The 144,179-nt window shown below is 34.8% G+C and overlaps 1 protein-coding gene and 1 long non-coding RNA gene across 7 annotated transcripts in view; one reads left to right on the top strand and one right to left on the bottom strand.

The window, feature by feature from the left end:
* Positions 1-26,220, bottom strand: part of LOC143246057 (uncharacterized) — a 78,776-nt gene extending 52,556 nt beyond the window's left edge. For both annotated transcript variants that reach the window (XR_013025749.1, XR_013025750.1), the window contains exon 1: positions 26,054-26,220. This is a non-coding gene — a long non-coding RNA (uncharacterized LOC143246057). The remainder of the gene's footprint in view (positions 1-26,053) is intronic.
* A 15,099-nt stretch (positions 26,221-41,319) lies between these two features.
* Positions 41,320-132,039, top strand: LOC143246774 (NPC intracellular cholesterol transporter 1-like). Of its 5 annotated transcripts, none has more exons than XM_076493917.1 (26): positions 41,320-41,457; positions 41,640-41,674; positions 43,335-43,418; positions 44,055-44,208; positions 48,832-48,998; positions 55,132-55,648; positions 57,223-57,535; positions 57,676-57,799; positions 58,399-58,604; positions 59,458-59,658; positions 61,005-61,065; positions 61,520-61,648; positions 82,055-82,237; positions 83,103-83,217; positions 84,322-84,449; positions 94,378-94,518; positions 96,866-96,955; positions 99,071-99,261; positions 104,991-105,103; positions 105,349-105,475; positions 118,462-118,520; positions 120,922-121,069; positions 125,697-125,928; positions 127,761-127,874; positions 128,100-128,262; positions 131,711-132,039. In XM_076493917.1, the coding sequence occupies exons 3-26, from the start codon at positions 43,347-43,349 to the stop codon at positions 131,797-131,799; spliced, it is 3,837 nt and encodes a 1,278-aa protein (XP_076350032.1). In that variant the 5' UTR covers positions 41,320-41,457; positions 41,640-41,674; positions 43,335-43,346; the 3' UTR covers positions 131,800-132,039. The 5 variants fall into 5 exon arrangements, 4 of the variants coding, with proteins under 4 accessions (XP_076350032.1, XP_076350030.1, XP_076350031.1 ...); XM_076493915.1 differs by having other exon boundaries at positions 43,316-43,418; XR_013026155.1 differs by lacking the exon at positions 120,922-121,069 and having other exon boundaries at positions 43,316-43,418.
* The last annotated feature ends 12,140 nt before the right edge of the window (positions 132,040-144,179 follow it).

The following is a 144,179-nucleotide window of genomic DNA, read 5'->3' as shown; positions in this document are numbered from 1 at the left end:
TACATGATCTTCTCTCGCTATCTACCTCTGCTTCTTTGTGTAGCCACATTAAAACATACATGATCTTCTCTCGCTTAAAACATACATATCTTCTCTCTACCTCTGCTTCTTTGTTGTAGCCACATTAAAACATACATGATCTTCTCTCGCTATCTACCTCTGCTTCTTTGTGTATTAAAACATACATGATCTTCTCTCTGCTATCTACCTCTGCTTCTTTGTGTAGCCACATTAAAACATACATGATCTTCTCTCGCTATCTACCTCTGCTTCTTTGTGTAGCCACATTAAAACATACATGATCTTCTCTCGCTATCTACCTCTGCTTCTTTGTTGTAGCCACATTAAAACATACATGATCTTCTCTCGCTATCTACCTCTGCTTCTTTGTGTAGCCACATTAAAACATACATGATCTTCTCTCGCTATCTACCTCTGCTTCTTTGTGTAGCCACATTAAAACATACATGATCTTCTCTCGCTATCTACCTCTGCTTCTTTGTGTAGCCACATTAAAACATACATGATCTTCTCTCGCTATCTACCTCTGCTTCTTTGTGTAGCCACATTAAAACATACATGATCTTCTCTCGCTATCTACCTCTGCTTCTTTGTGTAGCCACATTAAAACATACATGATCTTCTCTCGCTATCTACCTCTGCTTCTTTGTGTAGCCACATTAAAACATACATGATCTTCTCTCGCTATCTACCTTCTCTGCTTCTTTGTGTAGCCACATTAAAACATACATGATCTTCTCTCGCTATCTACCTCTGCTTCTTTGTGTAGCCACATTAAAACATACATGATCTTCTCTCGCTATCTACCTCTGCTTCTTTGTGTAGCCACATTAAAACATACATGATCTTCTCTCGCTATCTACCTCTGCTTCTTTGTGTAGCCACATTAAAACATACATGATCTTCTCTCGCTATCTACCTCTGCTTCTTTGTGTAGCCACATTAAAACATACATGATCTTCTCTCGCTATCTACCTCTGCTTCTTTGTGTAGCCACATTAAAACATACATGATCTTCTCTCGCTATCTACCTCTGCTTCTTTGTGTAGCCACATTAAAACATACATGATCTTCTCTCGCTATCTACCTCTGCTTCTTTGTGTAGCCACATTAAAACATACATGATCTTCTCTCGCTATCTACCTCTGCTTCTTTGTGTAGCCACATTAAAACATACATGATCTTCTCTCGCTATCTACCTCTGCTTCTTTGTGTAGCCACATTAAAACATACATGATCTTCTCTCGCTATCTACCTCTGCTTCTTTGTGTAGCCACATTAAAACATACATGATCTTCTCTCGCTATCTACCTCTGCTTCTTTGTGTAGCCACATTAAAACATACATGATCTTCTCTCGCTATCTACCTCTGCTTCTTTGTGTAGCCACATTAAAACATACATGATCTTCTCTCGCTATCTACCTCTGCTTCTTTGTGCAGCCACATTAAAACATACATGATCTTCTCTCGCTATCTACCTCTGCTTCTTTGTGTAGCCACATTAAAACATACATGATCTTCTCTCGCTATCTACCTCTGCTTCTTTGTGTAGCCACATTAAAACATACATGATCTTCTCTCGCTATCTACCTCTGCTTCTTTGTCTACCTCTGTAGCCACATTAAAACATACATGATCTTCTCTCGCTATCTACTGCTCTGCTTTTTGTGTAGCCACATTAAAACATACATGATCTTCTCTCGCTATCTACCTCTGCTTCTTTGTGTAGCCACATTAAAACATACATGATCTTCTCTCGCTATCTACCTCTGCTTCTTTGTGTAGCCACATTAAAACATACATGATCTTCTCTCGCTATCTACCTCTGCTTCTTTGTGTAGCCACATTAAAACATACATGATCTTCTCTCGCTATCTACCTCTGCTTCTTTGTGTAGCCACATTAAAACATACATGATCTTCTCTCGCTATCTACCTCTGCTTCTTTGTGTAGCCACATTAAAACATACATGATCTTCTCTCGCTATCTACCTCTGCTTCTTTGTGTAGCCACATTAAAACATACATGATCTTCTCTCGCTATCTACCTCTGCTTCTTTGTGTAGCCACATTAAAACATACATGATCTTCTCTCGCTATCTACCTCTGCTTCTTTGTGTAGCCACATTAAAACATACATGATCTTCTCTCGCTATCTACCTCTGCTTCTTTGTGTAGCCACATTAAAACATACATGATCTTCTCTCGCTATCTACCTCTGCTTCTTTGTGTAGCCACATTAAAACATACATGATCTTCTCTCGCTATCTACCTCTGCTTCTTTGTGTAGCCACATTAAAACATACATGATCTTCTCTCGCTATCTACCTCTGCTTCTTTGTGTAGCCACATTAAAACATACATGATCTTCTCTCGCTATCTACCTCTGCTTCTTTGTGTAGCCACATTAAAACATACATGATCTTCTCTCGCTATCTACCTCTGCTTCTTTGTGTAGCCACATTAAAACATACATGATCTTTTCTCGCTATCTACTCTCTGCTTCTTTGTGTAGCCACATTAAAACATACATGATCTTCTCTCGCTATCTACCTCTGCTTCTTTGTGTAGCCACATTAAAACATACATGATCTTCTCTCGCTATCTACCTCTGCTTCTTTGTGTAGCCACATTAAAACATACATGATCTTCTCTCCATATCTACCTCTGCTTCTTTGTGTAGCCACATTAAAACATACATGATCTTCTCTCGCTATCTACCTCTGCTTCTTTGTGTAGCCACATTAAAACATACATGATCTTCTCTCGCTATCTACCTCTGCTTCTTTGTCTAGCCACATTAAAACATACATGATCTTTTCTCGCTATCTACTCTCCTTCTTTGTAGCCACATTAAAGCCTACATGATCTTTTCTCGCTATCTACCTCTGCTTCTTTGTGCAGCCACATTAAAACCTACATGATTTCTCTCTCACTATCTACATCTTCTTCTTTGTGTAGCCACATTAAAATATACATGATCTTCTCTCGCTATCTTTCTCTGCTTCTTTGTGTAACCACATTAAAACATACATGATCTTCTCTCGCTATCTACTTCTTCTTCTTTGTGTAGCCACATTAAAACATACATGATCTTCTCTCGCTATCTACCTCTGCTTCTTTGTGTAGCCACATTAAAACATACATGATCTTCTCTCGCTATCTACCTCTGCTTCTTTGTGTAGCCACATTAAAACATACATGATCTTCTCTCGCTATCTTCCTCTGCTTCTTTGTGTAGCCACATTAAAACATACATGATCTTCTCTTACTATCTACATCTCCTTTGTTGCAGCCACATTAAAACCTACATGATCTTTTCTCGCTATCTACTTCTGCTTCTTTGTGTAGCCACATTAAAATATACATGATCTTCTCTCGCTATCTACCCTCTGCTTCTTTGTGTAGCCACATTAAAACATACATGATCTTCTCTCGCTATCTACCTCTGCTTCTTTGTAGTAGCCACATTAAAACATACATGATCTTCTCTCGCTATCTACCTCTGCTTCTTTGTGTAGCCCCATTAAAACATACATGATCTTCTCTCGCTATCTACCTCTGCTTCTTTGTGTAGCCACATTAAAACAAACATGATCTTCTCTCGCTATCTACCTCTGCTTCTTTGTGTGCAGCCACATTAAAACATACATGATCTTCTCTCGCTATCTACCTCTGCTTCTTTGTGTAGCCACATTAAAACATACATGATCTTCTCTCGCTATCTACCTCTGCTTCTTTGTGCAGCCACATTAAAACATACATGATCTTCTCTCGCTATCTACCTCTTCTTCTTTGTTGCAGCCACATTAAAACATACATGATCTTCTCTCGCTATCTACCTCTGCTTCTTTGTTGTAGCCACATTAAAACATACATGATCTTCTCTCGCTATCTACCTCTGCTTCTTTGTGTAGCCACATTAAAACATACATGATCTTCTCTCGCTATCTACCTCTGCTTCTTTGTCTAGCCACATTAAAACATACATGATCTTTTCTCGCTATCTACTCTCTTCTTTGTGTAGCCACATTAAAACATACATGATCTTCTCTCGCTATCTACCTCTGCTTCTTTTGTGTGCGCCACATTAAAACATACATGATCTTCTCTCGCTATCTACCTCTGCTTCTTTGTGTAGCCACATTAAAACATACATGATCTTCTCTCGCTATCTACCTCTGCTGCTTTTGTGTGTAGCCACATTAAAACATACATGATCTTCTCTCGCTATCTACCTCTGCTTCTTTGTGTAGCCACATTAAAACATACATGATCTTCTCTCGCTATCTACCTCTGCTTCTTTGTGTAGCCACATTAAAACATACATGATCTTCTCTCGCTATCTATCTCTGCTTCTTTGTGTAGCCACATTAAAACATACATGATCTTCTCTCGCTATCTACCTCTGCTTCTTTGTGTAGCCACATTAAAGCCTACATGATCTTTTCTCGCTATCTACCTCTGCTTCTTTGTGTAGCCACATTAAAACATACATGATCTTCTCTCGCTATCTACCTCTTGCTTTTTGTTGTGCAGCCACATTAAAACATACATGATCTTCTTTCACTATCTACCTCTGCTTTTTGTGTAGCCACATTAAAACATACATGATCTTCTCTCGCTATCTACCTCTGCTTCTTTGTGCAGCCACATTAAAACATACATGATCTTCTCTCGCTATCTACCTCTGCTTCTTTGTGTAGCCACATTAAAACATACATGATCTCTCTCTCGCTATCTACCTCTGCTTCTTTGTGTAGCCACATTAAAACCTACATGATCTTCTCTCGCTATCTACCTCTGCTTCTTTTGTGCAGCTAAATTAAAACATACATGATCTTTTCTCGCTATCTACCTCTGCTTCTTTGTGTAGCCACATTAAAACATACATGATCTTCTCTTACTATCTACATCTTCTTTGTGCAGCCACATTAAAACCTACATGATCTTTTCTCGCTATCTACCTCTGCTTCTTTGTGTAGCCACATTAAAACATACATGATCTTCTCTCGCTATCTACCTCTGCTTCTTTGTGTGTAGCCACATTAAAACATACATGATTTTCTCTCGCTATCTACCCCTGCTTCTTTGTGTACCCACATTAAAACATACATGATCTTCTCTCGCTATCTACCTCTGCTTCTTTGTGTAGCCACATTAAAACATACATGATCTTCTTTCGCTATCTACCTCTGCTTCTTTGTGTAGCCACATTAAAACATACATGATCTTCTCTCGCTATCTACCTCTGCTTCTTTTGTGTAGCCACATTAAAACATACATGATCTTCTCTCGCTATCTACCTCTGCTTCTTTGTGTAGCCACATTAAAACATACATGATCTTCTCTCGCTATCTACCTCTGCTTCTTTGTGTAGCCACATTAAAACATACATGATCTTCTCTCGCTATCTACCTCTGCTCTTTGTCTAGCCACATTAAAACCTACATGAACTTTTCTCGCTATCTACTCTCTTCTTTGTGTAGCCACATTAAAATATACATGATCTTCTCTCGCTATCTACCCCTGCTTCTTTGTGCAGCCACATTAAAACCTACATGATTTCTCTCACTATCTACATCTTCTTCTTTGTGCAGCCACATTAAAACATACATGATCTTCTCTCGCTATCTACCTCTGCTTCTTTGTGTAGCCACATTAAAACATACATGATCTTCTCTCGCTATCTACCTCTGCTTCTTTGTGTAGCCACATTAAAACATACATGATCATCTTTCGCTATCTACCTCTGCTTTTTTGTGTAGCTACATTAAAACATACATAATCTTCTCTCGCAATCTTTCTCTGCTTCTTTGTGTAGCCACATTAAAACATACATGATCTTCTCTCGCTATCTACCTCTGCTCTTTGTGTAGCCACATTAAAACCTACATGATCTTCTCTTGCTATCTACCTCTGCTTCTTTGTGCAGCTAAATTAAAACATACATGATCTTCTCTCGCTATCTACCTCTGCTTCTTTGTGTAGCCACATTAAAACATACATGATCTTCTCTTACTATCTACATCTTCTTCTTTGTGCAGCCACATTAAAACCTACATGATCTTTTCTCGCTATCTACTTCTGCTTCTTTGTGCAGCCACATTAAAATATACATGATCTTCTATCGCTATCTACCCCTGCTTCTTTGTGTAGCTACATTAAAACATACATGATTTTCTCTCGCTATCTACCCCTGCTTCTTTGTGTAGCCACATTAAAACATACATGATCTTCTCTCGCTATCTACCCCTGCTTCTTTGTGTAGCCACATTAAAACATACATGATCTTCTCTCGCTATCTACCTCTGCTTCTTTGTGTAGCCACATTAAAACATACATGATCTTCTCTCGCTATCTATCTCTGCTTCTTTGTGTAGCCACATTAAAACATACATGATCTTCTCTCGCTATCTACCTCTGCTTCTTTGTGTAGCCACATTAAAGCCTACATGATCTTTTCTCGCTATCTACCTCTGCTTCTTTGTGCAGCCACATTAAAACATACATGATCTTCTCTCGCTATCTACCTCTGCTTCTTTGTGCAGCCACATTAAAACATACATGATCTTCTTTCACTATCTACCTCTGCTTCTTTGTGTAGCCACATTAAAACATACATGATCTTCTCTCGCTATCTACCTCTGCTTCTTTGTGTAGCCACATTAAAACATACATGATCTTCTCTCGCTATCTACCTCTGCTTCTTTGTGTAGCCACATTAAAACATACATGATCTCTCGCTATCTACCTCTGCTTCTTTGTGTAGCCACATTAAAACCTACATGATCTTCTCTCGCTATCTACCTCTGCTTCTTTGTGCAGCCACATTAAAACATACATGATCTTCTCTCGCTATCTACCTCTGCTTCTTTGTGTAGCCACATTAAAACATACATGATCTTCTCTTACTATCTACATCTTCTTCTTTGTGCAGCCACATTAAAACCTACATGATCTTTTCTCGCTATCTACTTCTGCTTCTTTGTGCAGCCACATTAAAATATACATGATCTTCTATCGCTTTCTACCCCTGCTTCTTTGTGTAGCTACATTAAAACATACATGATTTTCTCTCGCTATCTACCTCTGCTTCTTTGTGTGCCACATTAAAACATACATGATCTTCTCTCGCTATCTACCCCTGCTTCTTTGTGTAGCCCCATTAAAACACACATGATCTTCTCTCGCCATCTACCACTGCTTCTTTGTGTAGCCACATTAAAACATACATGATCTTCTCTTGCTATCTATCTCTGCTTCTTTGTGTAGCCACATTAAAACATACATGATCTTCTCTCGCTATCTACCTCTGCTTCTTTGTGTAGACACATTAAAGCCTACATGATCTTTTCTCGCTATCTACCTCTGCTTCTTTGTGCAGCCACATTAAAATATACATGATCTTCTCTCGCTATCTACCTTTGCTTCTTTGTGCAGCCACATTAAAACATACATGATCTTCTTTCACTATCTACCTCTGCTTCTTTGTGTAGCCACATTAAAACATACATGATCTTCTCTCGCTATCTACCTCTGCTTCTTTGTGCAGCCACATTAAAACATACATGATCTTCTCTCGCTATCTACCCCTGCTTCTTTGTGTAGCCACATTAAAACATACATGATCTCTCGCTATCTACCTCTGCTTCTTTGTGTAGCCACATTAAAACATACATGATCTTCTCTCGCTATCTACCTCTGCTTCTTTGTGTAGCCACATTAAAACATACATGATTTTCTCTCGCTATCTACCCCTGCTTCTTTGTGTAGCCACATTAAAACATACATGATCTTCTCTCGCTATCTACCTCTGCTTCTTTGTGTAGCCACATTAAAACATACATGATCTTCTCTCCCTATCTACCTCTGCTTCTTTGTGTAGCCACATTAAAACATACATGATCTTCTCTCGCTATCTACCTCTGCTTCTTTGTGTAGCCACATTAAAACATACATGATCTTCTCTCGCTATCTACCTCTGCTCTTTGTCTAGCCACATTAAAACCCACATGAACTTTTCTCGCTATCTACTCTCCTTCTTTGTGTAGCCACATTAAAACACACATGATCTTCTCTTGCTATCTATCTCTGCTTCTTTGTGTAGCCACATTAAAACATACATGATCATCTCTCGCTATCTACCTCTGCTTCTTTGTGTAGCCACATTAAAACATACATGATCATCTCTCCATATCTACCTCTGCTTCTTTGTATAGCCACTTTAAAACACGCATGATCTTCTCTCGCTATCTACCTCTGCTTCTTTGTGTAGCCACATTAAAACATACATGATCTTCTCTCGCTATCTACCTCTGCTCTTTGTCTAGCCACATTAAAACCTACATGAACTTTTCTCGCTATCTACTCTCCTTCTTTGTGTAGCCACATTAAAGCCTACATGATCTTTTCTCGCTATCTACCTCTGCTTCTTTGTGCAGCCACATTAAAACCTACATGATTTCTCTCACTATCTACATCTTCTTCTTTGTGCAGCCACATTAAAATATACATGATCTTCTCTCGCTATCTTTCTGTGCTTCTTTGTGTAACCACATTAAAACATACATGATCTTCTCTCGCTATATACTTCTTCTTCTTTGTGTAGCCACATTAAAACCTACATGATCTTCTCTCGCTATCTACCTCTGCTTCTTTGTTGTAGCCACATTAAAACATACATGATCTTCTCTCGCTATCTACCTCTGCTTCTTTGTGTAGCCACATTAAAACATGCATGATCTTCTCTCGCTATCTTCCTCTGCTTGTTTGTGCAGCCACATTAAAACATACATGATCTTCTCTTACTATCTACATCTCCTTTGTGCAGCCACATTAAAACCTACATGATCTTTTCTCGCTATCTACTTCTGCTTCTTTGTGCCACATTAAAATATACATGATCTTCTATCGCTATCTACCCCTGCTTCTTTGTGTAGCTACATTAAAACATACATGATCTTCTCTCGCTATCTACCTCTGCTTCTTTGTGTAGCCACATTAAAATATACATGATCTTCTCTCGCTATCTACCCCTGCTTCTTTGTGTAGCCACATTAAAACATACATGATCTTCTCTCGCTATCTACCCCTGCTTCTTTGTGTAGCCACATTAAAACAAACATGAAAATCTCTCGCTATGTACCTCTGCTTCTTTGTGTAGCCACATTAAAACATACATGATCTTCTCTCGCTATCTACCTCTGCTTCTTTGTGTAGCCACATTAAAACATACATGATCTTCTCTCGCTATCTTCCTCTGCTTCTTTGTGCAGCCACATTAAAACATACATGATCTTCTCTTACTATCTACATCTTCTTCTTTGTGCAGCCACATTAAAACCTACATGATCTTTTCTCGCTATCTACTTCTGCTTCTTTGTGCAGCCACATTAAAATATACATGATCTTCTATCGTTATCTACCCCTGCTTCTTTGTGTAGCTACATTAAAACATACATGATCTTCTCTCGCCATCTACCCCTGCTCTTTGTCTAGCCACATTAAAACCTACATGAACTTTTCTCGCTATCTACTCTCCTTCTTTGTGTAGCCACATTAAAGCCTACATGATCTTTTCTCGCTATCTACCTCTGCTTCTTTGTGCAGCCACATTAAAACCTACATGATTTCTCTCACTATCTACATCTTCTTCTTTGTGCAGCCACATTAAAATATACATGATCTTCTCTCGCTATCTTTCTGTGCTTCTTTGTGTAACCACATTAAAACATACATGATCTTCTCTCGCTATATACTTCTTCTTCTTTGTGTAGCCACATTAAAACCTACATGATCTTCCCTCGCTATCTACCTCTGCTTCTTTGTGCAGCCAAATTAAAACATACATGATCTTCTCTCGCTATCTACCTCTGCTTCTTTGTGTAGCCACATTAAAACATGCATGATCTTCTCTCGCTATCTTCCTCTGCTTGTTTGTGCAGCCACATTAAAACATACATGATCTTCTCTTACTATCTACATCTTCTTTGTGCAGCCACATTAAAACCTACATGATCTTTTCTCGCTATCTACTTCTGCTTCTTTGTGCAGCCACATTAAAATATACATGATCTTCTATCGCTATCTACCCCTGCTTCTTTGTGTAGCTACATTAAAACATACATGATCTTCTCTCGCCATCTACCCCTGCTTCTTTGTGTAGCCACATTAAAATATACATGATCTTCTCTCGCTATCTACCCCTGCTTCTTTGTGTAGCCCCATTAAAACATACATGATCTTCTCTCGCTATCTACCCCTGCTTCTTTGTGTAGCCACATTAAAACAAACATGAACTTCTCTCGCTATGTACCTCTGCTTCTTTGTGTAGCCACATTAAAACATACATGATCTTCTCTCGCTATCTACCTCTGCTTCTTTGTGTAGCCACATTAAAACATGCATGATCTTCTCTCGCTATCTTCCTCTGCTTCTTTGTGCAGCCACATTAAAACATACATGATCTTCTCTTACTATCTACATCTTCTTCTTTGTGCAGCCACATTAAAACCTACATGATCTTTTCTCGCTATCTACTTCTGCTTCTTTGTGCAGCCACATTAAAATATACATGATCTTCTATCGCTATCTACCCCTGCTTCTTTGTGTAGCTACATTAAAACATACATGATCTTCTCTCGCCATCTACCCCTGCTTCTTTGTCTAGCCACATTAAAACATCATGATCTTCTCTCGCTATCTACCACTGCTTCTTTGTGTAGCCACATTAAAACACACATTATCTTCTCTTGCTATCTATCTCTGCTTCTTTGTGTAGCCACATTAAAACAAACATGAAAATCTCTCGCTATGTACCTCTGCTTCTTTGTGTAGCCACATTAAAACATACATGATCTTCTCTCGCTATCTACCTCTGCTTCTTTGTGTAGCCACATTAAAACATACATGATCTTCTTTCACTTTCTACCTATGCTTCTTTGTGTAGCCACATTAAAACATACATGATCTTCTCTCGCTATCTACCTCTGCTCTTTGTCTAGCCACATTAAAACATCATGATCTTCTCTCGCTATCTACCTCTGCTTCTTTGTGTAGCCACATTAAAGCCTACATGATCTTTTCTCGCTATCTACCTCTGCTTCTTTGTGCAGCCACATTAAAACATACATGATCATCTCTCGCTATCTACCTCTGCTTCTTTGTGTAGCCACATTAAAACCTACATGATCTTCTCTCGCTATCTACCTCTGCTTCTTTGTGAAACCACATTAAAACAAACATGAAAATCTCTCGCTATGTACCTCTGCTTCTTTGTGTAGCCACATTAAAACATACATGATCTTCTCTCGCTATCTACCCCTGCTTCTTTGTATAGCCACTTTAAAACACGCATGATCTTCTCTCGCTATCTACCTCTGCTTCTTTGTGTAGCCACATTAAAACATACATGATCTTCTCTCGCTATCTACCTCTGCTCTTTGTCTAGCCACATTAAAACCTACATGAACTTTTCTCGCTATCTACTCTCCTTCTTTGTGTAGCCACATTAAAGCCTACATGATTTTTCTCGCTATCTACCTCTGCTTCTTTGTGCAGCCACATTAAAACCTACATGATTTCTCTCACTATCTACATCTTCTTCTTTGTGCAGCCACATTAAAATATACATGATCTTCTCTCGCTATCTACCTCTGCTTCTTTGTGTATCCACATTAAAACATACATGATCTTCTCTCGCTATCTACCTCTGCTTCTTTGTGTAGCCACATTAAAACATACATGATCATCTTTCGCTATCTACCTCTGCTTTTTTGTGTAGCTACATTAAAACATACATAATCTTCTCTCGCAATCTTTCTCTGCTTCTTTGTGTAGCCACATTAAAACATACATGATCTTCTCTCGCTATCTACCTCTGCTCTTTGTGTAGCCACATTAAAACCTACATGATCTTCTCTCGCTATCTTTCTGTGCTTCTTTGTGTAACCACATTAAAACATACATGATCTTCTCTCGCTATATACTTCTTCTTCTTTGTGTAGCCACATTAAAACCTACATGATCTTCTCTCGCTATCTACCTCTGCTTCTTTGTGCAGCTACATTAAAACATACATGATCTTCTCTCGCTATCTACCTCTGCTTCTTTGTGTAGCCACATTAAAACATGCATGATCTTCTCTCGCTATCTTCCTCTGCTTCTTTGTGCAGCCACATTAAAACATACATGATCTTCTCTTACTATCTACATCTTCTTCTTTGTGCAGCCACATTAAAACCTACATGATCTTTTCTCTATCTACTTCTGCTTCTTTGTGCAGCCACATTAAAATATACATGATCTTCTCTCGCTATCTACCTCTGCTTCTTTGTGTAGCCACATTAAAACATACATGATTTTCTCTCGCTATCTACCCCTGCTTCTTTGTGTAGCCACATTAAAACATACATGATCTTCTCTCGCTATCTACCCCTGCTTCTTTGTGTAGCCCCATTAAAACATACATGATCTTCTCTCGCCATCTACCACTGCTTCTTTGTGTAGCCACATTAAAACATACATGATCTTCTCTTGCTATCTATCTCTGCTTCTTTGTGTAGCCACATTAAAACATACATGATCTTCTCTCGCTATCTACCTCTGCTTCTTTGTGTAGCCACATTAAAGCCTACATGATCTTTTCTCGCTATCTACCTCTGCTTCTTTGTGCAGCCACATTAAAATATACATGATCTTCTCTCGCTATCTACCTTTGCTTCTTTGTGCAGCCACATTAAAACATACATGATCTTCTTTCACTATCTACCTCTGCTTCTTTGTGTAGCCACATTAAAACTGACATGATCTTCTCTCGCTATCTACCTCTGCTTCTTTGTGCAGCCACATTAAAACATACATGATCTTCTCTCGCTATCTACCCCAGCTTCTTTGTGTAGCCACATTAAAACATACATGATCTCTCGCTATCTACCTCTGCTTCTTTGTGTAGCCACATTAAAACATACATGATCTTCTCTCGCTATCTACCTCTGCTTCTTTGTGTAGCCACATTAAAACATACATGATTTTCTCTCGCTATCTACCTCTGCTTCTTTGTGTAGCCACATTAAAACATACATGATCATCTCTCGCTATCTACCTCTGCTTCTTTGTGTAGCCACATTAAAACATACATGATCATCTCTCCATATCTACCTCTGCTTCTTTGTGTAGCCACTTTAAAACACGCATGATCTTCTCTCGCTATCTACCTCTGCTTCTTTGTGTAGCCACATTAAAACATACATGATCTTCTCTCGCTATCTACCTCTGCTCTTTGTCTAGCCACATTAAAACCTACATGAACTTTTCTCGCTATCTACTCTCCTTCTTTGTGTAGCCACATTAAAACACACATGATCTTCTCTTGCTATCTATCTCTGCTTCTTTGTGTAGCCACATTAAAACATACATGATCTTCTCTCGCTATCTACCTCTGCTTCTTTGTGTAGCCACATTAAAACATACATGATCTTCTCTCGCTATCTACCTCTGCTTCTTTGTGAAACCACATTAAAACAAACATGAAAATCTCTCGCTATGTACCTCTGCTTCTTTGTGTAGCCACATTAAAACATACATGATCTTCTCTCGCTATCTACCTCTGCTTCTTTGTGTAGCCACATTAAAACATACATGATCTTCTTTCACTATCTACCTCTGCTTCTTTGTGTAGCCACATTAAAACATACATGATCTTCTCTCGCTATCTACCTCTGCTCTTTGTCTAGCCACATTAAAACATCATGATCTTCTCTCGCTATCTACCTCTGCTTCTTTGTGTAGCCACATTAAAGCCTGCATGATCTTTTCTCGCTATCTACCTCTGCTTCTTTGTGCAGCCACATTAAAACATACATGATTTTCTCTCGCTATCAACCCCTGCTTCTTTGTGTAGCCACATTAAAACATACATGATCTTCTCTCGCTATCTACCTCTGCTTCTCTGTACAGCCACATTAAAACATACATGATCTTCTTTTACTATCTACCTCTGCTTCTTTGTGTAGCCACATTAAAACCTACATGATCTTCTCTCGCTATCTACCTCTGCTTCTTTGTGCAGCCACATTAAAACATACATAATTTTCTCTCGCTATCTACCCCTGCTTCTTTGTGTAGCCACATTAAAATATACATGATCTTCTCTCTCTATCTACCCCTGCTTCTTTGTGTAGCCCCATTAAAACATACATGATCTTCTCTCGCCATCTACCACTGCTTCTTTGTGTAGCCACATTAAAACATACATGATCTTCTCTTGCTATCTAGCTCTGCTTCTTTGTGTAGCCACATTAAAACATACATGATCTTCTCTCGCTATCTACCTCTGCTTCTTTGTGTAGCCACATTAAAACATACATAATCTTCTCTCGCTATCTACCTCTGCTTCTTTGTGTAGCTACATTAAAACATACATGATCTTCTGTCGCCATCTACCTCTGCTTGTTTGTGTAGCCACATTAAAACATACATGATCATCTCTCGCTATCTACCTCTGCTTCTTTGTGTAGCCACATTAAAACATACATGATATTCTCTCGGTATCTACCTCTGCTTCTTTGTGTAGCCACATTAAAGCCTACATGATCTTTTCTCGCTATCTACCTCTGCTTCTTTGTGCAGCCACATTAAAATATACATGATCTTCTCTCGCTATCTACCTTTGCTTCTTTGTGCAGCCACATTAAAACATACATGATCTTCTTTCACTATCTACCTCTGCTTCTTTGTGTAGCCACATTAAAACTGACATGATCTTCTCTCGCTATCTACATTTGCTTCTTTGTGCAGCGACATTAGAACATACATGATCTTCTCTCGCTATCTACCCCAGCTTCTTTGTGTAGCCACTTTAAAACATACATGATCTCTCGCTATCTACCCCTGCTTCTTTGTGTAGCCACATTAAAACATACATGATCTTCTCTCGCTATCTACCTCTGCTTCTTTGTGTAGCCACATTAAAACATACATGATCTTCTCTCGCTATCTACCTCTGCTTCTTTGTGTAGCCACATTAAAACATACATGATCTTCTCTCGCCATCTACCTCTGCTTCTTTGTGTAGCCGCATTAAAACACACGATTTTCTCTCGCTATCTACCCCTGCTTCTTTGTGTAGCCACATTAAAACATACATGATCATCTCTCGCTATCTACCTCTGCTTCTTTGTGTAGCCACATTAAAACATACATGATCATCTCTCCATATCTACCTCTGCTTCTTTGTATAGCCACTTTAAAACACGCATGATCTTCTCTCGCTATCTACCTCTGCTTCTTTGTGTAGCCACATTAAAACATACATGATCTTCTCTCGCTATCTACCTCTGCTCTTTGTCTAGCCACATTAAAACCTACATGAACTTTTCTCGCTATCTACTCTCCTTCTTTGTGTAGCCACATTAAAACACACATGATCTTCTCTTGCTATCTATCTCTGCTTCTTTGTGTAGCCACATTAAAACATACATGATCTTCTCTCGCTATCTACCTCTGCTTCTTTGTGTAGCCACATTAAAACATACATGATCTTCTCTCGCTATCTACCTCTGCTTCTTTGTGTAGCCACATTAAAACATACATGATCTTCTTTCACTATCTACCTCTGCTTCTTTGTGTAGCCACATTAAAACATACATGATCTTCTCTCGCTATCTACCTCTGCTTCTTTGTGTAGCCACATTAAAACATACATGATCTTCTCTCGCTATCTACCCCTGCTAATTTGTATAGCCACATTAAAACATACATGATCTTCTTTCACTATCTACCTCTGCTTCTTTGTGTAACCACATTAAAACATACATGATCTTCTCTCGCTATCTACCTCTGCTCTTTGTCTAGCCACATTAAAACATCATGATCTTCTCTCGCTATCCACCTCTGCTTCTTTGTGTAGCCACATTAAAGCCTACATGATCTTTTCTCGCTATCTACCTCTGCTTCTTTGTGCAGCCACATTAAAATATACATGATCTTCTCTCGCTATCTATCTCTGCTTCTTTGTGCAGCCACATTAAAACATACATGATCTTGTCTCGCTATCTACCTCTGCTTCTTTGTGCAGCCAAATTAAAATATATATGATCTTCTCTCGCTATCTACCTCTGCTTCTTTGTGTAGCCACATTAAAACATGCATGATCTTCTCTCGCTATCTTCCTCTGCTTCTTTGTGCAGCCACATTAAAACATACATGATCTTCTCTTACTATCTACATCTTCTTCTTTGTGCAGCCACATTAAAACCTAATGATCTTTTCTCGCTATCTACCTCTGCTTCTTTGTGCATCCACATTAAAATATATATGATCTTCTCTCACTATCTACCTCTGCTTCTTTGTGTAGCCACATTAAAACATACATGATCATCTCTCGCTATCTACCTCTGCTTCTTTGTGTAGCCACATTAAAACATACATGATATTCTCTCGCTATCTACCTCTGCTTCTTTGTGTAGCCACATTAAAGCCTACATGATCTTTTCTCGCTATCTACCTCTGCTTCTTTGTGCAGCCACATTAAAATATACATGATCTTCTCTCGCTATCTACCTTTGCTTCTTTGTGCAGCCACATTAAAACATACATGATCTTCTTTCACTATCTACTTCTGCTTCTTTGTGTAGCCACATTAAAACTGACATGATCTTCTCTCGCTATCTACCTCTGCTTCTTTGTGCAGCCACATTAAAACATACATGATCTTCTCTCGCTATCTACCCCAGCTTCTTTGTGTAGCCACATTAAAACATACATGATCTCTCGCTATCTACCCCTGCTTCTTTGTGTAGCCACATTAAAACATACATGATCTTCTCTCGCTATCTACCTCTGCTTCTTTGTGTAGCCACATTAAAACATACATGATCTTCTCTCGCTATCTACTTCTGCTTCTTTGTGTAGCTACAATAAAACATACATGATCTTCTCTCGCCATCTACCTCTGCTTTTTTGTGTAGCCACATTAAAACACACATGATTTTCTCTCGCTATCTACCCCTGCTTCTTTGTGTAGTCACATTAAAACATACATGATCATCTCTCGCTATCTACCTCTGCTTCTTTGTTTAGCCACATTAAAACATACATGATCATCTCTCCATATCTACCTCTGCTTCTTTGTATAGCCACTTTAAAACACGCATGATATTCTCTCGCTATCTACCTCTGCTTCTTTGTGTAGCCACATTAAAACATACATGATCTTCTCTCGCTATCTTCCTCTGCTCTTTGTCTAGCCACATTAAAACCTACATGAACTTTTCTCGCTATCTACTCTCCTTCTTTGTGTAGCCACATTAAAGCCTACATGACCTTTTCTCGCTATCTACGTCTGCTTCTTTGTGCAGCCACATTAAAGCCTACATGATTTCTCTCGCTATCTACCTCTGCTTCTTTGTGCAGCCACATTAAAACATATATGATTTTCTCTCACTATCTACATCTTCTTCTTTGTGCAGCCACATTAAAACATACATGATCTTCTCTTGCTATCTACCTCTGCTTTTTTGTGTAGCTACATTAAAACATACATAATCTTCTCTCGCAATCTACCTCTGCTTCTTTGTGTAGCCACATTAAAACCTACATGATCTTCTCTCGCTATCTACCTCTGCTTCTTTGTGCAGCCAAATTAAAACATACATGATCTTCTCTTACTATCTACATCTTCTTCTTTGTGCAGCCACATTAAAACATACATGATCTTCTCTCGCTATCTACCTCTGCTTCTTTGTGCAGCCACATTAAAACATACATGATCTTCTCTCGCTATCTACCCCAGCTTCTTTGTGTAGCCACATTAAAACATACATGATCTCTCGCTATCTACCCCTGCTTCTTTGTGTAGCCACATTAAAACATACATGATCTTCTCTCGCTATCTACCCCTGCTTCTTTGTGTAGCCACATTAAAACATACATGATCTTCTCTCGCTATCTACTTCTGCTTCTTTGTGTAGCTACAATAAAACATATATGATCTTCTCTCGCCATCTACCTCTGCTTTTTTGTGTAGCCACATTAAAACACACATGATTTTCTCTCGCTATCTACCCCTGCTTCTTTGTGTAGCCACATTAAAACATACATGATCATCTCTCGCTATCTACCTCTGCTTCTTTGTGTAGCCACATTAAAACATACATGATCATCTCTCCATATCTACCTCTGCTTCTTTGTATAGCCACTTTAAATCACGCATGATCTTCTCTCGCTATCTACCTCTGCTTCTTTGTGTACCCACATTAAAACATACATGATCTTCTCTCGCTATCTACCTCTGCTCTTTGTCTAGCCACATTAAAACCTACATGAACTTTTCTCGCTATCTACTCTCCTTCTTTGTGTAGCCACATTAAAGCCTACATGACCTTTTCTCGCTATCTACCTCTGCTTCTTTGTGCAGCCACATTAAAGCCTACATGATTTCTCTCGCTATCTACCTCTGCTTCTTTGTGCAGCCACATTAAAACATATATGATTTTCTCTCACTATCTACATCTTCTTCTTTGTGCAGCCACATTAAAACATACATGATCTTCTCTTGCTATCTACCTCTGCTTTTTTGTGTAGCTACATTAAAACATACATAATCTTCTCTCGCAATCTACCTCTGCTTCTTTGTGTAGCCACATTAAAACATACATGATCTTCTCTCGCTATCTACCTCTGCTCTTTGTGTAGCCACATTAAAACCTACATGATCTTCTCTCGCTATCTACCTCTGCTTCTTTGTGCAGCCAAATTAAAACATACATGATCTTCTCTTACTATCTACATCTTCTTCTTTGTGCAGCCACATTAAAACATACATGATCTTCTCTCGCTATCTACCTCTGCTTCTTTGTGTAGCCACATTAAAGCCTACATGATTTCTCTCACTATCTACCTCTGCTTCTTTGTGCAGCCACATTAAAACCTACATGATCTTCTCTCGCTATCTACCCCTGCTTCTTTGTGTAAACACGTTAAAACATACATGATCTTCTCTCACTATATACCTCTGCTTCTTTTCCAGTTGTTACCAAATGTTCCATGTCCCGCACGACCAAATAATTCTGTTTGTGTTTTTCAAACTTGTATTATCAATTTCCACTTTATACTATCGTTTAAGGATGAAGAAGGTGATGAAAGCACCATGTTGAAGAAAGGGGTGAAAGCACCATGTTGAAGAATGTGATAAAAGCACCATTTTGAAGAAGGCGACGAAAGCATCATGTTGAAGAAGGTTATGAAAGCACCATGTTTAAGAAAGGGATGAAAGCACCATATTGAAGAAGGTGATGAAAGCACCATGTTGAAGAAAGGGATGAAAGCACCATATTGAAGAAGGTGATGAAAGCACCATGTTAAAGAAAGGGATGAAAGCACCATATTGAAGAAGGTGAGGAAAGCACCATGTTGAAGAAGGTGGGAAAGCACCATGTTGGAGAAAGGGATGAAAGCATCATGTTGAAGAAGGTAATGAAAGCACAATGTTGAAGAAAGGGATGAAAGCACCATTTTGAAGAAGGTGATGAAAGCACCATGTTGAAGAAAGGGGTGAAAGCACCATGTTGAAGAAGGCGATGAAAGCACCATGCTGAAGAAGGTGATGAAAGCACCATGCTGAAGAAAGGAGTCAATATTTTTTTCTAAAACAAGAATCACGATAACTGGTTCTTGAGCACTATTAGTGTATATATGTCACCTTTCGACATCTTTCCTTTGATTCTTTTTACCCCATAAATAGGTGGATCTATTCCACACGAAAATTGTGAAGGTTGATAAGGTGATGACTAAGATAAAGTGGATCCAAGCTTCTAAGTGCCAATGTAATGGTCTGAAGTTTTGGTTTGAGTTTAAGTAGAAAGGACGACCAGTAATGATCATTCCATTACGAGTTGACATAACTTAGTGTAGGTCTGCTCGGATACAACAGCGATACTTAAACGAAATTGTATGAGATATAGAGATTTTAGATAGTAAGAACACAGATAAGTATAATACAGATTGGTATCCATAGAAACTGACGTAAATGTGAAACAGAAGATAGGTGGTCGAAGTTAAAGCGTTTGACACTGTTATAACAGAAGGAATAGTTAACAATACTCGAGATGTAACTTGAGAAATAGTTAACAATACTTGAGATGTAATTTAAGAAATAGTTAACAATACTCGAGATGTAACTTAAGAAATAGGCAACAATACTCGAGATGTAGCTTAAGAAATAGTTAACAATACTCGAGATGTAACTTAAGAAATAGTTAACAACACTCGAGATGTAATTTAATGAATAGTTAACAATACTCGAGATGTAGCTTAATCAATAGTTAACAATACTCGAGATGTAACTTAAGAAATAGTTAACAATACTTGAGATGTAGCTTAAGAAATAGTTAACAATACTCGAGATGTAGCTTAAGAAATAGTTAACAATACTCGAGATGTAACTTAAGAAATAGTTAACAATACTCGAAATGTAGCTTAACAAATAGTTAACAATACTCGAGATGTTACTTGAGAAATAGTTACCAATACTCGAGATGTAGCTTAAGAAATAGTTAACAATACTCGAGATGTAATTTAATGAATAGTTAACAATACTCGAGATGTAGCTTAATCAATAGTTAACAATACTCAAGATGTAACTTAAGAAATAGTTAACAATACTCGAGATGTAACTTAAGAAATAATTAACAATACTCGAGATGTAGCTTAAGAAATAGTTAACAATACTCGAGATGTAGCTTAAGAAATAGTTAACAATACTCGAGATGTAATTTAATGAATAGTTAACAATACTCGAGATGTAGCTTAATCAATAGTTAACAATACTCGAGATGTAACTTAAGAAATAGTTAACAATACTCGAGATGTAATTTAATGAATAGTTAACAATACTCGAGATGTAATTTAATAGTTAACAATACTCGAGATGTAACTTAAGAAATAGGCAACAATACTCGAGATGTAGCTTAAGAAATAGTTAACAATACTCGAGATGTAACTTAAGAAATAGTTAACTATACTCGAGATGTAATTTAATGAATAGTTAACAATACTCGAGATGTAGCTTAATCAATAGTTAACAATACTCGAGATGTAACTTAAGAAATAATTAACAATACTCGAGATGTAGCTTAAGAAATAGTTAACAATACTCGAGATGTAGCTTAAGAAATAGTTAACAATACTCGAGATGTAATTTAATGAATAGTTAACAATACTCGAGATGTAGCTTAATCAATAGTTAACAATACTCGAGATGTAACTTAAGAAATAGTTAACAATACTCGAGATGTAATTTAATGAATAGTTAACAATGCTCGAGATGTAATTTAATGAATAGTTAACAATACTCGAGATGTAACTTAAGAAATAGTTAACAATACTCGAGATGTAGCTTAAGAAATAGTTAACAATGCTCGAGATGTAATTTAATGAATAGTTAACAATACTCGAGATGTAACTTAAGAAATAGTTAACAATACTCGAGATGTAGCTTAAGAAATAGTTAACAATACTCGAGATGTAATTTAATGAATAGTTAACAATACTCGAGATGTAGCTTAATCAATAGTTAACAATGCTCAAGATGTAACTTAAGAAATAGTTAACAATACTCAAGACCCCCCGCTAGTACAGCGATATGTCTCTGGATTTACAACGTTAAAATCACGGGTTCGATTCCCCTCGGTGGGCTGAGCAGAGAGCCATTTGTGGCTTTGCTATAAGAAACACACAATACTCAAGATATAACTTAAGAAATAGTTAACAATACTCCAGAAGTAACTTAATAAATAATAAACGGCGGTCATGAAGTAACTTAAAAAATAATAGATGATGTCCTAAATGTAACTTCAGAAATGCTAAACGATTCTCATAACATGACTTAAGGAATAGCAAATGATGCTCGAAATGTAATTTAAGGAATATTATAGTATTATATTTATTTCACTAAAGATAATAGCAGAATTGTAGGATGATATAAATATATTGCAGCAGTAACAATAGAACATATACATTGTTTTTGTCATTTCTGGCTAGCGGATAGAGCTGAGCATAGCGTCTAGCAGGAAAAGAACCACTCTAGCTCGACCACGACGTTGCAATCCATCAGAGCTGGCAAACCAGAATATATCTAATACAATCAGAGATAAAACACAGAACGTCTAGGTAAAGTAATTACTCTTTGTAAGGAACCTTTCTAGCTCAAGCAAACCAATACAGTTGGAAATAAAAAGACACAGAACGTCTAGGTGAAGTAATTACCACAGAACATCTAGGTGAAGTAATTACCACAGAACGTCTAGGTGAAGTAATTACCATTTGTAATTATAAACCTTTACTCACTAGCCACAAAAGCTTAACATAATATAGTCCTCTCCATTAAACAAAAAAGGAGAGTTCTATAAGATGTTTTTATATGTATGATTCAAACGCTCAGTGGCGTCAAAATATTAAAAAACTAAAAAGCCCTGTCAATGTTACAAGAAGGTAAATGAGTTTTGTTTTTTTTCAAATTCCGCTTGAGCTGTCCATTGCAGATCAAAATCAAAGGTATTTACAAATATTAAGAGAAAAGAAAAATAAAGTTACCTTATTTTATAACAGTTTTAGGCTTGTTTGTTTTTCAATATTTCATCGTTTAAACCACAGAAAGTAAGTTAGCTGAATTTGGAAACATGGTGATGTGAATCGATACAACGTCTATAAAAAATATTATCTGAAATTTTAAAACAGATGTAACCAAAAATATTAATAATTTAATAAAACCTCAAATACATAAAGGAATATTTCAATAATCTGTAAAAAAATATTTATCATAGAAAAGGAAACATTTGTTGAAAATAAGTGAAAAATAAATTATTTATAATATTTCAAACTAAAACATGTTAATTCTGTATTCTTACAACTTTACATAAAATTGAAAGATTTCATCTAGAGTAAACAGTCTTTTAGTGGTTTCTTTCTTGTTCGTTCGTTTGTTGTTTTAGCACGAGACAACAGTTACGACAGAAAGTGTTCTTAACTTAAAAAAGTATCACGAGTAGGCTAATAGAAGTATGTAAATTAAACAACAAATAAACTGTTTATAAACAAATAACCAAAAATAGCAGGAGCAGAAAGTGTTCGTACAGTTCAGAACGTGTGGAAACACTGATATTCCCGTAAAAATTTTGTTTAGTTTGGCAAATAAACTATATTATACCATTCCAGAACTGGACACTGTATAATTATTGGAATTTAGCCAGCAAAAAATGTACTTCCGGTAATTTAGCGAAGTCTCCATCATTATCTGCTTGGTCATCATGGCGAACAGGAAACAACTGTCCAGTGATTTAAAAAAACCGAATTATTGTAAAATACAACTCTCGTGTGTCTCTTTCCGGTATTGCTACACAACTTAATGTGCCGAAATCTACTGTTCAAAACATAATTGCCAAGTTTGAGCTCACAGGATCAACTGCTAACCTCCCTCGTTCCGGACTCCCCACTAAAATTCCAGAGAGAACCAAGAGGAAGGTTCTCAGAGAAGTTAATATGAACCCTCGTTTAACACGTAATAATATATAGAAACTGGTGAGGGTAACTGGGGTTGAAGTAAGCACCTCTACAGTTACGAACATGTTACGCTCTTCTGAGTTCAAAGCATGCCGTCCTCTTAGAACTCCATATTTAAAGCCAGTTCACTTAGAAGCACGATTGAGGTATGCAAAAAGCATGTAGATAAACCCTTTACCTATTAGAAGAGTATTCTTTGGTTATACGAGACTAAAATCGAGCTTTTCGGCCATAATGATGTTCGCTATATTTTCCGTAAGAAGGGGGAGCGAAATCTTTCAAAGAACACCGTCCTTACAGTTAAACACGGAGGTGGTTCGATCATGCTATGGGGTTCCTTCAGCTCTTCTGGTGTAGGCAGCCTTCACCGCGTCACCAGAATCATGAAAAAATCATGATTCATGACTCAGAATCATGAGTACGTTGATATATTAGGCACTTATATCAAGAATGATCCTCGGAACTTGCGGCTTGGGCGTCGTTGGATCTTCCAGTACGACAATGACCCTAAGCACACGTCGAAATATGTGCAATCCTGGTTGCAGAGGAACCATATAAACGTTCTGGAGTGGCCATCGCAGTCACCCGATCTCAACCTAATTGAAAATGTTTGGCATGAGTTGAAGACCAGGGTTCATCAGCGTCATCTGAAAAAAAACTTGCAAGAGTTATAGGCCTTCTGTAAAGAAGAATGGAAGAAAATAGCAGTCGAGTACTGTCAAACGATCATGGAGGACTATGAGGAGAGATAGTGTCAAGTAATTCATCTGAAAAGCTACACAACTGACCATTAAAGTAGACGAACGAACACTTTCTGCCCCTCCTATGTTTGGTTATTTGTTTATAAACAGTTTATTTGTCGTTCAATTTACATAAACATTTATGTATAATAAAATAATATTTATAATACACTATACTTTCATTATCTTAATCGTGATACTTTTTAAGTTATGAGGAAAAACTACTCTCGACGCAAGGGTACGAATACTTTCTGTCGTAACTGTATATGCATTCTGTTTACTTTGGTGAATCGAACACCGAGTTTTATCGTTGTAATATTTTGAAGTTTTAAACCTATCGACGACCCATACTGTCAGTTTCACTTTATTTCAAATTGTGATTTTTTATTTCTTTAGTATTATTTAAATATTTAATATTATCTTTTTAAGTGAGAAAGCTAATAAGCGAAAAGAGAGTCCAATTTCAATATTAAGATACAATAATATTACTATTTCTTTGTTTCATAATCTTCAAATATATTATTACAATTCATTAACTCCGTACGTGCAGACGTTATTGTTGTGAATAGTATGGATACCAATCTCTAACTTGACTCGGAGTAGTCTGTGAAATGTGTCGAAAACGTTAGATAAATTAAACACCCACACACATATAAAAGGGCACTTTAGAGTTTGTTCTTTTTTATAAGCAAAATAATTAAATAATTCACATTTCTTCATTAAAAATATTTTAAGTTCCTCACGACTGACTTTGATGCTAGAAAAATAGTTCAATCGTAATAATTAAAAATTCCAACAATAACATAATTCAGCGTGAGTGTTACCATACACAATATTGGTGGAAAACAAGTTTAGTGACGTTCTTTTTCTACGGAAACACAGAGCTGGTGTGATGGAAAACAAAGTAATTGTGTTTATATATATATATGTATTAAATTGAAAAAACACGATAACTTTAACATTAATAACCCTAATACATCATTAAAATCAAAACTATTTCTTATTACGGAAACAAAGATATTTTGGCATATGTTCCGTCCATGACCAGCTCTACTTCATGTTTTGTAAGGTTTATGTTTGAACCTTCCTTATAAACCACTATAATAAATAGTTATCTGTATTTTTAGTTTATAATACATATAAGGTAAATTTGACGATAAATTTTAATATTAGTTACAATGAAATGAACTATCTTTATAGTTAGTTTATTATACAAATAATAAAGGTTTAATTAAAAATTTTAATATTTGTTACAATGAAATGAATAATCTTATTTATATTGTTAGTTTATAATACATGTCGAGTACATTGATTTCAAACTCGTCAAAAAATCATACTTAGAAAATGAAACGATTTTTCAAGAATACTCAAAACTATCAACAACAATGGTACAACTTCAACTAAATACAGCACATGATATCAGCGTTTAAAAAAACATAATCAGAATGGCAGCTGGCTTTATATATAACAGATTTTAATAAGCAGAAAAATATTAATATCACGTCAAAGTTTTTGAATTTTATAGCCCACGAAACCAACAGGCCTAACGTTTGAGGCAAACATTCTATCACAAAATTTAAGCTAAAAAATGAATTTCAATACGATAATCAGTTAAAGAATTATGACAATACGTTAAATAAATAAGAAAGAAAAATGTTTTATCCAAAGAAGTAATAATAAAATTTAAAACTTCATGACAACTAATTATAAACATACGAATTATGGTTACTAACCTCTAATTTAGGTGTTTATATTACTCGTCAAGAAATTTGAAATATCTACGTCAAACTATGTATATATATATATATAAATTAAAACGATCTATTAAAAACAAAAATTAGAATTCCAGCGAACTTTCGTGAACGTTAGAAGTATTATGCGCACACTTAACAGACTAAAATTTAATAAAGAATAAACTGAGACGTTAAAACGTTCTCTAGTTTATTTCATTATCGCACTGTCTTTGCTGTTTGACGAAAGGAGCGTTGTCGAAACGTCACACAAATTAAATTTAAAAGAATTAGTTAATATTTAATCATGTTTAATCGTTTGTTTTTTTTAATTTCGCACAAAGCTACTCGAGAGCTATTTGTGCTAGCCGTCCCTAATTTAGCAGTGTAAGACTAGAGGGAAGGCAGCTAGTCATCACCACCCACCGCCAACTCTTGGGCTACTCTTTTACCAGCAAATAGTGGGATTGACCGTCACAGTATAACGCCCCCACGGCTGAAAGGGCGAACATATTTTGGTGCAAAAGGGATGCGAACCCGCGACCCTCAGATTACGAGTCGCACGCCTTAACACGCTTGGCCATAATCATGTTAAACATAATATTTCAATTATTAAATAAAATAGTCCAGGTTAGAAGTCTTGTAGAAATATAGGGTGGTTTATTTCTAAAATTAGAATATTTTTTGCCTTTTGTGCATCTCATAATATCGAAATGGTTGTAGAACGAGCGATTTACCTTATATAAGTTTAGGGTGGTTTGATTCTACTTTAAAGTTACATCTAAACGTTAAATATAACTGTCTTTCCACAACTGGATTGAAACAGCGAAAGGCAGTTGGAATTGAGACGTTGTGGGTTCCAGCTCTCAGCTACTAATCCTGTACTGATTATCCTTAATGACTGGTTAGTTATATATAATCTTCTGGATGTTGTCTGATAGATGATATATCCATAATATGTTTGGGTGTTATGGCAACGAAAATAATCCGTAATGACTTAAAGATGACAACGAAGACTGGCAATGGAAGAATAACTTTTGTTTTAGTCTAATCTAATATTCCATAAAATGAAATAACAGGTCGTATGTAAGGTATTACTTTATAATGCAATCCAAGTTCATTTTATTACAAATTTTGATAACCTTTGCAATGCAATAAATGATTTTGCCTTTGTTGTTTGTAGTTCCTGAAACACTGCATATCAAAGCTCGTCTTGCTTCTGTTGTTGGATATTGTTTCGCTGGTGAATGCAATGAAATGCGAAATCTGTACTTATGGAGTATTGGCAAACATCCTATGTTGTCTTCTTCTTGGAAAATGCTGTGATAAAGTGACCATATCAGAACAGGACTTTCCAACGTAAGTGTGGCACAGCTTAGTTATATTTATGAAACAGGACTTTCCAACGTAAGTGTGGCATAGCTTAGCTATATTTATGAAACAGGACTTTCCAACGTAAGTGTGGTATAGCTTAGCTATATTTATGAAACAGGACTTTCCAACGTAATTGTGGCACACCTTAGTTATATTTATAGAACAAGATCTTCCAATATAAGTGTGGCACAGCTTAGTTATATTTATAGAACAGGACCTTCCAATATAAGTGTGGCACAGCTTAGTTATATTTATAGAACAGGACCTTCCAGCGTAAGTGTGGCATAGCTTAGCTATATTAACTAGATAAGTAATTACGTGTAATGAAAGTGGACTTTCTAAACTATATTACACAATTACGTGTAATAAAAGACCAGGACTTTCTAAACTATATTCTATATTTCTTGTATTTATCAAGCAGAAGTCTTCAAATTAGCTGTACCATACGTTGTAGAGTTACTTTGTGTTCCCTTTCATGTTATTGGCACTTGTATTGCTTTTCTATTCATTGCAACTTTAAAATCTTACTTGTTATTTTCTGTCATTGAAATTTAAGAGCAGTTAATATACTTTTATATTTAACTATTGTTAATTAATACATTGTTTGCAACCCTTAATATTTATTTTCAATTTATAAAGTGTCTTTAAGTTTTATGATTATTTTCAAATCTCATCATTTTTTGGTTTGCGAAAATTCTAGAATGTTTATAAATATTTGTTTTTGTTGTTTCAGGAAATTGAAGAGAAGTTGAAGAATACTAAGGAATAAAATATTTTTTGGTTGTAATTAATTTGTTTGAGCTAACCCTGTTCACCATGAAGCCTAAATTATATCGAGGAATGTTTAATGGCAATTCACTTTAATATTTAAAATCAGTCAAATTTCATTTACTGAAGATTAATAGTACAGTAAAATTAAAAGTATGTAAATCATCTGTAATACGTTAATACATACGTTACTTTGTATTATTAATAATCTGTAGTTTTAATGACGTTCAAATGTTGACATTGTGTTAATATGTTTGGTCTTTAGACATGTCTTTTACTCACAAATTTATCGTATATTTAAGTTCAAGAACAGATAGCTTAATATTTATGAATTATTCAGCTGTTTAATAAAATAAACATAAGCTCATTCATTCCGTTTACCACTTGTCACTGAATTTTTACGGTTTCTATATATTTTATATAGCAGAAAGCTACACAATAGGCTATCTGCCTACCACAGGTATCGAAACCCGGTTTTAGCGTTGTAAGGAGGCCACAAATGATGTAAATTTCAAAGTTCAACTCAGGACAATAATGTTCACAACTTGTATAAAAGACAGCAAGACGTAGAAAAACAACGACAAGAATAAACGTCCCTACAAAAAATGTTTTTATTGAAGTATCTCAAAGAAATATACTTGAAGAAGAAACTCCTAAATATATTTATATTGAACCTTGAAGGAGAAACTCCTAATGTGGTCTGTACTTTAATCATTTACTATCCCTAAACTATCCAATTATCAAATATTTTCAGTGGCTTCTTTTCTGTGAATTACGTTATGAAAATTGGATGATATTCCATCCTTCACAAGTTTAGATCAATCGTTGTGGGAACCTAAAGTTCTTCAACAAATTGACTGAACTCTAGAAAATTCCTCTATAAAACTAATAAGTTGGCCATCTTTTGGTCAAAGCACTTCCAAAGCTTATCCTCGTGAATGGTCATTTGCTTTAAATGTCTATCTTTTGGAATTTCATAAGCCATATAATTTATTCTTTTAGTTAAAGAATAATTTGCTTCACAAGATCTACATGACTTGGAAATAGTTCTGGTTGTAGTGTAGGTTATATGATTCCATTGTAATGAAATCTAACATTAAATTCATAACAACTTAATTATTCCTTGTTAAAATCAAGTATGACATCAAATGTATTCATTAGTTTCATCACTAGTAGTAGTTACTACTCTGTGTAAGAATGCTAAGTGGTGTCCTTAGGTTGTGAGTACAAAAGATCCATTAGCTATTCTAATTGTTTTACAAACACCAGGACGCCTGTAGTTTTATGTATCGCTCTATGATGACTCTCAAATAGGAGTGAAAGAACGTCTTTTCACATAAATTTCTAAGTGACTTAAAATAATACAGTTTATCCATCGACCATTGTATCACAAAAGGGGTGGAGGACTGCTGTCCTGTTATTTTTATTTCAGTGGCCTTACAAACAGTGACAAGGTTTCATTAATGATATAGGTTATATTCTATTATTGTTTCACACCTTGAAACAAATTCAGCGATTAGGTTTCTTGCTAGAGTCTCTGTTTCCTGTACAGGAAGGGCGTTTCCTTGTGGACTTTTGCTGAAGAAATCCATCGCCATGTATCACAAAAGGGGTGGAGGACTGCTGTCCTGTTATTTTTATTTCAGTGGCCTTACAAACAGTGACAAGGTTTCATTAATGATATAGGTTATATTCTATTATTGTTTCACACCTTGAAACAAATTCAGCGATTAGGTTTCTTGCTAGAGTCTCTGTTTCCTGTACAGGAAGGGCGTTTCCTTGTGGACTTTTGCTGAAGAAATCCATCGCCATGTTTACTTATTTCCACTGTTATTCTGTGATAAATGACCAAGAACAGTTCTCTCATGAGGTATTACTGTAGTTACTAATGGTCTTTTGTGGTATTCTAACTCTATATTACTGTAGTTACTAATTGTCGTTTGTGGTATTCTAAGTAGATATTACTGTACTTACTAATGGTCCTTTCACGCTTGAAACAACCTGAGATACACAGTGACTGGTTTTGAATTTTGCGCAAAGCTACTCGAAGGCTATCTGTCCCTAATTTAGCAGTGTAAGACCAGAGGGAAGGCAGCTAGTCATCACCACCTACCGCCAACTCTTGAGCTACTCTTTTACCAACGACCATCACATGATACGCCCGCACGGCTGAAAGGGCGAGCATGTTTGGTGCGACCAGGATTCGAACCCATGACCCTCAGATTAGGAGTCGAACGCCTTAACACACTTGGCCATGCCGGGGCCCACCCAGTGACCTGTCATCATGTAATATTAATTCTCTTTGCCAGCAGTTTTTATCATTAATGTTTGTTTGTTTGTTTTTTGGAATTTCGCACAAAGCTACTCGAGGGCTATCTGTGCTAGCAGTCCCTAATTTAGCAGTGTAAGACTAGAGGGAAGGCAGCTAGTCATCACCACCCACCGCCAACTCTTGGGCTACTCTTTTACCAACGAATAGTGGGATTGACCCTCACATTATAACGCCCCCACGGCTGGGAGGGCGAGCATGTTTGGCGCAACTCGGGCGCGAACCCGCGACCCTCAGATTACGAAGCGCACGCCTTAACGCGCTAGGCCATGCCAGGCCTTTATCATTAATGAACTTCGCCAATGGTTAAAAGTCGTTTTTAATTCCCGCTTAAAAAATTAAAATAGAAATTGCATAAAAATCACAAATTTGAATGTTTTTTTTTCTCATATGAAACACATTATAGACAATTTACAAACTAGTTGAAGTAATCATAAATTCCTAAACATAAATCAGTTTTTAATCCCTAAATTGGAGGTTTCAAAATCCAGTTTAGGTTTCAAGAACATTATACTTTATTTGTAAATACCTAAAAGACATCCGCTATATTTATCATTTCTTCACCATATCTGCATGCTTTTCACCTGCGATTTTCTTGAATCAGATTGTTGTTCTGATGAACATACGTACAATAGTTGGTGTACTTTCTTATATTTTCATTTGATACCTTATTTTACAGACGCGTCAGTTTGTTCTTAAGCCTAATGTAAATGTTTTTATATTTAGTATTAGTACTTAATGTTCATTATTTGCTACTTGAAACTAAAAGCCAACGATTTAGAAGATCTCGGTAGCTCAGCAATAAGTCTGGGAGTGTAAGACATAAAAATCAATTTTGATAGCCATGTTGGACAGAGCACAGGTACCCCAATGTGTAGTTTCACGTTTAACAACAAACAAAACAGGCCAACCACGTTATAAAAACCCTTCGATTTGAGGAAAAAAATGTGAAGAATGGAAGTATTCTTCTTGCTACTGAGCGGGAGTGATGTTTCTTGTTGTTGTTGTTTGCGGGAGTGATGTTTCTTGTTGTTGTTTGCGGGAGTGATGTTTCTTGTTGGTGTTTTTGCAGGAGTGATGTTTCTTGTTGTTATTTTTTACGAGAGTGATGGTTCTTGTTGTTTTTTGCGGGAGTGATGTTTCTTGTTGTTATTTTTTACGAGAGTGATGATTCTTGTTGTATTTTGCGGGAGTGATGTTTCTTATTGTTTTTTGCGAGAGTGATGTTTCTTGTTTTTTGCGGGAGTGATGGTTCTTGTTGTTTTTGCGGGAGTGATGTTTCTTGTTGTTGTTTTTTGCGAGAGTGATGTTTCTTGTTTTTTTGCGGAAGTGATGGTTCTTTTGGTTTTTGCGGGAGTGATGTTTCTTATTTTTTGAGGGAGTGATGTTTCTTGTTTTTTTACGGTAGTGATATTTTTTGTTGTTTTTTTCGCGAGTGATGTTTCTTATTTTTTTTGCGGGAGTGATGTTTCTTGTTGTTTTTTGCGAGAGTGATGTTTCTTGTTTTTTTGCGGAAGTGATGGTTCTTTTTGTTTTTGCGGGAGTGATGTTTCTTGTTTTTTTACGGTAGTGATATTTTTTGTTGTTTTTTTTGCGAGTGATGTTTCTTGTTTTTTTTTGAGGGAATGATGTTTCTTCTTGTTGTTTCTTTCGCGGGAGTGATGTTTCTTCTTGTTGTTTTTGCGGGAGTGATGGTTCTTGTTGTTTTTGTGGGAGTGATGTTTCTTGTTGTTTTTTGCGAGAGTGATGTTTCTTGTTGTTGTTTTTGCGGGAGTGATGTTTCTTGTTTTTTGCGCGAGTGATGTTTCTTGTTGGTGTTTTTTGCGGGAGTGATGTTTCTTCTTGTTGTTTTTTGCGGGAGTAATGGTTCTTGTTGTTTTTTGAGGGAATGATGTTTCTTCTTGTTGTTTCTTTCGCGGGAGTGATGTTTCTTCTTGTTGTTTTTGCAGGAGTGATGGTTCTTGTTGTTTTTTGCGAGAGTGGTGTTTCTTGTTTTTTTTGCGGAAGTGATGTTTCTTGTTGTTGTTTTTGCGGGAGTGATGGTTCTTTTTGTTTTTGCGGGAGTGATGTTTCTTGTTGTTTTTGCGGGAGTGATGGTTCTTTTAGTTTTTGCGGGAGTGATGTTTCTTGTTTTTTGAGGGAGTGATGTTTCTTGTTTTTTTACGGGAGTGATGTTTCTTGTTGTTTTTTGCGCGAGTGATGTTTCTTGTTGGTGTTTTTTGCGGGAGTGATGTTTCTTGTTGGTGTTTTTTGCGGGAGTGATGTTTCTTTTTGTTGTTTTTTGCGGGAGTAATGGTTCTTGTTGTTTTTTGAAGGAATGATGTTTCTTCTTGTTGTTTCTTTTGCGGGAGTGATGTTTCTTCTTGTTTTTTGCGGGAGTGATGGTTCTTGTTGGTTTTTGTGAGAGTGATGGTTCTGGTTTTTTTTTTTTTTTGCGGGAGTGATGTTTCTTTTTGTTTTTTAGTGCCGTATTATTATTTTTTAATCAATGTAATTATAAAGGCTAGGTCTAGTGTCAAGGGCTAATAATCCAAATTATGAAAAAAAAATTACAAAGTTATACTTATTGGATGTTTCTATCACGTGACTACCGTAACTATTATTCTTAAAACCAGAATTACGAAATCTTGTTTTTATTAAAATGAGTCCAAAATCTGAGAACAAGAATTAGAGCAACTAGTACAGATTATTTCTTTCATGGAAATATATATTTTCAAGCTTCAGCATATTTGGATAACATAATTCAAACTTATCCACTTTCAGTTTCGAATATCAATACAAACATCATTTTAATATGGGCAAACGCAAAGTAATAAACATCGAGATATATTTTATCCGTGCCAAAACCTTGAACAATAGTTTTTCTATAATTTCCAGAACCTTAGTGCAGTTGTATCACCAGTCTTGTCCATGTTTGTTTTCTGGGTTCCATCAAGGTGATATATAATGTTGTTGTGGGTAATTTGTTTGTTTTCTGGGATCTGTCAAGGTGATATATAATGTTGTTGTGGGTAATTTGTTTGTTTTCTGGGTTCTGTCAAGGTGATATATAATGTTGTTATAGATAATTTGTTTGTTTTCTGGGTTCTGTCAAGGTGATATATAATGTTGTTATAGATAATTTTCCAGGGATATCAATTACAGGGTAAATAAACGCATTCAGCGCTTTCACAATTTTTTTAGAAAACATGCAGAAGCTTGCTCATTGTTCCAATATGTGCTTAGCATATAAAACGTTTTCATACGCAATATTCACTAAAGTGTCCTGTCGGAAATGACTTCCGATCTTTAAAATTGTGAATACATGGATGAAGTCTGAAGAGTACTGATAAATATTGTAACACCACATGACATCAATCTTTCTCGATAGAACTGTTAAATATTAAAACCCAAATGCCATTAATGTAACTGGATAATATTGTTAAGTATTGTAACACCACATGGCATCAAACTTAATGGATAGCACTGTTAAATATTATAGCATCACATGACATCAATCTTACTGGATAGTACTTTTAAATATTGTAATATCACATGACATCAATATCACTCAATAGTACTGTTAAATATTGTAACACCACATGACATCAATCTTACTGGATAGTACTGTTAAATATTGAAACACAACATGGCATCATTGTTACTGAATAGTACTGTTATATATTGTAACACCACATAACATCAATCTCACTGAATAGTACTGTTAAATATTGTAACACCACATGACATCAATCTCACTGAATAGTACTGTTATATATTGTAACACAACATGGCATCACCGTTACTGAGTAGTACTGTTAAATATTGTAACACCACATGACATCAATCTTACTGGATAGTACTGTTATATATTGTAACACCACATGACATCAATTTTACTGGATAGTACTGTTAAATATTATAGCATCACATGACATCAATCTTACTGGATAGTACTTTTAAATATTGTAATATCACATGACATCAATATCACTCAATAGTACTGTTAAATATTGTAACACCACATGACATCAATCTTACTGGATAGTACTGTTAAATATTGAAACACAACATGGCATCATTGTTACTGAATAGTACTGTTATATATTGTAACACCACATAACATCAATCTCACTGAATAGTACTGTTAAATATTGTAACACCACATGACATCAATCTCACTGAATAGTACTGTTATATATTGTAACACAACATGGCATCACCGTTACTGAGTAGTACTGTTAAATATTGTAACACCACATGACATCAATCTTACTGGATAGTACTGTTATATATTGTAACACCACATGACATCAATTTTACTGGATAGTACTGTTATATATTGTAACACCACATGACATCAATCTTACTGGATAGTACTGTTCAGTATTGTAACACCACATGACATCAATCTCACTGGATAGTACTGTTTAGTATTGTAACACCACATGACATCAATCTTTCTCGATAGAACTGTTAAATATTAAAACACCAAAGGCATCAGTGATGTTAAGGAAACCCACTTGTAGAGAAGAAGGTCGAAACATTGTTCGCTCCTCTACGTAAAAGATTTTCTTTATCCAAACGAGCCGTTTTTACATATATACCAAAGGCATCAATGTTAATGGATAATACTGTTCAATTTTGTAGCATCACAGGACATCAATCTTTCTCAATAGTGCTGTTAAATATTAAAACACCAAAATCTTACTGGATAGTTCTGTTAAATATTGTACCATCACATGGATTCAATCTTACTGGATAGTACTGTTAAATATTGTAACACCACATGTTATCAGTCTCACTACATAGTTCTATAAAATATTGTAACTTCACATGGCATCAATCATACTGAAAGCACTGTTAAATATCAGAACACCATATGGATTCAATCTTACTGAGTACCACTGTTAAATATTGTAACACCACATGTATCAGTCTTACTACATAGTTCTATAAAATATTGTAACTTCACATGGCATCAATCATACTGAAAGCACTGTTAAATATTGTAACACCACATGTATCAGTATGAGTGGATAGTACTGTTTAATATCATAACACTGCATGACATCCTTGTTGGGATGGATTTACTATATGTTAGTATGATTTACTATGTGTTGGCATGATTTACTACATATTAGTATGATTTACTATGAGTTGGCATGATTTACTACATATTAGTATGATTTACTATGTGTTGGCATGATTTACTACATATTAGTATGATTTACTATGTGTTGGCATGATTTATTACATATTAGTATGATTTACTATGTTTTGGTATGATTTACTACATATTAGTATGACTTACTATGTGTTGGTATAATTTACTATATATTAGTATGATTTACTATATATTAGTATGATTTACTATGTGTTGGCTTGATTTACTATATATTAGTATGATTTACTATGTGTTGGCTTGATTTACTACATATTAGTATGATTTACTATGTGTTAGCATGATTTACTACATATTAGTATGATTTACTATGTGTTGGCTTGATTTACTACATATTGGTATGATTTACTATGTGTTGGCTTGATTTACTACACATTGGTATTATTTACTATGTGTTGGTTTGATTTACTACACATTGGTATTATTTACTATGTGTTGGTTTGATTTACTACACATTAGTATGATTTACTATGTGTTGGCTTGATTTACTACACATTAGTATGATTTACTATGTGTTGGCTTGATTTACTACATATTAGTATGATTTACTATGAGTTGGCATGATTTACTACATATTAGTATGATTTACTATGTGTTGGCATGATTTATTACATATTAGTATGATTTACTATATTTTGGTATGATTTACTACATATTAGTATGACTTACTATGAGTTGGTATAATTTACTATATATTAGTATGATTTACTATATATTAGTATGATTTACTATGTGTTGGCTTGATTTACTACATATTAGTATGATTTACTATCTGTTAGCATGATTTACTACATATTAGTATGATTTACTATGTGTTGGCTTGATTTACTACATATTAGTATGATTTACTACATATTAGTATGATTTACTATGTGTTGGCATGATTTACTACATATTTGTATGATTTACTATGTGTTGGCATGATTTATTACATATTAGTATGATTCACTATGTTTTGGTATGATTTACTACATATTAGTATGACTTACTATGTGTTGGTATAATTTACTATATATTAGTATGATTTACTATATATTAGTATGATTTACTATATATTAGTATGATTTACTATGTGTTGGCTTGATTTACTACATATTAGTATGATTTACTACATGTTGGCATGATTTACTACACATTGGTATGATTTACTATGTGTTGGTTTGATTTACTACACATTGGTATTATTTACTATGTGTTGGTTTGATTTACTACACATTGGTATTATTTACTATGTGTTGGTTTGATTTACTACACATTAGTATGATTTACTATGTGTTGGCTTGATTTACTACATATTGGTATGATTTACTATGTGTTGGTTTGATTTACTACACATTGGTATTATTTACTATGTGTTGGTTTGATTTACTACACATTGGTATTATTTACTATGTGTTGGTTTGATTTACTACACATTAGTATGATTTACTATGTGTTGGTTTTATTTACTATGTAATGGTATGATTTACTATATGTTGGTATGATTTACTATATACTGGTGTGATTTACTATATGTTGGTATGATTTACTATATGTTGGTATGATTTACTATATACTGGTGTGATTTACTATATATTGGTATGATTTACTATATGTTGCTGTGATTTACTATATGTTGGTATGATTTACTATTTATTGGTATGAATTACTATGTGTTAGCATGATTCACTTGATATTGGTATGATTTAGTATATACTGGTATGAGTTACTATATGTTGCCATGTTTTGCTTTGTATTGGTATGATTTACCATATATTGGTCTGATTTATTTGATGTTGGTATGATTTACTATATGTTGGCATAATTTACTATATATTAGTATGATTTAATATATATTGGTATGACTTGCTATATTAGTATCATTTACTTTATATTGGTATGATTTTAATACCTTGACATGTGTAACTATATATTGGTATGATTTACTATATGTTACTGTGATTCACTATATGCTGGTATGATGTAGTATATGTTGATATGACTTACTATATATTGGCATGATTTACTTTATGTTGGTATGATTCACCTTTTATTGACATGATTTGCTATATATTGATATGATTTAGTATATATTGGTTTTATTTAATATGTATTGCCATGATTTTATGTATTACTACAATTTACTACGTTTGTTGTCTTATTTACACTATATTGATATGATTTACTATATACTAATATGATTTACTTTGTGTTGGTGTGATTTAATTTATATTCGTATGATTCACTATATGTTGGTCTGATTTACTATACATTGTTATACTTTACTAAATATTAGTATGATTTACTATATATTGGTATGATTTACAATATATTTGTATGATTTACGAAATGTTGGTATGACATACTATTTATTGGTATGATTTACTGTTATGGGTATCATATTTATTATATTACATAACTTACAAATTATGATTTCAAAGTTTGCTTTTGTTTGGAATTTCACGCAAAGTTACATGAGGGCAATATGCTCTAACTGTCACTAATTTTGCAGTGTAAGACCAGAGGGAAGCCAGCTGGTCATCACCACCAACCGCCAACTCTTGGGCTACTCTTTTTCAATGAATAGTGGGATTGACCGTCACATTATAACGCCCCAAGGCTAAAAGGATGAGCATGTCTGATGGGATGGTGATTCGAACCCGCGACCCTCAGATTACGAGACGAGTGCCTTATCCACCTGGCCACGCCTGACAGACTAAAAAGAAGGCAGCTAGTCATTACCACCCACCGCCAACTCTTGGGCTACTCTTTTACAACGAATAGTGGAATTGACCGTCTAATTTATGTCGCCCCCACGGCTGAAAGAGCGAGAATGTTCAGTGTGACGGAGATTCGAACCCGCGACCCTGAGATAACGAGTCAAGTACCTTAACGACCAGGCCATGCCGGACCTACGATTTAAAGGAGCTGGAAATTTTAATTTTAATTTAGATGTTAATATACATCAAATTTATTATATTTATCAACTAGACTGATTCACACAATTGTCTCTCCTTAAAACAAATATATTTTAATAAACAAATAACACAGTTTATTATAACGGTTATTGTAAACAGTGATCACAAGTATTTGTTTATACACAAAGGTTTTACAAATTTACAGACAATTGTGTTTGTGTGTGTGTTCTTTTATAGCAAAGCCACATCGGGCTATCTGCTGAGTCCACTGATTTTAGCGTTGTAAATCCGTACGTAGGCTTACCGCTGTACCAGCGAGAACCTTCCGGACAATACTGAGTCTCATATCCTGACTAAAACAGAGTATTTTATCGACAATTCAGGTCCACAACGAGCAAAATAGTTCTGAGTTGTCACACTTCGATTAAGCTAGCGAGCTTGGCTGGCTTCACGACACTTACATTTTCCGGCGAAGTTATTTAAAGTCTTCGTAGAAATAGTAACGTCCGAAGTTAATTGACTAAAATAGAGCTGTTTTAATATTCTAAATTTATAAACATTATCGGTCAAATATGTTGTTGTTTTTTTCCAATTAATAAGCATCTACTGCAATTATAGTTTCCGCGGTTAACAGGACACTGACTGTAGCTGACATGTAATAATAACTGTCTCTTGGCTAGCTAGCTTTTATATAAATCACGCGAGATTCTCGAACATTCAAAAATGTTAACACATTAATAGACCACTTACTGTTGAGTTTGTTTCTAGAATCTACTACAAATTTAGAAAAAATGCTGGGTTTGCGCAACATAATCCAACAATAAATGTCGCATGCAAAAAAACAAAGGTTTTAAAAAAAAACAAATGTATAACAATAAACCTGTTACGCTGTGGAACTGGTTACCTTCACATGTTGGTAGATAGAGTTAATTTAAAAGAACTTAAAGAAAAGCTCGTTAAATATTTGAATGCTGTTTGATTTTTTGTTGTCGTTTATTGCTTAATTTAATTTAGAGGCCAGGTTTGTCTAGATAAATAAAAAAAATATATTTCCCTTTAATGTTAACACATGTCGTGTGTAACGGAGGCTTATAAAAGGTTACGACAATATACAAGTATTCAAGGGGAGAATAAGCTAGTTTGTTATGGATGAATTATAATAGAGCAAATGGAACACAACGACTTGCTTGAACAAAGTGTTATGTAGAAACGGCACATACCTGCACATCCCCCGCTAGTACAGTCTACGGAACTACAACGCTAATATAAGGGGTTCAATTCCCTTAGGTAGGCTCAGCAGGGAGGTCTCGCTGTGGCTTTACTGTAAGTAAATACACGCACATACCTCCCACAAATAAAAATAATTGAAAAAGCTTTTATATTAATAATGACGTATAAAACACATAGTGTGCTTGTATACCTACGCCCCACAAAACAGCCCTCAGAAGAACATAAATAGAAAGAGTTGAGAAAACGAATCAGAAAAAACAAACACTTCGGAGACTGTCACATAAAGAAACAAACAACAGCCCTCCATCACCACACTTATATTTATATTGTTATAGCTTGTAATAATCTAGTGAGAAATTCAATCATATCACTTTTTTTTTTATCTTTTAACCGTGTGGCTTCTGTACTCCGTCTTTTAAAACTTTTATTTTCATCCAGACATTAAGATTACGATTGAACTCACGATTACCATTGCCTGTTGACAGATCATATGATCAGGAAGTTATTACAAAGAAATAACTCACTAATATTTAATATTAGTTAATTCATGTCACTGCAAAAGGAAGTTATATAAGTAATCAACTAATGGAAGTGAAATGACATTTTATAACAAAAAACTTAAAGACAACTAAACGATAGAAAAAAAAGGGTAATATATGAGCAAAGAAAAATTATCATACAACCGATAAATAATACCTCACATAGTACTATTTACAGATCAGTTAGCTTTATTTCTACATGTTATTTTGTAAATCAATTGGCAAGTGAATTGATTATAATCATGCTTAGTCAGCTTTAAAAAGCGTTCATATCATAACGATCGTTGTTGAAACAAAGGGCTTATATAAATATATGGTTGTCTAAACACTACTGTGTTTGTGTTCTAGTTGCTCCAATGAAATCTGGATTGAAATAAACACTTCGTCGGCAATGGGTACGATGAGCATAGTATGGTTGGAATACTATTATCACACACTCTTCTAGAAGTACTCAGTTTCAAATGGCCGAAATATTTATTTACGGGAGGCCAGTTGGTTAAGGCACTCGAGTAGTAATCCGAGGGTCGCGGGTTCGAATATCCATCACACCAAATAATTTGTCGTCCAATCCCACTATTCGTTGGTAAAAGAGTAGCCCAAAACTTGGCGGTGGGTGGTGATGACTAGTTGCGTTTCCTCTAGACTTACACTGCTAAATTAGTCATGGCTAGCGCAGATAGCCCTCGTGTAGCTCTGCACGAAATCCAAACTATACCAAAACTTAGCTACTGATCCCACTGGTGTCAGCAATGAAAGATACTGCAGTCTTCAGTTTTTGGATTTGAGTTTTAGAATTAAGCACAGAGCTTGTTTGTGATGTTAGCCCAAATTAACCAATCAAAATTAAAGGACAAGGTTGAGTCATTTATCGTTGCTGATAAGTCGTTCAGTGATAATGGACAAACAATGAATTGTCTTTGATTTTGTATATATTTCATGTGATTAGTGAAAAGGAGCACTGCTTTATTATTAAAATACACAAGTACTAGTCGTAAGCTGGTACTGTATAGTGGCTCCGAAGTTAGAACAATATAATAGTAGTAACATTACTTACTGAAACTTGTGGAATTTGGAATTTAGATAGACTTCGGGTGTGGTGTTTATCGGTATTGGTATTACTATTAGTTCAATGATATTTTACCATGAACTTTATTAACAGTAATATTATATAACACCTGGAATTAGTTTATTATTATATTTATTGTTATAACATTTTGTAAAGTATTTTAATTCTTTTATATCTATATGTTTGAATATTTTTATTTGTAACTTGTATTTCTTCCAATAGGTAACGCATATGGGCAGGGCTTTCATATTTGTTTGGTGAGTAAAATTTGCATGGATTGTTACATAATAAACCAAATAAATTGTAATTCTAATCACTAAAAGTCAACCAGTATTAAGCAGTTAACTTTTGTTTAGAAATATGCATGTGATACTAGAAAAACTGCTCAAACTGGGACATTGAGAAGCGAGGAATATAAGTAAGTTGTGTAACGTTATTGTTAGGATCTTTGTCATATCACTAGTTTATATACAACATCAGAGTAAAAGTTAAAATGTTTTAATAAATAGAAATTTTGTTTAATGGTGGTAGAAAATAGAGCTGTAATAAATGTTAATTTTTATGTAAAGGTAGGGGTGTAAGGAATGGAGACCTTCAAAGGTTTGATTTAGTTATGTATTTGGTTTGTGGACTTTTATTTTTATAACATCATAATTCACTGATAATTATAATAGTTTGTGACGAAATTATAGTTTTTCCATTATCGGAAGGATATGAATGGTTTTGAACTGGGCTAATAGGTAGAAATTAAATTTTTATATTGAGATGCAAAGAAATGAACTGGAAGTGTGAAACTTACGTAAGAAGGTTATTATTGTTGTGAGAAAAAAAAAACAGTTTGGATTGTTGTAAACAACATGAAACCTTCAGTTGAATTTTAAGCTGCAGTACAATAATCCATATAACCCTTGTAAGACTGTATTTAAAAGCATGGTTCTCAACTTGTGGACCTAGGTGTATGTGAACATTGTAAAACAGAAGCTGTTCAGTTAAGTGAAAATATTATATTTTATTGAAATTCTCATTTAAAATTACTTTCTTATGTTAGTGTTGCCTCTTATACACCAAACTAACTTTCACAAATAGACCATTGAATATGAGGGCATTGCAAGATTCATTTGTGAAGGGGTTAGTGAAGAAAGGTAGGTGTAGAACCATTGACTTAGAATATTGTATTTAGTGGAAGGTTCTTAATATTGGGAACAGAGACAGACTAGTAGAACGAATGCTGATGTGGAAGGTTCTTAATATTAGGAACAGAGACAGACTAGTAGAATGAATGCTGATTTAGAAGAACTTCTACATTTTGTATTAATCTGTATAACTTAGTAGTTTAAGTAGATAATATGGGCTTGGATAAACTGCTTATTGATTGTCTAATTGAGCAATGGGGTGAAATTATTAGCAATAAGAAATATTGTGAGTTATTATGAACTCAGAGTTCATACACACACACATTTATTATCCAGGTTTTTCTTATTTGGTTTAATTATTGTGGACATTGATATATATGTAGTATTAATGATATGATTAATTGCTTCATGAAGTAATTTGACAGGACATAAGGCTTCAGACCATACTTAGAATAATGTCAGGATATAATTATTTTAAGCACTAGGTCGTGTAGCTAGAATAACATCCACATATAATTATTTTAATACACCAGGTCGTGTAGCTAGAATAACGTTCAGATATAATTATTTTAATACACTAGGTCTTGTAGCTAGAATAATGTCCACATATAATTATTTTAATACACCAGGTCGTGTAGCTAGAATAACATTCAGATATAATAATTGTAATACATTAGGCTTTGATTTATGTACTTGTACATGATTTTCTTTTTACATGAATGTTATTATTGTACCTGATACTGGTAATCATTATTTTTCATCTAGAATTTGTATCAACCTTCAGATCTCATGAAAGATGAATGCATACCTGAAAAACAATTTTCCAAAAGTATCACTTTTGATTGTTGCATTTCTTCTGATACCACAGGTGAGCTATTGTTATTTATAAATTTTTACTCAGATTTAGTTTTGTTTAAAGGATAATAAGATAATTTCTAATTGATAATTTATTCAGAGAATCTTTGTTGTTAAAGAAGAACATACTTCATCAAAGTTAGTCTGTATTAGTGACATGGATGCAGCTATATAATCATGTCTTGAAACCATTGATACATGGTGAAACTCCGTTACTATAGAATTAAAAAAATACATCTGTATGTTTCAAAAACACTTCATTGATTAATGACCATGGTTTTGTCAAGAGTTGTGGATCATAATCCATTTTACTAATGTGGAATAATGAAACATAGTTCACTCTATAGGACAAAGGAGTTGTGGATCATAATCCATATTACTAATATGGAGTACTGAAACATAGTTATTATCTCTACAGAAACTAGGTACTGGATTGTGTACTATAATATGTTGTTACCTGAGGTAATCAAAACTTGGTTATTGTTATAATTAGTTTGTAATCTGTTGTATTTATCTTAAGTTTGTTAATTCAGATAGAAAAGAGTATGTGAGTCAGTTGTATATTTTATCAAATATAGTGTTGCTTGTTCTGTTTACCTAAGTTAGTAGGGGAATGTGAAAGAGCTGTTTGTCCTATTTCTTGTTTCAGGCACTAGGTGAATGTGTGATGAACACAGAATGTGGAGATGACCCACTGACTGGTTTGAAAGCTCCTTGTGCCAGCCATATTCATCCTAAAGCCCTTACTAATAAGACAAGCATAAAATTACTCCAACAACTTTGCAACAAGGCTTTTGACACAGGTTTGAAGCAGTTAGATCTTAAGAATATCTCTTTCTAATTGTTTGTGAATAAATTTTTGTTATTAATGCTATAGCTAGCTTGGGAATTTCTAATTATAAAGTACTATAGTTGGATGAAATTATAGTATTAAATTACTGGTATCACTAATGTTGAGATTGATTTCAACTGAGTTTATAAATGACTGCAGGCATCAATAAATCCTTGATGCCAGGTGATCATGATACTTAGTACTTTCACCCATTTTATTCGTGTTTAGCGATATGTTAAATAATACTCAAACCTGAACTCATGAATGTCCAGAACTATGTTCACATTTTTTGAGTTCTAAATTAAGCTTTGTTTCTAAGGTTTCAATGGTGGACTCAGCAATTCTTCATGTGTGTTTCATGAATGAAGTTGCACAACACATTACTAATTTCAGGCCATTTTGTTTTCCTTCTTTCTCTAAATTCATCCAATAAGTGTGTGTTTGCACTCAGACAGGACCAGTTAGTTTAGGTAATACTATCAAGTGGTTGTTGGTATCATATTATTATTATCATGCACTCTTTGGTATGGAAGTTAATACATATTGCCTGGTACAAACAGTAGTGAAGTTAGGTTAGACATACTAAAATACCCTTGCTTACCATTGTACACTGTTGTGATGTAGAATAGACCTATTCCGAAACAACATGCGTGACCTATTATGACACTAGTTATTTTTATCTCATTTCTTGCAACATCCACCAAGTTATAGTTATTTAGTCAACTGTTTTAATAATTGTAAAGACTGAAGTTTAAGTGTAATACATGTTCCATAATAAAGTTGAATAATGAACCCTTTGTTTTTTAATGTAAAACTGTATTCCTATAACCACATGATTCAAAATATTTTCTATAACTTTTCTATATGAGACCACGTTTTTGGGCTGTCTTCTAAATGTAAAAATATTACACAAGGCCTGTCTTATGGTGATTATAAGCCATTGTTATTATTCTAAGATGTATTTCTTCTCTTTTCAGATTATGAATTTGTAGTTATTATTATTTTAAAAAAACTAAATCAGTGTATGCTCTACTTGCCTTTTGGATAAATATTTCCTTAGATTATCCCTATTCTAAAATAAAAGCTGAAACCTAAATTTGTGAGTTATATTTTTTTCTAATGTCAGATAATATATTTACACCTAATGTTAACAAAAATCACTTTTTATAGCAACTTTCAATAGTTAACTACATGGTGAAATGTAATGATTAGAGTAAAAATACATCTCATCAAAAAATGGCTGAGTGTGTGACTTAATCAAAATTAGTGACTGATTGTTACACATAAAGCATTAATAATGATTTTACAGCAAATATTTATTCATCAGTTACACTGGCCACAGTGTTATTTTCTGACATGATGGTCTGTAAAACAAAAATATAGCCTACCTAACTAATGAATGAATACTTTAAATAATATTTATATCAATGTCATAAGTGTAGCACAAAACATGTAGCCTAGCTAACAAATGAATAAATACTCACTGTAAAATATTTATATCAGTGTCATAAGTGTAGCACAAAATATGTAGCCTAGCTATTTAATGAATAAATACTTGCTGTAAAATATTTATATCAATGTCATAAGTGTAGCACAAAATATGTAGACTAGCTAACTAATGAATAAATACTTGTTGTAAAATATTTATATCAATGTCATAAGTGTAGTACAAAATATGTAGCCTAGCTAACTAATGAATAAATACTTGTAAAATATTTATATCAATGCCATAAGTGTAGCACAAAATATCTAGACTAGCTAACTAATGAATAATTACTTGCTGTAAAATATTTATATCAATGTCATAAGTGTAGCACAAAATATGTAGACTAGCTAACTAATGAATAAATACTTGCTGTAAAATATTTATATCAATGTCATAAGTGTAGCACAAAATATGTAGACCAGCTAACTAATGAATAAATACTTGTAAAATATTTATATCAATGCCATAAGTGTAGCACAAAATATGTAGACCAGCTAACTAATGAATAAATACTTGTAAAATATTTATATCAATGTCATAAGTGTAGCACAAAATATGTAGCCTAGCTAACTAATGAATAAATACTTGTTGTAAAATATTTATATCAATGCCATAAGGGTAGTATAAAATATGTAGCCTAGCTAACTAATGAATAAATACTTGTTGTAAAATATTTATATCCATGCCATAAGTGTAGCACAAAATATGTAACCTAGTTAACTAATGAATAAATACTTGTTGTAAAATATTTATATCAGTGTCATAAATGTAGCACAAAATATGTAGCCTAGCTAACTAATGAATAAATACTTGTTGTAAAGTATTTATATCAATGGCATAAGTGTAGCACAAAATATGTAGCCTAGCTAACTAATGAATAAATACTTGTTGTAAAATATTTATATCAATGCCATAAGTGTAGCACAAAATATGTAGCCCAGCTAACTAATGAATAAATACTTGTTGTAAAGTATTTATATCAATGTCATAAGTGTAGCACAAAATATGTAGCCTAGCTAACTAATGAATAAATACTTGTTGTAAAATATTTATATCAATGCCATAAGTGTAGCACAAAATATGTAACCCAGCTAACTAATGAATAAATACTTGTAAAATATTTATAACAATGTCATAAGTGTAGCACAAAATATGTAGCCTAGCTAACTAATGAATAAATACTTGTAAAATATTTATATCAATGCCATAAGTGTAGCACAAAATATGTAGACCAGCTAACTAATGAATAAATACTTGTAAAATATTTATATCAATGCCATAAGTGTAGCACAAAATATGTAGACCAGCTAACTAATGAATAAATACTTGTAAAATATTTATATCAATGTCATAAGTGTAGCACAAAATATGTAGCCTAGCTAACTAATGAATAAATACTTGTTGTAAAATATTTATATCAATGCCATAAGGGTAGTATAAAATATGTAGCCTAGCTAACTAATGAATAAATACTTCCTGTAAAATATTTATATCCATGCCATAAGTGTAGCACAAAATATGTAACCTAGTTAACTAATGAATAAATACTTGTTGTAAAATATTTATATCAGTGTCATAAATGTAGCACAAAATATGTAGACTAGCTAACTAATGAATAAATACTTGCTGTAAAATATTTATATCAATGCCATAAGTGTAGCACAAAATATGTAACCAAGCTAATTAATGAATAAATACTTGTTGTAAAATATTTATATCAGTGTCATCAGTGTAGCACAAAATATGTAGACTAGCTAACTAATGAATAAATACTTGTTGTAAAATATTTATATCAATGTCATATTTGACTGTGAATTTTAATTTCATTCCTTTTCACCTAGGGTGTTTTTGATATCATGATTTTTTCATCTTGGGTGTTTTTGATATCATGATTTTTTTCATCTTGGGTGTTTTTGATATCATGATTTTTTCACTTTGGGTGTTTTTGATATCATGATTTTTTTCACCTTGGGTGTTTTTGATATCATGATTTTTTATGAATACACACCAACAAATTACAGCAAGTAAGAAAGTAACACTTGATTGTGTCTCATATTAGCATTAGGATTGCAACCCTAATATTTGGAACAGACCTACTTTACAAAACTGACCAGATTTTTTAAGATATATTTTGATATTTTTTCCTGTCTAGAACAGTGTAAATAACTTTGTTTATATTAATGTCATAGGATTCAGATGAATAGTTTCTTGTCATCTCCCACATATAGTTAGTACAGCCATACCAAGGATCATTATTTATGGTAATTTTTTAAGCTAATATTACATCATGTTCAATGCTGTTTAGCTAGGATAGGTTCATAAAAGTAAATAAACATGTGCTAAAAATTTGGAAATGAATAAAAAACAATAATGGTTCACCTGAGTTACTGTTTTGAAAAGTTGACCTAATTACTTCCAAGCCAGTTTGCTTGGTTACAGTTTACATTAAAAACTGCCAGGCTAGTTTGCTTGGCGTAACCAATAGTTATGCATCTGTACGTGTTTCGATGTTATAGTTTTGTTTCTCTAAGTCAGATGTCTTTAATCTGAGCAACAAAAAACTACAAATGATCCACTTTTACTCTTACTTGATGTTGCAATAACAGTGTTAGACCAATAGCTCATGTGACTTTTTATATAGGCGTGCTCAAAAAGCTTTGCTAAATTTAGTGGTTTTTGTTGAATCACTTTGTATGTGTGGTTTAAACTCACACCAGATGATGTTTTTAATTGTAGGATCTATTAGGGGACCAAATTTAAAAACATAAAGTATGGTTTTCTATCAAATAAAGTTTTCATATTCTTACTGTGTAGCTGACTCTTCTGGCCAAACTATTAACTCCTGTGTGTCTTCATATATATGGAACATGCTATACAGCTTCTGGAGTGTGCTCCATTATCTATAATAATAATATATTTATCCTTAAAGAAATCGTTGAACTAAAAACAACTCAAGTTTCCTTTACTGGGTTTATTAGGTTCACTGTTGCTATAATGTGTGATCTATAACTTTAACAACTTCATTAACTATGTTTTTCAACATTGGATACGAATTTTAAAATCTAAGTTTATGATTTTGTGTTTTAAACTAATAGCACTTCTTCACAGATGCTGGAAGTCCTGTTTGCTGCGATGACCATCAGATGAATTCTCTAAGTAAGCAACTGTTAGGGCCACTAGCTCTCTTGCTCCAGCGTTGCCCATCCTGTTTCAAAAACTTAGCCAATGTGTTCTGTATGATGACTTGTTCTCCAGACCAAAGCTCATTTATTCAGGTAACTTCAGTTAGATTTGTAACTATGGATAGCTGTCTGACTTGATTTCTTTATTTTGACAAACAAACTGAATAAAAATGTATAATAGTTAAAGATACCCTCTTGCCACCAAGAAGCCTCCCTGGTGGGTACAAACTAGCCAACAAAGTTGAAAGACACTCTTACTGTTGAAGGTGGGTACAAACTAGCCAACAAGGCTTAAAGACATTCTCTGTTACTGTTGAAGGTAGGTACACACTAGCCAACAAGGTTTAAAGACATTCTCTGTTGCTGTTGAAGGTGGGTACAAACTGGCCAACAAGGTTTAAAGACATTCTCTGTTACTGTTGAAGGTGGGTACAAACTAGCCAACAAGGTTTAAAGACACTCTCTGTTACTGTTAAAGGTGGGTACAAACTAGCCAACAAGGTTTAAAGACACTCTCTGTTACTGTTGAAGGTGGGTACAAACCAGCCAACAAGGTTTAAAGACATTCTCTGTTACTGTTGAAGGTGGGTACAAACTTGCCAACAAGGTTTAAAGACACTCTCTGTTACTGTTGAAGGTGGGTACAAACCAGCCAACAAGGTTTAAAGACACTCTCTGTTACTGTTTAAGGTGGGTACAAAATTGCCAACAAGGTTTAAAGACATTCTGTGTTACTGTTGAAGGTGAGTACAAACTAGCCAACAAGATTGAAAGACACTCTCTGTTACTGTTGAAGGTGGGTACAAACCAGCCAACAAGGTTTAAAGACACTCTCTGTTACTGTTGAAGGTGGGTACAAACCAGCCAACAAGGTTTAAAGACACTCTCTGTTACTGTTGAAGGTGGGTACAAACTTGCCAACAAGGTTTAAAGGCACTCTCTCTCACTATTGAAGGTGGGTACACACTAGTCAACAAGGTTTAAAGGCACTCTTTCTCTCTCACTATTGAAGGTGGGTACACACTAGTCAACAAGGTTTAAAGGCACTCTCTCTCTTACTCACTAGTCAACAAGGTTTAAAGACTCTCTCTCTTACTCTTGAAGGTGGATACACACTGGCCAACAAGGTTGAAAGACACTCTCTCTTACTCTTGAAGGTAGGTACACACTAGTCAACAAGGTTTAAAAACACTCTTTGTTGCTGTTGAAGTTGGGTACAAACTAGCCAACAAGGTTTAAAGGCACTCTCTCTCTCTTACACACTAGCCAACAAGGCTGAAAGACATTCTCTCTCACTGTTGAAGATGTGTACACATTGGCCAACAAGGTATAAAGACTCTCTCTCTTACTGTTGAAGGCGAGCTCACACTGGTCTACAAGGTTTAAAAGCACACTATCTCTCTGTTGAAGATTGGCACACACTAGCCAACAAGGTTAAAAGACACCCTCTTACTGTTGAAGGTGAGCTCACACTGGTCAACAGGGTTTAAAGATATATCTCTTACTGTTAAGAAGGCTTCCTGGAACAGGACATCATCCCAATTTGCCATATTTATAACCAGTAACTGCCTTTTAGTTACACAGTGTTCTCTGTGATTGATGAACTGTGCCATTTTGTGTCACTATCTGGTTCAGCTTGCAGATATTTTGATGTCATAGGTAGAAATTCATCTATGCTATTGTTGAACAATATGAGGTTTACAATGGCTCACATTGGGACTACTGTTACCAACAGAATAATCATAGTTCCTCTATCCAACTGAACATGTATATGAGTTTATTCTAACTGTAGTGATAACTCTGAACTTATATTTACAGTTTCCAACCAAATGTAACTCTGATGTAATTAAACCTAAAGACTAGAGCTATAATTAACACATAATACATTTCTTTGTTATGAACATACACATAGAATTTTTCACATTATGGGATGAACCTATAAACTCACTTTCAAGGGATCTGATTTTGACTGCTTTGAAAACTGTGTACTTGAATGGATTATAAAACACTGAATAAGTGAAATATACACAAATAAAAATTAAACTCACAAATAAAAATCATATATGAATCAAATTATGATCAGTCTGGATTCAAAGATGAGCCTAAAGAATATGAAGCCATTTATTAAATCCTGCACAATGGTGCTGACAAGATGTTTACTTCTACAGAAGGAAGGTAGAGGCAGCTACCTTAAGAGGTTCTACATTACCATATCTTAAAGCCTTAACATTAGTTATATTTTTCATACCTTGAAAACATTGATTTCAGTCCTTAGTTTGTAAATTAAAAGATTCTTTTGTACAGGGACTTTGTTCATCTTTGGCCCATGCTTACGATGGGCACAGCACAGGTAACATCGTCATTGGCCCTTGCTCAGGATAGGAATAGCACAGCTTTGTGCTTTATGGCAGATAAACTGAAGGGCTAATCTAAATTGTCATACTAGATTCTTCTTTAGGAGAAATCATAAGTGTGATAAACAGTAAACTTTCCTTTATGACAACCCTCTAACATCCATATTACTTTTAAACAGCCAGTATGGGGTATTGTGTATAAAGATCTTAAACTCAAAACATCTATCTAAGTCTTCCTTTTTAATGAAAATTACAGTATACTTTTGTTCATGTCATCACAACAATCTCACTGGTTACTTTTATTTTTTACTTTCGGCAGAATATTAGGAGACTGTACTCTGAGTAATTTGAAATGTGCATCTGATGGAGTGTTATTTTGATAGCAAGCACTAGACGTGGTGATAGAAGGAAGCAACCGTAAAGTAGTTTCAATTAGAATATATGGTCATCAGTAATAGGACTGATGTGCAAACTCTATATTGGACATGAATTAACAGGTGACAAAAACAGCTGTAGTTACAAGAAAAATACTGCTGCTTTGTTATCTTTACTATATCTTTATATAATCAGTGAGTGGCCTAGTGTGACATAGAAATGTAGTTTTACAGAGGAATTCTACAGACCATATAACTAATGAGAAAGTACAGAGAAGAACATGGACACAGAATGAGCTGATGATAACTGTCAGAGAAAGACAACGACAACCATGTTTCATAGTACACAAAATGAAAAAGGAACAACTTGAAAAATGGTAATTAATGGAAAACAAGAGTGAAAAGCAGTGAGGAAGGACAAAGTTAAGTTACATCAGTAACAAATGTGACAGAAACCTCTGGTGAACCTTGACTTTGGAATTTACGGAAACCTCTGGTGAACATTGACTTTGTAATGTACAGAAACCTCTGGTGAACCTTGACTCTGGAATGTACAGAAACCTCTGGTGAACCTTGACTGCTAACACTCAAATTGGGTATGGCACTAAGAGAGTGTGAGAGAGAAAACTTTTGACACCATCTGACCAAAATAAATATTTCAACCTTTTGACACCACATGTAAATAACCATGAAGACATTTGGAAGACAGTGTGAGATTGATCAGGCCATCAGTAACAAATGTGACTGAGACTTTGGAACGTACAGAAGACAAAAACCTCTGGTGAACCTTGACTCTGGAATGTATAGAAACCTCTGGTGAACCTTGACTGCTGACATTCAAATTGGGTATGGCACTAAGAGAGTGTGAGAGAGAAAACTTTTGACACCGTCTGAGCAAAATAAACATTTCAACCTTTCAACACCACATGTAAATAACCATGAAAACGTTTGAAAGACAGTGTGAGATTGATTAGGCCATCAGGACAGATGAATTTGTCAAAACTAATTTCTCTATAGTCAATATTTTTGACAGTTTGTTTCATTCACTGTGGTTTTCACCAATATGTTTGATGTTTTTATTTTTTAAGTTAGCAGTATTGTGAATACCAATAACTGGCAACTATACAATATCTATTGTAAAACTAAGGAATGAAATGCAGAAAAAATATAAAAGAATAAAAATCAAAGTAAGTGCAACATGCAATTTCATGCACATAATGCATAAACTAGACAATGTATGAATTCCATATACATGGAAAACAGAATCCTTGAAGGAACCAGATCTGAACATTGACCTCCTTTATTCAAAATATTTCAAACATGTAGTTGTACAAACTTTCAGATAGTAGCTTGTTGTGACACGTCAAAAATAGAAGAAAATACATCACTGGGGAAGGAAAATGTAATGTCATACATCTACTTTAAATTATACCATAACTTGTGGGATTTTTAACTAACATTTGACATAGTTATTAGCAGGAAGGAAGAACAGATTACAGTACCTTCAGTTATTTAGGTAACATCTTCACTTGACACATGCTGAACCAACATTTAATATACTTATGTGCAAATGAGAAAAATATCACAACATTTTTGTTTATGTGGATGACATCCTGGGCTTGTTGTCTGTTGAATCAACATTTTATATAAGTATGTCTAGATGAGGTGAACAGAACACAGAATCATATAGATAACACCTTCACTTTACACCTATTGAATAAATGTTTTACACAGCTGTGATCATTTGAGATGAACAGAACACAGAATCATATAGATAACACCTTCACTTTACACCTATTAAATAAATGTTTTATACAGATATGACCATTTGAGACAAACAGAAAACAGAATCATATAAACTACACTGACAAACACCACACCAACATTATTTACAAAATACAATGTGATAACTGCCACAACTTCTATATTGGAGAAACAAGTAGAAAAATGGAAACCAGATTCAAAGAACATAAAAAGTCACTTTCACAGGTTTTCGAACACTGCAAGTCAAATAAACACAACATAACCATAGAAAACACTCAAATACTAAATAAGAAACAAACATAAACAAACGCAAAATTAAGAAGCCTTACTTATACAACAACTTAAACCCAAAATAAACCAATATAAAGGAATGCCTTTATACCTATATTAATATAATAAAATAAATAAAATTATATATTCAAACATCCAACACTGCCCTCTACATTCCAACTTTCAGTTACACAACCCCTTTCAAACATGTGGTCAGCTTCTGGTCAGTTACCTCTTTCTTTGTGAACCTGACGATGACCGAAGAAGGTCGAAACGTTGTTCGCTCTTCTATGTAAAATATTTTCTCAACCCAAACGAACTGTTTTTGCATATAAAAAACAGAATCATATAGATAACACCTTCACTTTACTCCTGTTGAATAAATGTTTTACACAGCTATGATCATTAGAGAAGAACAGAACACAGAATCATATAGATAACACCTTCACTTTACATCTATTGAATAAATGTTTTACACAGCTGTGACCATTTTAGACGAACAGAACACAGAATCATATAGATAACACCTTCATTTTACACCTATTGAATAAATGTTTTACACAGCTGTGATCATTTGAGATGAACAGAACACAGAATCATACAGGTAACACCTTCACTTCACACCTATTGAATAAATGTTTCACACAGCTGTGATCATTAGAGAAGAACATAACACAGAATCATATAGATAACACCTTCACTTTACATCTATTGAATAAATGTTTTACACAGCTGTGACCATTTTAGACGAACAGAACACAGAATCATATAGATAACACCTTCATTTTACACCTATTGAATAAATGTTTTACACAGCTGTGATCATTTAAGATGAACAGAACACAGAATCATACAGGTAACACCTTCACTTCACACCTATTGAATAAATGTTTTACACAGCTGTGATCATTTGAGATGAACAGAACACAGAATCATACAGGTAACACCTTCACTTTACATCTGTTGAATAAATGTTTTACACAGCTATAATTAGTTGAGAAGAACAGAATACAGAATTATGTTGATAATTCTACATATTATCAAATGGTTATTTTGGCTCAACTGAGTGATATGACTGCTAGAAATATTATTAAAGCCACTGAAGTAATGAAAATAATTTTTTTTCACACTCCTGAATATGATTTGAAACAATGTTTAAACGTGCAGAGTGACTTGTACAGCTGTAGATTGGTTTAAGTAAAGATTATGGTTGTGTGTTATAAAATGTTTTTCTTGTGGATTTTGATACAACATGACTTAATTCCAGATACAACTGTAAGATGATAATATTTGAATTTCTCTTGTAAGGTTTCTTAACTTACACCATTTGCAATCGTTCCATTTTCATTGTGTTCCTATTTGGATTCAATAATTCTTTAAACCAAAGTTTTGTGAGGTTTTACTGTGATTAATTAAGCTTTCTTTGTAAACTTAGTAATTAAGATGTTTTTTTTCTTACTTTAGGTTTTAAACACAACTGTAATTAGCCAAGGGAAGAATATGGTAACTGAAATCAATTATTACATGACAAATGCTTTCTCAGATAGCTTGTTTGACAGCTGTTATAATACACAGATGCCATCAGGAAACATAAGAGTTATCACCGTTCTCTGTGGCAGCTGGGGGGAAAGCTGCACTCCAAATCGTTGGCTGAATTATATGGGAACCCATGATCCATCACCATTTCAGATAAACTTTCAATATTATGAAGGACCTGTACACCATGGAAATAATACTTATTTGCCAATGAACACTCATGTTATTCCTTGTTCTCAGCCAGTATCCCCTGGTGGTGATGCTTGTAGCTGTGTGGATTGTCCTTCCAGCTGTAATTCTACTTCTTATCCTCCAGCTCAAATGGAATGGGAAATTTGGGGAATCCACGGAATGTGGGTTGTCATGAGCTTTGTTTTTCTTGTAGATGTAATTAGTATAACAAGTTGGTTCATATTTAGGATTCTCCATACATCAAAGACAGAAGGTAAGTTCAGATTTGTACATTATTTCATACAGCAGTTGCACTGCTATCTACATTTACCAAAATATTTAAATGTTGACATAATGCAATTATTATCAAAATAGCTTAGTATCTGTTTTATTTTTGTATTTGTTCTTATTGGTATCTATCTGTTTTATTTTTGTATTTGATCTTATTGGTATATGTCTGTTTTATTTTTGTATTTGTTCTTTTTGGTATCTATCTGTTATAGTTCTATATTTGATCTTATTGGTATCTATCTGTTATAGTTCTGTATTTGGTCTTATTGGTATCTATCTGTTATAGTTCTGTATTTGGTCTTATTGGTATCTATCTGTTATAGTTCTGTATTTGGTCTTATTGGTATCTATCTGTTATAGTTCCGTATATGGTCTTATTGGTATCTATCTGTTATAGTTCCGTATTTGTTCTTATTGGTATCTATCTGTTATAGTTCCGTATTTGTTCTTATTGGTATCTATCTGTTATAGTTCCGTATTTGTTCTTATTGGTATCTATCTGTTATAGTTCTGTATTTGTTCTTATTGGTATCTGTCTGTTATAGTTCCATATTTATTTTTATTGATGTCTATTATTGTTCAGTTATTGTTCTTGTTGATATCTATCTGTTATTGTTTGGTATTTGATCTTACTGGTATCTATGTGTTTTCTATATTTGTTCTTATTTATATCTGTCTGTTATAGTTCTGTATTTGTTCTTATTTTTATCTGTCTGTTGTAGATCTGTATTTGTTCTTATTTATATCTCTCTGTTTTATTTCTGTATTTGTTCTTATTGGTATCTATCTGTTATAGTTCTGTATTTGTTCTTATTGGTATCTGTCTGTTATAGTTCCATATTTATTTTTATTGATGTCTATTATTGTTCAGTTATTGTTCTTGTTGATATCTATCTGTTATAGTTCTGTATTTGTTCTTATTGGTATCTATCTGTTATAGTTCTGTATTTGGGTATCTTATTTGTCTTATCTATTTGTTATAGTTCCATATTTGTCCTTATTGATATCTTTGTGTTATAGTTCTGTATTTGTTCATATTAGTATCTCTCTGTTATAATTCTGTATTTGTTCTTATTGGTATCCATTTGTTATAAAAACTAAATAATAGTTACTTTCAAACTCTCCCTCTGTTAACTAAAACTAAACAATGGTCAGATTTGAACTCTCTTTGTTAACCTGAAGAAGACCTCAGAAGGTTGAAATTTTTTCTTTAGTTTATTTTAGTAAAAGTTTTAATACTCATACCAGTCGTTTTGAGATACATTTTTACTTCAAGTGGGTTTCTTGTCATCACGAAGTCATAAACTTTGTTATTTGTATCGGGTTTGATGTTTGGTTTGCAACAGTTAAAAAATTGCATATTAAATTTGTGCTAAAATGTTTTGTACCAGTGTTGACATGTTGCTTTGAGAGTTTGGTATCAGATCATTTGGATTTTGTTATCATTAGGATATTATAAAATGGTGCTTAGATTTTTCCTATATGTTAAAAATAAAAATGATTTTACGATATTTTTATCAGGTTTTTTTACAACCATTATAATTTTTTGTTCACTAGATTCTGAGAATTTGTTAAACAATGATGAATCAATTTCTGAGAAAGATGCAGTAACTCTGCCCTATGAAGATGTGAGGAATCCTCTAGAAAAAATAGGATCGTATATAGAATCGAAACTAGAATCTTTCTTTACACAATTAGGAACAGTTTGTGCACAATATCCATTCCTAATACTGTTTTGTGGTGTTGTCATGGTGACAGTGTATTCATGTGGTCTGATATTCTTCACTGTTACTTCAAACCCTGTTGAATTGTGGTCTGCTAAACAAAGCCAAGCCAGAAAGGAGAGAGACTACTTTAATTCTCATTTTGGGTAAGATTCGTTTCTGAGACTGTTGGAACTTGTTTGTTCTTATAAGTTACATTAAGGACTAGCATATATTTATTGTGTTTTTACCATTTCTCAAAACTGTTATGAATTTTATCATAAGTATTTTGTCTGATTCTGTGTAGACCATTTTATCGGACAGAACAAGTCATTGTAACGAAAGTCGGAGGAAAACCATTCCATTACACAACGCCAAAGAATGAGACCCTGACTTTTGGGCCAATATTTGATAAACAGTTTCTTCATGAGGTATGATATACATAGAGCTCTATGTTATTATTTTTAATAAAGTAGAACACTTGAAAGATTAGAAAGATTTTATTAAACATGTATAGTTCAGAAGTTGTGCAGAGACTAAGGCTTTGTATAGTGACTTTTTATGTATATTTGTAACAACTGAAAGAAAAGTTACAACTCTGCTGTCTGTCAGAAAGAGGGTTTGCTGTTCAACTTCAAAGTTCTCTGAACAGCTAAACATTATACTAAATGCCAAATAAAATAATTGTTATATGTAGAAACTCTTGTTCCCTCACATTGCTCACTTGATTTAAATCTATTGTAATGTAACTATTTTAATAGTGCTACTTTATCCTGTTGTACGTTTTATTCCTTATATTCCTGATGTAATTAGAGTTGTTTCAAGAAAACTGAAGATGGAGGTTTGAAAATCTCAAAACATTTAATAAATGCTTGAATTATTATCATGCTGTGAAACATTTTTAACAAAGTAACTTTTTCTTGTTTTATACCACTTATAATTATTTCAAAGACCAATAGTGTATGAAAACAACATACTGCTATGTATGATCTCTGTATTTAAAGTGCTTCTGTGTTCTACATTTTTATAGGTATTTGTTTTGCAACATAGTATCATATCTCTAACAGCTAGAAGTGGGAATAAAAACATTACTCTTGAAAATATATGTTTTTCACCAATGAACAATGGAAAATGTACAATCCAGAGTCCACTCAACTGGTTCCAGAATAATTACACTAAACTGAACATTGAAAAACAACATTATACCTACTTGGACCACATTCATTCCTGTATACAGTGAGTTTTGTGTTTTGGAAACCTTTTCAGGTTTTCTACAAATATCTAATTGATTTCTTTCTAATTGTCTTTTACAGTAAGATTTAATTATCAATATTGTAGAGTTTCAGTTTTTACAATGTATTTATAGTTGTGGTTTTTATTCTAGTGTCAAACTTCTGCTATGTATTTTTTAATCATGTGCAATTGTGTTTTATTTGATTCACTTTTTTATTAATGAATTTTATCTATTATTTCAGTTTTCTCCAATACTAAGTTCTGTTATTTGTTTTCCAATTAGAGTAGAGAAAATCTTTCTCTTAGTTGTCGTTGATCGGGGTTATGCATTATTAATAATTATTATTATAATTCACAACAATTACTTAAAGGTAACTTGTAAGTTACCAAATGAAATTCTGCAGAAGATTGTGGCTAGTGCTACTTACAAACAATACACATGGAAGTTGAAAATTTAATTACTATAATGCATTAAATCTTTCTCACTGCAGACAGCACTGTTGCTAAATTTGAGTTGTGTTTTTCGAGAGACAAAATTTGTTACATTTATGATTTATTGTCTCTGTACTAACCACAGCTAACAAAATAAGTCAGAAAATTTTTGCTGAATTGCAAGATAGTTCAATAGTTCCTCTATGCTTAGGTCACACATTAAATCTTACAATTTGTTTCACAAATACAGTTTTTGGGAATATGTGTTTCACATGAATTTCAGAAATTGTCTGCTTATTCAGAAAAGAAACTTCAGTGCTCATGTAGTACATATTCTAAACATGGGAACCATGTTCCACGTGTTATTTGTCTTTCTGTGACAGTTATACTATATGTTCTCTACAGATGTTTCTTATTGGTTCAGGAATCCTCTTGCTGTTACTGATTATCTTCCACTGGATTTCCCTTGTCTCGGAGATTTTGGTGGTCCAGTATTTCCATATGTGGCTCTTGGTGGTTTTATAGGACATAATTATTCAAGTGCTATAGCCTTAACCATTACCATAGTGGTTAACAACCATAAAAATGATGCAGACAATAGTGATGCTATGGCTTGGGAGAAAGTGTACGTATTATTTTTACTGGTATTTTGTGGTAATCTTTTATAAAGTAAGGTTTTAGCCAATGACTCTTTGGTATTATGTTAGTAACTTCAAATTAGGTATTCCAAAAATGATTAAATAAATGCCACATTCTACATTTCTGTTTATTGATGTATTTTTGTTGTAATGTGGCCTTTGCAGTATTCAAGAATAAATGTGGCATTTCATTGATTGGCAACATAAAAAATGATTCAATATAAATTGGAAGACTATACTGGAATATCTTGGCCACTCTTAACCCTACCAATTCAGGCTATGCGGAATCCGCTCATCTCGTAACCATGAAACTATCTGCGAGAGTAATTGTACTATGACTTTTGATAAGTATATCTTTACAAGTTTTTAATATTATTAGTAAGCATTACAAGACCTTGATATGCAGAATATGATATTTTGAATTAAGTTTTAAGATTTTTTAAGTAATGTTTTTATTGTGCCTTTTTTCTTTTTTGAATGTTAACTATTAAATATGAAGTATTTGTAACTTCCACATATTTATGAAATGTTTTATATTTTATCTGTTATTTTCACTACTGGTTGAGTCAGTTTGACCAACTTCATAACTACCATAAATAATTAGGAAATAATGCATTACATTATGCTTGTTTTGTTCGATAATGATTACAAGTTATAACACAAATGTTTACTCTAAATAGTCTGAATCTCATAACATTATATTTTTATAACTTTTATTATATATGCCTTTTGGCCGTTCCTGGCCAACTTTAAAGAAGTTGTAATGATGTGGTGCATGTGTACTCTTGTTACCATATCCAAGAACATAAAACTGACCTTTACAAAGTGACTTATCTTGGCTGTGTTTCATTTGACCAGTATTTTGTAAAACACAGTCACAGTTTGGTTATAATACATTATTTGTGTATATACATCATTATTATTTACAAATAAATTATTAAAGATGCTGAGAAAGTCACTAGGGGACATTATAACTTTGAAGAAATGCCTGTTCAAAGAATTTGATAAGAGTGCCTGAATACATCTTACTAATGAAAAACTGCAGCTTGTCTTGGACAGCTCACATAAAACCCTATTGTAAGCTTATAAACATATCACGGGTTACATATTAGGGTACTATATTGTACCACAGATTATGTGGTATATATTAGAGTACCATCTGGTTGGATATAAAGAGAACCTAATTGTTTTGCTGAATGTTATTTAAGGTTTTGTAACTGTTAGGAATATCATGTGTCTAAGGCTGTAACATAATAGAACAACAGATTTGTTACAAATTCATAAAGATTTTTTCTTGACACATCTAATAGTTGATTTCATGATTTTCTTCCAGGTATGTGGAATTTATGAAGAATTATTCTAACTCAAATATGGCCATTTCTTTCTCTTCGGAGGTAATTATTTTTCAACTCTACTTTTACTAATACTCATGAAGCAGGTTATGTTGTGTATAATGATTATTTAATTACATTAGATCTTGGGATTTCTAAAGGTTTTTTTCTGTCTACGGTTGAATGTTTCAGCATGTTGTTGAATTCATTCTAACTTGTTACATACAGTCTTTTTAACTATCTTGTCACAATAATTTAAGATCCACTGGTACAGTATGCCATTTTTATATGTATATGTAATGTAATTGTAATAAATAACTTTATTTGAAAATGAAATCTTCATATATATTGTAGTCTATTAAAACTTACTGGTGATAAATGTTATTCAAATAATTTTTTAGTTATACAAGACTTTTAAGGAGAACAATCAAACACTTTATTATAACTGTTATTTTAAAATATCTTACACTAAAGTCGAGATTAGTTTTCAACTCTAAAATAAATGTCTCTTGTATAGCGTTCGATTCAAGATGAATTAGACAGAGAAAGTAAGTCAGATATTGTCACCATTCTCGTCAGCTACCTCATCATGTTTGCTTATGTTTCCATAGCACTTGGAAGATTTCGAAGATGGAAATACATACTGGTAAGTTAATCTTTTGTGTTTCCTACCTATGCTATAATATTGTCATTTTATTGGGATGTGACCTGTAGCAGACCTGTTTATTTATAATTTTAGTAGTAAGGTATTGCTTTAACACTAGTTTTAAAATTAGATTGTTATTATGTAAGGAAATAGAAGTTGAAGGGCAAATATAGATTGCCAAGGTTAAGGAATAATTATGGTAAATGCTAAAGTATTTTCTTAATTTGTGCCACAGGTTAAAACGTACAGTGTAGTTTCAATATTTGACTGTATTTATAAAAGTCTATGTAGATTATAGTATGTTAATGTAGTTTCATAAATATAAAAGTGTGTGTACTCTCAGCACATGTCACTATTTGTATACAAAGATATATTGGTTGAAATCTTGGAAAACCTATAATTGCTGCAGTTTAACTTGCCAATTGGTCATCCAACTTTTATCCAACACCAAATGTATCACAGAGAATTTTGAGTCCCAAAAAGATTAATTACTTGAAATATAGCAAAAACTGTGATTAAGTGGCTGTGTTCCTGTTTAGTACATAGCAGTAATAATAAGTAGTGTACGTCTAGAGCTGTCATGGTTTGCAACAACAATATTAAATGGACAGAACTCATCTGATATTCAACTACTTCCATTAAAATGGCATGTTTTTAGTGTTCATAAATGTTCACCTACCGTGGTGTGATGAATTTCCCAACGCCATAAATTTAAAATAAGTTTGGTTAAATTAGGATTTTATTACAACTATCTTGACAGTTTCCTTAAGTACACACTCATTCACTCACTAACAACATTAAACACTCATTCACTCACTGGCAACATTAAACACTCATTCACTCACTAACAACATTAAACACTCATTCACTCACTAACAACATTAAACACTCATTCACTCACTGGCAACATTAAACACTCATTCACTCACTAACAACATTAAACACTCATTCACTCACTAACAACATTAAACACTCATTCACTCACTGGCAACCTTAAACACTCATTCACTCACTAACAACATTAAACACTCATTCACTCATTGGCAACATTAAACACTCATTCACTCGCTAACAACATTAAACACTCTATTCACTCACTGGTAAATATTAAACACTCGTTCACTCACTGGTAACATTAAATACTCATTCACTCACTAACAATATTAAACACTCATTCACTCACTAACAATATTAAACACTCGTTCTACTCTACTGGCGGCCTTAAACACTCGTTCACTCACTAACAACATTAAACACTCGTTCTACTACTAACAATATTAAATACTCGTTCACTCACTAATAAATATTAAACACTTTATTCACTCACTGGTAACCTTAAATACTCGTTCACTCACTGGTAACTCTTAAACACTCATTCACTCTACTAATAATATAAATACTCATTCACTCTACTAACAAATATTAAACACTTCGTTCACTCACTGGTAACCTTAAACGCTCTTCATTCACTCACTAACAATATTAAACACTCGTTCACTCACTAACAATATTAAACACTTATTCACTCACTAATAACATTAAACACTCTATTCACTCCTAAACAATATTAAACACTCGTTCACTCACTGGCAACCTTAAATACTCGTTCACTCACTAACAAATATTAAACACTTCGTTCACTCACTAACAACATTAAATACTCTATTCACTCACTAACAATATTAAACACTCGTTCACTCACTGGTAACCTTAAACACTTCATTCGTTCTACTACTAATAATATTAAATACTCTTATTCACTCACTAACAAATATTAAACACTCTTTCACTTCACTGGTAAACCTTAAACACTCTATTCACTCACTAACAAATATTAAACACTTGTTCACTCACTAACAAATATTAAACACTTCGTTCACTCACTAACAATATTAAACACTCGTTCACTCCCTAACAAATATTAAACACTCATTCACTCCCTAATAAATATTAAACACTTATTCACTCTACTGGTAACCTTAAATACTCGTTTCACTCGCTGGTAAATCTTAAACGCTCGTTTCACTCACTAACAAATATTAAACACTTATTCACTCACTGGCTAACGATTAAACACTCGTTCACTCACTGGCGAACCTTAAACACTCGTTCACTCACTGGCGACCTTAAACACTTTATTCACTTACTGGTAACCTTAAACACTTATTCACTCACTAACAAATATTAAACACTCTTATTCACTCACTAACAAATATTAAACACTCGTTCACTCACTGGTAACCTTAAATACTTTATTCACTAACTACTGGTAACATTAAACACTCGTTTCACTCACTAAAAATACAACTATTAAACACTCTCGTATTCACTACTGGTAACCTTTAAACACTTATTCACTCACTGGTAACCTTTAAATACGTTCGTATTCACTACTAACAAATATTAAACACTTTATTCACTCACTGGCAACCTTAAATACTTATTCACTCTTACTAACAATATTAAACACTCATTTCACTCTAACAATATTAAACACTCTTCATTCACTCACTGGTAACCTTAAACACTCGTTCACTCACTACTGGTAACCTTAAATACTCATTCACTCTCTAATAAATATTAAACACTTATTCTACTCGCTGGTAACCTTAAACTGGCACTTAAATACTCATTCACTACTAATAAATATTAAACACTCATTCACTTCACTAACAATATTAAACACTTATTCACTCACTGGTAACCTTAAATACTTATTCACTCACTGGTAACCTTAAACACTCGTTCACTCTCTAACAATATTAAACACTCATTCACTCACTGGTAACCTTAAACACTCATTCACTCACTAACAACGTTAAACGCTCGTTCACTCCTAACGGCGATTAAACACTCGTTCACTCACTGTAACCCTTAAACGCTCGTTCACTCACTAACAATCGTTCACTCCTAACAACGTTAAACGCTCGTTCATCTAACGGCGTTAGGCGCTCGTTCATCGCTGGCGGCCTTAAAACGCTCGTTCATCACTAACGGCATTAAACACTCGTTCACTCACTAACAACGTTAAACACTCGTTCACTCACTAACAACGTTAAACGCTCGTTCACTCACTAACGACGTTAAACGCTCGTTCACTCGCTAACAAGCATTAAACGCTCGTTCACTACTAACGGCATTAAACGCTCGTTCGCTCACTAACGACGTTAAACGCTCGTTCACTCCTAACAACGTTAAACTCATTCTCGTTCACTCACTGGCAACCTTAAACGCTCGTTCGCTCGCTGGTAACGGCGTTAAACACTCGTTTCTCACTGTGACGTTAAACACTCGTTCACTCGCTGGCTGACCTTAAACACTCGTTCACTCGCTGGCTGACCTTAAATCGTTCATCGCGGCGGCCAGAGCGCTCGTTCGCTCCTAACAACATTAAACGCTCGTTCGCTACTCTAACGACATTAAATACGCTCGTTCGCTCGCTGGACGTTAAACGCTCGTTCACTCACTGTGACCTTAAACACTCGTTCACTCACTGGCTGACTATTAAACTTCGTTCACTCGCTAACAATATTAAACACTCGTTCACTCACTAACAACGTTAAACGCTCGTTCACTCACTGGCGGCATTAAACGCTCGTTCACTCACTAACAACATTAAACACTCGTTCACTCACTAACGGCATTAAACGCTCGTTCACTCCTAACAACGATTAAACGCTCGTTCACTCACTGGCGACCTTAAACGCTCGTTCACTCACTAACGGCATTAAACACTCGTTCCTCCTAACAACATTAAACGCTCGTTCACTCACTGGCGGCATTAAACACTCGTTCACTCACTGGTGACCTTAAACGCTCGTTCACTCACTAACAGTATTAAACACTCGTTCACTCACTAACAACGTTAAACGCTCGTTCGCTCACTGGTAACCGAAACGCTCGTTCGCTCACTAACGGCGTTAAACACTCGTTCACTCACTAACAACATTAAACACTCGTTCGCTCACTAACAACGTTAAACGCTCATTCGCTCCTAACGGCATTAAACACTCGTTCACTCCTAACAACGTTAAACGCTCGTTCACTCACTGGCGGACAGTAAACGCTCGTTCGCTCACTGGCGGTAGCAAACGCTCGTTCGCTCACTGGCTGACATTAAACCTCGTTCACTCACTAACAACGTTAAACGCTCGTTCACTCACTGTGACCTTAAACGCTCGTTCGCTCACTGGCGACCAGCCGAACGCTCGTTCGCTCCTAACGGCATTAAACGCTCGTTCGCTTTCATTAACAAGCGTTAAACGCTCGTTCACTCACTGACGGCATTAAACGCTCGTTCACTCACTGGCGGCGATTAAACGCTCGTTCACTCACTGCGACCTTAAACGCTCGTTCGCTCACTGGCGACCATAAACGCTCGTTCGCTCACTGGCTGACCAGCAAGCTCTCGTTCACTCACTGGCGACCTTAAACACTTGTTCGCTCACTAACAATATTAAACCTCGTTCATCGCTGGCTGACCTTAAACACTCGTTCATCACTGGCGGCCAGGCAAACGCTCGTTCATCGCTGCTTGACCAGCCAAACGCTTGTTCACTCGCTAACGACGATTGAACGCTCGTTCGCTCACTAACGGCATTAAACAACTCGTTCACTCACTGTGACCTTAAACGCTCGTTCACTCACTGGCTGACCTTAAACACTCGTTCACTCGCACTGTGACCAAACGCTCGTTCATCTCTAACAACGTTAAACCTTATTCATCACTGGCGACCTTAAACGCTCGTTCACTCACTAACAACGTTAAACGCTCGTTCGCTCCTAACAACGTTAAACGCTCGTTCACTCACTGGCGACCTTAAACGCTCGTTCGCTCACTGACGACCTTAAACGCTCGTTCATCTCTAACGGACATTGAAGCCTTGTTCGCTCACTGTGATATAAACGCACTTGTTCGCTCACTAACGGCGTTAAACGCTCGTTCGCTCACTAACAGTAATTAACGCTCGTTCACTCACTGGCGACCTTAGGCGCTCGTTCGCTCGCTGTAGCCTTAAACGCTCGTTCACTCACTGGACCACCTTAGAGCGCTCGTTCATCTCTCTAACAGCATTAGGCGCTCGTTCACTCGCTGGCGACCTTAGGCGCTCGTTCGCTCACTAACAACGTTAAACCGCTCGTTCACTCCTAACAGCGTTAAACGCTCGTTCACTCGCTGGCGACCAGCAAACGCTCGTTCGCTCACTAACAACGTTAAGCGCTCGTTCGCTCACTAACAACATTAAACGCTCGTTCATCACTAACAACGTTAAACGCTCGTTCACTCGCTAACCGACATTAAACGCTCGTTCGCTCGCTGCGGCATTAGGCGCTCGTTCACTCACTGGCGGCATTAAACGCTCGTTCACTCGCTGTGACAACGCCAGGCAGCTCGTTCGCTCGCTAACAACATTAAGCGCTCGTTCGCTCGCTAACGGAACATTAGGCACTCGTTCGCTCACTAACAACGATTAGACGCTCGTTCGCTCGCTAAAACAACATTAGGCGCTCGTTCGCTCCTAACGGCGTTAAAGCGCTCGTTCATCCCTAACGGCGTTAGGCGCTCGTTCGCTCCTAACGGCGTTAAACGCTCGTTCGCTCCAACGACGTTAGGCGCTCGTTCATCCCTAACGAGCGTTAAGCGCTCGTTCATCACTGGTAGCCTTAAACGCTCGTTCGCTCACTAACGAGCGTTAAGACGCTCGTTCGCTCACTAAACGACGTTAGACGCTCGTTCGCTCACTAACGACGTTAGGCGCTCGTTCGCTCACTAACAAGCGTTAAACGCTCGTTCGCTCATAACGACGTTAAACGCTCGTTCACTCGCTAACAACGTTAGACATCGTTCACTCACTAACAACGATTAAACGCTCGTTCATCCCAACGACGATTAGGCACTCGTTCGCTCGCTGCGACCTTAAACGCTCGTTCGCTCACTGGCGGCATTAAACGCTCGTTCACTCACAGCGGCGATTAGACGCTCGTTCACTCACTGGCAACCTTAAACGCTCGTTCACTCACTGTGACCTTAGGCGCTCGTTCACTCGCTGTGACCGAGCGCTCGTTCGCTCCTAACAACGATTAAACGCTCGTTCGCTCCTAACGGCATTAAACGCTCGTTCGCTCACTGGCGACACGTTAGACGCTCGTTCGCTCGCTGGCTGACCTTAAAGCGCTCGTTCGCTCACTGGCGCCTTAAACGCTCGTTCGCTCATCAACATTATTAGGCGCTCGTTCGCTCACTGAGCGTTAAACGCTCGTTCGCTCACTGGCGGTAGCAAACGCTCGTTCGCTCACTAACGGCGTTAAACACTCGTTCACTCACTAACGGCGTTAAGCGCTCGTTCATCTCTAACGGCGTTAAACGCTCGTTCGCTCGCTGGCGACCTTAAACGCTCGTTCATCACTAACAACATTAAACGCTCGTTCGCTCTAACGAGCATTAAAACGCTCGTTCACTCACTGGCGGCATTAAACGCTCGTTCACTCACTGTGACCTTAAACGCTCGTTCACTCGCTAACAGTATTAAACCTCGTTCACTCACTAACGACGTTAAACACTCGTTCGCTCGCTGGCGGCGTAAACGCTCGTTCACTCACTAACAAGCGTTAAACGCTCGTTCGCTCACTAACCGACGTTAAACGCTCGTTCACTCACTAACGGCGATTAAACGCTCATTCACTCCTAACAAGCATAAAACGCTCGTTCACTCCTAACTGACGTTAGGCAGCTCGTTCATCGCTGGCAGCCTGAAACGCTCAGTTTCGTTCGCTCGCGGCGACCTTAAACGCTCGTTCACTCACTGAAGCGACGTTAAGCGCTCGTTCACTCACTAACGGCGTTAGGCACTCGTTCGCTCACTGCGACCAGAAACGCTCGTTCACTCGCTGGCTGCCAGCAAACGCTCGTTCATCCTAACGACGTTAAACGCTCGTTCGCGTAAATTAACGACGTTAGGCGCTCGTTTCACTCCTGGCTGACGTTAAACGCTCGTTCACTCACTGGCGGCATTAAACGCTCGTTCGCTCACTGTGACCAGAAGGCGCTCGTTCGCTCACTGGCGACCTTAGCCAAACGCTCGTTCGCTCACTGTGACCTTAAACGCTCGTTCGCTCGCTGGTGACCAAACGCTTGATTCGCTCACTAACAGATATTGAAACGCTCGTTCGCTCACTGGACGGCAAAAACGCTCGTTCACTCACTGTGACCTGAAACGCTCGTTCACTCACTGGCGGCCAGTAAACGCCTTATTCGCTCACTAACGGCGTTAAACGCTCGTTCGCTCACTAACGGCATTAAACCTCGTTCACTCACTGTGACCTTAAACACTCGTTCACTCACTGGCGACCTTAAACGCTCGTTCACTCACTGCTGACCTTAAACGCTCGTTCATCTCTAACAACGTTAAACGCTTGTTCGCTCACTGCGGCCAGCCAAACGCTCGTTCATCACTAATGACGATTAAACGCTCGTTCATCCCTAACAACGTTAAACGCTCGTTCACTCACTGGCTGACCTTAAACGCTCGTTCACTCGCGGTGACCTTAAACACTCGATTCACTCTCTAACAGCGTTAAACACTTGTTCATCGCTGTGACCCTTAAACGCTTATTCACTCACTAACAACGATTAAACGCTCGTTCACTCACTAACAGTATTAAACGCTCGTTCACTCACTGGTGACCTTAAACGCTCGTTCACTCACTGGCGGTTGAAACGCTCGTTCGCTCACTGGCTGACAACAACGCTCGTTCGCTCTCTGGCTGGCATTAAACGCTCGTTCACTCGCTGGCGACCAAACGCTCGTTCGCTCACTAACGGCGTTAAACGCTCGTTCGCTCCCTAACAGCATTAGGCCGCTCGTTCGCTCACTGGCGGCCTTAAACACTCGTTCGCTCGCTAACGGCGTTAAACGCTCGTTCGCTCACTAACGGCGATTGAGCGCTCGTTCGCTCACTAACGGCATTAGGCGCTCGTTCGCTCACTAACGACGTTAGGCGCTCGTTCACTCACTGGCGACATTAAACGCTCGTTCACTCGCTGGCGGCGATTAAGCGCTCGTTCAGCTCACTGTGACCTTAAGACGCTCGTTCACTCACTAACGGCGATGAAACGCTCGTTCATCACTAACGACGTTAGAAGCGCTCGTTCGCTCGCTAACAACGTTAGGCACTCGTTCACTCGCTAACGGCGTTAAACGCTCGTTCGCTCCTAACGACGTTAAACGCTCGTTCACTCCTAACGGCGTTAAACGCTCGTTCGCTCCTAAACGGCGTTAACGCTCGTTCGCTCCTAACGAGCGTTAAACGCTCGTTCACTCTTTGGACCTTGAGCCGCTCGTTCGCTCACTGGCGGCGTTAAACGCTCGTTCGCTCACTGGCTGACGATTAAGCGCTCGTTCGCTCACTGGCTGACGACCAAACGCTCGTTCATCGCTGGCGGTGACTTGAAACGCTCGTTCACTCACTGACGACCTTAAACGCTCGTTCGCTCCCTAACAGGCGTTAAACGCTCGTTCGCTCGCTAACGGCGTTAGGCGCTCGTTTCACTCACTGTGACGTTAAACGCTCGTTCGCTCACTGGCGACCTTAACGCGCTCGTTCACTCACTGGCGACCCAAACGCTCGTTCACTCACTAACAACATTAAACGCTCGTTCGCTCACTAACAGCGTTAAAGCACTCGTTCATCTCTAACAGCGTTAAACGCTCGTTCATCACGGCAGCCAGAGCGCTCGTTCGTTCGCTAACAAGCGTTAAACACTCGTTCACTCACTAACAACGTTAGGCGCTCGTTCGCTCACTAACGACGTTAAACGCTCGTTCACTCGCTGGCGGCGATTAAGGCGCTCGTTCGCTCACTGGCGACCTTAAACGCTCGTTCGCTCCGCTAACTTGATGTTGAGCTCGTTCGCTCACTAACGGCGTTGAAACGCTCGTTCGCTCGCTGGCGACCTACGACGCTCGTTCGCTCACTAACAGCGTTAAACGCTCGTTCGCTCACTAACAACGTTAAAGCGCTCGTTCACTCACTAACTTGAACATTAAACGCTCGTTTCGCTCTAACGGCATTAAGCCTCGTTCGCTCCTAACTGACGTTAGGCGCTCGTTCACTCGCTGGCGGACCTTAAACGCTCGTTCGCTCGCTGGTAACCTAAGCGCTCGTTCACTCACTGGCGACGATTAAACCGCTCGTTCGCTCACTAACGACATTAAACGCTCGTTCATCACTGTGGCCAAACGCTCGTTCACTCACTGGCGACCTTAGAGCACTCGTTCACTCACTGGCTGACGTTAAACGCTCGTTCGCTTAAACTAACGGCGTTAAACGCTCGTTCGCTCACGGCGGACGATTAAACGCTCGTTCGCTCACTGGCTGACGTTAAACGCTCGTTCGCTCACTGGCGGCGATTAAGGCGCTCGTTCGCTCACTGGCGACCAGCAAACGCTCGTTCGCTCACTAACGGCGATTAAACGCTCGTTCACTCACTAACGACATTAAACGCTCGTTCACTCACTGAGCGACCTTAGGCAACTTGTTCGCTCACTAACACGTTAAACGCTCGTTCATCTCTAACAACGATTAGAGCCTTGTTCGCTCACTGTGACCTTAAAGCGCTCGTTCATCGCTAACTGACGCGTTAAACGCTCGTTCGCTCACTAACGGCGTTAAGCCTCGTTCGCTCCTAACTGCGTTAAACTGCTCGTTCACTCACTGGCGGTTAGGCGGCCTTGTTCGCTCACTAACGACGTTAAACGCTCGTTCGCTCACTAACAGTAATTAAACGCTCGTTCACTCGCTGGACGGCCAAAGCCGCTCGTTCACTCACTGGCTGACCTTAAGCGCTCGTTCATCTCTAACTGACATTAAACGCTCGTTCACTCTCTAACGACGTTAAAACGCTCGTTCGCTCACTGGCTGACAGCAAACGCTCGTTCGCTCGCTAACGGCGTTAGGCGCTCGTTCGCTCTAACGGCGATTAAACGCTCGTTCGCTCGCTGGCGTTAGAGCGCTCGTTCACTCACTAACTGACGATTAGGCGCTCGTTCGCTCACTAACAGCGTTAGACGCTCGTTCACTCGCTAACGGCATTGAAACGCTCGTTCGCTCACTAACAACGATTGAAGCCTCGTTCGCTCGCTGGCTGACATTAGACGCTCGTTCGCTCACTGGCGACCTTAAACGCTCGTTCACGCTCACTAACAACGTTAAACGCTCGTTCGCTCACTAACGGCGTTAGACGCTCGTTCGCTCACTAACGGCGTTAGACGCTCGTTCGCTCACTAACAAGCATTAAACGCTCGTTCGCTCCTAACGACGTTAAACGCTCGTTCATCCTAACGGCATTAAACGCTCGTTCACTCACTGTGACCTTAGACGCTCGTTCACTCACTGGCTGACATTAAACGCTCGTTCACTCACTGGCGGCGTTAGACGCTCGTTCACTCGCTGGCTGACCGCAAACGCTCGTTCGCTCGCTGGCAACAGCCAAACGCTCGTTCGCTCGCTGTGACAGCAAACGCTCGTTCACTCCTAACGGCATTAAACACTCGTTCACTCAAGTAACAACGATTAAACGCTCGTTCACTCACTGGCGGCGTTAGGCGCTCGTTCACTCGCTTTGACTGTAAACGCTCGTTCCTCACTGGCGACAGCAAACGCTCGTTCACTCACTGGCAGACCAGCAAACGCTTATTCACTCACTAACAAGCATTAAACGCTCGTTCACTCACTAACAACGTTAAACGCTCGTTCACTCACTGGCAACCCAGCAAACGCTTATTCACTCACTAACAACATTAAACGCTCGTTCACTCACTAACAGTAATTAAACACTCGTTCACTCACTGGCGACCTTAAACGCTCGTTCACTCACTGGCGACCAAACGCTCGTTCGCTCTCACAACGAACATTAAACAGCTTATTCACTCACTAACGGCATTAAACGCTCGTTCACTCACTGGCGGTATTAAACGTTCGTTCACTCACTGGCGGCCTTAAACAGACGCTATTCACTCACTAACAACGTTAAACGCTCGTTCACTCCCTAACGACGTTAAACGCTCGTTCACTCACTAACGGCGTTAAACGCTCGTTCACTCACTAACAACGTTGAAACACTCGTTCGCTCACTAACAACATTAAACGCTCGTTCATCTCGCTAAAACAATCTTAAACACTCGTTCACTCACTAACAACGATTAAACGCTCGTTCACTCACTGACGGCGTTAAGCGCTCGTTCACTCGCTGGCGACCTTAAACACTCGTTCGCTCACTGGCGTATGAGCTAACTCCGTTCACTCACAGCGACGTTAAACGCTCGTTCGCTCCCTAACAAGCGTTAAACCGCTCGTTCATCTAACTGCAATTAAACAGCTCGTTCATTCACTCACTGGCAACCTATAAACGCTCACGTTCACTCACTGTGACATTAAACGCTCGTTCGCTCACTGTGACGTTAAACACTCGTTCACTCACTGGCGACGTTAAAGCGCTCGTTCACTCACTGGCGACGTTAAACGCTCGTTCGCTCACTGGCCAACCTTAAACGCTCGTTCACTCACTGGCTGACCTTAAACACTCGTTCACTCACTAACAACGTTAAACGCTCGTTCACTCACTAACAGACATTAAACACTCGTTCACTCACTGGCGACCTTAAACCTTGTTCACTCACTAACAACGTTAAACACTCGTTCACTCTCTAACAACATTAAACACTTGTTCGCTCACTGGCGACCTTAAACACTCGTTCATCACTAACGGCATTAAACACTCGTTCACTCACTAACGGCGATTAAACGCTCGTTCACTCTAACGGCGTTAAACACTCGTTCACTCACTGGTAAACCTAGCAACACTCTTGTTCACTCACTAACAGGCGTTAAACGCTCGTTCACTCACTAACAATGATTAAACACTCATTTTCATCACTGTGACAACCTTAAACGCTCGTTCACTCACTGGCAACCTTAAACGCTCATTCATCTCTAACACATTAAACACTTCGTTCACTCTCTAACAATATTAAACACTCGTTCACTCTGCTGGCAACCTTAAACACTCGTTCGCTCACTAACGGCGTTAAACACCTCGTTCACTCTAACAACGTTAAACACTCGTTCACTCACTGGCGACCTTAAACGCTCGTTCACTCACTAACAATATTAAAACGCTCGTTCACTCACTAACGGCATTGATCGCTCGTTCTACTCACTAACAACGTTAAATACTCGTTCACTCACTAACAACATTAAACACTCATTCACTCACTAACAACGTTAAACACTTATTCACTCACTGGCGAAATATTAAACGCTCGTTCATCACTGGTAACCTTAAACACTCGTTCACTCACTAACGGCGTTAAACGCTCGTTCATTCACTAACAACGTTAAACACTCGTTCGCTCACTAACAACATTAAACACTCGTTCACTCACTACTAACAACATTAAACACTCGTTCACTCTTCCTAATATTAAACACTCGTTCACTCCTAACAACCTTAAACACTTTCACTCACTGGTAACCTTAAACACTCATTCACTCCTCTGTGAATATTAAACACTCGTTCACTCACTAACAATATTAAACACTCTTATTCACTCACTGGTAACCTTAAACACTCATTCACTCACTGGTAACCTTAAACACTCGTTCGCACTTCACTGGCAACCTTAAACACTCTATTCACTCCCTAACAACATTAAACACTTCGTTCACTCAAACTAACAACATTAAACACTCGTTCACTCACTGGCAAATATTAAACACTTATTCACTCACTGGCGACGTTAAACACTCATTCACTCACTGGCAACCTTAAACACTTATTCACTCACTAACAACATTAAACACTCATTCACTCACTAACAACATATTAAACACTCATTCACTCACTGGTAAACCTTAAACACTTTATTCACTCACTTCAACAACATTAAACACTCGTTCTACTCACTAACAATATTAAACACTCGTTCACTCACTGGCAACCTTAAACACTCGTTCACTCTACTGGTAAACCTTAAACGCTCATTCACTCTCTAACAAATATTAAACACTTATTCACTCACTAACAAATATTAAACACTCTATTCACTCACTGGCAATATTAAATATCTATTCACTCACTGGTAACCTTAAACACTTATTCACTCACTAACAAATATTAAACACTCGTTCACTCTAACAACATTAAACACTTCATTCACTCACTAACAAATATTAAACACTCATTCACTCACTAACAAATATTAAACACTCGTTCACTCTACTAACAACATTAAACACTCGTTCACTCACTAACAATCTTAAACACTCGTTCACTCACTAACAACATTAAACACTCATTCACTCACTGGCGGCCTTAAACACTCGTTCACTGGCAACCAAACACTCATTCACTCCTTAAAACCTTAAACTCATTCACTCACTGGCGACATTAAACACTCATTCACTCACTAACAACATTAAACACTCATTCACTCACTGGCAACATTAAACACTCATTCACTCACTGGCAACCTTAAACACTTATTCACTCACTAACAACATTAAACACTCATTCACTCACTGGCAACATTAAACACTCATTCACTCACTGGCAACATTAAACACTCATTCACTCACTGGCAACATTAAACACTCATTCACTCACTGGCAACCTTAAACACTTATTCACTCACTAACAACATTAAAATGTGTTTAAGGATTGAAATGTATGATCCACACAGTTCTTGTAGATGTGTCTTATGTTTGTTTTGGTAAACACAGTGTATACACATCAATTAGATTGCTCATTGTGAATAGTGTGTGTAATAACAAAAGTACCGATGAATAGGAAATGTGTTGCTATTATAGACAATAGTATTTTTAGTACTTGGTAAACACAAAACAGAAAAGTGTGATAAAGGATTTTATTATACAATGAACTTGAGTACCATATGATTTAATTTAAGTTTTTGTATTCTTAAAAATTAAATTTACAATTTGTATTTGTCTTGTGTATAACTCATAGATAGGAGTTTGTCCATTTCTATCACTCTGCAATAAGTGGAACTAGCAACCTAAGTACTGTTGGAGGAAATCTTTTCCCTACCAAATGCTGAGTTGTCTGTTGTTTTTCAAGTGCTAAATATCAGTAAAAAATGGCACAGTGTTCACTGTATAAGTTTTGTATTTTCCAGTATCGATAATAATATTAAAACTAAATTTGACTTGTGAATGCAAGCAAACAGATGAATAGGATAAAATGAATCACAAGTTCAGACCTGGCAGGTATGATATATACTGTCATTTATGTTGACTGTTTTGAAACACTAAAACCAAATATCATTAGAACAGAAATGAAAAAAAGTTATAGACTGGGTAAAAAAATACATGGATTTTCTTGGACTTACAGAAATATACACAGTTCAAATAAAGCATCAGAAAAACTCTTTATGAATAGAATAACTTACATATTTGAAGGCAGCTGGCCTGGAACATGTTGAATGGATTTTTTTTCAACTTCCTTCCAGCTTGCCAGTAATGAGAAACCTTTCATTGTTTAGAAACAATTCCTAGTATTACAAAAGTACAATGGAGTGTAAATGGTGAGGATATTAAAGTGGCAAACAGGTTCCAGTGTTTTCTGTCAGAAGATCTTAGTACACAAAGTGAGATCTATCAAAAGAAAATGAATGTGACATTCTTCAAATATTAGCAGTGTAACTGAGAGAGGTAATGAAAGACAATAGTTTTCAACCACTGAGAAAACTGATGAAGAACATACTGTGGGTGCACTAGATTTAGCCATGAAGAATGATGAGAGACTTAGAAAATAGAAATCAAAACTTGTTTGCATTGGTGTTTTGGTGAAGACTGGCTATATAAATGTTGTTACAAAACTTGAACCAGATGACTGGCTGTATAAATGTTGTTACAATACTTGAACCAGATGACTGACTGTATAAATGTTGTTACAAAACTTGAACCAGATGAGTGGCTGTATAAATGTTGTTACAAAACTTGAACCAGATGACTGACTGTATAAATGTTGTTACAAAACTTGAACCAGATGACTGGCTGTATAAATGTTACAAAACTTGAACCAGATGACTGGCTGTATAAATGTTGTTACAATACATGAACCAGATGACTGGCTGTATAAATGTTGTTACAAAACTTGAACCAGATGACTGACTGTATAAATGTTGTTACAAAACTTGAACCAGATGACTGGCTGTATAAATGTTGTTACAAAACTTGAACCAGATGACTGACTGTATAAATGTTGTTACAAAACTTGAACCAGATGACTGACTGTATAAATGTTGTTACAAAACTTGAACCAGATGGCTGACTGTATAAATGTTGTTACAAAACTTGAACCAGATGACTGGCTGTATAAATGTTGTTACAAAACTTGAACCAGATGACTGGCTGTATAAATGTTGTTACAAAACTTGAACCAGATGACTGGCTGTATAAATGTTGTTACAAAACTTGAACCAGATGACTCACTGTATAAATGTTGTTACAAAACTTGAACCAGATGACTCACTGTATAAATGTTGTTACAAAACTTGAACCAGATGACTCACTGTATAAATGTTGTTACAAAACTTGAACCAGATGACTGACTGTATAAATGTTGTTACAAAACTTGAACCAGATGACTGGCTGTATAAATGTTGTTACAAAACTTGAACCAGATGGCTGACTGTATAAATGTTGTTACAAAACTTGAACCAGATGACTGGCTGTATAAATGTTGTTACAAAACTTGAACCAGATGACTGGCTGTATAAATGTTGTTACAAAACTTGAACCAGATGACTGGCTGTATAAATGTTGTTACAAAACTTGAACCAGATGACTCACTGTATAAATGTTGTTACAAAACTTGAACCAGATGACTCACTGTATAAATGTTGTTACAAAACTTGAACCAGATGACTCACTGTATAAATGTTGTTACAAAACTTGAACCAGATGACTGACTGTATAAATGTTGTTACAAAACTTGAACCAGATGAGTGGCTGTATAAATGTTGTTACAAAACTTGAACCAGATGACTGACTGTATAAATGTTGTTACAATACTTGAACCAGATGACTGGCTGTATAAATGTTGTTACAAAACTTGAACCAGATGGCTGACTGTATAAATGTTGTTACAAAACTTGAACCAGATGACTGGCTGTATAAATGTTGTCACAAAACTTGCACAAGATGACTGGCTGTATAAATGTTGTTACAATACTTGAACCAGATGACTGGCTGTATAAATGTTGTTACAAAACTTGAACAAGATGACTGACTGTATAAATGTTCTTACAAAACTTGAACCAGATGACTGGCTGTATAAATGTTGCAATAAAACTTGCACCAGATGACTGGCTGTATAAATGTTGTTACAAAACTTGAACCAGATGACTGACTGTATAAATGTTGTTACAAAACTTGAACCAGATGAGTCATTGAATAAATGTTGTTACAAAACTTGAACCAGATGACTGACTGTATAAATGTTGTTACAAAACTTGAACCAGATGAGTGGCTGTATAAATGTTGTTACAAAACTTGAACCAGATGACTGACTGTATAAATGTTGTTACAATACTTGAACCAGATGACTGGCTGTATAAATGTTGTTACAAAACTTGAACCAGATGGCTGACTGTATAAATGTTGTTACAAAACTTGAACCAGATGACTGGCTGTATAAATGTTGTCACAAAACTTGCACAAGATGACTGGCTGTATAAATGTTGTCACAAAACTTGCACAAGATGACTGGCTGTATAAATGTTGTTACAATACTTGAACCAGATGACTGGCTGTATAAATGTTGTTACAAAACTTGAACCAGATGACTGACTGTATAAATGTTGTTACAAAACTTGAACCAGATGACTGGCTGTATAAATGTTGTTACAAAACTTGAACCAGATGACTGGCTGTATAAATGTTGTTACAAAACTTGAACCAGATGACTGTATAAATGTTGTTACAAAACTTGAAACAGATGACTGACTGTATAAATGTTGTTACAAAACTTGAACCAGATGAGTGGCTGTATAAATATTGTTACAAAACTTGAACCAGATGACTGGCTGTATAAATGTTGTTACAAAATTTGAACCAGATGTATGATTTTCTATTTGATAGTTCGGTAACCAGTGCAGGAGGAGTATGATTTTCTATTTGATAGTTCTATAACAAGTCAGGAGGAGTATGATTTTCTATTCGATAGTACTATAACTAGTGCAGGAGGAGTATGATTTTCTATTCGATAGTACTATAACCAGTGCAGGAGGAGTATGATTTTCTATTCGATAGTACTATAACCAGTGCAAGAGGAGTATTATTTTCTATTTGATAGTTCTGTGACCAGTGCAAGAGTATGATTTTCTATTTGGTAGTTCTGTAACCAGTGCAGGAGGAGTATTATTTTCTATTTGATAGTTCTGTGACCAGTGCAAGAGTGTGATTTTCTATTTGATAGTTCTGTAACCTGTGCAGGAGGAGTATGATTTTCTATTTGAAAATTCTGTAACCTGTGCAGGAGGGGTATGATTTTCTATTTGATAGTTCTGTAACCAGTACAGGAGGAGTATGATTTTCTATTTGATAGTTCTATAACCAGTGCAGGAGGAGTATGATTTTCTATTTGATAGTTCTATAACCAGTGCAGGAGGAGTATGATTTTCTATTTGATAGTTCTGTGACCAGTGCAAGAGTATGATTTTATATTTGATAGTTCTGTAACCAGTGCAGGAGTGGTATGATTTTCTATTTGATCTCTACCCAGTGCTGGAGGAGTATGATTTTCTATTTGATCTCTACCCAGTGCTGGAGGAGTATGATTTTCTATTTGATAGTTCTGTAACCAGTGCAGGAGGAGTATGATTTTCTATTTGATAGTTCTCGAACCTGTGCAGGAAGGGTGTGATTTTCTTTTTGATAGTTCTATAACCAATGCAGGAGAAGTATGATTTTCTATTTGATAGTTCTGTAATCAGTGCAGGAGGAGTATGATTCTCTATTTGATAGTTCTTTAACCAGTGCAGGAGGGGTATAATTTTCTATTTGATAGTTCTGTAACCAGTGCAAGAGTATGATTTTCTCTTTTATACTTCTGTAACCAGTGCAGGAGGAGTATGATTTTCTATTTGTTCTGTAACCAATGCAGGAGGGGTATGATTTTCTATTTGTTCTGTAACCAGTGCAAGAGGAGTATGATTTTCTATTTGATAGGTCTGTGACCAGTGCAAGAGTATGATTTTCTATTTGATAGTTCTGTAACCAGTGCAGGAGGAGTGTGATTTTCTGTTTGATAGTTCTGTAACCTGTGCAGGAGAAGTATGATTTTCTATTTGATAGTTCTGTAACTAGTGCAGGAGGAGTATTATTTTCTTGATAGTTCTGTAACCAGTGCAGGATGGGTATGATTTTCCATTTGATAGTTCTGTAACCAGTGATGAAGGAGTATGATTTTATCTTTGATAATTCTGTAACCAGTGCAGGAGGGGTATGCTTTTCTATTTGATAGTTCTGTAACCAGTGCAAGAGGAATATGATTTTCTATTTGTTCTGTAACCAGTGCAGGAGGAGTATTAATTTCTATTTGATCTGTAACTAGTGCTGGAGGAGTATGAATTTCTATTTGATAGTTCTGTAACCAGTGCAGGAGGAGTATGATTTTCTATTCGATTTGTAACCAGTGCAGGAGGAGTTTGATTTTCTATTTGATAGTTCTGTAATCAGTGCAGGAGGAGTATGATTCTCTATTTGATAGTTCTTTAACTAGTGGGGGAGGAGTATGATTCTCTATTTGATAGTTCTTTAACCAGTGCAGGAGGAGTATGATTTTCTATTTGATAGTTCTGTATCCAGTGCAAGAGTATGATTTTCTCTTTTATACTTCTGTAACCAATGCAGGAGTGGTATGATTTTCTATTTGTTCTGTAACCAATGCAGGAGTGGTATGATTTTCTATTTGTTCTTTAACCAGTGCATGAGGAGTATGATTTTCTATTTGTTCTGTTACCAGTGCAAGAGGAGTATGATTTTTTATTTGATAGTTCTGTAACCAGTGCAAGAGGAGTATGATTCTCTATTTGATAGTTCTGTAACCAGTGATGGAGGAGTATGATTTTCTCTTTGATAATTCTGTAACCAGTGCAGGAGGGGTATGCTTTTCTATTTGATAGTTCTGTAACCAGTGCAAGAGGAATATGATTTTCTATTTGATCTGTAACTAGTGCTGGAGGAGTATGAATTTCTATTTGATAGTTCTGTAACCAGTGCAGGAGGAGTATGATTTTCTATTCGATTTGTAACCAGTGCAGGAGGAGTATGATTTTCTATTTGATCTCTAACCAGTGCTGGAGGAGTATGATTTTCTATTTGATAGTTCTGTAACCAAACAAAATTGAAGGCTTTATAGGTAATATTGCACTTCAAATTTTCTACTTATTGGAGGAGTGAAAAATAAAATAGGAAAGAGAGGAAACCTTGAGAAAATGACACATTTCTCACACTAAGATTTCTTAATATTCTTCCTCATAAAATATCTATTATGTTATGCTATGCTAATTGGTATAACTAACAGAATTTGAATGTAATCACTAATCTCTTGTGATGTGCAGTAAAAAGGATAGCTGGGGTGAGAGAGTTAAATGTTGGCAAAATAATTAATGAAATTGATCAAATCTTGTCTGAGTTGGAGGAATATTAAGTCTTGTGTGAGTTGGAGGAACATTAAATCTTGTCTGAGTTGGAGGAACATTCTATTTATTTTCATGTAAGTTTTTTTTAACATTTATTGTGTAACTTTAACATATTTTTTGTTTCTATTTTATGCACTTTACTAATATGTTCATTGTGATTTCATTGAAAACAAGCTGATCCTAGTTACCTGGAATGTCAGGAAATATGATAATGGAAGACAAGTCACACCAATTAATTTTCTTACGCAAAATATGAATTATGTTATAAGACAACAGTTATGTCTCTTGTTTTTCATTTTTATTGTACACATGCACCATGCTGACTTGAATTCCTTAACATACTGTTTGAAACCATAAGAATCATTCTTCTTCAGTTCACAAAAAATGTGACTGTGGTGAGAGAAACACCATTCATATAATACACAGATGTTTTCTCTGTTTTATCAAGTCCTTGATTATTGATGAGGCACAGTGTTCCCCAAACTGTTGTAACTCATTGAAAAGTGGTAAATTGATTGGAATATATTTATTGTACTTACATTCATACTATTATTTGGCCATGTTCTGAAACAAAAATATTTACTACTTAAAGACTATGCTTTTACACTAGTGAACCTAATTAAGTTTATTACTACATGTTTTACACATTTAATGATAATGTTACTTTCTTACTGTATTTCAGGTTGATTCTAAGATTACACTAGGGTTAGGTGGAGTCCTGATTGTATTTGTATCAGTGACATCTTCACTTGGTATCTTCAGCTATGCTGGTGTTCCAGCAACTCTCCTCATTATTGAAGTTATTCCATTCCTGGTTCTAGCAGTTGGTGTTGATAATATATTCATCTTTGTCCAGGCTTATCATGTAAGTTACATGTAGGTTATCAGGTAAGTTATCATATTAGGTTATCAGGTATGTCATCGTGTTAGTTACATGTAGGATATCAGGTAAGTTACATGTAGGATATCAGGTAAGTTACATGTAGGATATCAGGTAAGTTACATGTAGGATATCAGGTAAGTTACATGTAGGATATCAGGTAAGTCATCAGGTAAGTTACATGTAGGATATCAGGTAAGTCATCATGTAAGTTACATGTAGGATATCAGGTAAGTCATCATGTAAGTTACATGTAGGTTATTATGTTGGATATCATGTAAGTTACATGTAGGATATCAGGTAAGTTACATGTAGGTTATCAGGTAAGTCATCATGTAAGTTACATATAGGTTATCATTAATTATCATGTGGGTTATCATATAGGTTATGATGTAAGTTAATAAGGTTCTGAAGTACTTTATTACTAGTACTGTTCTCATTGCTGTTGCTAAAGCTAATAACATTACTATGGATGGGATATCTGTTTTGTTGATCAAGTTATGAGTGACCTAGTGTGAAGGTTTAGTGTTATGATACCAAAATAACTACTGAAGGTAGCAACTTGGCTATAAGGTATACAGGTGGTGCTTAGATATGTTTATATATAGATGGTGTAGTTGATACCAAGATGACAAGGTTATAAACCTGATAGGAAAGTTGGTTATATCATATGTAGGTGATAATTCATGATGTTTACTTAACGAGGTAATAATACTAAAAACTCTAATATCTGTAAAGAAGATAGTCTTTATTACTGCATTATTTTCCACTAAGTATGTTTGGTGACATTTGCTTTCAAATCTTAATTTTAAGTTATATATAACTTAAATATGTTTTATACAAAATTTAGAGAGACCAGAAGCTCAACATGGAAACTACAGAAGAACAAATTGGACGAGTTTTAGGAAAAGTTGCCCCATCCATGTTATTAGCTAGTCTTTCAGAATCTGCTTGTTTTTTTCTTGGTAAGAAATCAATTTTAACATAATGTGTAACTTACCTAAAATATTGTGAATTATGTAATCAAACTTGTTGTCTTATATTGTTACTTAACTAGGAAATAGTGAATGTTACATTTGTAACATCATGGTTCAGTGATATGGTTTAAAATATAAACTAACATACTGTGAATGATATGTGTTTATATCTGGGTTTGTAATAGTATGATGGATGTTTGTTCTTGAGATGAGTTTTTATACAAACAGTTTGTCAAGTCTATAAATAACATTTGACACTTTCCAAACAAGGCACATTGTAGACTAATGAACATACAGTATGATAAAACTATTGGACAAGACAACTGTGATTTGGATCCAAACCATCGTCTTTCAAAACATGTATGTACATCTTATTCCTTAGTACGGATTTGGTGAGATGTTGTAAATAAAAACTGTTACTCTATCAACGTTGTTATAATTTGAAGTTATTCTATAAATACAAAAGAGTAATGCTATTCATATAGATGTTTTTGTTTTTAATGGTTATGAGTTTGGGTCAGATTAACCAAGGGTAGGGAAAATAACAGAAAAAATATAAAGTTTTATTAGAAACAAACATTTGAAATGTATTTACAAGGTTTTAGGGACAAAGGAAATTTGTGATGAGGAAAAGTATTTTTAATTGTAACATGACAGATAATCATGGAGAGATTTTGTAACATGACAAATATTAATGGGCAGATTTTTACTGTATTTTATTAAATATACTTCACTAAAAAAATGATTTTATATACTTTATAATGTTAACTGATAGATGCACATGACAGTGTTGAGAGAGTTATAATTAACAAGTAGAAAGACATCATGTCATGAATCACATTGACTGAGCCTGTGTTGAGAGAGTCATAATTAACAACTAGAAAGACATAATGTCATGAAACACATTGACTGAGCCTGTGTTGAGAGAGTCATAATTAACAACTAGAAAGACATAATGTCATGAAACACATTGACTGAGTCTGTGTTGTGATAGTTAAAGTAAATAATTCACAACTATGTGTTTTTATTGTTTAACTTTTAAGTATAAGACATCAACACTTAGCGGCATTCTTTGTTTACATTTGTTCATAGGAGCTCTCTCCAGTATGCCAGCAGTTCATATTTTTGCCCTCTATGCAGGCTTGTCTCTGCTGATTGATTTTTTACTTCAGATCACTTGTTTTGTAGCATTGCTTTCGTTAGATGCTCGGAGAGTAGAGGTGAGTGGATTCCTGATACTAGTAGATTTCAAACCCCAGTCAGTGAAATACAGAGGAACTTTAAAAATTCAACATTCATTTGGGGTGACTTTGAACAGTGTACCAAAATGTATACTACAAAACTGTGCTAAATAATTTAGGCATTCAAGTCACAGACACATTGCTTAGTACTGAGATAAACATAATTTATCTTAAATGTGTCTTTCATTACATTCTGTTAACACATTCACTGCCCTGAACTCCACTGGTGAGTCACAAGTGACTTTTAGTTGTGGACCTCTTGACACCGGTAGATCACAGACAGTTATATTTTAATGTTTCTTTCATGGAGTGTGTGTTTGGGATACTGTATCACCACCTCTTGAAGAGTTTTTTATTTATATTTATTTTACTAATGCTACTTGTGCCAGCAGCTGTGTTAAGATATCACATTGTTTTCTTACTACTCTATGTTTAACAAATCCTGTCACTAGTTTCAACAGGTGATGATCATGGACGAATCAGGAAATAAATATATCTTCTTTCATCTGTAAAATAGAAAAGTAAAATATTTACCAACAGTAACAATATTGGAATTCAAAAGGAGAAACATAATGTTGCATGTCTGTTAAATTAATACACTGTGAAAAAAAAACTTCAAGAAATGTTTTCACTTTTATTAAAATCAAACTTAAAATTCATTGAACTTAGATTTCTGTTTCTTATCAAAGCAGTAAATTAAGAAACTTTTGATCTTTAAAGTATAATATCTGTATAATGACTAAATATATGTGAAACTTTATTGTTTGAAAACTGTTTGAATGTGTTGAAAAAGAAATCTTGTTACAGATGTACAGTGTTTCGACAAGCTTATTGAAACATGGTTTGTAATAAGGTTTCTTTCACTCACTTTGAAACTGTTTCCAAATTTTATCTTCTGAAAACATTAATATTATTATTATTTCAACATTATTTACAACACCTTTTGCTGTTGTTCTGTTACAGTCTCACTATTATTGTATCACCAAACTACTCATGTATCATTGTTTTTCTGCTATGGACACTACTGTTGTTCCACAGTAGATACCACTGATTTCTGTTATAGATATATCACTGTTGTAGCACTTAAGTTATAAACATACTATTTTTATTCTGCTATAGGAGTACCATTGCTACTCTTCTGATAGTCATATCTCAAGTCACACAAAGCTATCTTGATCCTGTTATGCCCTCTGTGCATTGCTAAATCCACCTTTGTTATCTTTGCACTAGTCTTTATACCCCATCAATTTCTGAACATCAACATATCATGTGACTACTCTCCACCAATGGTATTGTGCCACCTATATTGGTCAGGTATGCTTAAATTCAAATCATACTGTTACTGATTTCATTGTAATACTTAATGTGGAAACGAGATATATCCACAAGACCACTGACACAGTGGTGTGTGTGTTTAAATATCAGTAACTTTTACTCAGTGGTGGATTGTCACTGTAAAACAGAAGGATATTTCTGTCTTTCCCCGCCAACCTTTTGATTGAATAAACTGAACCATGGAAACTTCCTCTCAAGTGTATTTTATAAATTTAATTTACAACTCATGCTCATGATTATCCACTCAGTGAGAAGAGTGCAGAACTGATCATTCTCATAATACTGGGTCCTATGACTGAAGAGGGCAGAACTGATCATTCTCATCATACTGGGTCCTATGACTGAAGATGGCAGAACTGATCATTCTCATAATACTGGGTTTTATGACTGAAGATGGCAGAACTGATCATTCTCATAATACTGGGTTTTATGACTGAAGAGGGCAAAGCTGATCATTCTCATAATACTGGGTCCTATGACTCAAGAGGGCAGAACTGATCATTCTCATATTACTGGGTTTTATGACTGAAGAGGGCAGAACTGATCATTCTCATAATACTGGGTCCTATGACTGAAGAGGGCAAAGCTGATCATTTTCATAATACTGGGTCCTATGACTGAAGGGGGCAGAACTGATCATTCTCATAATACTGGGTCCTATGACTGAAGATGGCAGAACTGATCATTCTCATAATACTGTGTCCTATGACTGAAGAGGGCAGAACTGATTATTCTCATAATACTGGGTCCTATGACTGAAGATGGCAAAGCTGATCATTCTTATAATACTGGGTTCTATGACTGAAGATGGCAAAGCTGATCATTCTCATAATACTGGGTCCTATGACTGAAGATGGCAGAACTGATCATTCTCAATACTGGGTCCTATGACTGAAGATGACAAAGCTGATCATTCTCATAATACTGGGTCCTATGACTGAAGAGGGCAAAGCTGATCATTCTCATAATACTGGGTCCTATGACTGAAGAGGGCAGAACTGATCATTCTCATAATACTGGATCCTATGACTGAAGAGGGTAGAACTGATCATTCTCATAATACTGGGTGCTATGAATGAAGAGGGCAGAACTGATCATTCTCATAATACTGGGTACAATGACTGAAGAGGGCAGAACTGATCATTCTCATAATACTAGGTCCTATGACTGAAGATGGCAAAGCTGATCATTCTCATAATACTGGGTCCAATGACTGAAGATGGCAGAACTGATCATTCTCATGATACTGGGTTCTATGGCTGAAGATGGCAAAGCTGATCATTCTCATAATACTGCGTCTTATGACTGAAGAGGGCAGAGCTGATCATTCTCATAATACTGGGTCCTATGACTGAAGAGGGAAGAGCTGATTATTCTCATAATACTGGGTCCTATGACTGAAGATGGCAAAGCTGATCATTCTTATAATACTGGGTCCTATGACTGAAGATGGCAAAGCTGATCATTCTTATAATACTGGGTCCTATGACTAAAGATGGCAAAGCTGATCATTCTCATAATACTGGGTCCTATGACTGAAGATGGCAAAGCTGATCATTCTCATAATACTAGGTCCAATGACTGAAGATGGCAGAACTGATCATTCTCATGATACTGGGTTCTATGGCTGAAGATGGCAAAGCTGATCATTCTCATAATACTGCGTCCTATGACTGAAGAGGGCAGAGCTGATCATTCTCATAATACTGGGTCCTATGACTGAAGATGGCAAAGCTGATCATTCTTATAATACTGGGTCCTATGACTAAAGATGGCAAAGTTGATCATTCTCATAATACTGGGTTTTATGACTGAAGAGGGCAAAGCTGATCATTCTCATAATACTGGGTCCTATGACTGAAGAGGGCAGAACTGATCATTCTCATAATACTGGTCTTATGACTGAAGAGTGCAGAACTGATCACTCTCATAATACTAGGACTTATCACTGAAGATGGCAAAGCTGATCATTCTCATAATACTGGGTCTTATGACTGAATATGGCAAAGCTGATCATTCTCATAATACTGGGTCCTATGACTGAAGATGGCAAAGCTGATCATTCTCATAATACTGGGTCCTATGACTGAAGATGGCAAAGCTGATCATTCTCATAATACTGGGTCTTATGACTGAAGATGGCAGAACTGATCATTCTCATAATACTGGGTCTTATGACTGAAGATGGCAGAACTGATCATTCTCATAATACTGGGTACAATGACTGAAAATGGCAAAGCTGATCATTCTCATAATACTGGGTCCTATGACTGAAGATGGCAAAGCTGATCATTCTCATAATACTGGGTGCTATGACTGAAGATGGCAGAACTGATCATTCTCATGATACTGGGTTCTATGACTGAAGATGGCAAAGCTGATCATTCTCATAATACTGGGTCCTATGACTGAAGATGGCAAAGCTGATCATTCTCATAATACTGGGTCCTATGACTGAAGATGGCAAAGCTGATCATTCTTATAATACTGGGTCCTATGACTGAAGATGGCAAAGCTGATCGTTCTCATAATACTGGGTTCAATGACTGAAGATGCCAAAGCTGATCATTTTCATAATACTGGATCCTATGACTGAAGATGGCAGAACTGATCATTCTTATAATACAGGGTCCTATGACTGAAGATGGCAAAGTTGATCATTCTCATAATACTGGGTTTTATGACTGAAGAGGGCAAAGCTGATCATTCTCATAATACTGGGTCCTATGACTGAAGAGGGCAGAACTGATCATTCTCATAATACTGGTCTTATGACTGAAGAGTGCAGAACTAATCACTCTCATAATACTAGGACTTATCACTGAAGATGGCAAAGCTGATCATTCTCATAATACTGGGTCTTATGACTGAATATGGCAAAGCTGATCATTCTCATAATACTGGGTCCTATGACTGAAGATGGCAAAGCTGATCATTCTCATAATACTGGGTCCTATGACTGAAGATGGCAAAGCTGATCATTCTCATAATACTGGGTTATGACTGAAGATGGCAGAACTGATCATTCTCATAATACTGGGTCCTATGACTGAAGATGGCAAAGCTGATCATTCTCATAATACTGGGTGCTATGACTGAAGATGGCAGAACTGATCATTCTCATGATACTGGGTTCTATGACTGAAGATGGCAAAGCTGATCATTCTCATAATACTGGGTCCTATGACTGAAGAGGGCAGAACTGATCATTCTCATAATACTGGGTCCAATGACTGAAGATGGCAGAACTGATCATTCTTATGATACTGGGTTCTATGGCTGAAGATGGCAAAGCTGATCATTCTCATAATACTGGGTCCTATGACTGAAGAGGGCAGAACTGATCATTCTCATAATACTGGGTCTTATGACTGTGTACAGTAGAGGCCACTCTTCTCATTAATTCTTGTTGCAGAAGTTTCTTTACCTGCTCCTATAATTGAGTATGGAAGACTTTGTCTACCAAGGAATGCACATACACTGTTTCTACATTTGAGTGAATATTCCACGTCCTTCTTTAATTCCAGATGAAGGATATCTCTTCCTTGCATTTATGTTTGAGCAAGTTGGGACTTTTGCTTGTAATACTGGTTACAGATATTACCCCATTCTTACGGTAGAGTTTAGGCAATGTCATGAACCCTTAATGCCTGGTTCAGTTTGTTGTACTTCTAACTTGTTGTTTTGGAGGTATGTCTGGTTTTGACCAAATGCTAACTTACTCTTCATAATTCCAGTTGCTTGACATATGACACTCTGTTTCTTTACATTGGAGTTTCTGTATAACATGGCCTACATTCCCTACTAACTATGTATATGTTACATTGTTTTTTGTGTTTTTGATTGGCAATATTCTAATTCCAAGGGTCTTATCTGTCTGGTTGAAGTTGTATGTATGTGTAGTTATTTCTGGTTATATTTCACTGTGTATTACATCTCTCAGAACAAATAGCAGATGTGCATATCCTTCTAATGCCACTGTCTGTCTATTTCAGATTCATTTCAAAAGATGTATATTTTCAGTGTAAGAAAAATGCTGACTTTTATATGAATATTATTGTTATTCTGCTAAAGACGTGTCAGTGTTCTCCATATATAAGGAGTCGACATAGACATTCATAAATATTTAAAATACTTGGACACCACAACCATTTCACTTTTCAGTATTTGACTTTATACACCTGAAAGATTATTTCTCAGGAAGAGTAAAAAAAAAAGTGTTAGCTTCATTAATATACAACAAACTAGACTATGAGTAAATTGTTTTATAAATATACTCATATTTGTTTATTATAAACACCCCATTATCTTCATGTTCACAATGAGTGAGAAGGAATATAAATCAACATTTTCAAATGTTTTTTTTGTTTCAGCAAGAATTTTCTAAGTTAGGAATAAAATACATTGTGTTGTCTTCATGTCATAACATACTTTATAAATAGTATACTTTGTGTTATTTTCTTAGAATCAGCTAAAAAAAGGTTTGATAAATAAAATACATTGTTTTCCCTTTTCATAATATTGGTTAAAATAGTTAATAAATGAAATACTGTGTACTGTATTCTTAATTTAGGGTGAAACAAACTAAATGAAATACTGTGTACTGTATTCTTAATTTAGGGTGAAACAAACTATAAATATTGTACTATATACTGTTTTCATAATATAGGTTAAAATAAACTATACATGTTGTACTATATACTGTTTTCATAATATAGGTTAAAATAAACTATAAATGTTGTAATATATACTGTTTTCTTGATATAGGTTAAAATAAACTATAAATGTTGTAATATATACTGTTTTCTTGATATAGGTTAAAATAAACTATAAATGTTGTACTATATACTGTTTTCTTAATATAGGTTAAAACAGACTATAAATGTTGTACTATATACTGTTTTCTTAATATAGGTTAAAATAAACTATAAGTGTTGTAATATATACTGTTTTCTTGATATAGGTTAAAATAAACTATAAATGTTGTACTATATACTGTTTTCTTAATATAGGTTAAAACAGACTATAAATGTTGTACTATATACTGTTTTCTTAATATAGGTTAAAACAGACTATAAATGTTGTACTATATACTGTTTTCTTAATATAGGTTAAAACAGACTATAAATGTTGTACTATATACTGTTTTCTTAATATGTTAAAACAGACTATAAATGTTGTAATTATATACTGTTTTCTTAATATAGGTTAAAACAGACTATAAATGTTGTACTATATACTGTTTTCTTAATATAGGTTAAAACAGACTATAAATGTTGTACTATATACTGTTTTCTTAATATAGGTTAAAACAGACTATAAATGTTGTACTATATACAGTTTTCATAATATAGGTTAAAACAGACTATAAATGTTGTACTATATACAGTTTTCTTAATATGTTAAAACAGACTATAAATGTTGTACTATATTCTGTTTTCATAATATAGGTTAAAACAGACTATAAATGTTGTTCTATATTTTGTTTTTTTAATATAGGTTAAAATAAACTATACATGTTGTACTATATTCTGTTTTTATAGTATAGGTTAAAATAAACTATAAATGTTGCACTATATTCACACCACTTTGGCCTTGAATTTCTGTAGATGGGCAGCCTTTGGGTGGCCCCCCTTGGGTCATTTGGCTGGTCTACTTGGGCTAGAGTCAACCAAGTACCAGTGTTGTAAGTTTTCAACAGTTGTTGTGGACATTGTATCTGATGCTGGTGCTTGGGTACAGTGCTCACAAAACCCTGGCATTGCTTCAGTGTCCTTGCTTGACATTGTAGTGCATCCCCTCATTGGGCTCCATGGAGGGTGGGGTCAGTGGGCACCGAAATATTTGTTTTTTTCTGTGGATCCTCCTAATAAAAATTTAAATAAAATAGTGAAAAAACAGTCTGCAGGTAAACGACCACGTCTTGAACACTCTGATCAGCAATCTTCAACATCTGTAACACCAGTTGTTCCTCATTTTCTCATCCTACATTCACTTTCAGAGAAACCTTTAGGGCAAATGTCCCCCTTTTTTATTCAGAATGGACTGGAGGGACTTGCTGGCTCTCCAAAGTTGTAAAGAAGCTTCGATCTGGAGACATATTGGTTGAAACATCTACATCCCAACATAGTGAACTCCTCTTGAATTCAAAGGCAATTGGGGATATACCTATTGAGGTTTACACCTCATGCTACTTTGAATTCATCATGAGGAGTTACAATAGAAAGGGATTTGAAGAACATCCCCAAGTCAGAGATTCTCATTGGTTTCTCCACTCAAAGAGTTTCTGCAGTGAGGCGCATCTCCACTCGCAAAGATGAAGTTATGCTGCAGACAAATATCCTTGTTTTGACATTTACATTACCACGTGCACCTGCCACCATCAACGCAAGTTATCTAAATTGCAGGGTACGGTCGTACATTTCAAACCCTTTCCAATGTTTCCAGTGTCAGAGGTTCAGTTACTTAAAGACGTCATGTTGTGCTTCCCCGACATGTGCTCGTTGTGGTGGCAAGGACCACAATGCCTGTAAGTGTGAAACGGACCCACATTGTGTCAACTGCAATGGTTTTCACCCTTCCTACTTTCATTCTTGCCCAAAATGATTGGAGGAAAAAGAGGTGCAGCATTTGAAAATGGCTCATAACATTAGTTATCCTGAGGCTCGGAAATTGTTGTCCACCACTTCATCTCAGACATATGTTGCTGCACTTCTTTCCACAACTACAGTGGGAGTGCAGACAGACCTCTCTGTGCCTCCAAGAGAATCGTTCTCAAAACAAATGAAAAGCCTTTTCACCTTCATGGTTAAAAAGGTTGATGAATCAACTTCTATACCCATCTCTGTTCCTTCCACACATTCCAACAAACCCCAATATCCACATCCTTTGGTTCCAGGTCCAGGCATTTCTTTGGATACATCTTTTTCTCCCACCCAAAGATGCAAAACAATCATTCATTTGCATCCTCAGTCACTGAAATCCCCTTCCACCAACAAAGACCTGCCCAATTGATCCAGGGCAGGGTCCATGGAGGTCGATAGACCTCCCTCGAATAAAGACGATAAGGTAAAAAGACATGGTTGTAAACATGCCCATCCATCCAATTTGCCTACATGTAATTACAAATTGCCACTTTGATACAATGGAACTGTCAAGGTTTACATTCTAATCTGGATGACATCAAAACACTGATTGTTTCCTACCAACCTGTATGTCTTTCCTTACAGGAAACATTTCTGAAATCTGCCAATACAGTCATCTTTTGGCAGTTTTCTATGTACTGAAATGACAGGCTGTGTGATGGACAAATGCATGGAGAGGTGGCACTGTTGGTTGATCAGCATGTGCCCACCCTGTCTTTGCCACTCGACACACCCTTGGAGGCCATAGCCATCTGTGTTTCCTTGGGTCACACCATCACTGTTTGTTCTCTCTACCTGTTTCCTGGAGAGACATGTGATTAATCAGACCTAAAATAAACTATAAACATTGTACTATATACTGTTTTCATAATATAGGTTAAAATGGACTTATATGAAATATTGTATGGTATATTTTTTATAAAGGTAAACATTTTGATGACTAAAGATATACGTATGAGAGATGGAAGTAAAACCGTGTTGTCTATTTTGATTGAATATTCTTTCTTACCTGGATATATAAGTGACTTAAAAAATGTCACTGTAATTATTCAAGAATTATTGTAGTTTTTCTTCAATCATTTTTTATCCATTTCTTGTGGTTGTTCAAAATGTTATTCTTTCTTAACCTCTTTATTTTTTTAAATATAGAAGTAGAACTCTTAATTTTGGTGTATATTTGTACCATATAAATCTTGACAATATGCTCCAAAGAAGGAATTTTTTGGGTGTTGAACTGTTGAGGCTAGTGTTACTTTGAAGCTGTATTTCAGTGACTGGTGTTTAACTGAGGACAAAATATTAAAATTAAGGTCATTTAAATGTGTTTAGTTATCAAGTTTACAATTTCAAAAGTGGTTATAAACTTCTAAAATTGTGATCACTTTAATCCTTAGTATTCTGTCTTTAACTGTTTCAAATGTTATTGTACTTTTCTTTCAGTATAATAGGCTTAAGTTTAGTGCTTTGAAAATTTCTAAAAATATCGTAACATAATATAATAATGGCTTATTTCATATTTGATTTTTTGTCACATCTCTTTACTTGCATAAACAAGTTCTCTACCAGAATTCTCTGCATTAGATCTCTGGAACAAGTGTGTACTATTGTTAATTATGAAAGTAAAGTAAAGTTGTTGGTTGAGCGTTTTGTACTCGAGTATTGACCTACTTACCAGCAAAGCAAATTTTAACAGTTATGTTAGTGCTCATTTTATTTTTAAGCTTAGGAATTTTCATCTTGCAATTATTACATTGGTTATTTACATACATAAATATATCCTGATACATTGCTCTGTTGATTATAGAAACAGTCTTTAAAAAGATGTTACACACAGAAAATATACAAAGTGATGACAGCTTTACAATGTTTTATACTGAAAGAAGCAGTAATTAGTTTTGGACATGAGTTGTAATGTTATTTCTTTTTAGGCCCAAAGGTTTGATATTGTGTGCTGTTGTAAAGCTGATAAACCAGACTTGTTAGATAACCATGGAAACAGCTGGCTCTTTATATTGTTCAAAAATTATTATTCACCCTTCTTAATGAAGACTCCTGTCCGTGCCGCACTGGTAAGTGTCAAGTTGTTTTTGTCCATTGAAAGAGTGTTTATCATCAGTAAATACATGATGGTAGGAGTTTCTTAAGCTGCTAAAATCTTTTAACATACAATTAGTATTGGTTGAAGGAATACATCAACTTGATATTAGAAATAGGAGTTATCCAGCTGATATTGATTACATGAGAAATCATTAATGTATAACTAATATCAGTTACAGAAGAAATTATTAGTGTATTACTAATGTTAATTATAGGAGGAATTATTACTATATATTTGGCACTAACTGTCAGAGGAATTACTAATTTATAATAGTTATTAATTACAGCAAGAACTATTAATATATATCAGATGTTAATTACAAAGGAATTATTAATGTCTATCAGATGTTAATTACAAAGGAATTATTAATGTCTATCAGATGTTAATTACAGAATGAATTATAAATGTCTATCAGATATTAATTACAAAGGAATTATTAATATCTATCAGATGTTCATTACAGAAGGAATTATTAATATCTATCAGATGTTCATTACAGAAGGAATTATTAATATCTATCAGATGTTCATTACAGAAGGAATTATTAATATCTATCAGTTGTTCATTACAGAAGGAATTATTAATGTATATAGATAGTAATTACAAAAGGAATTATTAATGTATGACAGATAGTAATTATTACTGTATGACTGATATTAACTCTAAAAATCAATACATATGTACTTTGACCTTCCTGTAGTGAGTGAGAGGGTTAAAACAATAGAAAATAAATTTTCATTTTGAAATTATTTCAGTAATAATACCATTATAATACTGATGGAAAACATTTAATTAAAGTATATCATTTATAAACTGATGAATGGAAAGTGAACCTATCCTTAAAGAATTTCTTGTTCCACATACTGTCATTGATAAGTTATATGAACTTGTCATTCGTATGGTAATTTTTTGGTTTCAGTTCAACCCTTTTGCATTGTGTTTGGTATGATATATATACGAGTTAATATATACATTTTCACATGCTAACTATTTATACCTTGTTTTGTAATATGTGTGTCTTCACAAAATTTGGCAGATGTTTATAAAGATTGCAGATTTTTTTTACACAAAAAAATCAGATTTTTAATGAAGTTTTATAACTAAAGCCTTGTGAAAATATTGAGTCTGTTTCATTACTAATCTGAATGTCAAGTGATATCATGTGATGGTTTTAAAAAAGCTGTTTTCATCCCCAAAATCTCAAGTATCAGTTGTGTCATCTCTAAAATCTAAATACATTTCAAAGGTTTGTTTTAAATAAAACTTTATATTTTGTCTGTTGTTTTATACATTTCTTAAAATATAGAACAATAAATAAAGAAATAACACAAACAATTATTTCTTCTACCTACAACTATTGAACTTGGTTGGTGCTGGACATAGGTTGCCAAGGCTTTTAAAATGTTACGCATGCAGGATGGGAAGCAAAATATTTGTTTACATTTTATATATATAATTCAATATCCACAAAAGTATAAATTATTAATTTGATACCATAGAATTCCACTTTAATTTATCAAGCTTAGTAACTAAGCTATATTTAGGTATAATAAAATATTAAACATGGTGCAGAGTAAAAACACAACCTACCTCCTTGAAATCTTAGTATAAAAGAATGTGGTAGCCTTTTAACAGCTGAAAATAGCTGAGAAAACTATGAGAGTGAGATTCTAAGTTGTCAATTGGTTATTCACATGTCATATATCGAAGTGTATATAAAGGACCATTTCCAAAAATGGAAAGAGGCGAAGAGAACCACCATGTTTAATTTAGTGAAGGTGATGACATTTTATATTCTACCTTGTTAAAATCAGTAACTTGAGTTTCTAATTTGTACAAAACTACAGACTTAGTATTTTAACATCACAAACATCTAATTTTAAACAGTGTTACATTCAACATACCATGTGACTCCTAAAAATCAATATTTATGTGTGTGTTCTTTTAATATCTACTTTTAAATTATGAAATTAACTCATATATATATAATATTAAAGTTTGAATTATAATCTATTATTTGTTACCAAAGTTATTGACACAGATTCATAAAATAGTTGTTCAATAAAATTTTGAATTCAATCACAATGAAATGGTTTTGACCCTTGACCTATCATGAAAAGGTTAGTAAGTATTAGACTGTAATGTTCCTCTTGTTTTATTGGAGTTTAAATGAATCTGACAACCTACTCACACATTTATTGTTAGATAATAAAAATGCCTGTAATTTATTACACATACTATTTTGAGGTATAGTTATACATGTTTTACTGAAACTAATTTCATTTTTCTGTTGATTTCGCTGTTGTTTTACTTCTTAGTTAACCATCTTTGCTGGTTGGCTGTGTTCTTCAGTAGCTGTTGTCAGTCAAATAGAAGTTGGTCTTGACCAGAAACTTTCAATGCCTCAGGTTGGTCTATCACACTAAGTACTAACATTGATAGACATTGTTTTTAATTATTTTTATTTGTATTGAATGCATTGTTTCTATACCAGCTTTGTGTAAACCATTTTTACTGTAATTATTATATGCTCTCTGATTGTACAGAATAATGGTTTGTCATGAGTTCTATAACTTTAAGCCCTTTTCGCTGCAGTATTTATTATAACTGTAATTACAGTCTTCCTATATTGCACTATTTTTATATTAACTTGTAATATGTGTCACCACAATGCAACACTGATTTATAAAATTGGTTATTATACAACCTTGGAAGCACTGTTTGGTTACAGTAATACCCTTCTCTGTGATTTTTCAGTTTGATTACAGAAGTAACTGTCCTTGAGTGTCTGTGGTTATAATTGTGTCTGTTTACAATAATATTGTGCGAGTTCCTCCATGTGGTCACAGCTGTTTATCTGTGGCTAAGATGAAATTATTATTGTAAGTACTCTATGTGGTTAAAATAATATCTGTGACTTCTCAGTATAAATAAAATAATTTAATGGTTTAATTTCTTATATGGTTGAACTAAGTCTGATTCTTTAAATAGATTTAATAAAACTTTTTCTGATTGCAGTCTTAATGGTAAAACTTATTTATTTTGCCTGTTATATTTCTGTTGAACCTGAAATTATTATCAATTTTTATGTGACTGTGTGTGGTTTTTCAAATATTTAATTGCTCATGAAATGCTTAATAACAGCCACATGTGATTTTTTAATAAATCATATTTACTACCACCAAAATCCAATGCATAAAAATCTTTATTCCTAGCAAATGTGTAACAATTAAATTTGTATTGAAGTAATTAAGAAGGAATTAGGAATGCTTAGAGGAAATTCTAAAAAATTCAATGTAGAATTAATGACTGTGTGTTTCAGAAAACATCTAAAAGTCATTTATACAATATAAAAACAAATTAGCAACTGTTTCTCTGTCAAGGTTAGAATGGTAAAAGTAACATATGGACTGTATCATACAGCAGTGATCTCTGAAATCTTATCCCAGATGATGGGCTATGAAATCATACTTCAAGCCAAAAAGAAGAAATACCCTTACTGATAGAGTGACAGCTATTATTCCAAAAGAGAACCATTCAACTTGGGAAGTCATTGTGATGAATCTCCTGCCATTAGCAAGATAAACAGGGATTTAAAGTTAACTTTTTGAAATATTTTACAATTTTCCAAAGAAAAATGGCTGGAAAGCAATCCTACTTAACTAAAGAGATATCACTCCTCACTTAAGTAGATTTGTGCAAAGCCACACAAAAATAAAATAACTTTGGCATGGTTATACATTTTATGAAAACTCATTGCAGCATCAGTGTTAATAGACAATAGTTACTGAGAAGAGTACAGACTTACAAGTTATTAACATTCTAGTTTTATAACATAAACAGAAAACTGTAAGTCACAGTGAATGACCTTCTGTGTTTGTACTTTTTATAAATATCTATGAAAAAGATAAAATTTAACATCTTGGAGAAATGTATGTTTTAGCATTAAATACCTCAGGTTGTTTCAATATTTAATGCAAATAATGACATTAACAAGTTCTTGTATGTTACTACAAATAAACATACTAGTGACCATGTTTTTGTTTCTGTCAAAGGGTTTCAAGCTCATTATATCTAAATTAAAATTCTATATTGGGTCATATATCTCTTTATTAAGTAGGTAAAAATTATAGGACTGAAAACTTTTTAGCAGTTTTGAACCTGTTAAACTAAAGTACTGTTCTTCATTCTTACAAGGGTTTATTTAGACATTGTTAACATGATAGAGTTTTGGATTTAATCTCTTCCATGATTTGCCTGTGATAACTCTGGTGCCCTTCATGTTTTAAAAACATGTTTTACCCAAGTTTATTACATTATTATCATGCATTACAGTAAAAAATAAAGTAAAAACAAAATATTTTTAGCTCGTTTCTAAAATAAGCCTGAACTGGAAGGTACCACTAAAGAAGTTGTACATTGTTCCACTCCAGAAATAGGCATGATCAGTCCATTAATATTAGGCATGAACAGTCCATTAAAACTATGTAGTTGCTATTTTCTTATGCATTTTGTTTTTGTAGGATTCGTATGTCCTAAACTACTTTGAAGCATTAGAAAAGTATCTGTCTGTAGGAGCTCCTGTTTATTTTGTTATGAAAGGAGGTTACAACTACTCAGATTATCAGAATCAAAACCTGATCTGTGCTTCCTCTGGATGTAATCAGTATTCATTGCTTACTCAGATTTCTAACGCTGCTAATGTTTCTTCTCGGTGAGTAAACTTTTCTTCACGTTCTCATCTGACTTTCTTAATGGATCAGGACAAATTAATAGCTGGCATTTTTACTGTCAAACAATTTCTAATTACATTTCTGATGAATATCACTGCTTCGTCTTCTTAATATCTCTTCATACGCTAACTATTACTTATTATTTAACAACAGTTTGTCATGTTAATATCTAGAAAACATTCTGTCAGTTTGTTAACTGTTATTATAGCCAGTGACAAAGTTTAACAGGTTTTTATCTTATAAAGAACTAACTATTCTGTCAGTTTCTTAACTGTTATTTGTGACTAACACTTCATCAGGTTACTGTGTTATCCTTATAACAATAATTCTCCCAGTCAACCAGCTATTATACATAATTTTCTAAAATAAAAAGTACCACAGCCACAGACTTAAAGTGGTAGTAATTCATGAATACACATCTTACACTGAAACCTTGGGTTGGAGACTGATGACTGTCCTTTAGAGGCACAACATAAACATTATAACAGTGTGACAACTTACACTGAAACCTTGGGTTGGAAACTGATGACTGTCCTTTAGAGGCACAAAATAAACATTATAACAATGTGACAACTTGCACTGAAACCTTGGGTTGGAAACTGATGACTGTCCTTTAGAGGCACAAAATAAACATTCTAACAGTGTGACAACTTACACTGAAACCTTGGGTTGGAGACTGATGACTGTCCTTTAGAGGCACAAAATAAATATTGTAACAGTGTAACAACTTGCACTAAAACCTTGGGTTGGAGACTGATGACTGTTCTTTAGAGGCACAAAATAAATATTATAACAGTGTGACAACTTACACTGAAACCTTGGGTTGAAGACTGATGACTGTCCTTTAGAGGCACAACATAAACATTGTAACAGTGTGACAACTGACACTGAAACCTTGGGTTGGAGACTGATGACTGTCCTTTAGAGGCACAAAATAAATATTGTAAGATTGTGACAACTTACACTGAAACCTTGGGTTGGAGACTGATGGCTGTCCTTTAGAGACACAATAAATATTGTAACAGTGTAACAACTTGCACTTAAACCTTGGGTTGGAGACTGATGGCTGTCCTTTAGAGGCACAACATAAACATTATAACAGTGTGACAACTTACACTGAAACCTTTGGTTGAAAACTGATGACTGTCCTTTAGAGGCACAAAATAAACATTATAACAATGTGACAACTTGCACTGAAACCTTGGGTTGGAGACTGATGACTGTCCTTTAGAGGCACAAAATAAACATTCTAACAGTGTGACAACTTACACTGAAACCTTGGGTTGGAGACTGATGACTGTCCTTTAGAGGCACAAAATAAATATTGTAACAGTGTAACAACTTGCGCTAAAACCTTGGGTTGGAGACTGATGACTGTTCTTTAGAGGCACAAAATAAATATTATAACAGTGTGACAACTTACACTGAAACCTTGGGTTGAAGACTGATGACTGTCCTTTAGAGGCACAACATAAACATTGTAACAGTGTGACAACTGACACTGAAACCTTGGGTTGGAGACTGATGACTGTCCTTTAGAGGCACAAAATAAATATTGTAAGATTGTGACAACTTACACTGAAACCTTGGGTTGGAGACTGATGGCTGTCCTTTAGAGACACAATAAATATTGTAACAGTGTAACAACTTGCACTTAAACCTTGGGTTGGAGACTGATGGCTGTCCTTTAGAGGCACAACATAAACATTATAACAGTGTGACAACTTACACTGAAACCTTTGGTTGAAAACTGATGACTGTCCTTCAGAGGCACAAAATAAACATTATAACAATGTGACAACTTGCACTGAAACCTTGGGTTGGAGACTGATGACTGTCCTTTAGAGGCACAAAATAAATATTATAACAGTGTGACAACTTGCACTGAAACCTTGACTTGGAGACTGATGACTGTCCTTTAGAGGCACAACATAAACATTATAACAGTGTGACAACTTGCACTGAAACCTTGGGTTGGAAACTGATGACTGTCCTTTGGAGGCACAAAATAAACATTATAACAATGTGACAACTTACACTGAAACCTTGGGTTGGAGACTGATGACTGTCCTTTATAGGCACAAACTAAATATTGTAACAGTGTAACAACTTGCACTAAAACCTTGGGTTGGAGACTAATGACTGTCCTTTAGAGGCACAAAATAAATATTGTAACATTGTGACAACTTACACTGAAACCTTGGGTTGGAGACTGATGGCTGTCCTTTAGAGGCACAATAAATATTGTAACAGTGTAACAACTTGCACTGAAACCTTGGGTTGGAGACTGATGGCTGTCCTTTAGAGGCACAACATAAACATTATAACAGTGTGACAACTTACACTGAAACCTTGGGTTGAAAACTGATGACTGTCCTTTAGAGGCACAAAATAAACATTATAACAGTGTGACAACTTGCACTGAAACCTTGGGTTGGAGACTGATGACTGTCCTTTAGAGGCACAAAATAAATATTATAACAGTGTGACAACTTGCACTGAAACCTTGACTTGGAGACTGATGACTGTCCTTTAGAGGCACAACATAAACATTATAACAGTGTGACAACTTGCACTGAAACATTGGGTTGGAAACTGATGACTGTCCTTTGGAGGCACAAAATAAACATTATAACAATGTGACAACTTACACTGAAACCTTGGGTTGGAAACTGATGACTGTCCTTTAGAGGCACAACATAAATATTGTAAGATTGTGACAACTTACACTGAAACCTTGGGTTGGAGACTGATGGCTGTCCTTTAGAGACACAATAAATATTGTAACAGTGTAACAACTTGCACTTAAACCTTGGGTTGGAGACTGATGGCTGTCCTTTAGAGGCACAACATAAACATTATAACAGTGTGACAACTTACACTGAAACCTTTGGTTGAAAACTGATGACTGTCCTTCAGAGGCACAAAATAAACATTATAACAATGTGACAACTTGCACTGAAACCTTGGGTTGGAGACTGATGACTGTCCTTTAGAGGCACAAAATAAATATTATAACAGTGTGACAACTTGCACTGAAACCTTGACTTGGAGACTGATGACTGTCCTTTAGAGGCACAACATAAACATTATAACAGTGTGACAACTTACACTGAAACCTTGGGTTGGAGACTGATGGCTGTCCTTTAGAGGCACAATAAATATTGTAACAGTGTAACAACTTGCACTGAAACCTTGGGTTGGAGACTGATGGCTGTCCTTTAGAGGCACAACATAAACATTATAACAGTGTGACAACTTACACTGAAACCTTGGACTGTTGGAAACATTATAACAGTGTGACAACTTGACTGATGACTGTCCTTTAGAGGCACAAAATAAATATTATAACAGTGTGACAACTTGCACTGAAACCTTGACTTGGAGACTGATGACTGTCCTTTAGAGGCACAACATAAACATTATAACAGTGTGACAACTTGCACTGAAACCTTGGGTTGGAAACTGATGACTGTCCTTTAGAGGCACAAAATAAACATTATAACAATGTGACAACTTACACTGAAACCTTGGGTTGGAGACTGATGACTGTCCTTTATAGGCACAAACTAAATATTGTAACAGTGTAACAACTTGCACTAAAACCTTGGGTTGGAGACTAATGACTGTCCTTTAGAGGCACAAAATAAATATTGTAACATTGTGACAACTTACACTGAAACCTTGGGTTGGAGACTGATGGCTGTCCTTTAGAGGCACAATAAACATTGTAACAATGTGACAACTTACACTGAAACCTTGGGTTGGAGACTGATGACTGTCCTTTAGAGGCACAAAATAAACATTGTAACAACATAACACCTGATAAAAAGTTTCACATTTTTACTTGAGAGTGTATTATACCACTAAAATAAATACACATAATGAATATTAGTGGCAAGAAAGTCTTTATGATAAACTCCAAATTTCATGCTAGCAGCTGTTAACTAGATAATTTAATGGTTTACTTCACTGTACAGACCACTTACTGATAGATTGCAAATCTAAAATTAAGTTTCTGGTGCCTCTGATATATTTTTTCAGTTTTTGACAACTGATTTGTAAGATTATATTCTTTTGAACACATGTACATATCGTAGTTTTGACTACAATATAAGGAGAGCTGTGTGTGTATCATGAAAGATGACAAGTGATGTGAACTACATGTTCATATATACCTATTGGCTTGTATAGAGGTTTCTTACATTTTTTCATTCTGTTCTTTGTTTACTTTTATGTCAAGACAATTTTTTCCTTTGGTTTTGTTTACAAGTGACTGTCTTCAGTCTGATAACTAAAGTTTGAGTGACTGTCTTCAGTCTGATAACTAAAGTTTGAGTGACTGTCTTCAGTCTGATAATTAAAGTTTGAGTGATTGTCTTCAGTCTGAAACTGAAGTTTGAGTGACTGTCTTCAGTCTGATAACTAAAGTTTGAGTGACTGTCTTCAGTCTGATAACTAAAGTTTGAGTGACTGTCTTCAGTCTGAAACTGAAGTTTGAGTGACTGTCTTCAGTCTGATAACTGAAGTTTGAGTGACTGTCTTCAGTCTGATAACTAAAGTTTGTGTAATTGTCATCAACAAAAAAACTAAATTTTTACGTGAATGTTTGGTAGCTCTACTGATTCATGGGAGGTTAGTCAGCCAGGTCTGCCAAGTGGTGAATAATACACATGTTGTAATAAGTTGACATATATAAACTATCAATCTGAGTGAATAAAGAATACACCTGTCCTAGTAAGTTAACATGTATAGACTATCAGTATAAGTGAATAAAGAATACACCTGTAATAGTAAGTTAACATGAAATCAGTATAGTGAATAAAGAATACACCTGTCATAGTAAGTTAGTATACATAAACTATCAGTATAAGTGAATAAAGAATACACCTGTCATAGTAAGTTAGTATACATAAACTATCAGTATAAGTGAATAAAGAATACACCTGTAATAGTAAGTTAGTATACATAAACTATCAGTCCAAGTGAATAAAGAATACACCTGTAATAGTAAGTTAGTATACATAAACTATCAGTATAAGTGAATAAAGAATACACCTGTAATAGTAAGTTAGTATACATAAACTATCAGTATAAGTGAATAAAGAATACACCTGTGATAGTAAGTTAGTATACATAAACTATCAGTATAAGTGAATAAAGAATACACCTGTAATAGTAAGTTAGTATACATAAACTATCAGTCCAAGTGAATAAAGAATACACCTATAATAGTAAGTTAGTATGCATAAACTATCAGTCCAAGTGAATAAAGAATACACCTGTAATAGTAAGTTAGTATACATAAACTATCAGTATAAGTGAATAAAGAATACACCTGTAATAGTAAGTTAGTATACATAAACTATCAGTCTGAGTGAATAAAGAATACACCTGTAATAGTAAGTTAGTATACATAAACTATCATTCTGAGTGAATAAAGAATACACCTGTCATAGTAAGTTAGTATACATAAACTATCAGCCATGTTTTCCTTCTGGAGTAAAAACAGATCTACGATGTATTGTAATTGATTTTGAATGAACAATTTTTATTATGTAACAATATTGTCTGAAGTTTATAATGGTGAATTTCATCATCTGAAGTTTATAATGGTGAATTTCATCGTCTGAAGTTTATAATGGTGAATTTCATCGTCTGAAGTTTATAATGGTGAATTTTATAAATTTCTTTACTAATGCTCTAACAGAACATACGTTGCCCATCCAGCAACCTCCTGGATTGACGATTACTTCAGTTGGGCAGCTAATCCGATGTGCTGTCATGTCTATCCTGACCATCGCTACTGTCCAATGGCTAAAGGTTTGTCATTGAAATCTTGTACAATTTTACAGCTATCATTCCACCAGACATGAACAGTAATTAGGAAACTAAGGAAAAAAGTGTTCACTATTTCTTAACCATAAATGTATAAAAGTTGGATTCTTACCTTTGGATAAATGTTTTATTTATAACCAAACTAATAAGTGTTCAAAATACAAGTTTTATGGATACATTTTCTCTGTTTTCTTATGAATAGAGTCAACTATGATCATTTTTCTCTCTAGCTGTTTCTGAACACTGTCTTTCCTGTGATTCAGTTGATATTACAAACGAGAGAATTTTATCGTCTGACTTTATAACTTTCTTACCTGACTTCCTCAGTGAAAACCCAGTGAAAGAATGTCCAAAAGGGTATGTATGAACTTGTTAAAGCAGTAGGGCATATATTATAACAAGGTTAATCACATTTTATATGAATGGATTTCAACCTTCATTCATCTTGAGTTATACTCAGTTGGATTGGCCTGACAACACGCAATTGTCTAACACTGAAGTTTCCATTAAAATAAAGTGAATTCAGTCAGTGTTAGACTGTGTATCTTGATGTCATTTTCACAATATGTGAATGTTGATAAGGCACCACAAAGGGTGACCTGACAGGTATGTAGTCAAACAGGATCACTGTGGTCACAGTATCATTGAGCACGAAAATAATACCCACAGTAATAAAGTGTGATCCATCTTTAGTATACTTGTGTTTGTTACAGTCAAGTAAAGTGTGATCAACCTTCAGCATAGTTATGTTTGTTACAGTCAAATAAGGTATGATTAATTTATATGCAAAAACGGCCATCGTCGACCGAAGAAGGTCGAAATGTTGTTCGCTCTTCTATGTAAAGTGTTTTCTCAGCCCAAACGAGCCGTTTTTGCATATAAATTTCTCAACAAGTGGGTTTCTCGTCATCACTGATTAAGGTATGATTAACCTTTTGTATACTTGTGTTTGTTACAGTCAAAGTGTGATCAACCTTCAGTATACTTGTGTTTGTTACAGTCAAAGTGTGATCAACCTTCAGCATAGTTGTGTTTGTTACAGTCAAATAAAGTGTGATCAACCTTCAGTATACTTGTGTTTGCTATAAGGTATGATTAACCTTTAGTATACTTGTGTTTGTTACAGTCAAGTAAAGTGTGATCAACCTTCAGCATAGTTGTGTTTGTTACAGTCAAATAAAGTGTGATCAACCTTCAGTATACTTGTGTTTGTTACAGTCAATTAAAGTGTGATCCACCTTCAGTATACTTGTGTTTGTTACAGTCAAATAAAGTGTGATCAACCTTCAGTATGCTTGTGTTTGTTACAGTCAAGTAAAGTGTGATCCACCTTCAGTATACTTGTGTTTGTTACAGTCAAATAAAGTGTGATCCACCTTCAGTATACTTGTGTTTGTTGCAGTCAAATAAAATGTGATCCACCTTCAGTATACTTGTGTTTGTTGCAGTCAAATAAAGTGTGATTAACCTTCAATATACTTGTGTTTGTTACAGTCAAGTAAAGTGTGATCAAACTTCAGCATAGTTATGTTTGTTACAGTCATATAAAGTGTGATTAACCTTTTGTATACTTGTGTTTGTTACAGTCAAATAAAGTGTGATCAACCTACAGTATAGTTGTGTTTATTATAAAGTATGATTAACCTTCAGTATACTTAATCAACTGTAACTCTTAACTTCTGTGGCCTTCGTTGTTTACATGTTTGCGTAATGTATGGTACTTGTTACTTTTGTGCTGAAAAATCTACTTTGTAGTATTGTATACTGAACTTTAGCTGTACATTTTTGTTTGGTACTTTCATGTATCAGAATATTTCTCTTTGTGATTTTGTGTATCTTAAACAACAGGTTAGCTGTCGTTATGTAAATGAAATTTGTGAAAACTCTTATAACTGACAATTTCTCATGTATCCAGGAGATAAACCTAAATATCATTGTAGAATGGCAGTTGTGAAACTTATTAACACTAAACACATCCTGTTTGAGCTATGTAGAAAGCTTGGATGTCGTTATAACTTGGACCTGTGAAATTTTAATTAATTATAAACCACCTGCTGTTCAAGCTACATGAAAAGCTTAGATATCATTGTAACTAGAACCTGTGAAATTTTAATTAATTATAAACCACCTCCTATTCAAGCTACATCAAAATCTTAGATACGATTGAAACTAGAACCTGTGAAAGTTTCATTAATTATAAACCACCTGCTGTTCAAGCTACATGAAAAGCTTAGATATCATTGTAACTAGAACCTGTGAAATTTTAATTAATTATAAACCACCTCCTATTCAAGCTACATCAAAATCTTAGATACGATTGAAACTAGAACCTGTGAAAGTTTCATTAATTATAAACCACCTGCTGTTCAAGCTACATGAAAAGCTTAGATATCATTGTAACTAGAACCTGTGAAATTTTAATTAATTATAAACCACATTCCTATTCAAGCTACATCGAAATCTTAGATATGATTGAAACTGGAACTTGTGGAAGTTTCATCAATTTTAAACCACATCCTGTTCAAGCTACATGAAAAGCTAAGATATCATTCAAACTAGAACCTGCGATATTTTTATCAATTATAAACCACCTCATGTTCAAGCTACATAGAGAGCTTGGATATCATTCTACCTGAAACCTGTGAAATTTTTATTAATTATAAACTATTTCTTCAAGCTACTGAAACTTCTTCAAGCTATTGTAACTGGAACCAATGAAATTTTCATTAATTTTAAACCACCTCCTATTCAAGCTACATGGAGAGCTTGGATATCACTGTAACTGGAACACTTGTAATTTGCATCAATTATTAACACCTCCTGTTCAAGCCAACCAGATTCAACTACCACATCACCTTGTCCCAGATGACTTCTTACTGTCTCAGAATATAATTCTGACCTCACGTCTTCACTCAGATATCTAACAAATTTCTACAGTAAAATTAAATACTTCTCATGTGAAGCATCTTCTCGCTAACCACCAGTGGCTTAGTTCACTAAGTTCACAGTTCCTGAAATACAGATGATCAGTTTCAACTACATTGGAATCTTCTTTGATCTCTGTACAGAATGTCATCAGTTTAAACACATTCATGAAAAACTCAATAAATAAGAAAGATCAAACATCAAAACCACAGCTATAATTTTAAGTTCTTAAAAGAAAATAACAAAAAATTTTTTTCTTGGTCTCAACCCTGAGAGTTTCAGTATTTACAGATAATTTTGATGAACTCTTTATCATTTACAGGAATAAATTAAGATTATTATTGTTCATCATCCTATATTATTTTCAGTATTTACAGATAATTTTGATGAACTCTTTATCATTTACAGGAATAAATTAAGATTTTTATTGTTCATCATCCTATATTATTTTCAGTATTTACAGATAATTTTGATGAACTCTTTATCATTTACAGGAATAAATTAAGATTATTAATGTTCATCATCCTATATTATTTTCAGTACTTACAGATAATTTTGATGAACTCTTTATCATTTACAGGTATAAATTAAGATTATTAATGTTCATCAACCTATATTATTTTCAGTATTTACAGATAATTTTGATGAACTCTTCATCATTTACAGGAATAAATTAAGATTATTAATGTTCATCATCCTATATTATTCCTATGAAACTCCTCAAAGCCTAACCATTCAGGAAAAACAGCCATAAAAACCTGTTATTGTCATTATTTTTTTTATTATATTTGTTATACTAAAAATGTAACCTTATAACGAAAACTATATCATCAAAAATAACCTTTATAAACTCATGTAAAATAGACCCAGTTGACAAACTGATATCTGTTTATGACCTGACATTTTCCAACCAGTTTTTTTATTGTTCTTCGGTTCCACATAAAGGTTTTTTTTTAATTCATACTGTAGGCAACTACATTCAATAGGGTGAATACATTTTGCACATTCTGATTACCTTATCTTCCAAATGTTTTTTTTGCTTCATCCATAAGGATCAGGTCTTCCTATTTTGTGCTCTTCCTTTCAGGGTTTTGTCTGCTTCTTGTATATTTAATGGTGTCTTTGGGCATTCATCTTCTTGGTTATTAGTTGGTGCTGATATTACATTTTTAAATAAATACTTAGCTTATTTTCACCTCTTCTTTCTACCCCATCATATCTGCATTCTTTTAGAAGTGGCTGCTTGGCTGAGCTGACCTTTCACATCTGCCACTCTACATTTAGTATTTTTGGTGTGTTTTTCAACACTTCTCAGTGGAGTTCAGCCTTCACCACTATATTTACAAATAATGGAATGTGTTGTCATGGAGACATGTGCTTCTCTTTTACTATCTGCACATGAGGTTTTTTGCTGACTTTCTCATGCACCACACATTCATTTAGTCTGTACACGCTTGCTTCTTCTTGTGGAATTTATTAGACCAATAGAATCTTTCTTGGATTCAGTTGTCCTCAACTGTACACCTCTTTTTTGGAGGATTTATCTAAGTAGCTCGACCGTGCCAATACTACAGTAGACACTAGATTTCCATCCCATCCTAGATTCTTATTTTCTTGACTTGGGAGGTGTCTCTGACTGGCTGTATTCTCATTGTGTTCATCTCCGGGCTAGTGCATGCTTGGGACTCTGAACTTCATGGTCTATATAGGCTGGTAAAAGTTCTAGTTGTTTGCTCTCAATTGGGCATTCTTCTTATCAATGCCTTTCCCACTTTCAATAATAAACTTCCCTTCTTCTGGTTGCTAGGGCTGGCCTCACGTTTTTCTTCATAACTGTCCCATATTTTATCTTGTGTCCCTACTCTATTTGACACTACTTGTCTGATCCGTTTGGTAGTTTCATTTTTGCCTGACTTCCTGTGCTTTGTCTATTGATATCCAGCCCTCTTTCTCCCAGGAGTGTTGTCATTTCTTCTTCACAAATGGGATTCATACAGTCTATTTCATTTTGGACTAGACTACTCTCCATTCATTTTATTTATCCCAATCCTGTCATCCATTAACTCTGCATGCTTATAAAAACAACAACAATGATTCATCAGGCTCTCCATTAACTTTGCATGCTTATAAAAACAACAACAACGATTTATCAGGCTCTCCATTAACTCTGCATGCTTATAAAAATGACAACAACGATTCATCAGGCTCTCCATTAACTCTGCATGCTTATAAAAATGACAACAACGATTCATCAGGCTCTCCATTAACTCTGCATGCTTATAAAAACAACAACAGTGATTCATCAGGCTCTCCATTAACTCTGCATGCTTATAGAAACAACAACAGTGATTCATCAGGCTCTCCATTAACTCTGCATGCTTATAGAAACAACAACAGTGATTCATCAGGCTCTCCATTAACTCTGCATGCTTATAAAAACAACAACAATGATTCATCAGGCTCTCCATTAACTCTGCATGCTTATAAAAACAACAACAATGATTCATCAGGCTCTCCATTAACTCTGCATGCTTATAAACACAACAACAATGATTCATCAGGCTCTCCCATCCTCTGGACTGTCCTACTTTGGCTTTTTTTCCTTTTTCATATTATTGTCAATTTCCTCTACTGCTGGTTATATGTAATATGCTACACTTGCTAATTATATCCTACACTTGCTAATTATGTTCCACTTGCTAATTATATCCTACACTTGCTAATTATATGTTTCACTTGCTAATTATATGTTTCACTTGCTAATTATATGTTACACTAGCTAATTATATGCTACATTCTCATTATTATCCTTTTTTTCTCCTGTCATCTTCATTTCTCATTTCATTCTTCTACATGACTAGGACCCTGATATGGTTTTCCAAGTACTCTTGTAATCCTTTAGTTTCTTATTTTGTTATATCATCTGTTTGAGGATGTACTTGTTTCTCCTTTTCAGTTGTGGTTACTATCATTTAAATATTTTGCTATTGATGTTTCTCATACTGTATTTATTTTTTCTACTGTGAGTAGGCATTTCATCCTAAAACCTCAGTTGCTTTGTAAGGTGATCATTCTTTCTCTCCCTTCTATGCCTCACCTCTCTGCTTATTTTTACCTATTTGTATCCAATTTAGACTGCTCAGTGTTATTTAACACAATTGTCTCCTTTTCAGGGTTCCCATATTTGTTTTGTCTTGAGTCTCCTCTTCTTTCATGGACATCTTACTTCCTACTCTTACTTGACAGGATTTCCAGCACCTTTTCTTCATGTATTCTTTTCTGAATATTAATGTAAACACATCAGATTTGTCACTTGCATCTAATTTGTGCTGACCTTTGGATGAGATTTTTCTGGTCGGCATTTGGATAATTCTGTATACATTTGTCCTATCATCTGGCTGTTTAAACTCCCTCTGAACACTATTCTTCAAGCTTCACACCTTTTTTAAGAAGGGTGGGTACATTTTCAACTCTTTTATCACTTTATATGATATTGCTTCCCATGGCATGCTTATTTCACAAAAGGTGTATCAGACCAAGGGTAACAGAAGTGCTCGACTAATACACCAGTGCCTCTGTTGAAATGGGGTGTTCCACTAGACCAGGTATTCTTGTTGCATTTAAATTACTTAAGTGCAAGTTCCATATTATATCATTCCATAGACTGTTGTGAAAAAAAAAAAAAACAGATTCAGGAAAGTAACAACCCATTTCTTTAACTTGTGCTTGCTGACTTTTACAGATAGGGTTTTGCAGTCACTAAGTACACAATTTCTAATAAAAGACCTTTCTGGCTGGTATCTGGTGAGAATCCTGGACACCTCCTCAAGTCTGAACAATACAAATTCTCTCACTCAACCTAGTCAAGTAGAGACTCTCAACACTTACCAGTTCCTAGTCACTAGAGTGGTAGACCTTAGAGAGTTCCTAGTCACTAGAGCGGTAAATCTTGGAGAGTTCCTAGTCACTAGAGTGGTAGATCTTGGAGAGTTCCTTGTCACTAGAGCAGTAAATCTTGTAGAGTTCCTTGTCACTAGAGCAGTAAATCTTGTAGAGTTCCTAGTCACTAGAGCAGTAAATCTTGTAGAGTTCCTAGTCACTAGAGCGGTAAATCTTGGAGAGTTCCTAGTCACTAGAGTGGTAGATCTTGGAGAGTTCCTTGTCACTAGAGCAGTAAATCTTGTAGAGTTCCTAGTCACTAGAGCAGTAAATCTTGTAGAGTTCCTAGTCACTAGAGCGGTAAATCTTGTAGAGTTCCTAGTCACTAGAGTGGTAGATCTTGGAGAGTTCCTAGTCACTATAGTGGTAGACCTTAGAGAGTTCCTAGTCACTAGAGCGGTAAATCTTGGAGAGTTCCTAGTCACTAGAGCAGTAAATCTTGGAGAGTTCCTAGTCACTAGAGCAGTAAATCTTGGAGAGTTCCTAGTCACTAGAGTGGTAGATCTTGGAGAGTTCCTAGTCACTAGAGTGGTAGACCTTAGAGAGTTCCTAGTCACTAGAGCGGTAAATCTTGGAGAGTTCCTAGTCACTAGAGTGGTAGACCTTAGAGAGTTCCTAGTCACTAGAGCGGTAAATCTTGGAGAGTTCCTAGTCACTAGAGTGGTAGATCTTGGAGAGTTCCTAGTCACTAGAGTGGTAGATCTTGGAGAGTTCTTGTAGCAGTTCCTAGTTCCTAGTCACTAGAGCAGTAAATCTTGGAGAGTTCCTAGTCACTAGAGTGGTAGATCTTGGAGAGTTCCTAGTCACTAGAGTGGTAGATCTTGGAGAGTTCCTAGTCACTAGAGTGGTAGATCTTGGAGAGTTCCTAGTCACTAGAGTGGTAGATCTTGGAGAGTTCCTAGTCACTAGAGTGGTAGATCTTGGAGAGTTCCTAGTCACTAGAGTGGTAGATCTTGGAGAGTTCCTAGTCACTAGAGTGGTAGATCTTGGAGAGTTCCTAGTCACTAGAGTGGTAGATCTTGGAAAGTTCCTAGTCACTAGAGTGGTAGATCTTGGAGAGTTCCTAGTCACTAGAGTGGTAGATCTTGGAGAGTTCCTAGTCACTAGAGTGGTAGATCTTGGAGAGTTCCTAGTCACTAGAGTGGTAGATCTTGGAGAGTTCCTAGTCACTAGAGTGGTAGATCTTGGAGAGTTCCTAGTCACTAGAGCAGTAGATCTTGGAGAGTTCCTAGTCACTAGAGCAGTAAATCTTGGAGAGTTCCTAGTCACTAGAGTGGTAGATCTTGGAGAGTTCCTAGTCACTAGAGTGGTAGATCTTGGAGAGTTCCTAGTCACAAGAGTGGTAGACCTTAGAGAGTTCTTAGTCACTAGAGCGATAAATCTTGGAGAGTTCCTAGTCACTAGAGTGGTAGACTTTAGAGAGTTCCTAGTCACTAGACCAGTAAATCTTGGAGAGTTCCTAGTTACCAGAGCGGTAGATCTTGGAGAGTTCCTAGTCACTAGAGCAGTAAATTTTGGAGAGTTCCTAGTCACTAGAGTGGTAGATCTTGGAGAGTTCCTAGTCAATAAAGTGGTAGACCTTGGAAAGTTCTTAGTCACTAGAGTGGTAGACCTTGGAGAATTCATAGTCACTAAAGTGGTAGACTTTAGAGAGTTCCTAGTCACTAAAGTGGTAGACTTTAGAGAGTTCCTAGTCACTAAAGTGGTAGACTTTGGAGAGTTCCTAGTCACTAGAGTGGTAGACTTTAGAGAGTTCCTAGTCACTAGAGTGGTAGATTTTAGAGAGTTCCTAGTCACTAGAGTGGTAGACCTTGGAGAATTCATAGTCACTAGAGAAGTAGATCTTGGAGAGTTTCTAGTCATTGGAGTGGAAGATTTGAGAGAGTTTCTAGTGACTAGAGCAGTAGATTTTAGAGAGTTCCTAGTCACTACAATGACAGACCTTGGAGAGTTCCCAGTCACTTGAGTAGAGATGATGTATTACCTGAGTGAGATTCTAGCTATTCTTTGTGTGGAGATGATGATTACCTGAGTGAGATTCTAGCTATTCTTTGTGTGGAGATGATGTATTACCTGAGTGAGATTCTAGCTATTCTTTGTGTGGATATGATGTATTACCTGAGTGAGATTCTAGCTATTCTTTGTGTGGAGATGATGTATAACCTGAGAGAGATTCTAGTTATTCTTTGTGTGAGATGATGTATTACCTGAGTGAGACTCTAGCTATTCTTTGTGTGAGATGATGTATTACCTGAGTGAGATTCTAGCTATTCTTTGTGTGGAGATGATGTATAACCTGAGTGAGATTCTAGATATTTTTTGTGTGAGATGATGTAATACCTGAGTGAGATTCTAGATATTTTTTGTGTGAGATGATGTAATACCTGAGTGAGATTCTAGCTATTCTTTGTGTGAGATGATGTAATACCTGAGTGAGATTCTAGCTATTCTTTGAGTGGAGATGATGTATAACCTGAGTGAGATTCTAGATATTTTTTGTGTGAGATGATGTAATACCTGAGTGAGATTCTAGCTATTCTTTGTGTGAGATGATGTATTACCTGAGTGAGATTCTAGCTATTCTTTGTGTGGAGATGATGTATAACCTGAGTGAGAATCTAGCTATTCTTTGTGTGAGATGATGTATTACCTGAGTGAGATTCTAGCTATTCTTTGTGTGGAGATGATGTATAACCTGAGTGAGATTCTAGCTATTTTTTGTGTGAGATGATGTATTACCTGAGTGAGATTCTGGCTATTCTTTCTGTGGAGATGTATTACCTGAGTGAGATTCTAGCTATTCTTTGTGTGAGATGATGTATTACCTGAGTGAGACTCTAGCTATTCTTTGTGTGAGATGATGTATTACCTGAGTGAGACTCTAGCTATTCTTTGTGTGAGATGATGTATTACCTGAGTGAGATTCTAGCTATTCTTTGTGTGGAGATGATGTATAACCTGAGTGAGATTCTAGATATTTTTTGTGTGAGATGATGTAATACCTGAGTGAGATTCTAGCTATTCTTTGTGTGAGATGATGTATTACCTGAGTGAGATTCTAGCTATTCTTTGAGTGGAGATGATGTATAACCTGAGTGAGATTCTAGATATTTTTTGTGTGAGATGATGTAATACCTGAGTGAGATTCTAGCTATTCTTTGTGTGAGATGATGTATTACCTGAGTGAGATTCTAGCTATTCTTTGTGTGGAGATGATGTATAACCTGAGTGAGAATCTAGCTATTCTTTGTGTGAGATGATGTATTACCTGAGTGAGATTCTAGCTATTCTTTGTGTGGAGATGATGTATAACCTGAGTGAGATTCTAGCTATTTTTTGTGTGAGATGATGTATTACCTGAGTGAGATTCTGGCTATTCTTTCTGTGGAGATGTATTACCTGAGTGAGATTCTAGCTATTCTTTGTGTGAGATGATGTAATACCTGAATGAGATTCTAGCTATTCTTTGTGTGAGATGATGTATTACCTGAGTGAGATTCTAGCTATTCTTTGTGTGGAGATGATGTATTACATGAGTGAGATTCTAGCTATTCTTTGTGTGGATATGATGTATTACCTGAGTGAGATTCTAGCTATTCTTTGTGTGGAGATAATGTATAACCTGAGTGAGATTCTAGATATTTTTTGTGTGAGATGATGTAATACCTGAGTGAGATTCTAGATATTTTTTGTGTGAGATGATGTAATACCTGAGTGAGATTCTAGCTATTCTTTGTGTGAGATGATGTATTACCTGAGTGAGATTCTAGCTATTCTTTGAGTGGAGATGATGTATAACCTGAGTGAGATTCTAGATATTTTTTGTGTGAGATGATGTAATACCTGAGTGAGATTCTAGCTATTCTTTGTGTGAGATGATGTATTACCTGAGTGAGATTCTAGCTATTCTTTGTGTGGAGATGATGTATAACCTGAGTGAGAATCTAGCTATTCTTTGTGTGGAGATGATGTATAACCTGAGTGAGATTCTAGCTATTTTTTGTGTGAGATGATGTATTACCTGAGTGAGATTCTGGCTATTCTTTCTGTGGAGATGTATTACCTGAGTGAGATTCTAGCTATTCTTTGTGTGAGATGATGTATTACCTGAGTGAGACTCTAGCTATTCTTTGTGTGAGATGATGTATTACCTGAGTGAGACTCTAGCTATTCTTTGTGTGAGATGATGTATTACCTGAGTGAGATTCTAGCTATTCTTTGTGTGGAGATGATGTATAACCTGAGTGAGATTCTAGATATTTTTTGTGTGAGATGATGTAATACCTGAGTGAGATTCTAGCTATTCTTTGTGTGAGATGATGTATTACCTGAGTGAGATTCTAGCTATTCTTTGAGTGGAGATGATGTATAACCTGAGTGAGATTCTAGATATTTTTGTGTGAGATGATGTAATACCTGAGTGAGATTCTAGCTATTCTTTGTGTGAGATGATGTATTACCTGAGTGAGATTCTAGCTATTCTTTGTGTGGAGATGATGTATAACCTGAGTGAGAATCTAGCTATTCTTTGTGTGAGATGATGTATTACCTGAGTGAGATTCTAGCTATTCTTTGTGTGGAGATGATGTATAACCTGAGTGAGATTCTAGCTATTTTTTGTGTGAGATGATGTATTACCTGAGTGAGATTCTGGCTATTCTTTCTGTGGAGATGTATTACCTGAGTGAGATTCTAGCTATTCTTTGTGTGAGATGATGTAATACCTGAATGAGATTCTAGCTATTCTTTGTGTGAGATGATGTATTACCTGAGTGAGATTCTAGCTATTCTTTGTGTGGAGATGATGTATTACATGAGTGAGATTCTAGCTATTCTTTGTGTGGATATGATGTATTACCTGAGTGAGATTCTAGCTATTCTTTGTGTGGAGATAATGTATTACCTGAGTGAGATTCTAGCTATTCTTTGTGTGGAGATGAGAGGTTCACCTTTTCCTAAGCTGAAAATGTATTTCAAATTATATAAGATGACCTTCTTATACCTGATCTCTCTTCCAGTTCACTTTCCTTTTGTTGTGTCTGAAAAGCAAGCTGTTTGAGTATAAATCTCGTTACACATTGAAGTTGTCTTGTATTCTTATTGCCTGGGGTCTGTTGCTTCTTAGTAATATTATCGTGCACTGGCACGGTTTACTTTTAAGCATGACTTTTAACTCAAGGCTAGTGATATACAAATCTTGTAGGTAGATGGGATAAAGGTACCTATTTTCAGATTAGAAAAATATTAACCTCTTTCACATAAATCAAGGATTTCAACTTATTGCATGAAACTTAACTTGTGAGTTTTGTTTTTACAAAAGTTATTCGTAGTCTTTCCATCATGGAAACCCGAATTACAATGACACCTCCCTGAAACTAAGAACCACTTCTGTTGTAGATACTACCTTGGAATTCCTCTCATATTTCAATGGCAACATTTATTTTCGGTACCAAGGAGTTTCATGGATTTTCCTTAATTAAACAACTTCAGTGAAAGATTTTGAAATTGGAATTCAGATCTCTGAAGTATAAAACTGTGACTGTGAAAGCAATGTTGATAACTTATTCATAATCTAGACCTTTAACCCAGATATCCTACCGCTGCATTTCAACTCCTATGGCAATGACATTCAGTCACTGTGTAATGTGGAATCCATAATACATTCCTGTTTTAGTTATTAGAACTCATAAGAAGTTAAATTGTACATTGTGTGGTTATGTTTATTGCCATCTGGTGTGTGATTCCATTGTAATATTTTGTAGCTATACCTTCAGGTTTTGTTTAGGCATGTGTTATTAAGATTGTACGTGTAATTTGCTCTAGAAATATTAATTGCTTTGGAAGTTTTGTGTTTTTTGTATTATGTGTGTTATTTAATTTGATAAAATAGCTATGGCAATTTGTTTAATGTTTCAGTTGTTTACTACTTTCATATCGTGAATCATGGTTATCTATTTGAACTATTTTATGTCATTACACAGCTTCATTGTTTAAAAATTGTCATGCTACCTTAGAAATATACCTCATTATTCTGTTGTAGTTAAAAGGATTTTTAACAAAGTTCACAATATGAATGTTTTTTTTTATCTTATGTTAATTTGAATGAAATGTTTAACTCTTTCACTGTCAGATTTACTTATAGATAAATAACTGTCAGGTTTACCTATAGATAAATAACTGTCAGGTTTACGTATATATAAATATTGAGAAAAGAATGCATGATGTAATATTTCATTACTTATCTGAAAAATTGTGAAGTTTGATTGGAAATCCTTGTTTCTTCTTGATGGTACATAGTTGTTCTAAACTGTTGTGGTAATGCTATAGGGGGAACATATATGTTTCCAGAGCAGAGAAACAGTTAAAACAGTTGGAATAGTACAATATTTGTATACATTAATGATCTTCATAACAATTTCTTACATAGTAATGTTCTTCAAGATTGAGGATCAGTTTCTTACAGCAGTGTTATGTTACAGTGGCCATGCAGCATATGCAAGTGGAGTGGAACTGTACAATAATTATACAAGGATCGGAGGTATGTGATGAATCCCATTTCCTTTTCTTCAATAACAGGATAAGATCACGATGTAACACAAGCTCATATGTACATCAACTGTTCTGGGCCTTTTACTAGTTATCTAGTGGTTTACAGAAATCAAATCCATTATGATGATGTCAAGGTGTGAGATTTGCTATAGAACTTTCACTCTGCTTGTGTACTGGTTTCATTTTCATCATTTAACACCTGTCTGTGTAATTTATAAAACGATTCAGTGATGCTGTAAAGTGGCTTTGTGTTCCAAACAAGTACTAGGTAAATATTGATTTTGGAGTTAATGTTTTGTGCAGTGGACTTAATTATTTAGTTAGATGGCTTTGTGTTCCTGACAGCTACTATGTAAATATTGGTTTTGGGGTTAATGTGTTGTACAGTGGACTTAATTATTTAGTTAGATGGCTTTGCGTTCCTAACATCTACTATGTAGATATTAGTTTTGGGGTTGATGTTTTGTACAGTGGACTTAATTATTTAGTTAGATGGCTTTGTGTTCCTAACAGCTAATATGTAGATATTGGTTTTGGGGTTAATGTTTTGTACAGTGGACTTAATTATTTAGTTAGATGGCTTTGTGTTCCTAACAGCTACTATGTCGATATTGGTTTTGGGGTTAATGTGTTGTACAGTGGACTTAATTATTTAGTTAGATGGCTTTGTGTTCCTAACAGCTACTATGTCGATATTGGTTTTGGGGTTAATGTGTTGTACAGTGGACTTAATTATTTAGTTAGATGGCTTTGCGTTCCTAACATCTACTATGTAGATATTAGTTTTGGGGTTGATGTTTTGTACAGTGGACTTAATTATTTAGTTAGATGGCTTTGTGTTCCTGACAGCTACTTTGTAAATATTGGTTTTGGAGTTAATGTTTTCTACAATGGACTTAATTATTTAGTTAGATGGCTTTGTGTTCCTAACAGCTACTGTGTAGATATTGGTTTTGGGGTTAATGTGTTGTACAGTGGACTTAATTATTTAGTTAGATGGCTTTGTGTTCCTAACAGCTAATATGTAGATATTGGCTTTGGGGTTAATGTTTTGTACAGTGGACTTAATTATTTAGTTAGATGGCTTTGTGTTCCTAACAGCTACTATGTCGATATTGGTTTTGGGGTTAATGTGTTGTACAGTGGACTTAATTATTTAGTTAGATGGCTTTGTGTTCCTTACAGCTACTATGTAGATATTGGTTTTGGGGTTAATGTTTTGTACAGTGGACTTAATTATTTAGTTAGATGGCTTTGTGTTCCTTACAGCTACTATGTAGATATTGGTTTTAGAGTTAATGTTTTGTACAGTGGACTTAATTATTTAGTTAGATGGCTTTGTGTTCCTAACAGCTACTGTGTAGATATTGGTTTTGGAGTTAATGTTTTGTACAGTGGACTTAATTATTTAGTTAGATGGCTTTGTGTTCCTAACAGCTACTGTGTAGATATTTACTTAACGTGTTTTTCTGTGAATTAAGTTACATTTACTTACCGTGTTTTTCTGTGAATTAAGTCACATTTACTTACCATGTTTTTCTGTGAATTAAGTTACATTTACTTACCGTGTTTTTCTGTGAATTAAGTTACATTTACTTACCGTGTTTTTCTGTGAATTAAGTTACATTTACTTACCGTGTTTTTCTGTGAATTAAGTCACATTTACTTACCATGTTTTTCTGTGAATTAAGTTACATTTACTTACCGTGTTTTTCTGTGAATTAAGTTACATTTACTTACCGTGTTTTTCTGTGAATTAAGTTACATTTACTTACCGTGTTTTTCTGTGAATTAAGTTACATTTACTTACCGTGTTTTTCTGTGAATTAAGTTACATTTACTTACCGTGTTTTCTGTGAATTAAGTTACATTTACTTACCGTGTTTTTCTGTGAATTAAGTTACATTTACTTACCGTGTTTTTCTGTGAATTAAGTTACATTTACTTACCGTGTTTTTCTGTGAATTAAGTTACATTTACTTACCGTGTTTTTCTGTGAATTAAGTCACATTTACTTACCGTGTTTTTCTGTGAATTAAGTCACATTTACTTACCGTGTTTTTCTGTGAATTAAGTTACATTTACTTACCGTGTTTTTCTGTGAATTAAGTTACATTTACTTACCGTGTTTTTCTGTGAATTAAGTTACATTTACTTACCGTGTTTTTCTGTGAATTAAGTTACATTTACTTACCGTGTTTTTCTGTGAATTAAGTTACATTTACTTACCGTGTTTCTCTGTGAATTAAGTTACATTTACTTACCGTGTTTTTCTGTGAATTAAGTTACATTTACTTACCGTGTTTTTCTGTGAATTAAGTTACATTTACTTACCGTGTTTTTCTGTGAATTAAGTTACATTTACTTACCGTGTTTTTATTCTTATGTAGCAACCTATTTCATGACCTATCACACAATACTTAAAACGTCTCAGGACTTTACCGAGGCTTTAAAGTGGGCACGTGATATTAGCAGAAACATTACAGATGTGCTTCATACCAATAGCTCTGATAAAACGGCAACTGTTTTCCCATATAGGTATGAATATAGTTTCATATGCTGTGTCTCTCTGTGTGGGATTTTTGGCAATGTCAGTATTAGATTTTTCCTTTCTGATGGTTGTTTGATGTGTTCATAAAATCTGGTATTCATATACAATTTAATAATTTAAATTTTTCAAACTACACAGTTATTTTTATATATATACACACACACACATATTCAGCCTTTGTCACACTAACCTTGCTACCAGCATGTAACAATGACAAATATCAACAATCCCAGTCTATCGAACTTAATTATTTTAGTTACTAGTAGGAATTAAAACTATTTGTTTGAAATGTGCACGAAAGAACTAATATGTAATGACATATTTACAAAGCAAACAAACTTTTATAATTTAACTGGCTTTCTAACTAAGGCATAAGTGCTTCAATATTTTGCCTGTGGCTGTTTGATCTAAATTCAAGAATAACAACTTTCAGTTTGTAGGAAAAATAAGTGAAAATCTCTATTGAGGACAGTACAGGAATATATGGCTCAAACAATTAAAACCATTATTTATAAATGATACAATAACAAGTGCCAAAGTTACCAGTAATTTGGTTTACATTACCATAAAGAAAGAAGAGTGGGCTATGTTTTAGTAATATCTAAACTTAGGGTGTCATAAAAGTGATTAAAATTTTGAAAATAAATAAGTTGAGTTACACAGACTAGTGGGGATTCAGAAGTTATTTAAATATTTCTTTTTACAATTAGGAAATTAAAATTTATCCTAATTTCAATTTACAGTACATGTTAATTTAATTTTTATGAACAGAGTTAAATTTGTCTTGTAACCACAAGCAATATGCAGGTAGACTTCTACAGTACAGTAAATCTATCAAGGCTGTATTTACTCTTTGTAATGTGGTTATTTCTATCACGTTTTCATGTCAAGCCATTTTCTGTATAATAACCACTATGGTAGGAGCCATATGACTGATAAAAACACTCGCAAGTTGCCATAATTACCCCCACTTGTCTTGGCCTCTGAGTCAGTTGTTTCAGTTGCCGTGCCTCCTAAGATATTTTTGCCATATTGCCCTCTTAGTTGTTGTTGTGAATTAACCACATCCTAACTTTTCCTGATTACAGTTCTTTCTCCAGTTTTTTTATGTTTGTCTTATAATAGGTATTTTTCTTTATTATTTGTGTATTTAAATAGTAATAACAATAGAATGAGAAACAGTGTTCATGTGAGAAACTGTAAAAGGGTTTATGATCTTTCTAAACAGTTTATATATATGACCAGAATAATGTTATTACCATAACTTACTAGTTGGAATGTTTATATATATGACCAGAATAATGTTATTATAGTAACGTACTAGTTGGAATGTCTGTATATATGACCAGAATAATGTTATTACAGTAACTTACTAGTTCGAATGTCTGTATATATGACCAGAATAATGTTATTACTGTAACTTACCAGTTGGAATGACTGTATATATGACCAGAATAATGTTATTACAGTAACTTACTAGTTGGAATGTCTGTATATATATATGACCAGAATAATGTTATTACAGTAACTTACTAGTTGGAATGTTTGTATATGTATGACCAGAATAATGTTATTACAGTAACAGTTGGAATGTCTGAATATACATTACCAGTATAATGTTATTACAGTAACTTACTAGTTGGAATGTCTGTATATATATGACCAGAATAATGTTATTACAGTAACTTTCTAGTTGGAATGTCTGTATATGTATGACCAGAATAATGTTATTACAGTAACTTACTAGTTGGAATGTTTGTATATGTATGACCAGAATAATGTTATTACAGTAACTTACCAGTTGGAATGTCTGTATATACATGACCAGAATAATGTTATTACAGTAACTTACTAGCTGGAATGTCTGTATATATGACCAGAATAATGTTATTACAGTAACTTACTAGTTGGAATGTTTGTATATGTATGACCAGAATAATGTTATTACAGTAACTTACTAGTTGGAATGTCTGTATATACATGACCAGAATAATTTTATTACAGTAACTTATTAGTTGGAATGTCTGTATATACATGACCAGAATAATGTAATTACAGTAACTTACTAGTTGGAATGTCTGTATATATGACCAGAATATTGTTATTACAGTAACTTACTAGTTGGAATGTCTGTATATATGGCCAGAATAATGTTATTACAGTAACGTACTAGTTGGAATGTCTGTATATATGACCAGAATAATTTTATTACAGTAACGTACTAGTTGGAATGTCTGTATATATGACCAGAATAATTTTATTACAGTAACTGTCTAGTTGGAATGTCTGTATATATATGACCAGAATAATGTTATTACAGTAACTTTCTAGTTGGAATGTCTGTATATATATGACCAGAATAATGTTATTACAGTAACTTTCTAGTTGGAATGTTTGTATATATAATGACCAGAATAATGTTATTACAGTAACTTACTACTTGGAATGTCTGTATATATGACCAGAATAATGTTATTACAGTAACTTACTAGTTGGAATGTTTGTATATATAATGACCAGAATAATGTTATTACAGTAACTTACTAGTTGGAATGTTTGTATATATGACCCGAATAATGTTATTACAGTAACTTACTAGTTGGAATGTTTGTATATATGACCAGAATAATGTTATTACAGTAACTTACTAGTTGGAATGTTTGTATATATGACCAGAATAATGTTATTACAGTAACTTACTACTTGGAATGTCTGTATATATGACCAGAATAATGTTATTACAGTAACTTACTAGTTGGAATGTTTGTATATATGACCAGTATAATGTTATTACAGTAATGTACTAGTTGGAATGTCTGTATATATATGATCAGAATAATGTTATTACAGTAACTTACTAGTTGGAATGTTTGTATATATGACCAGAATAATGTTATTACAGTAACTTATTAGTTGGAATGTTTGTATATATGACCAGAATAATGTTATTACAGTAATGTACTAGTTGGAATGTCTGTATATATGACCAGAATAATGTTATTACAGTAACTTACTAGTTGGAATGTTTGTATATATGACCAGAATAATGTTATTACAGTAACTTATTAGTTGGAATGTTTGTATATATGACCAGAATAATGTTATTACAGTAATGTACTAGTTGGAATGTCTGTATATATGACCAGAATAATGTTATTACAGTAACTTATTAGTTGGAATGTTTGTATATATGACCAGAATAATGTTATTACAGTAACTTATTAGTTGGAATGTTTGTATATATCACCAGAATAATGTTATTACAGTAATGTACTAGTTGGAATGTCTGTATATTTGACCAGAATAATGTTATTACAGTAACTTACTAGTTGGAATGTCTGTATATATATGACCAGAATAATGTTATTACAGTAACTTACTAGTTGGAATGTTTGTATATACATGACCAGAATAATGTAATTACAGTAACTTACTAGTTGGAATGTCTGTATATATGACCAGAATATTGTTATTACAGTAACTTACTAGTTGGAATGTCTGTATATATGGCCAGAATAATGTTATTACAGTAACGTACTAGTTGGAATGTCTGTATATATGACCAGAATAATTTTATTACAGTAACTGTGTCTGTATGTATGACCAGAATAATTTTATTACAGTAACTGTCTAGTTGGAATATCTGTATATATATGACCAGAATAATGTTATTACAGTAACTTTCTAGTTGGAATGTCTGTATATATATGACCAGAATAATGTTATTACAGTAACTTTCTAGTTGGAATGTCTGTATATATGACCAGAATAATGTTGTTACTGTAACTTACCAGTTGGAATCACTGTATATATGACCAGAATAATGTTATTACAGTAACTTACTAGTTGGAATGTCTGTATATATATGACCAGGATAATGTTATTACAGTAACTTTCTAGTTGGAATGTCTGTATATATGACCAGAATAATGTTATTACAGTAACTTTCTAGTTGGAATGTCTGTATATATGACCAGAATAATGTTATTACAGTAACTTTCTAGTTGGAATGTCTGTATATATGACCAGAATATTGTTGTTACTGTAACTTACTAGTTGGAATGTCTGTATATATGACCAGAATAATGTTATTACAGTAACTTACTAGTTGGAATGTCTGTATATATGACCAGAATAATGTTATTACAGTAACTTTCTAGTTGGAATGTCTGTATATATGACCAGAATAATGTTATTACAGTAACTTTCTAGTTGGAATGTCTGTATATATGACCAGAATAATGTTATTACAGTAACTTTCTAGTTGGAATGTCTGTATATATGACCAGAATAATGTTATTACAGTAACTTTCTAGTTGGAATGTCTGTATATATGACCAGAATAATGTTATTACAGTAACTTTCTAGTTGGAATGTCTGTATATATGACCAGAATAATGTTATTACAGTAACTTTCTAGTTGGAATGTCTGTATATATGTGACCAGAATAATGTTATTACAGTAACTTTCTAGTTGGAATGTCTGTATATATGTGACCAGAATAATGTTATTCCAGTAACTTACTGGTTGGAATGTTTGTATATATGACCAGAATAATGGTATTACAGTAACTTACTAGTTGGAATAATCTGCTTATTCTGATATATTTTTAGTGTTTTCTACGTCTTCTACGAACAGTATCTGACAATGTGGCGAGACACCGTTTCAAATCTGGCCATTTCCATCTCAGCTGTTTTTGTTGTCACATTGCTACTATTATACCTTGATATTCATTCTTCTTTAATTATTGTTCTCACAATAACAATGATCATTGTGAACCTAATGGGAATGATGTATTGGTGGAATATCAGTCTTAATGGTGTTTCTTTGGTCAACCTAGTAATGGTAAGTTCATACATTAATATTACCTGTACTAGTGTAATGATAATTACATAACAATCATGTATTGTGGTAGTAAGTACTTATGATAACAAGTAATGAAAATACAATTGTAAAAATTGAATTTAATGTTGAGATGAGAAAAAGTGTAGATATGAGATAAGGATACATGCATAAAACCATACATAAGTAACTAGTAACTACTGAGTCAAACTTACAATCTTACATATTTAAATAGTAAATTTATTATGTTTCATCAAATAAAATATTAACACATAATATAACATACTAACATAATGTTTAAGGAGAACAAAGGGTGTGTCAGTCTATTTCAGTCGTCCCTTCTCTAAACTAAGCTAGATGTATTAGATGAATAAACTGTTCAAACACTTAAAGCCACGCCCTTTCATTCATATAGTTATAAAGCTTTCTTCTGAACTAACTTTAATTTACTGCCTGCACAACATTGAAAGGCAACCCATTCCAAATGCCAACCTTTCTGTTACAAAACTAAAACTGTTTTAACTAAAGATGACTTCTACTGTGCCAAATTTTATATACCTTTTAACTAGTCCTATCATCCCTACTGTTGAATATAATAAAAGATGATGCATGATTACTGCCAGTTCTGGTTAAACATCTCAATCTGACCCCCAACTTTTCTTTTTTTGAGAGAAAACAATTTGAGAGATTTCAGCCTCTCCTCATGTGACAATCCCTCCATCCAAGGCTCCATTCTCGTATGCTTCTCCGAACCCTTTCCAACAGTTCAAGACTGAATATGATATTAGGCCTAACCAGTAACTTCTTATGTAAAATTATAATCTCTTTAAACTTGTATTCAATATTTCTCCAAATAAACCTTAAATACCATTTGCCCTACCACTAGCAACAGCACAATTTTGGATGGCTTAAGAGACTGACTGACTATTGCTTCAAGATCCGTTACCTTCATGACACTGTTAAGGTTATTTCCATCCAAGTTATAATTTCAAATGTGTCACATTTATTATAACTAAAACTCATCTGTCATTTATTTGTCCACTCATTAAATAATCTAAATCCTTTTGTAAATCAGAAGCATCCTCTTCACAGCTAGAAACACCCAAGATCTTAATATCATCAGCACATGTAAGTAATGTATTGACCATTCCTTCATGTATGTCGTTGATGTAAATCAAAAAGAGTAAAAGTCCTAAGATTCAGCCATGAGATTCCCTACTTATGACATTAATCCAGTTTGACTGAAATCTGTTTGTAACAACATTCTGCTTTTTCCTGTCACGCCATTTTTTCTCACCCACTTGTAGTGCATACCTGTTTATTTTATGTGGCACCTTGTCAAACTCTCTCTTAAAATCCAAAGATACCAAATCTACACTTTTACCCTCATCTACATAAGCAGTAACTTCCTCAAAGAATGTTAAAGACTATTAAGACAAGATGTTTCCTATAGTGAAACTATTTGTAAAACATCTTGTTTACAAACTTTCCCCACCTAAGACTAATTGACCTTTAGTAGTACTGATTGTAACCCCTCCCCTGGAGTAACATTAGCCAACTTCTCCCACTTGCCCCACTATCCAAGGATTTAGTATTAAATGAATTAAGTATTAAGTCCTTAACCCTTTTTAAAATAATTAAGGATATAATATAAGGATATAATATAAGGATATTAAGGATATAATATTAGGATATTAAGGATATATATATGTAAGGATATTAAGGATATATATATATGTAAGGATATTAAGGATATAATATAATATAATCTACATAAAGTTGTTCTGAACAATTTATCTTCTGTTTCTAAGTTATAAACTTTCTTGGTATTTCAGGCTGTTGGTATTTCTGTCGAATTTTGTGCTCACATCACTAAAGCTTTTGGTAACAGTGTAAAGAAAACTAGAATCTTGCGTGCCCAAGATGCTTTATCCAAAATGGGTAGCTCTGTAAGTCACATTGAGTTTCATTCTTCATGCTCTGTCAAACACCTTAATACTTTAAAATATTATATTAACATGTATACATGTTCTCTGTATAACTTTTATATTTACTTCACTCTTATAGTGAAAAATTCTAAATATTTAATTTGTTATGCATTTGGTAGTGTGAGTAAAAGTAATGTAAATATTTCATAATTTTAAAAGTTTAATTAAGTAATTTGTTGTTACTAGGTTTTATCAGGTATTACGCTTACTAAGTTTGGAGGAATTGTGGTCCTTGGATTTGCAAAGTCTCAGATATTTGAAGTATTCTACTTCAGAATGTATATGGGTATTGTTTTGATTGGAGCTTCTCATGGACTAATATTTTTACCAATTCTACTTAGTATTGCTGGTAAGTAAATCTAAGCTTATTCCCAGAACAACAATATGTGTATGCATAAAGCTAAAATTAATTCAATCGGTACGACTCACAAAATTTTAGCAATTTGCTAATCTTAAAATCAAGTAGTTTAGTCTAAGGAGGACAGCAAGTCTTAATAGTGAAAACAGGCAAACACCAAACTTTGGAAGTGTATATAGGCAAATATGTTTGCTTTATTTAGACACATTGTTAAAAATGAAGTAATAAATATATAATACCCAATTATTAAATAAGTGCACATTTCAAACTAAAACACTGCTTTCAAACAAACAAAAAATATTTTGAGATCAGACATAGTGTTAAAATGTAACTTTACAAAAGGTATGACTTGGATAGTAATCTTCAAATGAACTTGTATAAAAAAAAACTGTAGCTAATAAATCAATATTTTTGATGCTATATAACTTTTACATTCCTAAAGTTACAAGGCAATATTATTTCTAAAAATCCACAATTTTTCCTACTGTGAGAAATGTAACATTTTATCTCAAAAGTATTGACTACTTGGGTGAATTTATAACAACTTTGTCACACAGTTAGAAAGAGTATCGACTAGCTTTGGTGAATTTATAACAACTTTGTCACACAGTTAGAAAGAATATCAACTAGCTTTAGTGAATTTATAACAACTTTGTCACACAGTTAGAAAGAATATCGACTACCTTTGGTGTATTTATAACAACTTTGTCACACAGTTAGAAAGAATATCGACTACCTTTGGTGTATTTATAACAACTTTGTCACACAGTTAGAAAGAATATCGCCTAGCTTTGGTGAATTTATAACAACTTTGTCACACAGTTAGAAAGAATATCGACTAGCTTTAGTGAATTTATAACAACTTTGTCACACAGTTAGAAAGAATATCGACTAGCTTTGGTGAATTTATAACAGCTTTGTCACACAGTTAGAAAGAGTATCGACTAGCTTTGGTGAATTTATAACAGCTTTGTCACACAGAAAGAGTATCGACTAGCTTTGGTGAATTTATAACAACATTGTCACACAGTTAGAAAGAGTATCGACTAGCTTTGGTGAATTTATAACAACTTTGTCACACAGTTAAATTTATATAGGTTCTTGTCACACAGTTAAATTGTCTGCTTTTACCATTTTATTATTTTTTCTTCTTTGTTTAATGAAATAAAAATTATTTACTGCATTACTACCAATAATACAACAAAGTTGTTATGTTAGTTAAGGGTAGATCAAGTCAAATATTGATGATAATATAATAAAAAATTTGAATTTTCAAGCAGCTTGTGGGTAAAATTAAATTGTATTTTAAGAACTTGTTGTCGGCCAGATAAAACCAAGCTGGATGTTGCATGTTCATACTTTACAACTACTACATTGGAACACTAGCAATTCTTAGGAATGTTGTTTAAAAAATAACAAGTGTTAGCTTATTTCAGTACAGCATGTGGTGTGACTGAAGTATTTATTTTACTGTGAAAGCTTTGTTATAACTACATATTCAATGAATGTCTACCTTACGTAAATGTACAATTTTTCCATTTTCTGTGAATTATGGATTAGTATATTTCATGAATGTCTCAATTATTGTGTGTACTTCATGAGTCTTTTATTATTTTGAGAATAAATTATTTGATATTATTCATTTAATATTTGGTGTATTTATCTCATAATAATTTCTGTTTGAGAAATTCTGCTTTCTTCTCTCTATATGTGAAAGCTAATTCTTCTGGCAGTTTTCTAAAAAAATTTTCATATGGGACAATCCTTTAAGGAAACTCTCATCTCTATATAAATTATACTGTCTGTTATGCATCTATTATTAGTCTATAATCCTCCACCAATAAAAGGGTAACACATTATTTAGACTGAAAGAATGCTTCTCACTTCTGCCAGTTCACCCATGACTGTTGGATTTATCAGTTCTGAGTCCTTATTTTCTGGTTCACTTTAGCTCCATATGTTTTCAATCGGGTCCTGAGGGAATTTCCGTGGAAGATGCATTTGATGGGCCTATGTATCTGTATATATGTGAACAAGTAGTTCCTTCATGGAAGTAAATATTTTCAACTGCTACTTCAGGAGCTGTCTTGTTTCAATTGACAGGTCAACTTCTTCATGTGCATATTCACAACCAACCAGTATCTGATTCACATGGAAATCTGTTTTTTAACTTATCTACCGGATAACCTCAGCCTTATACTTTAATTGTTGAGATATGGAACTTATGGCTAAAAATATTTGTTGTCTTCTTCTATTTCTCATTTTGAGATTGTGACTTCTCTAGAGTCCCATCGGTGTCATCTTCAGAAAGCACAAATTACAGATTCACTATATACATGGCTATAGACCATTGTTTACCATTTAACTCATGTAAGAGTTTCTTTCATCAGAACTGACTTGTGCATGAAGTCTAATGTACGTGGCTGTAGTCTACTGTTGATTCCAGTTTATCTCATGTAAAGTTTCTTTCATCAGAACTGACTTGTGCATGAAGTCTACTGTACATGGCTGTAGTCTACTGTTGATTCCAGTTTATCTCATGTAAAGAGTTTCTTTCATCAAAACTGACTTGTGCATGAAGTCTACTGTACGTGGCTGTAGTCTACTGTTGATTCCAGTTTATCTCATGTAAAGAGTTTCTTTCATCAGAACTGACTTGTGCATGAAGTCTACTGTACATGGCTGTAGTCTACTCTTGATCCCAGTTTAACTCATGTAAGAGTTTCTTTCATCACAACAGTTCCCACATTATGCAAATGTTTTATTTGTAATTATTTAGTAAAAGTCTGGGTTGTGTACTTCACAGCTCATCCCACCTTATGTGAATGTTTTATTTATTATTTAGTAAAATTACAGGTTGTGTACTTCACAGCTTATTCCTCATTGCATGAATGTTTTATTTATTATTATTTAGTAATAGTTCAGGTTGTGTACTTGACAACTCATCCATCATTACATGAATGTTTTATTTATTATTATTTAGTAAAAGTGCAAGCTGTGTACTTCACGGCTCATCCCACATTACGTGAATATTTTATTTATTATTCTTTAGTAATAGTTCAGGTTATGTACTTGAAAACTCATCCATCATTATGTAAATGTTTTATTTGTTACTATTTAGTAAAAATCCAGGTTATGTACTTGACAACTCATCCATCATTATGTAAATGTTTTATTTGTTATTCTTTAGTAATAGTTCAGGTTGTGTACTTCATAACTCATCCCACATTACATGAATGTTTTATTTATTATTCTTTAGTAATAGTCCAGGTTATGTACTTGACAACTCATCCATCATTATGTAAATGTTTTATTTGTTATTATTTAGTAATAGTCCAGGTTATGTACTTGACAACTCGTCCATCATTATGTAAATGTTTTATTTGTTATTATTTAGTAAAGAAATCAACATCTGTAATAATAAATCTGTCTTTTATAGGACCTGTGCTCAAAAGAACAAAACTCAGGGATCGTAGTGAGACATCACATGAAGGAACCACTAAAATTCCGTATAGTACTATTGAATAATGTATTTCCTGATAAAATGAGGCCCAGTGTTTATTTTACTCAGGTGCAGAATTAAAAATCTTCTTTTGTTATCACATTGATCTGATTACACTGTGTGATAGTGATTCTTTTCAACAAATGCTTTGTTCTGAAGTACTGTAAACATATGGCTTTTGTTTTTTTATACTCTCAGTTCAGTTTAATTATTTAGTATTAGATATTATATTGAAATTATTGAATAAATTTTATTTTAAATTAAAATATGCAATCTGTGTTTCCTGTAGTTTTATAATAGAACTAGCTTTAATACTAAAAATATTAGGTTCTACAATCTACTGTTAACCTGCTTTAATACTAAAAATGTCAGGTTCTACAATCTGTTGTTAACTTGTTTAAACTCTAAAATATTGGGTTCTACATGTTTTTACTTATCTCACAAAATTGAAACATGAAACAAACAATATTACTTTTATTTAGTATTGTCTACTTCTTGCAGTTTCTAGTTATATGAAAGTTGTTTTATGATTTGCTCAAATTTTATAATAATGTTGGTATTTATTTTTCATTCTTGAAGTATAATATCCCTTTCTTACAATCTGTTCAGAATGGATCAGACAAATGCAGATTTGAAATTCTTTGAACCTGTTTGTTAAATATTTCAAAACTTTTAACAAAAACTGATGTGTGGATGGGATAATGTACATGACATTAGGTTAACACTCTAGTTTTTTGGTTTTTGTAATACTTTTAATGGCATGTAACAAATATTTTATTTTCTTCCAACTGTAGAAATTGAGTTTTGCTGAGATTTCTGTCTGAAAAATAATTTGTTGTGTACTTTAAAGGTAACATTTATGTACATGTATGGAGAAACAAGAAATGTCATTTAACTTAAGACACTGCTCGAAAACATGGTTTTATTTTGTAAACAACCCTCTCTATAAACAGTTATAACAACTACATATTTGATCTTAAGGCATATTCTAAACAACTGTGTAATTCTTTATACAAAAAGTTAAATATTATATATGGTGTTTTGAAATATCCTTTACTTACACAATAATTTGGATTTGTACAAAAATCAAGAATTTCCACAAGTGAGCCGACACAAACATTCTTATCCTTCATTGTGTAAATAAAAACACCATACATATATAATAAACACTTCACCACAATATGGATCCTTGGGTTATTAATGATGGATGGTAAACCAAACACTTCACCACAATATGGATCCTTGGGTTATTAATGATGGATGGTAAACCAAACACTTCACCACAATATGGATCCTTGGTTTATTAATGATGGATGGTAAACCAAACACTTCACCACAATATGGATCCTTGGGTTATTAATGATGGATGGTAAACCAAACACTTCACCACAATATGGATCCTAGGGTTATTAATGATGGATGGTAAACCAAACACTTCACCACAATATGGATCCTAGGGTTATTAATGATGGATGGTAAACCAAACACTTCACCACAATATGGATCCTAGGGTTATTAATGATGGATGGTAAACCAAACACTTCACCACAATATGGATCCTAGGGTTATTAATGATGGATGGTAAACCAAACACTTCACCACAATATGGATCCTAGGGTTATTAATGATGGATGGTAAACCAAACACTTCACAAAATATGGATCCTAGGGTTATTAATGATGGATGGTAAACCAAACACTTCACCACAATATGGATCCTAGGGTTATTAATGATGGATGGTAAACCAAACACTTCACCACAATATGGATCCTTGGGTTATTAATGATGGATGGTAAACCAAACACTTCACCACAATATGGATCCTAGGGTTATTAATGATGTATGGTAAACCAAACACTTCACCACAATATGGATCCTTGGGTTATTAATGATGGATGGTAAACCAAACACTTCACCACAATATGGATCCTTGGGTTATTAATGATGGATGGTAAACCAAACACTTCACCACAATATGGATCCTTGGGTTATTAATGATGGATGATAAACCAAACACTTCACCACAATATGGATCCTTTGGTTATTAATGATGGATGGTAAACCAAACACTTCACCACAATATGGATCCTTCGATTATTAATGTTGGATTGTAAACCAAACACTTCACCACAATATGGATCCTTGGGTTATTAATGATGGATGGTAAACCAAACGCTTCACCACAATATGGATCCTAGGGTTATTATTGATGGATGGTAAACCAAACACTTCACCACAATATGGATCTTAGGGTTATTAATGATGGATGGTAAACCAAACACTTCACCACAATATGGATCCTTCGGTTGTTATTGACGGATGGTAAACCAAACACTTCACCACAATATGGATCCTAGGGTTATTATTGACGGATGGTAAACCAAACACTTCACCACAATATGGATCCTTCGGTTATTAATGACGGATGGTAAACCAAACACTTCACCACAATATGGATCCTTCGGTTATTAATGTTGGATTGTAAACCAAACACTTCACCACAATATGGATCCTGGGGTTATTAATGATGGATGGTAAACCAAACGCTTCACCACAATATGGATCCTTCGGTTATTAATGATGGATTGTAAACCAAACACTTCACCACAATATGGATACTTGGGTTATTAATGATGGATGGTAGACCAAACACTTCACCACAATATGGATCCTTGGGTTATTAATGATGGATGGTAAACCAAACACTTCACCACAATATGGATCCTAGGGTTATTAATGATGGATGGTAAACCAAACACTTCACTACAATATGGATCCTTCGGTTATTAATGATGGATTGTAAACCAAACACTTCACCACAATATGGATACTTGGGTTATTAATGATGGATGGTAGACCAAACACTTCACCACAATATGGATCCTTGGGTTATTAATGATGGATGGTAAACCAAACACTTCACCACAATATGGATCCTAGGGTTATTAATGATGGATGGTAAACCAAACACTTCACTACAATATGGATCCTTCGGTTATTAATGATGGATTGTAAACCAAACACTTCACCACAATATGGATACTTGGGTTATTAATGATGGATGGTAGACCAAACACTTCACCACAATATGGATCCTTGGGTTATTAATGATGGATAGTAAACCAAACACTTCACCACAATATGGATCCTTGGGTTACTAATGATGGATGGTAAACCAATTGATATATTGGGCTGTATTAACATTTATAAATTGATTTACCCAAGACTTTTTATCTAAGTTTTTAAATAAAGGTTCATATTACATGAACATGTTACATCATAAACTTTGAGTAGTGTGCTGTCAGTACTGTAATACTGACTAGTATGATTCACCTAAATATCAGAATATGAAGAACGTTACATGGACTACTTAAAAACTATGTTCTAATTTTAATTACATAATGAATGGGTTTACCCACTAAATTAATTTATAAATACTGAGAATGTCATCATTATTTGATGTGTATTATTCTCCCACTTTCTGCAACCCCTAGGACTGGGAACCTGCCACTAAGTGTGATTTATAATAGGCTGTTTCTCATTATTTTATTTTGTAGAAAACACTTTGCTTCTATTTTGTGGTTGATGTGAAACCTCAGTAAAATCAAACATAAGATTATTATTTGATATTTTACATTTCATAAAAAGCAGACTTATAATTTTTATCATGCACTAATGGTGCTTGTTAATATATTAAATTAAAGAACAATGAATATAGAAGAGAGTATGGTTAGCTTTATTGTTGAAACAAATATATCATCTACCAAGGAAACAACAATTATTTAACTTTTGTTATTAAACACATAATAAATTAAGGTGTTCCATTATGATATGAATATAGAATAGTAAGGCAACCAGAATATTCATCATCTTCATAATAAACTAAGGGTAGCTATATGTTGTATTGTTATCAAACCTAAATAATTTGGTTCAGTAGGTCAATAAACTTACTATTCCTAATACAAATTACAGAGTTCTGAAGATAACAGGTTGGACTCTCCAAATTTGATGGGATGTATAGTTAAGAAGTCTCAAACAAGAAATAATTTATGTTACATCTGAACTGACATATAAATAAATCAGAAGGATAATTTTAAAAACAATTTTTTTAATCTTTGAATAAACATATTTACCCTAATGCACAGTTTTTACCTTCATGTATAATTTTAAGCCACAGAAAGTATCGTAAACTGAGTGCATTTAAAAGTTAATATCTATTTAAATGGATAACGTCTGTTGTTTCAGCAGGAGGTAACCAATTTAAATTTTATTGTTAATTTTCATAGTGTTTATTGTAAAAGTTGAAATGTGTTAGTTTATTTAACAGATATATTACTTAGTATCTTTTAAGTAAAAAGTGTTCTAACTATAAAAACAATAGTCACAAACTTTGTAACTAGAGATTGTCTTCTTTTCTTTCATATTTAACAAATATTGAGCGATGCAAGATTACTTGCCCAGACAACCAAATTAAACTAAAGAATTGTCATATAATGAGAAAGGATATAGAACCTGTTGTAGGCGGTTTAATTGGTTATTTATAAAAAGCTTTTTTTAATAATAGATATTAATTCCACAAGAGACAACCATAGAGAATTTAAAAGAATTTTAATATACATAGGTGAAACTCAAACATTAAAAATACTCAGTGCTTACCAACTGTCAAGAAAACCTAACCAAACCTTGATAATATAACCAGTATCATTAATAAAAATACCATAATTCTAGGAAACTCAAACACATTATGGGAATGTTGCATAAATGACTTCAAAGGAATATTCTTCATTATTTAATTATCTTAATGCCTTCTACTTGCAATGCTAAAATTCGTGTTTTGATACCCACGGTGGGCAAAGCAGAGATGGCCCCCTTGTGTAACTTTGTACTTAATTGCAAACAAAACAAAATAATTGTGATGATTTTACCCACTTGGAGTAAAAATATATATCAAGACAGCTGGTATTGGTATTAAAACTCTTATTAAAATAAATTAGAGAGCAACATTTTGTACCTGAAAATGACCTGAGAAGGTCAGAACGTTGTTCTCTACTTTATTTTAATAAAAGTTTTGAAACCCATACAAGCGGTCTTGAGACACGTCAAAACAAAACATTACCTTCACGACTTAAAACAAATAATCACAAATGGTAGTAGTCCCACTCATGTATGTTGAGATACATCAAAATAAAACATTACCTTGACGACTTAGAACAAATAATCATAAATGTTAGTAGCCCCACTCATGTATGTTAAGATACATCAAAACAAAACATTACCCTGACGACTTAGAACAAATAATCACAAACAGTAGTAGCCCCACTCATGTATGTTGAGATACATCAAAACAAAACATTACCTTGACGACTCAGAACAAATAATCACAAATGGTAGTAGCCCCACTCATGTATGTTGAGATACATCAAAACAAAACATTACCTTGATGACTTAGAACAAATAATCATAAACAGTAGTAGCCCCACTCATGTATGTTGAGATATATCAAAACAAAACATTACCTTGACGACTTAGAACAAATAATCACAAATGGTAGTAGTCCCCTCATGTATGTTGAGATATATCAAAACAAAACATTACCTTGACGACTCAGAACAAATAATCACAAATGGTAGTAGCCCCACTCATGTATGTTGAGATACATCAAAACAAAACATTACCTTGATGACTTAGAACAAATGGTAGTAGCCCCACTAATGTATGTTGAGATATATCAAAACAAAACATTACCTTGATGACTTAGAACAAATAATCATAAACAGTAGTAGCCCCACTCATGTATGTTGAGATACATCAAAACAAAACATTACCTTGATGACTTAGAACAAATAATCATAAACAGTAGTAGCCCCACTCATGTATGTTGAGATACATCAAAACAAAACATTACCTTGATGACTTAGAACAAATAATCATAAACAGTAGTAGCCCCACTCATGTATGTTGAGATATATCAAAACAAAACATTACCTTGACGACTTAGAACAAATAATCACAAATGGTAGTAGTCCCCTCATGTATGTTGAGATACATCAAAACAAAACATTACCTTGACGACTCAGAACAAATAATCACAAATGGTAGTAGCCCCACTCATGTATGTTGAGATACATCAAAACAAAACATTACCTTGATGACTTAGAACAAATGGTAGTAGCCCCACTAATGTATGTTGAGATATATCAAAACAAAACATTTTCTTGATGACTTGGAACAAATAATCACAAATGGTAGTAGCCCCACTCGTGTATGTTGAGATATGTCAAAACAAAACATTACCTTGACGACTTAGAACAAATAATCATAAACAGTGGTAGCCCCTCTCATGTATGTTGAGATATATCAAAACAAAACATTACCTTGACGACTTAGAACAAATAATCATAAACAGTAGTAGCCCCACTCATGTATGTTGAGATATGTCAAAACAAAACATTACCTTGATGACTTAGAACAAATAATCATAAACAGTAGTAGCCCCACTCAATCTTCATGCACATCTGGAACCTTAGATGATTTTGACCTTTGGCATAAAGTTGACTTTGAAGAAAATTTTACAAAATATTAGAATTTATCATCTCTCCCCCTTTTCACCACTTCAAGGTCCAACTTTAAAAACTCAAGTCAACAGACAAAAGATACAATTGACATTTCAATAAAGCCAACTGTTCACAACTAAAGTTGATGGTTTTTGTATGATGAACAATAAAGAAGATATTGAACATGATTGGAACAACTGGACATTTGAATATTGAAAGCTAATAAACAAAATATATCTTGAGAAATCACAAAAACTGGATTCCAAGCCATAACTACATAACTGGTAGCTTTGAGGAATCGATAAAGAAAAGAAAGTGTTTAGGATTCTTTTAATTTACTTTAAATAGACTTAATGCTGAACGAAAATACAAGTCAAGCTACAAATCCATGTTCCTCACCTCAGTTTTCTACAAAAGTATGGGAAAATGATTTAAGATAGGCTGTGCAACTATGCCTACAAGAATTAAAAACTATCTAATCCTCATACAACATACAGGAATGGAGATAGTTTTGAGGATCAAGTTTGCTACTCTGCACAAAATATAATCAATAGCTCACACAAATCCACCTTTCTGTTTTCATCAAAGTAAATGATGAGACATGGAAAATCAACTTATCATCCTTTTATATCAAACATAGCTAAGGAGTCACTGAAAATATTAACCCAGGCCTAATGAATACAAGAAAAATGATAGTACAGTTTAATAATACACTTTCGAAAACTTGCCCTCTTTATTGTGGATTTTCCCGAGGTAGTGTTCTTACCACTATCTTGTTTTCATTCATATAAATGTTATTCATAAAAACTCCGTAAAGACATTAAAATTGCAACCTATGCAGGTAATATAATAATATGTGCATTCAAAAATAAAATACAGATAAATGTAACAAATGTTTAAATACGTTTTCCTAGCATGTAAATAAATTAAGACTAACAATCAAATCAAGTAAATCTGTGACTTTCACAACACAACCATCTACGTTCCTGGAAACATCAAATAAGATTTAATAATGAGATTATACATCACATTAACCCCATCCTCTCTATATATCCTAGACCCAGCTGTGATCTTTATCAAATATCAATGACATAATAGTCAAAGCTAAAAAAAGGTTAAGCATATTTAAACACCTAGCTAGAATTGACTGTGGTGCAAACTTCGTGTTCCAGAACTGCTTAAGTTCTACTTACTAGACCACTTTTACTGTATACCTTACCCACGTAGACCTACATCTCAAAAACAGTGGTAGAAAATAAGTAGAATCCAGTATAATATTGCACAAATCATATGTGGCTTAAAAAATAGTTGCATCAATATTATAACTGAATTTGTGGGAAAACTATTATCACTAAGATAAAAAAGCTTCAAGTACTTAAACATTTAAGAGACCGAGCCCTACAACATTGACCCAGACAGTCATGTTGCTATCATCAACCGAAACACACAACAGAACAAACACCAGGGACAACTACAAACTATGACAAGTATTTAGTTTTGAGGAAAGGTATCCCACTTTCTCAACTACAGTGTTCAGGAATATAGATTATCCCCCTTATTCCACTTTCTCAACTGCAGTGTTCGGGAATATAGATTATCCCCCTTATTCCACTTTCCCAACTGCAGTGTTCGGGAATATAGATTATCCCTCTTGGCACCGCTTGCGAATAAATGTTTAAAAGTGCTAGAAAGTGTCGTTTTTCAGGTTCCGTAAGAAATTCTGTTATTATCTGCAGCGTTTGATGAGATTAAGTAAACAATTCTGTTATTATCTGCTGTGTTTCATGAGATTAAGTAAACAATTCTGTTATTATCTGCTGCGTTTCATGACATTAAGTAAATGTCTGAAGGACTTCGAGGTAAGAGAAGGCTTAGGCTTTCAGTCATGACTTCCAATACATCGATGAAGTTGAAAAGAAAAGAAGCAAGACAGGCAGGGTCTTGTCGAACCAGTAACTTAAACGATTGACAGATCTTTGTCAGGGCTACTTGGTGGCTGGAATATAAAAATCCTATGCCTAAGCTAAGATGAACCAAACGACCCAGAGAATTAGTTAGTTGTGGGGGGAACAAGAGATCACCGAGAAAACCCACTTTGACAGAACAGGTGCCAAACACTAAGGAATGTTTGTTTGTTTTTTTCAATTTCGCGCAAAGCTACACAATGGCTATTTTCTCTAGGCGTTACTAATTTTGCAGTATAAGACTAGAGGGAGGCAACTAGTCATCACCACCCACCGCCAACTCTTGGGCTGCTCTTTTACCAACGAATAGTGGGATCGACCGTTACCGTTCAACGGCTGAAAGCGCGAGCATGTTTGGTGTGATGGGGATTCGAACCCGCGACCCTCATATTACGAGTCGAACGCCTTACTTAACCCACTTGGCCATGCCGGGCCTCATTAGAAAATAAATTAACACACAAAGCTAAACAATGAGCTATCTATGCTGTGCTCACCACGAGTATCAAAAACAGGTTTCTGGACTTACAAATCTGCAGAATTACTGCAGTGCCAATGGGGAAAAGTGAGGGCATTAAAAATATAAACAAAAAATTGGAATAAAATGAAAACTTCCAATACGAGAAACAAGATAACTCTTTCATGATGTTAGAATAAGGGAAACAAAACAGTTATTAAAATTTGTACTACACAAGAACAGAAATATGCTGAAAATAAACACTACTGTGGAGAAGAAAATTACACAGACATCCAGAGTTTATCAGATATTTGAATCTAGAACTCACTAACAGCACTGACGTAGATGTTTTTATTATCTACATGAATAATCTTTCTTTTCTAGAAGATTAAGGTTTTGAAAGTGGAATCTATTATACGTGTTCAGAACAATCACTAAAACATATCACAAAACAACGTAACTGGCACTTCCATTTTGGAAGGTGAACTCATTGCTATCAGTAACACAATTTTCTTCTTAGATAACAAACTGCCCCATAAAATGCACAATATTAAAAATATGACCAGTTGCAATTAAAGTCATAGAAATGTGTTTGACCAGTGACTTTGAGATTTTCATTAAAATGGCAAGAAATTTAAGTAAATTATGTAAATCTACTGAAGTGAGGATTTTTTGGATCTCTTCACTCGTGGGAGACCCAAGAAACTAGAAAGCTGATATCTGGACAAAACAAGAAGCTATGAATCAATATCCCAGAAATAAAAAACAAACTGTATGCATCAACTGCAGACACTATAGAACAGGGATTTCCAACAGGCGGCACTTAGGCCACATGCGGCCCGCGGCATGGTTTTGTGTGGCCCACGAAGGTCTGTTGAAAAATAACCTACTTTTATAATACTTTTTTGTAGTGAAGAAATGAAAAATTCTGACTTGCGAAGTAAAAATGCATGAAGCTCCAACTGACATTCACTAATGAAATTTTAAAATTTTTTTGTGTGCACCTATATGTTTATTATTTATGCATCTATAATTTGATAGTAATAGCTTTTTAATTATACATACACCTCAGCGTATTATACCATCATTCCCCCTGCTAGACAAAGTGAAGTCGTCCGGCTGATGCCTGTTGCCAGTCTGTCCTTTTGCTATTGTAATGGTTAACATGCTGTAAATTATCACTGTTCAGTTCCTTGGTAAATGTAAACATGAGCAAAGTTTTAAGAAACGTAAGCTTGACAGTGAAAATAAAGTGTACCAGGAACCAAACACTGCAACTTGTCGTTATTGTTTGTATGTAAATTATATCAGTGACCAAAGAATTTAATGTGTAAAGGCATTATTCAACGATCCATGAAGAAAAGTATAAAAAATATGAACAAGAAACTCGAAAAGTTCAGATTGTGGATTTCAGCAAGAAATTAAAACAACAAACGAGTATGTTTAGCAAGTTGTCAGAAAACCAGACATCTGCTTTGAATGCTTTGTACATCGTTTCTCTTGAACTTGCAAGAGCGAAGAAACCTTTTGTTGATCGCAGTTTAGTAAAGAAATGTGTTGTTGAAATGGCAAAGGCGTTTGGGGATGCCAAAATTGCTGAGAAATTTGAATCAGTGTCGCTTTCCAACCAAACCATACAAAGAAGGGTCACTGATATGGGAGAACAATTAGAAAACTCACTTGTTGGATTGGTTGAAAAAAGCACTTATTTTTCGCTTTGTCTTGACGAAAATACTGCTCAAGCAGACGTAAGTCAACTATTAATACTTATACGCATATTTATGAATATTTTTCAACGAAAGAGAAATTACTGAATGTATGTCCTCATCGTGGGACTACAAAAGGAAAGGATACCTTTGAGGCAGTGAAAAATTCAGTTGATAAAATCAGAGGTTTCAATAAGTGTTCAGCAGTAGTGTCAGATGTCGCGCCTGCGATGACTGAAAAAATTAGACTTTGGTGGTTTTCTTACGAAAAACCTGTCTAACATTTCATTGTGCTATTCATCAAGGAGTTTTATGTGGAAAATCGGTGAAACAAAACAAAGTTTTTAAACTTAAAGTTATTAACATGATAAGAGGAGGAAACAAAGCTCTTTTCATCGACAGCTAAAGAAGTTTTTAGAAGATACGGAGGCGGAATATTGGGATTTGGCTCTTTACAACCAAGTAAGGTGGTCAGTGCCGGAGAGTGTCTTGAACTATTCTTTGGAATAAGGAGAGAAATCCCTGCATTCCTCGATCAGTTTGTTTCATCGGACACAACAATTTGGAGAAGAGCTCAAAAGTAAGGATTTTCCGAAATAACTGGCTTTTCTCACACACGTCATCACTCACCTTAACGATCTCAACTTAAAGCTCCAGGTACGGGCCCAAATGATCAGATTTAATGAAAAACATAAATGGGTTTCGAAGAAAGTTAATAATTTTCAAAGTTTGTTTAGAAAACAACGACTTGGCTCACTTTTTCAAGTTGTTAGTAATTAACAAAACAGTTCAAAGATGACGAGCAACTTGAATATTCAGAATTTTGTGTAAATGTTGAAGATATCATAGATGAGTTTAACGCAAGATTCGAAGAATTTTAAGTGCAAAAAGCAGGATAGAGCTGTTCAATAATCCTCTTTGTGTTGACACAGAAAATCAACAAGCTGACGTTCAATATGTGATTTGTAAGCTGACCGATTTCTGCAAACCAGAGAAGAAAAAGGACCAAATTTTTTTAAATTACCTTCAAAAAATCGATTTCCAAATCTGCGTGCTTTTGGACATAAAATGACATCAATGTATGATAGCACAAACACATGTGAAAGTGTGTTCTCCACGATGAAATTCATCAAGGATCACAACAGAATACGCCTCACGGATTCTTTTCTGCTTCACCTCCTGACTCTAGCAACGACAGAACTCCATGTCGACATATCAGCTTTGGTCAGTGCTGCTGAGCGGTCGCTCAAAGATAAAATAAAATTTTTATGTCATTACTACGTTAAATATCTAAAGTATTCTAGTTTCTTTTATATGCAGCATTTTTTATTAAATGCATTTATTATGTAATTGAACATGCTTAAATTACATTTTCTTTTTATTTTCACAATGATATACATCTTTTTTCACAAATATGTCTGTCCAAATATCATGCAACGTAAGGTAAGTCACATTCAGATTAACTCCTTCCCCAATCGTAACTCATTTTACCTTGATGAAAGGACATAAATTAACCCTCAGTGATGACGAGAAACCCACTTGTTGAGAAATTTATATGCAAAAACGGCTCGTTTGGGCTGAGAAAACACTTTTACATAGAAGAGCGAACAACGTTTCGACCTTCTTCGGTCATCGTGAACCTGACAATGACCGAAGAAGGTCGAAACGTTGTTCGCTCTTCTATGTAAAAGTGTTTTCTCAGCCCAAACGAGCCGTTTTTGCATATAA

This window comes from Tachypleus tridentatus, chromosome 3 (assembly GCF_004210375.1).
Source record: "Tachypleus tridentatus isolate NWPU-2018 chromosome 3, ASM421037v1, whole genome shotgun sequence".
In the NCBI taxonomy this organism is placed as follows: Eukaryota; Metazoa; Arthropoda; class Merostomata; order Xiphosura; family Limulidae; genus Tachypleus; species Tachypleus tridentatus.
This window is presented reverse-complemented; position numbering and strand designations above follow the sequence as displayed.

What these genes read in the sequence shown, in the direction of transcription:
- LOC143246774 (XM_076493917.1), top strand. Translation starts at nt 43,347, where the DNA reads ATGAATGCATACCTGAAAAACAATTTTCCAAAAGTATCACTTTTGATT. An exon ending in TAATTATACAAGGATCGGAG is followed by an intron (nt 118,521 to 120,921) that starts GTATGTGATGAA and finishes ATTCTTATGTAG; the next exon opens with CAACCTATTTCATGACCTAT. An exon ending in GCAACTGTTTTCCCATATAG is followed by an intron (nt 121,070 to 125,696) that starts GTATGAATATAG and finishes ATATATTTTTAG; the next exon opens with TGTTTTCTACGTCTTCTACG.